This window comes from Giraffa tippelskirchi, chromosome 2 (genome assembly GCF_054371585.1).
Source record: "Giraffa tippelskirchi isolate mGirTip1 chromosome 2, T2T-mGirTip1v1.2.pri, whole genome shotgun sequence".
Classification (NCBI taxonomy): Eukaryota; Metazoa; Chordata; class Mammalia; order Artiodactyla; family Giraffidae; genus Giraffa; species Giraffa tippelskirchi.
Window position 1 is genome coordinate 66,770,876 of NC_137276.1, and position 121,896 is coordinate 66,892,771.

Consider the following 121,896-nt stretch of genomic DNA (forward strand, 5'->3'; position numbering starts at 1 on the left):
AAAAGAACTGGCTCGCCATTCAAGAGCGCACGAGGTCCCAGAGCTGGGGAGGGGGAATCTCTGGGGGAATAGCTTCTCTCCCAACGCGAACGGGGAGCCCTCCTTATCTTTCCCCACCCCACCTCCGCCATCCTCTCAGCTGGTGCAGCAGCCGTTGGGTGGGGAGCAGCGCGCAGAGCTGCACCAGCCTGCGGAAGCGCCCCAGCTCCCGGCAGATGAAATATGGGGCTGGTGAGCCCCTGGAGACCATATGCTTTCAATAAAAGAAGACAAATAGGACCGAGATAGGCCTTGCAGCCAACCTGTTATAAATGGGTGGCAATTGGGCCAATGTACACGGGGGAAGGCCCGGGGGGAGGCCTGCTCCGTGCCAAATCCATGTGTCAGCTTCTGGGACAGGTGCGCCCAGGGGCCAGGGGCCAGGTCTCCCCCCTCTGGGTTTATCACCGCAAAGGTAATATTGTGCTAACTATGAGTAAACAGTCATTGTGAAAACGAGGGAGAGTTTATCAGAGGCAAACTAGTTGGGGGGTGGCTTAACAATAAAGTTGCCAGCCTTGGGAGCAGGTGACGGCTGGCTGCGGGACTCCCGCAGTAGATGTTTTCCAAAGCACTCCACTTTACAATCTCTTGTAATTATTTATTAAACGAAATCTATTTATTATTATTTTAGCAAACACTGGAGACAGGTGGGGCTTTCTTTTCGTCGTCTCCTTTTGTTTGAAGGGCTGTTTGAAGTGGCCAGTCTCGGCCTGGGCAGCTCGCTCGCCAGATTTTTGTCTTCCCCTCTTTCAGCGTCGAGGCGAAGGCGAGAGAAAGAAGCCCCCTCCTCTGGCAAGTCATTAGCTATTCAGCCTCTTGTGGACCCCTTCCCTTCCTCTCGTTTCTCAAAGCGCCCCCAGGCACTGCTAAAATTCCCCTCGCCAACAGGAAGGCGGCAGGGCGGACCGCTGCCTTCCTTCTTTTCCATTCTGCCCGCGGTGTCCAGGCGTCAGGCTGTCGCCTCGTTCCTGGGCCGCCTCAGCCTGCAGGGGGGCCTAGGTCTCAGAGAGTCGAGGGGCGAGGGGTTCCCAAAGGTCTTAGAGGCGGTGGTCCGCCGGGGGCTTCAGGAACAAGCTCTGCTGCCGGCTGGAAGAGTCCTTTCACAAATAGCGCCAGCGCGCACTGAGTTGTCACAGCCTGCGCCTCCGCCGCCAAAAGGACAGGAATTAACTTTGGAGAGGGGCCTGTGCGTCCTCTTCCGCTGAAAAGGAGAACGTGGATCCTTGATCTCTAATCCCCCAGGACTCTTCGACCTCAGGCCCCGCCCTCTTGACCAGCAGAAGAGCTGCGGAGAGTTCTCCGCACGGAAATCGCTGACCTCGGCCGCTGCGCGCTGCTCCTCGCCCCGACTGTTTTGCGCAAAGCGAAAGTGGTGGCGGTCCGCAAGCCATGGAGAGCCCGGACCCGGAATGGTGCCGGGGAAGCTAGATAAGCATTCTCAGCGGGTGCCAGAATTCTCTCCCAGTCAAGAAAGTATCCAAATAACCCCCAAATCTTCCCTGGTGCGGAAAGCTTGCCCTGCGGTCCTCGTCACTACCCATGAGCTGCTTGAGGCAAGACTGAGCCAAGGTGAAACCTGCCTTGGATTATCATCTGAGAGCCACTGCGGGATGAGAGCCCTAGTTGTGGGCTACTTTCAGGCCTCCAGGAGCCCATGGGGGGAGGGTTCTGATCCCTTATGGCCAGGGCGCACTCCTCGGAGCCAGGCTGGGTCCCCTAGCCCCAGAGAAGCACACTTTGGGTTTCCTCTCTCAGTTCCTAATTTGCAGGATAGAAATCAAGCAAGGCAGGCATAGAGGGTGAGAAAGTAGAGAGATAGAACATGACTGGACACTGGCTCCCATTGGCACTGGGAGGTGGGGCCACTGTCCTTTATCTACTCTGATCATGTCATTCCTTCTATCTTCGATATTTTGGGATGTCTAGTTCTGCCTTGGAAAAATTTCTATTTTCCCCCCAATCAAAGAGAGGCAACAAAGAGGTGCAAGGGAAAATCTAGGATTAGGAGTCTTAGGACCTGCATTCTATGTATGTGATTCTGCTAGAACTTGCTGTGTGATCTTGAGTAAGTCACTTCCCCTTTCTGGACCTTGACTTTCCATCTGTAAAATGGGCTTCAGTTTCTTATAATTAGAAGACAAATTTGCAGCAAATTGTGACCCAAGGGAGGAGCAGCAGCAAAATGTGAAACTCAGGAGTCTCCACAGGGTCCTTTCGTTGGTCTGGAGCTGGCCCTGAGCTTCAGTTCCCAGGCAACAAGCAAAGGAGCCTCTGCCAACAGCCCACCAGCTGAAATCCTGAGCACAGCACCTTCATCTCCACACAGTCCTGGAGCTCCCCTCCCTGGCTCCCAAGCACATCCACCCTCTCTCTGCCTCAGAGGTAATTCTGCCCTCCAAGCAGAGTGGGTAAATGAGGAGAGGCTGGCTGTCACTAGGGTAGATATGCAGACTTACCTCATTCCCTCAGTTTCCCTGCAGGATCCGACCTCCTCTACCAGCTTCCAGAGGCTCAGCTCAGGGTATCTGGACCTGCTAGAAAGTAATGCCTTCTGGGCCTTGCAGAGACTGAATCCAGACACCAGTTTTCCCAGCTTCTTAGGAGCAGTGTGGAGCCCTGCTGGGGGAGGGGGGGCGGGGTGCAGGAATGGCACTGGATGGCTGAGGGCTCTGGGCCTGCAGTGGGCAGATCATTAAAGGTCAGAGAGAGGCTGGGTTAGCTTGAGGGTGTCCTCCTCCAGGCCACACTTACCCTGAAGCAGAAGACCACAGAGTGTCCCAGGCGGGGACAAAAGGGATGAGTAGGGAAAGGGGGGATGATGTGTTCAGGCTCCCTTTGGAAAGCTTTCCATATGGCACTAACCAGAGCCGTGAAGAGTCCCTGCCCTGTGTTCACTCCCTGACCTCTGCCAAGAGGACAGGACCAGGGAGTGCAGACAGCCCCCGCCCATCTGTGATTGGACAGGAGGACTAGGAGAGAAAGAGTTGATCAGCTTCTGCAAGCACCAGGACTCCGGGGGCATTTAAAAGACACAGGGGCTTGCTGTGAACTCCAGGCCATCTCCTGACCCATTCTCATCTGAGCTCTTCCTTCGCATGCCCCATCAGATCCCTAGAGTACTGTCTGAAATTGTTTGTGGTCGAATGCTTCCTGGAGGTACCACCATAGACATTCGCTGCCTCTGGGGCACGAAGATAATGTCTTAGATTTCCGAGTGGGTGAGGGGATGAGGGGAGAGGTTCTAAGCACCTACATCTAAGGAATGTGAGCAGTGTCATCTCAAAGCCTGGGGGGAGGGGTGGGGGGCTGCACTCAGCATCCCCAGAAAGTGAAGGTCTCTAAGTGGCAGGGAGGTATCCCCAGAAAGTGAAGGTCTCTAAGTGGCAGGGAGGTAGGCAGGATCTCTCTCTGTGGTCGCCCCTGCCCCTCCCAAAATGGAGTGTCAGTGAAACACCCCCTCTGAGTATTGCTAACCTGACCCAAAGTGCAGGAGAGGAGAATGGCACTAGGAATTAGTGGACACTTCTCTAAACTGATAGTATACCTGGCTCCTTGTCCTTGCAGAGTGATTTGGAGCAAGCTGCCTCCTTTCTGAACCTCAGTTTCCCCTTGTATAACTCACGGGACTAACCCACCCTATTGACTTCCCAAAGCCCCCTTCAGGATACCAAGAAAAGGTCTGGACAGATGCCAAGGAAAACCAGAATAGGAGCAAAGCGACTTGAGGCCGCCAGACGCGAGCTAGACAAGACCCTTCTCACTGGGCGAGGCTCTTTGAGGAACCGAGAGTTGCTGGGACAGAGCCCGCTGGGAGAGAGCAAACAGAGCGGCGTTCCCCTCCCCCGACCCTAGCCCTTTGTCCGGAATCCAGCTGTGACCCTTGAAGGGCGGAGCGGGCTCACGTGGCGCGGCCCCCTGGCCCGGACGCTGATTGGACGGCGGCGCGGGAAGCAGCGGGGCAGGCACGCTCCTGTCCCAGGGCGCAGCAGATAAAGCGTGCCCAGGGGCACACGACTTTCGGCTCAGAAAATCCGCAGGGTCTCGCAGCTGCGCCAAGAGAGAGCAAGAGAAGCCCTGGATCCCGCTTTACGCGTATCTTCTCTGGGGCCGGAGAACCTTTCGAGCGGCAGCGCCTGCTTCTCAGCTGCACTTGCAGACGGAAAAGCCAGCTCAGCTCACCGTTGCTCTCACTGCCCACCACTCTCTACACCTTTGTGTCCTACAACAAGGTAACACCTGGAGCCACAGAGCGATGGGAGGAGGGAAAAGCGGGCCCTCTGGCCCTGCAGGAGGTGGCTTTCTCTCACATTTTTTCCCACCTGGCCCCAGGATTGGGAACTTCGCCCAGGTGACCGACACACTCTTTACCCTTACCTCTTACCCCGCCGCAGGATGGCGCCTCATCCCTCGTGTGCGCCCCCTGTCCAAGCGACCCATGAGACGGAGCAGCGCTTCCCGGGAGCCTCGGACGACGAAGTGAACTGCGTCGCATCCACTCCACCCAGCCCCACTCGCGTGCTGGAGAACTGTCCCGAGAAGGAAGGGGGCGCCTGCCGAGGAGCCTCGAGGAAGCTCCGGGCGCGGCGCGGGGGGCGCAGTCGCCCCAAGAGTGAGTTGGCTCTAAGCAAGCAGCGACGCAGCCGGCGCAAGAAGGCCAATGACCGCGAGCGCAATCGGATGCATAACCTCAACTCTGCGCTGGACGCGCTGCGCGGCGTCTTGCCCACCTTTCCGGACGATGCGAAGCTCACCAAGATCGAGACTCTGCGCTTCGCCCACAATTATATCTGGGCGCTGACGCAGACGCTGCGCATAGCGGACCACAGTCTCTACGGGCTGGAGCCGCTGGCGCCGCCCTGCGAGGAGCTGGCCAGCCCAGACGGCGGTTCCCCGGGAGACTGGGGCTCCCTCTATTCCCCGGTCTCCCAGGCGGGAAGCCTAAGCCCCGCCGCCTCGCTGGAGGACCGACCTGGGCTGCAGGCGCCTGTTTCCCCGGGCTGCCTGCACCCTGGCGCTTTGGCCTTTTCAGACTTTCTGTGAAGGGGCCTGTCCGCCGCTGGGCAGTGGGTCCTGGGAGAAAGGGCGGGGACGGAGGCTGTAGGAGATGCGCAGCGGCGGCTCTCAAACCTACTTGCTCCTCCTGCCTCTGGCTCACTGATCCCTGAGGGCCCAGGCGCCCAAGAGTGGCAGGCCAGGTTCAATCCCTTGGTCTTCTGCGCTACACCCTTTGCCGCTGCCTGCACGAGTGGGCAAGGCATGCTCCGCGCATTTTAAGCCCTCTCCCCGTGGCCACCCCAAAATCTCGTGCAAAAAAGATGAGCGTGGTAGCACTACACAGCAGGAGACACCCACTGTCTCCCCCATCCTACCCTCACTGATGTCTATTTGCCTGTCTGTCTCTTAACCACTCTTCCCCCAATGCTACTTCATCCAATATTTGGTCTCTCAGGGCTCGCTCTTGTTGCCCAGGTTGTCTTCTTCAAAGATGCCTCTGACCTCCTCTAGTGCCTGTCAAGTCCCGGGGGTTTGGGCCTCTCTACTCTGCCTTAATCCATGAAGGCGATGCTCTGCCTTCTCCTTGTGCACTTTTCCGGAGCCATTGCCCTCTCAGGGGCAGGAGGCAAGGTGACCAACTGGGGGAGTGCCTCCACCACCACCCTGCAAACTGGAGCACCCTTGTCTTAAAAAAAAAATCAGCTTGTAAATGATGTAATGTCTCTTGAAATGAATTTTTGTCTGGTAAATTATATGGCCTCTCCCGTTTTATGTTTGTATTTATTGATGAGATTTCACAGTGGGAAAAGTCTTTATTTTGTACATAAGATTATTTAGGGACTGGTGGGTGAGATTTTGAGCCAATAAAAAACGATTCTCAAGAAGCCTTAGTAAGGTAACTTGATTGTGTGGAGGGGAGGGCCCAGCCACTGTGACGGGTTGGGGGAGGAGGCCCTGTCTAAGGAGAGGGAGGAGATACTTTCTGGGGGTCTCAGGCCTGACCTGAGAAACTATAGTGCTAGGCTGGAGGCCAGGCAGATTGCAAGTCAGCTATACACACTTGGAAAGGAAGAACTGGAAGGCTTAAAAATCATTGGCTCAGCCTCCTTGTTTTATTTATGGAGCAGCGACTTGTCTAATTCCAAAAAGTGGTTTAGGAGTAAGACAAGCCTCCAACTAGGGCTACTCACATGGTGCTGGCCCTTTCTGTTATGCCACTAGCTTGGATTTAGAGTAACTGTTTCATTTGGGGAAGGGAGGGAATAATAACCCTGCAGCAGGGTCAGAAACGCTGGTAGGCTGAGCATCTTCGGAATCGTCCCTGAGTGCTTAGAGACCAAGAACAATGTCAGAGCTCATTTTACATTTCTGGTGCTGGGGACAAGACCTTGTGACGTGTGATACCCAGTGGCACGGAGCAGAGAAGGTGGAGGGTCTGGCTATAGCTTCTGACACCTCCCAACACCCAGCAGCTTTGTTTGAACAAATTCTTATTCTTTCCAAGAAAGTATTCAAGGTTTCCAGCCACGTGTTCTCTATTACCTCCAAGGTAGAGTAGGGCTGACGCACAGTGACACTGAAAGTCCCCAAAGCACTGCTGGAGCAGCTCTATATTAGCTTCCAAGATGTCCCAGGATGTCCGGGAAGCAGGTTTGAGCTCAAGAGCCCACAGAGGGTAGGCATCCTACCCTATGAGTTGAACCGCAGAGGCCTCCTTGGATTGGCCCACGGTGCCCAGGGAAGAAGCAGGCCAACACCAATGGGGTGTACATGTCAGAGGCAGGGACTAGGAGTCATAGAATAGGTTGCTTTCCAGTGTTAGAGCACAAAGGTGGTGGCTTTGCAGGGGTTAATGTCTTTTGCATCTATCTCTTATGCACCGAGTCCCCCACCCAACACTTTAAATTGCACTTTTCCTCTCGCCTCTATTCCAAGGTCCCTAAAGATAGCTTGAAGGAGATATGTCTTAGTTATCAGGGGCTGGATTTGGGGGCGGGAAGGGGGACAATGCAAACAAATGAACAAAGGTATAGTTTCATTTCATGGCTTTAATCTGGGAGGAGAAGATTAATGGGTTATTGATGACTTCTGCAGCAGCCAATTTTCCACCTGCGGCACCACCCAGGGCAGGTGTCAGCAGCTCCAAGTTGCACAGACCAAGGCAGGGTCTGCCGCTTACAGGACACTGGGGGGTCGGGGGAGAGATGGGCAGACATAAAAATCAGGAAGGTCCATCTCTGTCCTCCTGGGACAATAGCAAGTACACAGACAAAATCACTCAAGGCTGAAAAAACATTGGTGCTGAGTGGAGGTAGGAGCCACAGGAAGGGCAGTGGGACTGTGCTCTGTGGCTGGATTGCCAGAGAAGACGGTATATTGGGCCAGGACTAAACATTTGGAGAGGAGGTCCTCAAGGAGGAAGATCCTTCTTCCTGTGAAAGGCTGTGGGGAGCAGTGTTCAAACAGGCAGGGGGTTCCTTTGGTGCGAACAACTTTCAGAAGCAGAAAATATTAACCCTGTATTCTGGGTGGAGGCACCCACTGCCCAGCCCCTCTCCTGCTTGTGAGGGTGCTCATTAAGAAGCTATTAGTCACTCACAATCTAGAATGGTGGGATGGGGAAGGGGATGGGAGGGAGATTCAGGAGGAAGGGAACATGGGTGTACCTATGGCTGATTCTTGTTGATGTCTGACAGAAAACCACAAATTCTGTAAAGAATTATCCTTCAATTAAATAAATTAAGTGGCAAATAAATAAATAAGAAGCTATTATTTACCCAATGCACATAGACTGGTCCTCCAACCTACAAATTTTTTAAAAAGTACTGTTTAACCAACTTGGATGCTGGATTGTCACCTTGGGTAGGGGCAGATTTGAACCCCCAGAGCTGTCAGCTGAACTCTCCAAGTCAGGAGGAAGTGGAGGAAGGTTTAGGGCTCCTTACCAAGGATGAGCTCCATCACAGTGAAAGAAATCATCTTGAGATGGGAAACCTCACCCTTTTTTTCAAAGATCCCCACATCAAGAAGGGTTTAGGAAACATTTCTGGGTGGCAAACACAAGCCCAGCATCATCACCACCACACCCTTACCCATCCACAGGTATTTTGCATTCACCAGCTTTTAAAACCAGTCAGGCTGCTCTGGATCTCAGCTAGAAGCCCCCTACCACTATGCCTCAGCTGCAGTGAGTGTGGAGCCTCCTGTGGTCTGAGGTCGTTTTCTGTGCCCCAGCTCCCTCAAACCCGGACAGGGTCCCAAGTGGGGTCAGGAAAGATGCTCTAGTTGAAAGAGTGTTCCCCACCCCCACCCCCCGCCGTTCTGCCTTTGTCTGAGCCCTGGCTTCCAGAAAAACAGCACATGAATCTTGCGGTCACCCCACCCTATCCCATCCCCACACACAAGCAGGTAGATTTATGGTGCCCTGCCTCCATCCCACCCCATCCCCAAGCTGGCTGTAGTTGGAGGACAAAGCTTCCCAGGGCCATTGGAATGCTAATGTCTGGGAGCCTGGCCGCTGGGCTGGCACAAAGGCAAGTGAGGCCAAGGGAGCACGCGACCCCACAGGCATACTCTGCTCCACCTCTCATCCACGGGCCACTCTGCCCAGCTGTGTGACCTTGAACGGGTCTCTGAGCCTCAGCTGATACACACGAGAAGCTGGAGAGAGTCTCTAATACCCTTTCACTCGGTTTCTGGGAACCTAAGAGAAGGCTGTGCTTGCGATAGATGGAGTTATAGGCCCCTGCAACCGAAAGCAGTGGGAAAGAGACGTTTGGTCCAGTGGAACAGTGAAGAAAGGGGGTCGGCTGAGAATGTACTGCAGAATAAACACTGACTATACTATAATTACATTTTACATATATGTAATTAGTATTCTCTGTTGTGTTTCTTTTCCCGCTCCTCCCCTTTTACATATCTGCGGCCAGCGCTCTAGAAGGGGCTAGGGCAGTGCGGGGACACTTGCTAACCTTGCCTGCTTGCCCCACCTTTAGAAGGCCAAGAGCACAGGTAGTAGTAGATTTGGGGGCTGGACACTCATCTCAGGGCTCCTCCTACAGTCGGTGAGGTGGGCAGGGCAGGATGGTGACACCCATGGAAATAGAAAGCCAAAGTCTTGGAAGTAGGTGACTTGCCCAAAGCCCTAAGTCACTGATGGAGTTACTGGAGCAAACCAAAAGCATGACCCTGGCTCTAGGCTAAGTTTAGAGCCGTCTCCTCTGTGCCAACACAACCTATAGTAGTTTGTGCTCTGGCTTGAGCTGGGTCCTCTGAGTCTTGTAAGATCAAGAGCTTCCCTTACGCTTTGACTACCCTCTGGAATGATAGTGAGATTCACAGGCTGCTGTGTACCCCTCTGTTTCTGGGATCCTAGGACCAACGTGGTCAGAGAGAGCATCTGCAAGGCTAACTTGGTCGGGCACTGAGGTCCTGGGGAAAAAAAAAAAAAAAGCGGCGTGCCCCTGGCCATGGTGCTGAAATGACTGCGTTGTTTCAGAGCGAGAGGCATTCCAAGGAACATGGCGTTCTTGATAAGGAAAACCACCTACCTACTGCTTCTGCTCATGTTTCCAGGCCCGAGTCCCTAGGGAATCCCTGTGGACATGTAGACCCAGAAACCTGTTGGCTTCCTTGATGTGGTGCGAAAAGTGTGGACTCTGTTGCTACTAACTCACTGTGTGACTCCAGAAAAGCACTTTTCTTAGCTAGTCCAAAACATTCTCCCTTATAAATGATGGAGTTAGAGTTGAATTGCCAGATGAGGAGATCTAAGAGCTCTGAAGTGAAACAACATTGGAAGTTTAGGATGCAGCAGCCCTAACTGGGAAAACTGGTTTGGAACTTTGCACTTAAATAGTTTTTGAAGACAATCTACGTTAAGCAATAGCAAAGAGCCATTGTTTGCCTTTGATTGAGGGGTAGAAAAGGGGCATTTTCCACACATATTCTTTTTTAACTTTGTACTTTCCTTATATAATAGCTTGTATTTTGGTTATTTTCTGGCCTGGATAATTTCAGAAAGAACAAATTAAATATTTAGGGTGGGTGAGTTTGGCATAAGATCTGAAGTTTTCAGCTATGAAAACAGGAAAATATATATGTATATATATAACATTTTAACTCGACTGTGGAAGATGGTTGCATGTTTCTAATTTGTATGTGTTTCTATCTTTGTGATAAGATGCTTTAATATATTTCTTAAATATATAAAAAAGGGGTCTCATTCTTTGGGTTAAAATGAAGTTTTAGTTATTCCAAGAACAAAGGCACAAGGAAGTCCTCCAAACACACACACTAATGGTAGAGTGGTTAGGAATAATTCAGATCACACAGACATTAGTTCAAAGCCCGGTATTGCCACTAACTGGTGGTTTTCAATTATACCCCTTTGCCTCCCTAAGGCCCATTGTCCTCACCTGCAGATTTGGGACAATAAATAGTAGCCATTTAATTGAGTTGATTAAATGTGCTTGCTTTTAGTGCACATTAAGCTGCCATGAATGGTTATTACAATAATAATAATTATTATTATTATAATCATCTTCATTTGTTTCAAATTCTTCTCATTCTCCCAGGGCTTTTTCAGGGGGTGGGGGGTGGGGGTAGGGAGGTTGCTTTTGTATCAATTTGAATTTCTTCTGCATTCCTGTGCAGTGCAAGTTAGCATAAAGGCCAAGGGCCACCCACCCCTTCCCTGTGACCCTCCCCAGATGTGATCTACCCTTCCTGTGCTTCATGATTATATATCCAGATGTTACTTGGGCACCCCAAATGAGACATGTCCAAAATAGAATTACTCTCCTGTAACTCCAAACTAATGTTGCCTCTTGTTCCTGATCTCACTAACTAGCATCATCCAGTCATACATACTCAAAATCTAGGGTTGGTTTTGGGCTTCCCTGGTGGCTCAGACAGTAAAGAATCCACTTGGAATGCAGGAGGCATGGGTTCGATCCCTGGGTTGGGAAGATCCCCTGGAGGGCATGGCAACCCACTCCAGTATTCTTCCCTGGAGAATCCTCATGGACACAGTATCCTGGTGGGCTGCAGTCCATGGGGTCACAAAGAGTTGGACATGACTGAGAGACTAAGCACAGGGTTGGTCTTGACCCTTCTCTCTTTCTACCCACAACCAATTAATCCTTAAATTAATTAATCCTTAAATCCTACTGACTTGTCCTTCCCACTATAACATTCCTTGATAGAGTTTAGAGTAAAGCCAGGGTGCTATGACAGACTCACTAATAATTCATTCTGAGGTGAGCATTCCATGTGGGTGGACAGCTCTGCTCTGTGACATCATTCAGGGACCTACATTCCTTCCATCTTCTTCCTCCCTCAGAAGCTTGCCATCCATGGTTGAGGCTCATTGCCATGGGTTTGAGCCAGTGGGAACAGGAAATAAGTCATGGGGGAACCTCACTCACAGTCTTAAAGGTTAGACTCAGAGGTATAATAGCATGTTTCACCTATGCTCACACTCCTCTAGGAATACATGATCATATTCCCTCATTTAACTGGACTAGGGGCTATGTGCCAGGAAGAAGTAAAGAAAGGGTGAGTGAGCAGCCTCCAGCAACAGTCTCCAGGACTGTTGTCAGGATTAAGTTGGATTATATATGCTATTATTTCTTTTTATCATTGTGAATCACTTATGTTTATGACTAGAGTCCTGCTGCAACAGCCTCTTTTTCACAATGCCTACTTTGCCTTGGCATTTACCCTCCAGGAATACTGACCTGCTTGAAGTCTTCCCCTCACACACAGTCAGAACCCCTCCGACCCTTTTTCCCCACAGTGCTCTGTCTGCCCAAACCTTCATTCCCCACTTCCCAAATTTCCAGTGTGGATATCACCTGTTTCCAGAATCTTTCTCTGAACTATTTCTCCCTCATTGCTCCTGCTCCCATAATATCCTGTGCATATGAATATCCTTGAACTTTCCTGGTAGCATTTGTAATTATCTGTTTGCTCTTTTGTGCCCTCCTGACAAAAGGAAGTATCCTTCATGTCTCCAATGAGTACTTAATCTAACCATATGCCATATGTTTTTAAAATGAATTATTGAGTCAGTAGGGCTTCCCTGCTGACTCAGACAGTAAAGAATCTGCCTGCAATGTAGGAGACCTGGGTTTGATCACTGGGTCGGGAAGAACCCTGGAGAAGGGAATGGCTACCAACTCCAGTATTTCTTTTTTCCTAAATTATATTTATTTATTGAAAATAAATTTATCAATTTATTGATTGATGATTGCTTTACAATATTTGTTTGATTTCTGCCATATATCAACAGGAATTAGCCATAGGTGTACATATGTCCTCTTCCTCTTGAACCTCTCTCCCATCTCCCACCCTTTCCCACCCCTCTAGGTTGTTAAAGAGCCCCAATTTGAGATCCCTGAGTCATACAGCAAATTTCCGTTGGCTATCTATCTTACATATGGTAGTGTATATACTTCCATGCAGGAGCCTGGTGGGCTACAATTCATGGGGTCAAAAAGAGTCAGACATGACTGAGCAGTGAATATTTTTGCTTTCACTTTCAATGAGTCAGTAAATTGACTGAATGAAAGATATTTCAATTATTTGTTTAGAAATTTCATTCCTTCCCCGACTGGCTGCTATATAAAGGTCATGAATATTTGTTGAATAAGTGAATGAATAAATTAATAAATTATACAGAGACCTGTTGCCTCTCCTCCCTCATACCCTCCTCAGCACCAAAATAACCTGTCTTTGGCTGCCTATGGGTTCATTTCAGAAGATGCCACATGTGATTTGGTGAGACTGGGTTATCACAAGAGAATCATTGTTTTGGAGATCACCAGCAAATATTCCGATAGTCAAGTGTGGGAGATCTCTCCTGAGATAGTCCATTAGATCATGGTCCTGACTTCTATCTCAATTCCAGCACTTCCTAATTCCATCAGTTGAGAAAGTTACTTAGCGTCTCCAAGCCTCCAGATATAAACATTTCTCTATGTATAAAAATGGAGAAAATCTCACCTACCTCACAAAGTTTTATGAGGATTCAGATGAGATGGCAGGTATGTCCATACACTTCATGAGCCTGCCTGCAATTTGAAGCAGACCTCATTATAATACCCACCTTATCTATAGCTTATTCCTAGAGAAGACTAAGAAGGCATGGACCAGGACTGACTTCCCCCCATTAATCAGAGAGAAGTTATATGACTTGCCCAAGCCCATAAGCATGTTAATTATGGAGACAAACTTATGCCCCTGCTATCCTAACATCATCACCGGCTATACTACCCCTTTGGACTAGTTATCTATTGCTGCATAACAAATTACCCCAAACTCTACTACTTAAAACAAGAAACATTTATTATGTGGGTCTTCTGTAGGTAAGGATTCCAGGTATACCTTAGACAGGTGACTCTGGCTCAAAGTGTCCCATGAAGCTGCAGTCAGGGTGTCAGCCAAGAATGTGGTCTTACCTGACGGCTTTGCTGGGGCCAGATCCACTTCCAAGCTCACTCATGTGACTGTTAGCAGGACTTAATTCCTTAAGAGCCATTGGACTGAGGGCCACAGTTCTTCAGTGACTTTGGACTAAAAGCCTTCCTCAGTTCCTTGCCATGAGGCCCTCTCCATAGGTCAGCTCACAACATGGAAACTGGCTTCCTTCAGTGCAAACAAACAAGAGATAAGGGGACACTCAAGACAGAAGGCATGGTCTTTTGTAAGCTAACCTTTTTGTAACCTAATTTTGTTCCTTAGAAGAAGATCTATGACAAACCTAGATGGCCTATTACAAAGCAGAGACATTACTTTGCTGACAAAGGTCTATATTGTCAAAGCTCTGTTTTTTCCAGTCATGTACCGATATGAGAGTTGGACCGTAAAGAATGTTGAGCACCTAAGAGCTGATGTTTTTGAACTGTGGTGCTGAAGAAGACTCTTGAGAGTCCCTTGGACAGCAAGAAAATCAAATCAGTCAATCCTAAAGGAAATCAATCATGAATATTCATTAGAAGGACTGATACTGAAACTGAAGCTCCAATACTTTGACCACCTGATGTGAAGAACTGACTCATTGGAAAAGACCCTGATGCTGGGAAAGATTGAAAGCAGGAGGAGAAGAGGGCAACAGAGGACAAGGTGGTTGGATGGCATCACCAACTCAACAGACATGAGTTTGAGCAAGCTCCAGGAGATGGTGAAGGACAGGGAAGCCTGGAGTGCTGCAGTTCATGGGGTCATAAAGAGACGGACATGACCACTGATTGAACAACAAAAACAACAGTCTCACAAGTGACATCTCATCACCTCTGCCACATTCTATTCACTAGAAATGACTAAATCCAGCCAACAGCTAAGGGGAGGGAACTGCACAAGGGCATGGATACCAGGAGGCAGGGATCACAGGGGTCCATATTAGGGGGTGCCCATCACAGAGGCAGTAGCAGAATCTTTGCTGCCTGCCCTCCACACCCCAGAGATAGGCAGACAGATGACAAGTGTGCATGCACACAGTCACATACATACACCTCCCTAGGACCAATAGATCAGAATTCAGAAGAAAGCCTAGGTGATTTAATCCGGGGGCTAAAGCAGATGCCTCCCTGTCCTCCAGTGCTGGGCCTGTTTCCAAGAAGGGCCGAGGAGGGGCACCACCAAGTGAGCACTGGAGCCACCACAGCTGATCTCTGACATCCATTTATGCTTTCACAGGCCTCCCCACCCCCACTCCCAGAGGCAGAGATTTAGGACGTCTGGAGCCTGGACACCGTACCCACTGAAGGAAAATTTACTGCCTCTAGAGAACCAGGGCCTGACTTGAGGTCTTGAATGCATCTTTTTCCCCTTTGCCTCTGCTTTATTAGGTTAATCATTGCTTGAATTGGTTGCCATGGTTTGGGCAAACCCATGGTGACTCTATAATGAAGCCTGAAAGACTTGGACCCCATTTATCATCCTCAGTGTTTGGGAGGCCCAGAGCCTCATTTGCTTCCCCCAGGGTCTGAGTACCACCCTCCTGCTTGGGGCCCCTATGCTCCTTTTGAACGAGGAATAAACAGGTGGCGACTTGGAAGAGAAGAGGAGACCCACACAGGTGGAGTGAACAGTGTACTGTCCATACCCCAACCATACACACACACACACACACACACGCACACGCACACACACATGCACACACACACATTTCATTTTCCACTCCAGGATTCCCAACACAGATCAAGCACAAAGGCAACTCTTCCATAATTTTTCTTTCTTGAAAGTGAGAAGCAAAGAATGATGTTCAGTTAGAAGGGGTCCATGGCTGTCCTTAAATAGGGGGGGTTGTGTCTCAGCAGATCCAGGTTCCACACTTCTTAATCCATGGGCATAAATTAAACATAATTGCAGTCCTGCAATGAGTTGGAAATAGATGGGACAAGGCCAGCGGGAAAACAGAGGCATACAGAGGTTTAGCAGCATGTTCAAGGTTATCCAGCGATGGTAAAGGCGAGGTAGAACCCAGAACCAGTAAAATGTATTATGAAGAAATTACAAATAGAAGTGTATAATGAATTCTCATGTATCCATCACCCAAATTCAACAGTGATTGACTCAAAGGCAGCTGTATTTCACTCACATAACTACTCACTTCACTCAGCACTACCTCTGTGGATTATTTTGAAGCAAACCTGACACATCATACAATTTCAACATAAATCCTTCCCCAGTGTTAGATTTTGTTCGTTTTCTGTTCAGTGTAAATGTAATAATAGAGTGTAGCAGCTGAGAGCTGCTCTGAAGACAGACCCTCTAGGTTCAAATCCCAGATCTGCTCTTTCCCAGCTGTGTGACCTTCAGCCAGTAACCTAATGTCTCTGAGCTTCAGTTTCCTCAACTATAAAAGGATGCAGTGACACTTCAGAGGGTAACTGGCAGGATTAAATGAAATTATACAAGTGCTTGGCATTTAGTCTGGCAGGAAGTCAGCTCTTGGCTTCCAACATCCAGTCTCTTGATGCTGTCTCCTGGCCTAGAGGCAAGAGGCTTGTCACTACCACTTTCTGCCTGGCACCAGACTCTGAGAACACAGACCTCAGCAGTGAGCTTGGCATCAGTGCTGACAGCCTCCAGTCTCTGCCACTCACAAACCTGTTCAGCTCTGCACCACACACCCCTGGGCCAGCAAGGCCCAGGCACCACCCCTCTTCTCTTCTTGTAGCTTTAGGCTTTCTGGCCTTTTGGCAGCTGGTCCCAATTATGAGCAGGTATCAACACACCTACCTTAACATTGCATGTATATGTGTGTGCATGCATGTGCCCATGCCTCTGTGTGTGTGTGCATGTGTGTCTGAGTGTGTGATGTCCCTATGTGTGAACCAGCATATTCTCATGCTTCTGTGCACTCAGCCTGTGAGTGAGACTCCACTAGGAGACTAAAACCTGCCCTCTTACATTTGTGGTTGATGGACAGAGACCAGATTAAAACTGGTCAAATAAAGGCATGAAGTCATGAGCATGGTACTGAGACCTCCTGAAGGCGGTAGGGAGAAACTAAGGTTGGCCAAACACATTAGATTGAGAACGGAAGAGAGAGGCAGGCGGGGGCTCCATGGAAGCTGGGGGAAGGGAAAGGGAGATAGCCTATCTAGTTTCACTGTATAGAGGAGGCCTGAGTTCTAATAATGGCCTTTCAGGTCAGGAATATCCCCTGGAGTAGGAAATGGCACTCCACTCCAGTATTCTTGGCTGGAAAATCCCATGGGCAAAGGAGCCTGATGGGCTACAGTCCATGGGGTTGTTGCAAAGAATTGGACACAACTGAGCACAATATAGTAAGTCCTGATAGCTGATCCAAGAAAGGTTATTTCAGGATATCAACCACTCCCCCAGCATCAAAGCTCCAAAGGGTTCTCTTGGGCTGAAAAGGCTCACTCAAATTTCCCCTTTCCTGAGTGAGTGAGTGAAAGTCACTCAGTCATGTTCGACTCTCTGCGACCCCATGGACTATACAGTCCATGGAATTCTCCAGGCCAGAATACTGGAGTGGGTAGCCTTTCCCTTCTCCAGGGGATCTTCCCAACTCAGGGATTAAACCCAGGTCTCCCACATTGCAGGCAGGAGACTTGCCCAGTCTCAGAACTGCAAGTCCTGTCCCCAGCAAACCCCAATGGTTGGTTCACCTTATAAGGAACCTGAAACCCGGTGTCCACTTAGCCCTCCCTCCCCCGCCTAGCTCCAGTGTGGTGTCACCCACCGAGAGCAGGGGGAGCCTGCCACTGAATTTCAGCTGCTCCACAAGAGAAACCCAAGAATACTGGAGTGGTTAGCCTAATCCCTTCTCCAGCGGATATTCCCAACCCAGGAATCGAACTGGGGTCTCCTGCATTGCAGGCAGATTCTTTACCAACTGAACTATCAGGGAAGCCCTATCCCCTTTTCTGGATAGCAACTCATTTTTATTGAGCGTTTACTATATCTAAGTACAGTTCTAATGCTTACTATTAATTATCTATGAGATAAGATTTATCATTTCATTTTACAAATAATGAACTTGAGGCTGAGAGCAATTAACATGTTACATGTTACCCAGTGAGAGGTGGAGATGGATTGAACCCAGGCTCTTTTGCCCTGGAGGCAGCAGTCCTAACCACTGCTACACTGCACCACTGCAATGCTCTGTTTTTCCTCTTTTTAAGTTTTGGTTTTGGACATTTTCAAATATGCACAAAATAGAACAGATTCCTGTGTCCTCATGCACTGTCACTCAGCTCCCACAGCCATCAAGTCACGATCAACTTTGCTTCATCTGTTCACCCTGTTCCCATCCACCCCAACCCTGCACACACACTTTTATTTTTATTTGAGTGAAATCTTTTAAAACACATCCCAGATATCTACCATCCCAGTTGTAAAGACTTCTGTGTCCATGTCAAATAATAGAACATTAAAAAAACACTAAGTCAGTTTTTATACTTAATAAAATTAACAATTCTGTGATATGATCTAATATGGCCTGGTGGCTCAGTGGTAAAGAATCCTCTTGCCAATGCAGGAGATGTGGGTTCAATCCCTGGGTCAGAAAGATCCCCTAGAGAAGGAAATTGCAATCTACTCTAGTATTCTTACCTGGGAAATCCCATGGACACAGGAGCCTGGCAGGCTACAGTCCATGGGATGTAAAGAGCTGGACACAACTTAGTGGCTAAACAACAACAACACGATCTAATATCCAGTCATATTCAAATGCTTCCAATGATCTTTCTAGACAAAGAAACTCCATCTTAGAATCTCCTCTCTCCCTGCTGAGCAGGTGAGCTGGTCAGTCAGCTGCAGGCCAGAACTAAGGCCAAGACCAAGACTGGGCCAGCCCAGACTCCACGCCTAAGTGGGACTGGCTTTGGACAAGACAGTTCCCTCCCTTCCCTACCAGTCTCACCCCAAAGTGTGGTGACCAGTCATGCTGGTTTGCCTAGGACTTTCCCAGTCTCAGAACTGCAAGTCCTGTCCCCAGCAAGCCCCAATGGTCGGTTCACCCTACAAGGAACCTGAAACCCCGTGTCCACCCAGTCCTCCCTCCCCTGCCTAGCTCCAGTGTGGTGTCACCCACAGAGAGCAGGGGGAGCCTGCCACTGAATTTCAAGAGCCCTTGAAATAACTAATTTCCCAAAACCTTTGAGGGGGCCCAGGCGTGCCTGGGTCCAGGAAGAAGAAGGCCCAAAGCCCCCAGCAGCCAGCAGAGAATCAGCATCTTTTCACACCCAGGGGGCCAAATTCAGCAGTCTCCTCCCTCTGTCTTTTTCCCCCTCTCCAGATCTAATGACAATCCAAAGAGTTCCTGATAGGGTTTTAAAAGATGCTCTTCATTCACCGTCCACCAAGCATGAAAATCTAGCTCGTTTGTCTCCATTCTTCACCCTAAAGGCCTGGCCGGCTTCAGGCCTGCAGCCTCAAACTTGTCACTCACTTTTCACTTTCTTTTGTTGGATTCGCCTTTATTTCATTCTTCTGTCTCCTCTGGGCACCCTCCTCACCCCCTCTTCACTTCATCCCTCTCCTTCCCCTCCGCCCTCCCCCAGCACTCCCCAGTTCCTCTGTCCACACACAAAAAGCAACAGATCAGTCCGGGAATTTCTTCACAGTCCCCATGTCCCCTGCCCCCACCCCAGCCTCTTCTCATTGCTTTTAAAGAGTGGGAGGAAAAAGTCAGCAGCAGCTAAAAAAGGACTCAGGTCCAGGAACAGAGCTGCCATTGCTCTGGCTGGAAATGGCCTCAGGGAGCCCTGAGTCGGTACTTTGGCTTCACAGCTGCGGAAACTGAAGCCCTGAAAGGGGAAGAGACTGGCCCAAGGTCACATGCAGAGTTAGTGGCAGATCAGGGTCCAGAGCTGAGTGTTCCAGCTTTGCAGCCTAGACTCGCCATGCAGAATTAAGGCTACCGCTCCACATCCAATGTACTGAGTTTACTTTTCTTTTATGACTCAACTTTCTGATGAGGAGAGGGCCATAGCTCAAAGGCAGGCTTTTCTTTTATGACTCAGCTTAGGCAGGCGCCATGTCCAGTACATCCCAGTGTCCCTTGGATGCTTAGCACACGGTAGGCATTCGGTGATGATGCTGTTAATGAAACTGATCTGAAGGAATGCAGGAGCCAGGCTGCTCCCTACTCTCTGGACCTCTTATCAGTCACCTCATGGGCTGCAGTTTTTTTGCCAGGCCCAGGAAGTTCCCTGGACCCAGGGTGTTTCCTGGACCCAGGGAGAGGGGAGAGTACATAAGAAGGGGTTATGTGTTTAGCAGTCAGGCCCCTTCCAGCCATTTTCCCTTCTAAGAACAATCAACACTGGGAGAAAGGAGAGGGATGTACCCGCCCTTTTCCAGGGGCAGGACAAATAGGTCAGAATCATCAGAGCCTCGGACAGGGAGGGAGGTAGAATGGGCATCGCACCAGGGCAACATGAAATAGGAGGGAGTAAAAGAGAAGGAGGAGGGGCAAGAGAAGCAGGTGGGTTGACAGGGGCTCTGGCTCCATCAGCCCTCAGTGTGTCGCGTGCGTGCCAGGCCCTGTGTGAGTTTTGGGAAAAGACAGCCACACGGGCCTCAGCGGGAGGACCTGGTCAGGTCACAGGCACACCCCCAGTGCAAGACTTCTCCTCTCTGACCTGGCCACACCTCTTCCTCAAGGTTCCACCCCTGTGAATGGCGCCACCACGAGCACCCACCTCCCACACTAGAAACCTGGATGCCCAGCCTCCCCCTGGCCCTGTGGATTCTGCCTCAGCAATGTCCATGAAGCCACCCTGGCTCTCCATCAGCTCTGGACGGCACTGCTGTGCAGCCACACAGAGGTCCCTGCCTGGAGCCCTCCTGTCCCCTCTCCCTCTGGTCCAGCCCACAGGCCACAGCCTCGTCTTCTCACTGTAGCTCCTGTCATTCTCCCTGCACAAGAGAGGCGAGCTGCCCATCTCTCTCCGCAGTGTCAACAGTGCAGCTTAGGAGTTGGGCTCCCTGGCTTGCATGGACCTGCCACCTACAGCGTGGTGACCATAGGCAATCTCTTTAAGCCTTGATGTCATTTGTGAAATAGGAATAATTGTAATTCTTCTCTCATAGGATCTACAGTAGAATACAGTATCCAACAAGTATACACTATCTACAATATAATGATATACAAAAGTAGGAGACTGTATGAGACCATCAGTGAAGGTTAGCTATGGTGACTGTCATGATTACTGTCCTTCAGTATTCTAAAATTTTTATCATGTTCATATATTACATCAATTATTTTAAAAATTGACCCATCCTTTCTTGCTGGCGAAATTATCAAATGCCTGAAAATGGTCAAACTTCTTGGCCTTGTTATTCCGTCTACAGAAATCATCAGAAACTGCATAAAAATCAACAAAGGTATTTATTTGTATCAACAAAGGTATTTATAATACCATCTTTTAGGATGGCAAAAAGTTAGATATAAATGTTCAACCATAGAGAACAAATTATATAATTATATATTAGACATTATATTTTAAATATTAGATTATTAGATATGTATCTAAAAATTGAATACAAAAGAAATGTTCAATCATAGAGGACAGATTAGATTATTGTATACTCTAATATATATAGGGCTTCACAGGTGGCACAGTAGAATCCACCTATCAATGCAGGAGATGTAGGAGATGTGGGTTTGATCCCTGGGTCAGGAATATCCCCTGGAGGAGAAAATGGCAACCCCCTCCAGTATTAACACCTGAAAAATCTCTTGGACAGAGGAGCCTGGCGGGCTACAGTCTATGGGGTCACAAGGAGTCAGATACCACTGAGCGACTGAGCATGCACATGTACACAATATATGTTGCTGCTGCTGCTGCTGCTAAGTCGCTTCAGTCGTGTCTGACTCTGTGCGACCCCATAGACGGCAGCCCACCAGGCTCTGCTGTCCCCGGGATTCTCCAGGCAAGAACACTGGAGTGGGTTGCCAGTTCCTTCTCCAATGCATGAAAGTGAAAAGTGAAAGTGAAGCCACTCAGTCGTGTCCGACTCTTAGCGACCCCATGGACTGTAGCCTACCAGGCTCCTCCATCCATGGGATTTTCCAGGCAAGAGTACTGGAGTGGGGTGCCATTGTCTTCTCCAACACAATATATGTTAGATTGTTATATATATTCAAAGGGGTAACTATACCCCATTGAAAATTATGTTGTAAAATAATGCTTCTTAAAAGGGGAAATATTCATAATATATTGCTAAGTGGGAAAAACTGGAGTTTAAGCAAGATGCCAGGCAAGGCAACTTGCAAATTACTCCACTATAAAATATCTAGAAACCTGTGGCCTGGGGAGTCAGTTATCCAAGCTGAGAAGGATTATATGCTAAAGAAGAATAAGTGGCATCCAAGTGAGGAGCCTTTCCTCTTGAGTGTGTGAGCTTTGAGTCCTGGACTTGGTGCCATCAGGATGATGCCGGAGGGGATGGGGAGCAGGGAGGCCTCATCCAGTGGGGTGGGGCAAAGACCCCATGGCACCAGCTGAGGGCTCTCAGAGATACAGGCTTTGAGATGAACACAAAATTGACACCGTGGTGAGATGGTCCAAGCCCCACTGGGGGAGGAGTCCCACGAGGCCACCTGGACGTGGTAGAGCTTTGAAGGAGGGAAGAACCTCAGGACAAAGAGGTGATGACAGACAGTGAAATGGGCATGGATGTGAGCCCAATCACCTGGTTCAAATACCAGCTCAGTCACTCTTAACAGCTGGTAGATGTCCTTCCATATATATATATATTACATGGGAAAAATGATATTCTACTTTTGTCATACTATGCTTACTTCACTTAATATAGTACAAATATCTTTTGATCTCAGTAAAATATAGATCTACCTTGTTATTTGAATTGTTACGTTAATTGCTTCCATTTTCTCATCTATGAAAAAGCTAGTATCTGACTTACTATGTTCTTGGGCTTAGAGGAGTTTTAAATGAGAAAACCTGTGGGACCGCAGATGTGCACTGGGGGAGGGGTCTGTGTGTGGGTCATGGCCATCTGCAGATTGGACTTCATTAGCCATCCTGTCTAGGGGTCGAAGCTCCAAGGAATAGCAGAGAAGGTAGGGCAATGGTGGCGGGACAGAGTGGCCTTCCTGAGCCCCAATCCATCAGCGCTGACAAACCTGGCCCCCTGTGACAGCTCCAGGCTCAGCTGCTGAGCAACGGCAGGTATGGAGCAGGAGCCCCTCCCTGGGCCCTTGGCACCCTCCTCTTAGGTCAACAGACAAAGTGGGCTCTGTCGGCCAGGTTGGGACAAGGAAGATTAATGGAGCAGGTGCAGGCTGGGGTGGGACAATCACCTGGCTACAGGGTGCCTCCTGGAGCCCGACCCAGGCCAAGAACCAAACCTGATGTCACTCAGCCTGGCTCAGACTTGATCAGAGGTGAGCTGGAGCCAGCTACACTGCCCCTGCTGCCTACCCTGTCCCCAATTCCAGCTGGCCTCACCTGGCCTTATTCAGTCTCTAATGGGAGAAGCCTGCAGAGGCTCCTGGAGCCCAACCTGTGACACTCAGCTTTAAAATAAATGTTTCCCCTGTTTCTTCAATCTCCCAAATAACTCAGTGAAGAAAAGTGTGGATTAGTAAAACATTATAAAACACCCATTAATCTCACCACCAAGAGATAACTCTGTTAACATTTGGTAGATATTATACCTGTCTTTATCCACACACAGACACTTCACACACACACACAGACACACACACATCCAGACACAGACACATAGACATATATACGTATATGAAGAGAGATCACTCTGTACTTCTTTTCTTATGATCTTCTTTTTACACTAAATACATCATTGGTTCAGTGGTAAAGAATCTGCATGCCTATGCAGGAGACAGAGGCAGGAGACTCAGGGTTGATCCCTGGGTTGGAAAGATTCCCTAGAGGAGGAAATGGCAACCCACTTCGGTATTCTTGCTGGGAAGTCCCATGGACAGAGAAGCCTGGTGGGCTACAGTCCGTTGGGAGTCACAAAGAGTTGGACATGACTTAGCAACTGATCTTGACCACATTATGAACATCTTTTGGTGTTAATGAAATATAGCTCTCAGTTCAATTCAGTTCAGTTCAGTCGCTCAGTTGTGTCCGACTCTTTGCAACCCCATGAACCGCAGCACGCCAGGCCTCCCTGTCAATTACCAACTCCCGGAGTCCACCCAAACTCATGTCCATTGAGTCAGTGATGCCATCCAGCCATCTCATCCTCTGTCGTCCCCTTCTCCTCCTGCCCCTAGTCCTTCCCAGCATTAGGGTCTTTTCCAATGAGTCAACTCTTTGCATAAGGTGGCCAAAGTATTGGAGTTTCAGCTTCAACATCAGTCCTTCCAATGAACACCCAGGACTGATCTCCTTTAGGATGGACTGGTTGGATCTCCTTGCAGTCCAAGGGACTCTCAAGAGTCTTCTCCAACACCACAGTTCAAAAACATCAATTCTTCGGGCTCAGATTTCTTCACCGTCCAAATCCATACATGACCACTGGAAAAACCATAGCCTTGACTAGATGGACTTTTGTTGGCAAAGTAATGTCTCTGCTTTTAAATATGCTATTTAGGTTGGTCATAACTTTCCTTCCACGGAGTAAGCGTCTTTTAATTTCATGGCTGCAATCACCATCAGCAGTGATTTTGGAGCCCAAAAAGTAAAGTCTGACACTGTTTCCACTGATTCCCCATCTATTTTCCATGAAGTGATGGGACCAGATGCCACAATCTTAGTTTTCTGAATGTTGAGCTTTAAGCCAACTTTTTCACTCTCCTCTCTCACTTTCATCAAGAAGCTCTTTAGTTCTTTTTCACTTTCTGCCATAAGGGTGGTGCCATCTGCATATCTGAGGTTATTGATATTTCTCCTGGCAATCTTGATTCCAGCTTGTGTTTCTTCCAGCTCAGCATTTCTCATGATGTACTCTGCATATAAGTTAAATAAGCAAGGTGACAACACACAGCCTTGACGTACTCCTTTTCCTATTTGGAACCAGTGTGTTGTTCCACGTCCAGTTCTAACTGTTGCTTCCTGACCTGCATACAGATTTCTCAAGAGACAGGTCAGATGGTCTGGTATTCCCACCTGTTTCAGAATTTTCCACAGTTTATTGTGATCCACACAGTCAAAGGCTTTGGCATAGTCAATAAAGCAGAAATAGATGTTTTTCTGGAACTCTCTTGCTTTTTCGATGATCCAGTGGCAGCCAAGAAGAGCTACCCTGCGCCCGAGGCCAGGGGCAGTGGCCGAAAGGAGCTACCCCACGTCCAAGGAGCAGCGGCTGCGCAGGCACAGGAGGGCCGAGAGGAGCTACTCCACATTCAAGATCAGGAGGGGCGGCCGTGAGGAGATACCCCTTGTCCAAGGTAAGGAGCAGCGGCTGCGCTTTGCTGGAGCAGCTGTGAAGAAATATCCCACGTCCAAGGTAAGAGAAACCCAAGTAAGATGGTAGGTGTTGCGAGAGGGCATCAGAGGGCAGACACACTGAAACTATAATCACAGAAAACTAGCCAATCTGATCACACGGACCACAGCCTTGTCTAACTCAATGAAACTAAGCCATGCTGTGTGGGGCCACCCAAGACGGAGGGGTCATGGTGGAGAGGTCTGACAGAATGTGGTCCACTGGAGAAGGGAATGGCAAACCACTTCAGTATTCTTGTCTTGAGAACCCCATGAACAGTATGAAAAGGCAAAAAGATAGGACACTGAAAGAGGAACTCCCCAGGTCGGTAGGTGCCCAATATGCTACTGGAGATCAGTGGAGAAATAACTCCAGAAAGAATGATGGGATGGAGCCAAAGCAAAACCAATACCCAGCTGTGGAGGTGACTGGTGATAGAACCAAAGTCCAATGCTTTAAAGAGCAATATTGCATAGGAACCTGGAATGTTAGGTCCATGAATCAAGGCAAATTGGAAGTGGTCAAACAGGAGATGACAAGAGTGAACGTCGACATTCTAGGAATCAGCAAACTAAGATGGACTGGAATGGGTGAATTTAACTCAGATGACAATTATATCTACTACTGCGGGCAGGAATCCCTTAGAAGAAATGGAGTAGCCATTATGGTCAACAAAAGAGTCCGAAATGCAGTACTTGGATGCAATCTCAAAAACAACAGAATGATCTCTGTTTGTTTCCAAGGCAAACCATTCAATATCACGATAATCCAAGTCTATGCCCCAACCAGTAATGCTGAAGAAGCTGAAGTTGAACGGTTCTATGAAGACCTACAAGACCTTTTAGAACTAACACCCAAAAAAGGTGTCCTTTTCATTATAGGGGACTGGAATGCAAAAGTAGGAAGTCAGGAAACACCTGGCGTAACAGGCAAATTTGGCCTTGGAGTACAGAATGAAGCAGGACAAAGGCTAATAGAGTTTTGCCAAGAGAATGCACTGGTCATAGCAAACACCCTCTTCCAACAACACAAGAGAAGACTCTACACATGGACATCACCAGATGGTCAACACCGAAATCAGATTGATTATATTCTTTGCAGCCAAAGATGGAGAAGCTCTACACAGTCAGCAAAAACAAGACCGGGAGCGGACTGTGGCTCAGATCATGAACTCCTTATTGCCAAATTCAGACTTAAATTGAAGAAAGTAGGGAAAACCACCAGACCATTCAGGTATGACCTAAATCAAATATAGCTCTATCTCATCATTTTGGGCTTTCCTGGTAGCTCAGCTGGTAAAGAATCTGCCTACATTGCAGGAGACTCTGGTTCAATTCCTGGGTCAGGAAGATCCCCTGGAGGAGGGATAGGCTACCCACTACAGTATTCGTGGGCTTCCTTGGTGGCTCAGGTGGTAAAGAATCTGCCTGCAATGCTGGAGACCTGGGTTCTATCCCTGGCTTGGGAAGATCCCCTGGAGGAGGGCATGGCAATCCACTTCAGTATTCTTCCCTGGAGAATTCCCATGGACAGAGGAGACTGGTGGGCTACAGTCTATGGGGTTGAAAAGAGTTGGACACAACTGAGTGACTAAGCTCAGCACACATCTCATCATTTTAATTGCTACATATAGTCCAAGTATTCAGGCATAGTATCATAATATGATTTTAAAGTGTTTTTTGATGTAAACCATTTTTAAAACCTTTAGTGAATTTGTTACAATATTTTTTCTGTTTTGTGTTTTTGGCCAAGAGGTATGTAGGCCTTGGCATGTAGGCATGTAAGCATCCCCAATCAGGGATCAAATATGCACCCCCTGCAGTAGAAGCTGAAGTCTTAACCACTGTACCACCAGGGAAGTCCCAAGCATAATAATATATTTAACCTCAACTCCCTTATTGGACATGTAAGTTCTGTGCAAATTTTGTCCTTTATAAATAACACTAAGATGAACATTTTTATACATTTATCTTTTCATTATTTCTTTAGGAAAATGTCCTAGAAGTAGAACTTATAGGTCAAAGCATGTGTATTTTTTAAGGCTTTTGATACTTACTGCTAAAGGGTTAGGCTTGTGTTTATTGGAGCCTATGGCCTGTCCATCCCACACTTGGGTGAGGGGGAGAGGTAGGATGGGGGTGCCCCATGGACAGAGGTTGGAAATAAGGCCAACCTAGCATGGACTCCACCCTCCAGGGGGTTGTCATCCAGGCTTCCACCCAGGAAAGAAGCTGTTGAGTAGGCAGATAAGGAGCTCCATGGGCTTTGGAGGTGAGCACTGGGAGCAGCATAGAAGTAAGAGTAGAGAGCAGAAAATCTTCAGGGGAGATGAAGTCAGAGAAGGTTTCTCAGAGGGGGTGACATTTCTGCCAGCCTTGAAAGGTGAGAAGGATGTGTTTGTTCAGCAGGAGTATTCACCAGGTAGGGGAAAGGGTTGGAGAAGTACACCACATTTTTAGGGGAGGTGAGAGATGGAGGCAGCCAGAGCCTGCCTGCAGCTGTAGCCACAATCCCCTACCATGTTATTTGAGTCTTTGGGAGGGCAGAGCCTTGCCCCATGGCCAGACCTGTTGTGACAGCCAAGCTCGCCTCCCACACTTAGCTTTGTCACCTTGAGCAACTCACTGAATTACTCTGCCTCTCAGTTTTCCCATTTGCAAATGGGGATGATAGTTATATCACTCTCACACAATAGCTGTGGGGACCGAGTGAGAGGCAGGGGGCTGGCCTTTGTAAGTTGTAGCTAGTCTAAGAGATTAATTTTTTAATTAAAAAAATTATTGGAGTATAGTTGATTTACAATGTTGTGTCAGTTTCTGCTGTACAGCAAAGTGAATCAGTGATACATAAACATATATGCACTCTTTTTGAGATTTTTTTTCCCCATACAGGTCACTACAGAGGATTGGGTAGAGTTCCTTGTGCTATACAGTAGGTGCCTATTATCTATTTTATACATAGTAGTGTGTATATGTTAAAGAGATTAATTTTTTAAATAGAGGTTGCTTTCTAGTTTTCTGTCCTAAAAGCTCTCATTTCTAGGCTATTCAGTCTGCCTATATAACACAGAGAGGGCCTCCCCCATGGCTCAGTGGTAAAGAATCTTCCTGTCATGCAGGAGCTGCAGGAGACACGGGTTCAATCCTTGGGTTGGGAAGATCCCCTGGAGAAGGGCATGGCAACCCATGCCAGTATTCTCGCCTGGAGAATCCCATGGACAGAGGAGCCTGGCAGGCAACAGTCCATAGGGTTGCAAAGAGTTGGACACAACTGAAGCAAGTTAGCATGCACACACACATATGACACAGAGACTCAACAGATTAACCGAGAACTCCCAGGAGCAGCTCCCTGAGGCTGAAAGCAGGGAAAGAAAATGGACAATTATTGAGAGTCTATTAAGTGCTGCTGCTACTGCACATCCACACTCCTATCATTTATTGTATCTATACAGAATCCTGAGATGTAGAGTCATTGAATATTATTTGTCCCAGGTGACAGGTGAAGAAACTGAGGCTCGGAGCATTCAGTAACTGACTTTGGTGGGCACAGGTGGTGGGCAGCCAGGATTCAACTCCAGGTCTGTCTGACCTTCCCAGAGCCCTTATTCCCTCCTGGGGCCAGGATGTCACCAGAGCTGAGATTACTTCTCAGCATCACTTATTAATAGGATAGGAGCCCTTTGGATTATAAGCAGGGTCTGCAGGACCAGGGAGTGTGGGGTCTGGGGCTGTGGAGGTAGAAGGCAGGGACTCCCATAGGCTCTCCACCCCTCCTAACACCACCACTAGTCTCCTCGGCATGGGGCAGCCAGCTGGTGACCCGACCTTGTGCCTCTGACAATGATTTAACCACACCGGTGGGGGGTTGGGAGAGATCTATAAAGCTGTCAATGGGGGAAGGGCTTTAACTCCAGCCTCTTGGCTCAGCCACTGGTTGGGGGTGGGAAGAAGAGGACCTAAGGAGAGACCAGGGACCTCTGATTGCACTTGTGTTTCCTGCATGGGTGTCCACTGTGGAACACCAGGACCCACAGAGCCCATGAAGTTCTGTGTCTTCCCCACTCTAAGCCCAGGTTCCAGGAGTGTAATGTCGGGCAGTTCTGAAATACTCAATCATCTCTTTTGTCCCATCTGGGCAGAGTCAAACTGGCCACAGAACATAGTAGAAATCACCCTGGTCTGGGAATCCAGAGACCAGGGTTCATATCACAGCTTCCCCACCATCTCTGCAGAGGCCCCAGGACAAGTGTTGCCAGGCCAGCAGGCTGCAACATGATGGAGATGGCCAAGTGGGGACTGCAACCTCCTGGAGAGGCCATATACCCCTAAAGCAGCCAACTGCCACTTAAGTCCAGCTTGTGATTGTCCTGCAACAACAAAGACTTTTTCAAAAAAAGCTCGAAGTTCAAACATTTTTGTGAAATCTTCCCAATGTCAGCAACTACCTAGGAAAAAAAGAATCAAATGAAAAGGAGAATGAGAAAAAAAGAATGGAACACAGAAAAAGTCTACATGTAGCCTAGGCTGGAGTTTGTCATCTAGACGCAGACACCATAAAGACCAGAGGAGCCACTATTAGACAATGTCTGCTCCATGCTCAGTCATGTCTAACTCTTTGTGGCCCCATGTGACCCACCAGGCTCCTCTGTCCATGGAATACACTGGCAAGAGTACTGGAGTGGGTTGCCATTTCCTCCTCCAGGGGATCTTCCTGACCCATGGATCAGACTCCTGTCTCCTATAGCTTCTGCATTGGCAGGCAGGTTCTTTACCACTGAGTCACTTGGGAAGCCCAGCTACTGTCCAGCATAACCCTTTTTGTTTCAGATGGGGAAACTCAGGACGATTGGGGAGAGAGGCATAACTTGGTTAAGGTCACACGGTGAGTTAGTGGCCCTGCTAGGCAAGGAATCTAGGTCTTCGGCTCCCAATCTGTGCCACTGTCATAACTGGCCTGGCTGGGAGGACCTGGGGAGGTGTTGGAGACTCTGAGCAGGAAGTGAGGGGAGGAAAACTGAGATGCTCCCTCCCTGTAGGCTCACTGAGGCCGCTTCAGTCCTCTCTGAGTCCAGGAGTCCAGCACCAGGGTGCTCCTCGTCATCTTTTCCACCGCTGCTCCCTCCCTGTTCCATGTCAACCACACAAGGCAGGTGGGGAACAGATGGGGCACCCTTGGTCTGTCAGGGAATTGACTGACAAACCACTATCTGTGGTGTATAGCAGAGGAGTATCTCAATAAATACTGATTTCTAAACCAATTAAGGGGCTTCCCTGGTGGTGGTAGTGGTAAAGAACCCACCTGGAATGCAGGGACTGCAGGAGACTCGGGTTTGATCCCTGGGTTGGGAAGATCCCCTGGAGGGGGGCATGGCAACCCACACCAGTATTCTTGCTGGGAGAATCCCATGGACAGAGGAGCCTGGGGTTAAGGTCCATAGGATCCCAAAGAGTTGGACATGACTGAAGCAACTTAGCACATACAAACCAATTAAGAAATTAGACCAAGCAAAACAGATAGAGACCAAATATCACATTTACTACACATGAAGCAAATCCTGAAGAACAAGGCTCATGGCTACAGGTAAGTGGGCATCCTTGTGGAAACCTAGAACTAGTCAGACTCACCGACAAAGTCACAGACAAGTGTGCACCATCACCAGCCTCCCCTACACACTAGGGCACAGCAGAAACATATGTTCCTGGCAGGTAGTTTGTACCCAGAGAAAAGGGCTGGGCCACACAAGTCTGACTCACAATCAGGTAACCCACTTGCTATTTCCTGGAGCAGAATGAGGGAAAGAGGGACTTCCCTGGTGATCCAGCAGTTAAAAGTCTATCTGCCAATGCAGGAGACATGGATTGGATCCCTGGTCAGGGAAGATTCCATGTGCCTTGGGGCAATTAAGCCCTTCTTGTCATTCTCCCAGTGTTTGCTCTGTGGTTTATTATCACACATCACAGTCTGCCATCAAATTATATTATACCATTTCACGTATAAGAACCTTATAACAATAACCCTATATGTGAGACAGAATAAGAGACACAGATGCATAGAACAGTCTTATGGACTCTGAGGGAGAAGGTGAGGGTGGGACGTTCTGAGAGAATAGCATTGAAACATGTATATTATCATATGTGAAACAGAACTCCATTCCATGTTCGATGCATGAGACAATGCTCAGGACTGGGGCAATGGGATGACCTAGAGGGATGGGATGGGGAGGGAGGTGGGAGGGGGGTCCAGGAAGGGGAACACATGTAAACCCATGGCTGATCCATGTCAATGTATGGCAAAAACTACTACAATATTGTAAAGTAATTAGCCCCCAACTAAAATAAAAAAAAAAAAAAAAAGAACCTTCTAGCAGTACACTCCATTCTGCCCTTCCATTCTTCATGCCATTTTCTACATATATTATGAACCTCCAAGTATTGCAGTTTTACTTTTACTTTATACAACTACCAAAGCTCACTTGCCTAGAGCCCATGCTCTGCAAAAAGAGAAGTCTATGCACTGCAGCCAGAGAGTAGCCCTCACTCACTGCAACTAGAAAAAGCCTGAGTAGCAATTAAGACCCAGAACTGTCAAAAATTAATTAATTCATTAAAAAAAAAAAGAATGAGGGAGAGAGAGAGAAGAGAGGGCAGCTGTATTATGCTGATGGGGCTCCCTACACACAGAAAGAAACATGAAGATTCCATTGTGTCTCTGTTTTGGGCTTAGTTCTATTCTTGTTATTCTCCCAGTGTTTGCTCTGTGGTTTATTATCACACATCACAGTCTGCCATCAAATTATATTATACCATTTCACGTATAAGAACCTTATAGCAGCACAGTCCATTCTGCCCTTCCATTCTTCATGCCATTTTCTACATATATTATGAACCTCCAAATATTGCAGTTTTACTTTATACAGTCAATTATCTTTTTTTACCAGTCAACTATCTTTTTAAAAAAATACTTTCTATTTACTCAAATGTTTATCATTCTTGCTCTCTTCATTCCAAGTTTCTACCTGGTATCATTTTCCTTCTCCTGAAGAATTTCCTATAACATTTCTTACATAGGTCTACTGGCAACAAATTCTATCACCTTTCATTTGTATGAAAAAAACAATCTTCATTTTGAAAGCTACTTTCCTTGGAAAGAGAATTCTAGATTAATAGGGGTATTTTTGTTGTTGTTCCTTTCAGCACTTCAAAGATGTTGTTGAATTCTCTTCTGATCTGCCTAGTTTCTAACGAGAAGTCTGTGTAGCTGTTATCTTTGTTCCTGGGTACACAATGTCTTTTTAAAGTTTCTCTGACTGCTTTCAAGATTTTGCCTTTATTGCTGGTTTCAGCGATTTGATTATAATGTTCCTTGGTGTTTATCCTGCTTGGGGTTCATTGAGCTTCTTTGCTCTGTGTATTTACAGTTTATCAAATTTGAAAAGATTTTGCCTGTTATTTCTTCAAATGTTTTTGCTGTTTCTACTTCTCTCCTTCTTGAACTACAATTTCACATGTGCCAGACTATGTGATATTGTCCCATAGGTCACTGAGACTCGATTTTTTTCTCAATGTTTTTTCTGTCTTTGCTTCATTTTGAACAGTTTCTTAGGCTATGTCTTCAAGTATATAAATCTTCTCTTCTGCAGTGTCTAAATAATTGTTCATTCTGTCCAATGAAATTTTCATTTCAGATATTTTTCATTTCTAGGAATTCATTTGTGGCTTTTACTATTTACTTCCTCATTGTGTTCATGTTTTCCTCTAAATCATTTAAACATAATAAGTACATTTGCAAGAACTATTTTAGTATCCTTAAATACTAACTCCATCATCTCTGTCATTTCTCAACACATTTCCATTGATTTATCTTTCTTCTAGTTATGGGTAAAATTTTTCTGCTTCTTTGCATTTCTATTCATTTTTTATTGAATGCTGCACAATGTAAGTTCGCTTTTGAGTACCGGATTTTGTTGTAATCCTTTAAATAGGATTGCACTCTGCTCTGGCATGCCATTAAAAGACCAGGATGAACTTTTAGAAGCTTGTTTTTAAGCTTTTTAAAGGTAGGACTAGAGTAGCTTTTCTTCTAGAGGTAGTTTAGTCCTACTATGAAATATGACCCTTCTGGCATCTGTCATCAAATATATAAGATGCCTCATATATTCAACAATACTGTGAATATTGTGCAGATTTTGGGGGCTTTCTTTACAAAGATTCCTCCTCTCCATTACTGCAGATGGTGACTGCAGCCATGAAATTAAAAGACGCTTACTCCTTGGAAGGAAAGTTATGACCAACCTAGACAGCATATTAAAAAGCAGAGACATTACTTTGCCAACAAAGGTCCATCTAGTCAAGGCTATGGTTTTTCCAGTGGTCATGTATGGATGTGAGAGTTGGACTATAAAGAAAGCTGAGCGCCGAAGAATTGATGCTTTTGAACTGTGGTGTTGGAGAAGACTCTTGAGAGTCCCTTGGACTGCAAGGAGAACCAATCAGTCCATCCTAAAGGAGATCAGTCCTGGGTGCTCATTGGAAGGACTGATGTTGAAGCTGAAACTCCAATACTTTGGCCACCTCATGCGAAGAGCTAACTCATTGGAAAAGACCCTGATGCTGGGGAAGATTGAGGGCAGGAGGAGAAGGGGATGACAGAGGATGAGATGGCTAGATCGCATCACTGACTCGATGGACATGGGTTTGGGTGGACTCAGGGAATTGGTAATGGACAGGGAGGCCTGGTGTGCTGCAGTTCATGGGGTCACAAAGAGTCGGACACGACTGATCAACTGAACTGAACTGAACTCCATTACTTTGCCCTGCAAATCCTAGCCACCTCAATTTCCTGAACGCTAGTCTCTGTCTCATCAATTCACAAGACCATCAGTCTCTGTTTAGTTTCCTAATCTGTACACCACAGATGAGAATCACCTCCTGGCATAAGCCAGGTGCTTATGGGACTCATCTCACTTGTTTCCCTTCTTTCAAGGATCATAATCCAGTGCTATCTGTTGTCTATTGTCTAAAAATTGTTGTATCATATGTTCTAGGCAAGTCTGTCTCTGTTACTCCCTCATGGCTGGAAGAAACCTAGAAAGAAATATTAGGAGTGAGGAAATGTTCTACCATTAACAGTTCCTGTATAAGAATGAGCAAGAATGAGGACCTGGACGATTTTAGGCTCATACCTGGGCTAAGGGGTGTTCTATTTGATTATCTAGCTACCAGGCTGTGTGGTACAATGGAGAGAATCATGGAGCAGTGATCTCATTTTGCCCCCTCGCTATCTGTAGCCGAATTTAAAATTTTTCTGTCCCACATCCTTTCCCTCCTTCTCCTGATCACAGTACCCACCTTCCTTTGGAGAATTCCATGTGGTTCTGCTTGGGCTGCCAATCATGCATGTTGCCCTGCTCTGCAGGAGACAGTGATGGGTATGTGATCCCTGATCAGCCAGTCAGACCTCTGTATCCCTCTACCTTGGTTACTTATTCAGAGATGAGGACCTGATCCAAGTTGGACCAATCACACCCATCTTTAAGATATTTACATGGATGCTAGGAGTAAAAAGCTTTTTTCTAGAGGCATCACTGTCTGAATAGTGGTAAGTCTTCAGTTTTCTGCAGCCACATCCCACTTCTCTCCCCATTCTTACAGTAAAGAAGATCAGGGAAGAAGGCCTGAGGAGAGGAGCAGAGGGAGTCCTTGAAACATGAGTGACGTCTCTGCAGTCCCAGAGGCTGGCTCCACCTCTGCACTTTCTGTTTATATGAACTAGTCAATTCCCTTTTTTACTGGTTTGAGTGGGTTTTCTGTCACTTTCAACAACAAAATCTGCCCATTTACATTCTATTTCTAGGTCTTGGTCCAGGTGTCTTCAAAGTGCACTGCATACACTCCAAGGGGGCATAGGATGATCCATCAGAGAGTGGGAAGGAAGTGTAAGATCTCCTAATTATGAGCAGGCATTTTCCAGTGCAAAGACCTATATCTGCATGGCAGAATAGCATGTGCAGTGGCATGAAGACTAGATTCCATATTCCATGAAGCCAGGACCAGGATCTGTTTCATCCTTATCTTCCCCCACCGTGAGCTCATGGTCTGACTCATAGCTGACATCAAATAAATGGTTGCTGGTCTTACTACACTAACTATACAGGAGTTCATACAGCATGGTTCTGGGTTCCCCACATAACTTAAAGAGCAACTTTCACAATGTCTGGAGCCCTAGGTGGCATGAACCTTGACTTCCAAATGAAACAGAATCTCTACAGAAGGAAGAGTGATGGCATGTACATCATAATCCTGGAAAGGACCTGCGAGAAGCTTCTGCTGGTGGCTCATGCCATTGTTGCCATGGAAAACTGATGGCTGACATCAGTGTCATACTCCCCAGGGATACTGGCCACTAGGCTGTACTGAAGTTTGCTGCTGCCACTGGGGCCACTCCTATTGCTGGCTGCTTCACTCCTGGAACCTTCACTATTCAGAACCAGGCAGCTTTCTGGGAGCTGTGACTTTCAGTGGTTATTTATCCCTAGGCTGACTGCCAGCCTCTCACAGAGGCATCTTATAGTTACCTGCCCACTGTTACCCCGTGTAATGAAGACACTCCCCTGTGCCGTGAGGACACTGCCATCACCTGCACCAGCAAGGGAGCTCCCCCAAAGGGTCTGATGCGGTGGATACATGCCCAGGAAGTTCTGCAGATGCCTGGCACCATCTTCATGCCCATGGGAGGCTGTGCACAATCTCTTACTTCCACAGAGGTCCTGAACAGATGGGAGAGGAAGAGCAGGCTGTGTGACAAGGAGGAATTTCAGGGTGAATGGACTGCTCCAGCTCCTGGACTTATTGCAGTGTGTGCTTAGTCACTCAGTCATGTCCAACTCTTTGTGACCCCATGGACTATAGCCTGCTGGGCTCCTCTGTCCATGGGGATTCTCCAGGCAAGAATACTAGAGTGGGTTGCCATGCCCTCCTCTAGAGGATCTTCCCAACCCAGGGATCGAACCCAGGTCTCCCGCATTGCAGGTGGATTCTTTACCATTTGAGCCACCAGGGTAGCCCATTCTGAAGTCGAAGGTGGGTCTGAAGGCACAGGGCCCTGCCATGCCTATTCAGTTCCCAGTGGAAGATAGAGCCCTCAGCCTGTAGCTCAAAATGGGTTTGCAGCTCCCACTGCTCAGGCCACTGAATGGGTAGGAACAACCACTGAGTGGTCTTAAGCTATACTTTCCCAGCCTCTTAAAGAGAAAATAAAACTAAGATTGATAAAAATAACGGTTTCTAAAATGAACAAATATTTGTTGGATAAACAAATGAATAGGGAAAAGACAGGAGTGCATAAATATGTGCTTATAGAAGGATTAGGATTCACAGGCAAGTGAATTCAGAAGAGTAATAATATGCATCTTGGTGAGAGAGGGGCCCAGGAATCCCTTACCTGGGATTTTTCTATGCTAAAGAAAAAGGAGATTTCTATGCTAAAGGATTCTCTTTGCCAGAGAAAGACTGAGCAGTGCCACTTGTTATGAGTCTTCTTCAGTAGTCAGTATGAGATGCTAGAGACTTAGGGAGTGAGGAAGGTGCTGGCACAAGAGGAATTTAAGAGGTGGAACTACATTGGTCACTGAGCAGGATGACAATGGGGTGTGGGAGAGGTTCTGGTCACAAAGGAGGGTGAGAGGTATCAAGAGAGAAGTGAATCAATGAGGACCCAGGAACTTCCACTTTGAGAGCCTGGGACAGAAGATTTCATGGTAAGAAGAAAGTCTGGAGGAAACACGAGTTCAGTTGAGGGTCTCTTGTGTTTTTGAGTTGAGATGTCCAGGTGGATGTATCTTACAGGTTGTGGGATTTATCAGTGATGGAAATAAATTTGGGAGTCCTCAGGAGAGAGATAAGATCAAAACAATAAGACTGGTTATAGATAAGAAGGTTAAGGAATGAACTCCAGGTACAGCCAGAGGAAAATTATAATACTACAGTCATCTAGAGAATATGTATTTTCTAAATATAAACACCCACACACCCATACACACACACACACACACACACACACACACAAAACCCTGGCAGCAGAGACTCAGGCTGGACTCATTGGAAGATGCACACAGAATGCTCAGAGAAGTAGGGAAAGATTAGGGAGAGAGTGGAGTCCTGAAAGCAAAGAAGTCTGAATATAAAAAGGAAGGGCTTTCAACACAGTCAAATGCCATAGGAGGTGAAAAATAGGGACTAGAAATGGGTATATGGCAAGGAAATACAGAGTGAACTCTTCTATTTTCTAAATGGTGTTCTTAAGTCAGCCACCAGCCTCAACGCCTCCCAGAGTATTGAAATGCCCGACACCAGGCAGAGTAACCGATTAGGAAGTGCTTTATCAGTTTTGATTACTCTTTTCCTTCTCTAAGCTTCTTTGACTGCTTCAGCCTGTGCAGATCACCCTCTTCTTGAACCTTCCACTCTGCCTCCCTCCCCAAGTATCTCATTGACTGGAGAATCCTTTGAAGACTTGACTCAGACTTGCATTCCCTTGCTAACCTCCTCTCCTGCAGCATCCTGAAAGCAGGGGTGGCCCAAGGAGCAGGAGGAAGCAGGAAGCCCCCAAAGCCCACAGTGCTCCCTGCCTGGTCAGTGGTGAGTGGTGGGGCTTAATCTGAGCCGGTCCCCTAGTGAGCAGTGCCAGTTTTTCAGTTTGCTATAATTTCCCCAAGGTTTGGGGTGGCTGTGAGAGTGAGGGGTAGGAGTTAGTGTTGTCCCACCCTTGGGACAAGGTTCCCCTGGGACCAAAGCTCCCCCTAAAAGCCTCCATTTGACAGAAGAAGCAGGTGATGTCCCCCGTTTGGAAAGGGAACTGGCAGACGGGTTTCTATAACCCCAAGTACCCCCCGCCACCCAGAGCTCCCAGGTCGCTGAGCCTCAAAAAGCTAATTTTCAGGCATCTGGGCCAGAGAGTTAAATTCCCTAGGGTAGGGAGAGTGGGGTCGGGAAGGAGCCACAAAGGGGAAAGCTGTGTGGTCTCAAGGCAGGCCAGCCTTTCAAGGCTGATTAGCTCTGGCTGGGCTGGAGGAGGCAAATGATAATTTCCTCCCAAAGAGGGTCTGCCCTCCTGCCAAGTCCAAAGAGGAAAGCAGGAGACTGGACTTTCTTGTTGCCTTGGGACCACCATCATCTTCCCCCTCCCTTAGGCCGCTCACACTTTCAGGGACCCCAGTGGCCACCCCACAGAAAGCAGGTCTGTCCAATAGTACAGTAGACCTCCTGCTGCTGCTGCTGCTAAGTCGCTTCAGTCGTGTCCGACTCTGTGTGACCCCATAGATGGCAGCCCACCAGGCTCCGCCGTCCCTGGGATTCTCCAGGCAAGAATACTGGAGTGGGTTGCCATTTCCCCCTCCAGTGCATGAAAGGGAAAAGTGAAAGTGAAGTCGCTCAGTCGTGTCCGACTCTTAGCAACCCCATGGACTGTAGCCTACCAGGCTCCTCCATCCATGGGATTTTCCAGGCAAGAGTACTGGAGTGGGGTGCCATTGCCTTCTTTGCCCCTAATCCCCACTAAGCAATTGGGCAACCAAGGTTAAGGGCAATCAGACTGATGTTGCCACGCCCGCTACTCCAGGGCCAGGGCTGGGAGGGCCTAGAGGAGAGGTGTTACATTTTCAGTTCCCTTAATCCTTCTGGGTTAGACCTAGGAGAAATCAGTGTTTGTTACAAACACTTGCTAACACCCCACCCCTTTCCACTCCCACCACACCCACTCCTCGATTATCTCAGCTTCCAACCCCAAAGCCCTCAGTCACCCCAATACCTAGTTGAGGTTTAAAACATTGGTTATTGAATCATATTTCATTTTAGAATTATCTTCTACTTTTCCTATTTGCATTTAGTATAGAAACTTTCTTTTTAAATCTAAACTTAAATAATACACTCTAAATAAATTTAAAGATAAAAGATTAATAGTTTAGCAGGATGTGGCAATGTGTACATGAATTCCTGATGGTTCAAGTCTGGGAAATCCCGGTCTGAGAGGGGTTCAGAGAGGCTAGGGCTTGCCTGGGGGGAGTTGCACCACCCCAGGTGCAGGAAAGAGGTCTGTCTGCCCACACACACACACACACACACACCCCTCTCCCTTCCCTTCCCCTCCCTTTCTCTCTAAGCTGTGAGGCCCCTTGGGAGCCCCTTTGTAAGGTAATTGGATTTCTCCCCTTGTTAGTTTGCAATGAAAATGTCATCTATTCTGGGCCACCGCCAGGGAGGGGCACGCTCCCATTCAGCGAGCTGGCCCAGAGCTGTGAAGCTATTCAGGCCTCCCAGCCTCCAGCCGGGCAGCTGCGGTTCGGACAATGCACTCCTTCGCCTCTGCCCCACCAGCGCGCCTAGCTCGGAAGTGGCCTTGACAGGGCCAGGGCTGGGGGGCTGGATTCTGAGGCTCCAAGATCACCACCACCCATCCCACAAGTAGGCACTGGCGGAATGTGATTTTAAGAGTACTCCCCATATTTTAAGGTGGCAGAGGGAAGTTCTAACAATACAAGTTCTAAGGCTTTAGGGTCCTTACAAAGCAGACCCTGGGTTGGGAAGACCCCCTGGAGGAGGAAATGGCAACCCACTCCAGTATTCTTGACTGGAGAATCACATGGACAGAGGACCCTGGTGGGCTATGGTCCACGGGGTCACAAAGAGTTGGACATGACTGAGAGCCTAAACAAGCAAGCAGGCAAAGCAGACTGAGAGAGACTGCAAAGGGCAGATGCTGACACAGAAGGATGGATACCTTGACCTTCCCTAGCAGATCACTGTAAGTGGTGGAGTCAATCAAAGCGGAAGCCATGGTGGAGACTTGGAGCTACCCAACCTCAGCTGGAACCACGGACAAGCACAAACTGCTTATCGTCAGAGTTCTCTAGTTAGAAAGATGAGATGATGAGATAGGGGGGAATGGATCACAATGTACTCAGACAGCCAGCTGAGTACTTCCAGCCGACTATGTGGGCAAAGTGAAAAAAATACTGGATGCTGATACTCACTCCCTTCACTGGGAATCTCTCCCTCTTCCTTGTTCTTCTGCTTCCTCAGGCTGGTTGGCCTCAAGCTTCTCACCGTGGCTCATTTCTCTTTCCCTCTCACTTGCACACTCCTCTTGGCGAGTTCATCTATTGCTGAGGCTGTAACTCTCAGGCTGACCATTCCCTCCAGAAGTGGAGCTCCTTTCCTGCCAGCTGCCCGTGGAGCCTCTCTAGTGGCATCATCTGCATCACCATAAAGCTGATGGTGATTGACATGACTAGGTGCTTCCCGTGGGCCCCGCTGTCCCAGCCCTCTGCGTGGGCACTTGACCTCCACGGAATCTCCCACTCCTGTGACTGAGGTACTGTCACTTCCCCCGGGGCAGAGATGAGTTACGGGACCTGGGATCATGGGAGCCGGGGTCATGGGAGTCATCCTCGCCCCCCCACCTCCTCCTTCCCCCCACATCCAGCCATCACCAACCCTGTCGAGCCGCTCGTCAGAATCTTTCCAGTAGATTCTTGTTGAATGTTCGTGAGATAGTGAAGGACGGGGAAGCCTGGTGTACTACAGCTTATGGCATCAAAAAGGGTGAGACACAACTTAGCGAGTGAACAACAGCAACAAGAAAGTCCAGTAATTTTCTTATAGTATGTTTTGGTATCTAGTTCATCCTGGGTTGATACCCTCAGAAATGTAGTGTGCTCTTTTCTTCACACATAGCTTCTAATCTTGATTTCAAGAAAGTTTTCTTAAGTAATAATTTTAAGTATTCTGTACTCTTAGTTTAGTTTTCTTCTTCAGGGATATGTTGGATCTTCTTTTTCCATTTTGATATCTGTCACTTTTGTTTCCCTTAACCCGTTGTTTATTGTGTTTATTCACTATGTTCCTTCTGTTTTAGTCAATTTATGAAGTGATGTTTTTCCTTTTATTTCTAATTCTTTCCTGGAGTTCTGCCATCACTTTTCAGATTTTTCTAATACTAATTTAAGTTAATCTTTTATGTTTTATATCAAAATTATTGCATTTTTTAACCACTTTGAGATAACAGGCTACAGTTGTATACTTTTTGGTGTAGGTTTGTCTTTCTGCATGCTTTTGTTGAGGTAGCAACAGTATTCTGACCCTTGTTCTCTTTTCTTTTTTCTTGTAATATATTCGAGCAAGATTTAACCTCAACATTTTTTATTGTTTATTTTATGTAAACTTAGTTTTCCTGAACCTTATGAAGAAGGCATGGTTCAGAATGGTTTTTATTACTACATAAATCTCTATTCTGTTGTTTTTATATAGTGTTAAAAATACAGTGTGTTGATTACTGAAATTTCCCAGTTCTGTCTCCCTTGCCCCATTTTTACTTGGATCAAGTCTTTACTTCATCTATATTGTTCCTGTCCTGAACAATTTTTATTCTACTCCAAGCCTTTAGTGATAGTCTTTGCATTCCTCTGTTAGAGTTGTTATTAGGGATCACTATTTATCAGTAGTATTTTTGGCAGTTATTGATCAAATTGTGTGATCCTTGTCTTTTAAATTATTCTTCACTTAATGTTGATAAATTTCTTAATTTAAAATTTTGTATACTCAGAATTCTTGCATCTATATTTTTAAGTGCAATTGGTCTCTAGTTATTTGGTTCATATTCATCAAATTTTGTTATTAAGATTATGCTTGCCTATAAAGTGGATTGGAGGAGTTTTCAATCTTTTAAAATAGCCTGGAATAATTTGAGTAACAACGGTTCAGTGTTTAAAAATTTACTTAGAACTCAACATTTCTATTGCGGCCCTCCAATGTAAGCTGGTGAGCCCCAAGGAAGGAGAATACCTGCCATCTACTAGCCATCATACTGCAGCCACTCCCTATGGTGAGCCCCAAGGAAATTCTGAGAATACAAGATTATAGGTCCCCAGATAGCTAATGTATATACCAAGAAAATAATTCTAATGAGCCCTGACTCTTGCATCTTCCCATACATAGAAAAGAACCAAATTCCTTAACTTGAAATGCTGCCTCCTGGGTTTGAAGTTCAGTATTTCTAAGTTTGCAGGTGTAAAGTAAACAGTTTCCAAAAGAGGAACAAAGACAAATCTCAACATTTGAAACATTGGCACTGATGGCAGACACTCCCAGAAAGATCTATGTGATGAAACAGAATGGTCATCACCCCCTTTCTCCCACAAGATTGTGGAATGGACTTCAACAGTGGGGAACTGTTGCAGAGAAAACCAATTCTGACTCCATGTTGGAACTCTTTATTTGACTTGCTTTAAATTGCTGTTGTTATTATAATCATACATAATGGCCTGCCTCAAAGGACCCTGCCCCTCTGCCTGACTATTAAACTAAAGTGTCTTTGTTCAGCTCATAGTGAGAAAAAAAAAAAAAGAACTCAACATTTCTTCCACCTGGGCCTACACTAGACCACATTTCTCAGACTCTCTTATTGTTAGGGCACCTTGTGACTAAATTCGTGCTAATGGAATGGGGCAAAAGCAGACTCCTTCCAGTTCTGGGGCAGAAAAATCTCCAGTTTTCCATCCTCCTTGCACTGTCTTCTTTTGTAAGATCCCAGTAACTATCCATTAAAGATGGTGGAGACACAGGATAGAAGAAACAGGGATTCCTGAATTACCATTGGGAAACAGCCAGACAACCAGGAACACCTGGTCTCTATGTGAGTAAAAGACAAACTTCTGTTGTGTTAAGCCTCTAAGATTAAAAGAGGGAAGTTAAACTAGTAATGCCTTATTAATACTAAAATCAACGTTAAATCATCTAGACCTGATGCACTTGTAAGTCATAGTTATTTTTTATCAGTTTTATTGAGATCTAATTCATTAGCATATGAGTCATCCATTTAAAGTACATGATTCAGTGGGTTTTAGTATATTTACAGACGTGCAACCATGATCACAGTCACTTTGGAACATTTTGACACCTCAGAAAGAAACCCTGTACCCTTCAGCTATCACTCCTAACTCAAGTACCACTACCGCTAATCCTTGGCAACCCCTTAACTACTTTCTGTCTCTGTAGATTTTCCTATTCTAGACATTCCATATTAATCAAACCACGTAATTGGATGATCTTCTGGGACTGGCTTCTTTCATCTAACATAATGTTTTAAAAGTTTATCCATGTTGTAGCATGTATCAGAATTTATTACTTTTTATGGATAAATAGCATTCTATTATATGGATATAATATGGGGTTTTTTTTTGTTTTTTTTTAAAATAAATTTATTTATTTTAGTTGGGTGCTAATTACTTTACAATATTGTAGTAGTTTTTGCCATACATTAAAATGAATCAGCCATGGGTTTACATGTGTTCCCCTTCCTGGACCCCCCTCCCACCTCCCTCCCCATCCCATCCCTTTTATCTATTCATCTATCAATGGACATTTGGGTTGCTTCTACCTGTTGGCTATTATGAACAATGCTGCCATAAAATTTCATATACAAGTTTTTGTGTTTCATTTCTTTTGGGTATATACCTAGGAGTAGAATTACTAGGTCATAGGGTAACTCTGAGTTTCCCAGGTGGTACTAGTCGTAAAGAATCCACCTGTCAATGCAGGAGATGTAAGAGACATGGGTTCAGTCCCTGGTTGGGAAGATCCCTGGAGAAGGAAATGGCAGTCCACTCCAGTATTCTTACCTGGGAAATCCCCTGGACAGAGGAGACTGGTGGGCTACAGTCCTTGGGGTCACAAAGAGTTGGATACAACTGAAGCGACTTAGCACACAAACACACAGCAGTGAATAAGGGTTCCAATTTCTCCATATCCTCACCAACACTTGTTTTTAATATTATCTGACTGTTTGATTCTAGCCATCCTAGCGGGTGTGAAGGTGGCCTCTCATTGCAGTTTGATTCGTATTTCCCTGATGACTAATGACATTGAGCATCTTTTCATATGCTTGCTGGCTATTTACATACCATCCTTGGAGAAATGTCTGTTCAGAATCTGCCATTTTTAAATTGTGTTATTTGTCTTTTATTACTGAGTTGTACTAAGTCATAGACTTTCTGTAGTTCTTGGTGTTTAGTTGCTAAGTCATGTCTGACTCTGTGACCCCATGGATTGTAGCGTGCCAGGCTCCCCATCCTTCACTATTTCCTGGAGTTTGTTCAGATCCAGGTCCATTGAGTCGGTGATGTTATCCAACCATCTCATCCTCTGCTGCCCCCTTCTCCTTTTGTCTTAAATCTCTTCCAGCATCCGAGTCTTTTCCAATGAGTCAGCTCTTTGCATCAGGTGGCCAAAGTATTGGAACTTCAGTTTCAGCATTAGTCCTTCCAATGAATAACCAGGACTGATTTCCTTTAGGAATGACTGGTTTGATAGTCCAAGGGACTCACAAGAGTCTTCTCCAGCACCACAATTTGAAAGCATCAATTCTTCGATGCTTAGCCTCCCTTATGGTCCAACTCTCACAACCATACATGAGTACTGCAAAAACAATAGTTTTTGCTATACAGGCCTCTGTCAGCAAAGTGATGTCTCTGCTTTTTAATATACTGTCTAGGTTTGTCATAGCTTTCCTTCCAAGGAGTGTCTTTTAATTTCACAGACTTTTAATACATAGACTTTTAATCACACTTTAATCTTGCATATTGTTATGGATCTAGCCAAGTTTTCTTTTGTTTTTGAATGAGTATTGGTAATTTATACTCTTCTGAAAATTCATTCATTTCTCTTGTTCTTTAAATGTATTACTATTCAATTCAGTTCAGTCACTCAGTCGTGTCTGACTCTTTGTGACACAGTGGAGTGCAGCATGCCAAGCTTCCCTGTCCATCACCAACTCCTGGAGCTTACTCAAACTCATGTCCATAGAGTTGATGATGCCATTCAACCATCTCATCCTCTGTCTTCCCCTTCTCCTCCTACCTTCAATCTTTCCCAGCATCAGGGGCTTTTCCAATGAGTCAGTTCTTCATATCAGGTGGTCAAAGTATTGGAGTTTCAGCTTCAGCATCAGTCCTTCCAATGAATATTCGGGACTGTTTTCCTTTAGGATGAACTGGTTGGATCTCCTTGCAATCTAAGGCACTCTCGAGAGTCTTCTCCAACAGTTCAAAAGCATCAATTCTTTAGTGCTCAACTTTCTTTATGGTCCAACTCTCACATTCATACATGACTACTGGAAAAACCATAGCTTTGACTAGACGGACCTCTGTTGGCAAAGTAATGTCTCTGCTTTTTAACATGCTATCTAGGTTGGTCACAACTTTTCTTCCAAGGAGCAAGCATCTTTTAATTTCATGGCTGCAGTCACCATTTGCAGTGATTTGGGAGCTCCCCAAAACAAAGTCTGTCACTGTTTCCATTGTTTCCCCATCTATTTGCCATGAAGCGATGGGACCAGATGCCATGATCTTAGTTTTCTGAATGTTGAGCTTTAAGCCAACCTTTTCACTCTCCTCTTTCACTTTCATCAGCAGGCTCTTTAGTTTTTTTTTTGCTTTCTGCCATGAGTGTGGTGTCATCTGCATATTTCAGATTATTGATATTTCTCCCGGCAATCTTGATTCCAGCTTGCACTTCATCCAGTCCAGCATTTCTCATGATGTACTCTGCATATAAGTTAAATAAGCAGGGTGGCAATATACAGCTTTGACATACTCCTTTCCCGATTTGGAACCAGTCTGTTGTTCCATGTCCAGTTCTAACTGTTGCTTCTTGACATGCATACAGATTTCTCAGGAGGCATGTCAGGTGGTCTGCTATTCCCATCTCTTTAAGAATTTTCCAGTTTGTTGTGATCCACACAGTCAAAGACTTTGGCAGAGTCAATAAAGCAGAAGTAGATGTTTTTCTGGAACTCTCTCACTACAGTTGCACATCATATTCATTTATAATTCTTTTCATCTCTTTTCATATTTGTGGTTGTATCATATCTCTTGTTCTTAATGTTGTACATTTCAACTTCTTCTCATCTAGTCTCCCAATCTTAATTAGGCTTGTCAGAGGTTAACTCTTTTATAAAAGTTAAAATTGATTTTTGTTCATATTTTTATAATTTTTTCTACATATTTATTTCAACTTTTTAAAAATTCCCTATGCTGTCCTTTCTATTTTATTTCCTTTATTGTTCTATATCTTAATTCAACAGTAAGTGAACCAAGAACTTCAAGATGTTCAAGCTGGATTTAGAAAAGACAGAGGAACTGGAGATCAAATTGTCAACAATATATGTTTTCTCTTGTGAAGAGTCTTAAATGTATCTGGTAAGTCTTTCATAATTTGTTCCCCTTGTATTAATAATTTTAAATTTCCAGTTTGATTTACCCTTTGAGGGGTTAGTTTTAAAGTATTTATTATTTTTTTTAATTAATTACACTCTTTTTAAAGTAATCTTTTCACCATTCAGCTATCATTCCAATGAATTAAGTGAATATAGCCTAAGAAACCTCTACTTTTTGAAACTTATTAAGGTTGTTTTTTGATAAAGTGAACAATAAACTTTTGTTAGTGTTTAATACAATTTTATATAAGACAAAATAATGTGAGATGCATATATATGTACATATAAGATGCATTTACATGTATAAGATACATCTATATATGATCTTATTATAATTATTCAAATCCTCCATTCCCTTGCCTTTTTTTGTTTACTGAACTGTCAGATTCTAAAAGCTTTCTGTTTAGATCACCCAAATGATTGTGAGGGTTTTTTTTTTAGTTCTTTATTTTTTAAGTTTTGTTTGTAATTTTAGAATTTTTTGCTGCTATGTAATTTGGCAAAAGTGTATGACTATTTTATGTTCTTCATAAGAAAGAAGTTTTTCTTCTAGAAATGGGTATTGGACTTGATCTATTGACACAATACAACTAAATCTCCTAGTACTAAACCATCAAGTAAAGTCACCCTGATTTTGTTAATTTGTGGATAACCTTTAATTTCTGCTTACTTTCGTAGAGATTTTTTTTTATGTCTTGTACTTAAAACATCCACCAGGCTGTGGATTTCCTTCTTAAATTTTTGCCTAGTACAGAGTAAATTTTAAGTTTACCCATCAGTCTTGTGCCTTTTCTTTTGAGAAGTTAAAAAGTACTGAAAAGTGACCCCACATAGCCTGTACAATCTTGAAAAAGAACAATGTTGAAGGACTCACACTTCCTAACTTCAAAGGTTACTACAAAGCTACCATAATCAAAACAGCATAGTACTAGCAGAAGGGCAGATGTACAAAACAAGCAAATAAAGTAGAGAACCTGGAAAAAACCCTGTCATATATGGTCAATAGATTTTCCATAAGGATGCAAGACTATTCAGTAAGGAAAGGACAATCTTTTCAACAGTGTACTTTGGGAAAACTGGATATCCACATGCAAAAGAATATCCTCCACACCAGACACAAAAATGAACACAAAATAGTTTAAACACCTAAATATAAAACATGACATCATAAAAGTCCTAGAAGAGAACACAGGCAAAACATTCTCAGATATAATTCTTAGCAATATTTTCTTAGATCAGTCTCCCAAGGCAAAAGATATAAAAGCAAAAATAAACAAATGGGACCTAATCAAACTTAAAAGCTTTTGCACAGCTTAGTAAGCCAGCAACAAAAAGAAAAGATAACCTACAGAATGGCAGAAAGTATTTGTAAACGATGCAACCAAGAAGGGGTTAATATCCAAAATATATGAACAACTCATAAAACTCAAGGTCAAAAAAACACAAACAATCCAATCAAAAATGGGCATAAGATATAAACAGACATTTCTTCAAAGATATACAGATAGCCAACAAGCACATGAAAAGATGCTCAACTTTGACATTGAAGAAAGTGTTAATTTCTCTGTCGTGTCCAACTCTTTGTGACCCCATGGACTGTAGCCCGCCAGGCTCTTCTGTCCATGGACTTCTCCAGGCAAGAATACTGGAGTGGGTTGCCATACCCTTCTCCAGGGCATCTTCTGGACCCAGGGATCGAACCCATTTCTCTTACACTGGCAGGTGGGTTCTTTATGCTCTGAGCCACCAGGGAAGTCCAAATCAAGTATACTTCAACTAAAAAAAAAAAAAAGACCAACCAGAAAAATACAGAGAGCTACTGAGAATAACATAAATTTTCATCTATGGATATCCCAAATGGACAAATACTCACATTTGAATATTTTTCTTTCCAACTTTAAAGAAAATAAATAAGCTGTACAGAAAAGGTTGAATTCTATTTGGTCCCCATCTCATTTCCTTTGCCCCTTACAGAGTCTCATGATTTTGACCTATCTTCATCCATTTCTCATTTTTATACTTCTACTTCTTATGTAAATATCCATAAGCAATCTATCATTTTTAAATTGATACAAAGACATCAATTCTATGTGTCATTATGCAGCTAACTTTTCCATTCAACACTGCATTCTTCAGCTCTAATGCATAGAGCTTTCGTTCCTTCATTTAACGTGCTGTAAAAGAGTCCACTGCAAGGACACACTATCTGCTAGGAATTCACTCCCTTTTGGTGAACGCTTGAGTGGTTACCCACTTTTTACTATTACAAATAGCACTTCATAGACATCCTTGTCACCATTCCTAGGGCACCTACATGAGTGTCTAGGGCTCACCCATATGCCATGGGTGGCCCACAGGCGGCTGATATTCTGGTCCCTGAAACCAGGGTCTGGGAGCCTTCTCTCTTTATGCAGACAACTCATAAATATTATCACATTATAAGCACTGGAGAAAGTCAAAAAAGTGCCAAAACTGCACATTTTTACCCTTATTGTGTCTTTTTCTTTTTTCAATCAAGAGTTTACTTCTTTTATAGATTTACTGCCTGTTCCCCATAGTGTGTGCATGCGTGTGTGGTGTGGGGAAGAGGGGGAGGCAAAGAACGCCTGTCCTTCGGTGAAGCTTCTGTGGTCCTCTTCCCTGTATGTTTTCATAATGCTCTGTCCTTACCCTTTTCCTTTGCATCCTGGGAATGCCTCTCCATATGACCCTTTCTACCTCTCATTTGATTTTTGCACTTTCAGGTCTACTATTTATTGTATCCAGTGCAAATTGTAACTCAGCTCCTGTATTTTTTGTTTACCAGGGTCTCTTCCTATGAATTGCCCTTATTTAATAGAAGCTGTATTCTTTTGTACCTTATATAGAGACTGAAGTCCATATATTCTAATTTTGCCAGTAAAATCCGTGGCTGAGGAAGTTTATACTCTTGAGTCACATATTCACTTAACATATTGTTGAGCAGAATCTGTGTGGGTCTTATGAGGTGCTAGAGCTACAGTTATTATAAGATGTAAGCCCTGCCTTCTCATCCTCCTTTCCTTTTGGCTGTATAGTTTTTCATAGGCCCATTTTTTTTCTCCTGGTAACTTCTCCTCTAATGAAGAGTTCTTTCTATGGGCCTATTGTTGGGTGCATGGATTGTCCCAGCTCCCACTTAGGACACCCAGACCCAGGCAGAATCTTCCTCACAGATCTAAGGTGAAAGATGTGGGGTTATGTGGTACCCAGCCAAGCTCTGGCCAATATTCTCCATGGGCTGTTTCCCCTTCTGGGTGTGAGACACAGTTCTAGTTCTCCAAGCAACATGGTACAGGAGCCTGTTGGTAGCTCTTCTTAATGGAGTTGGTTTCTGAGACCCACCTTGGCTGCCCGCAGGGTCCAAATGATTTTGAAGGAATCTCCACTGCTAAAGGCTCCCCAGCATTACCCATCAGCATCAGGACAGCTAAGGCCAAGTCATAAAAACCCTATCCAGGAGGCCAAACCCCATCCAGGAGGCCAAGCCCCACCAGCTTTTGGCTAATGATGTCTCAGTCTGGGTCCTTGCTAGAAGTTGCTACAAAATCTGCCTCAAGCCCAGGCTTATTTTCTTAAATTTATGCAGACATATTTCTATTTGCATGGGGGTTTTCACTGGATATTGGAAGAGGAAGCCATGGCATGTTCACTTTGATAGAGGAAAGGATACAGGAGCAGGAAGAGGGAGGAGGGGGCAAGCCATGACCAGTGACAGGTGGCATGAAAGGTCGTCCTTATGTCTGGCATAGCCACCATCCGAGCCATCACACCTGAAAACCTTTAGATGCTCCTCCAGAGAGGAGGAGAGAGAAGCCCTGAGAGGGACAAAAATGTGACCAGTCCGACAACCTGCACAACAGTGCAACACGCCGAGCCTGGGCCTCTGCGGTTCACGTGTGTGTGTGTGTGGGGGACATCCACTGAGTCCTAGGGGCCCTGCCCAGCACAGGTGCCCCATGCTCCAGGTCACTTACGATCCTTCGGCCAACACCTGCTGAGAAGCCACCACGCACCAGGCACCTTGATCTAAGCGCTGGGCAGAGAGCAGTGCACGATGCAGACAAAACCCTGCCTGTCAGTGGGAGAGACTGGTAACAGCAAAACAAATCAGGTTAAACAGACAAAACATGCGGTGGCCACAGTTAAGATTGCTGCTTGTCAGCGCGCCTGCTCAGGGCCAGGGGCAAGGGCTTGGGGCAGGGCTAGCTGTGGAGCTCTTGCAGAGCAGCAGCTTGGCATGTGAGGCCTCCCCTTTGCCCGACCAGGTGCAATTATCCTCCTAGCACAGACAGAAACTGCCCTCCAGAGTCCTGCTGCCTCACAGCCTCTCTCTGGCATATACGTGCCTGCCAGCTTCCCAGGGCCTCCCTCACCTGAGGCCCTTCTGCAGCCATCTAAAGGCCGAGGCCTCCCTCTGGTGGTCACACGATGCTGGGGGCCAAGGCTGTGCTGGTGGAGCAGGGTAGCGGGACTTCACCTGGGGTCCCGGTTGAGGTGGGCGGGGAGGCGGCACTGGACCAACAGGTGATCCTGAGAGGATGCGGGCAGAGCGCTTCAAATCCTGGTTCTTGCCACTAACTGACTCAGCCCCGGTTTCCTCACCTGCAAAACGGGAATAAAGAGCCTGCCTCCCTGCTGCAACGACTGAAGAGGATGAAGACTAGAGGGTGCTCAGCACAGTGTACACCCCGCCCATACGCACACACGCATAGTGACCAAAGGACCGTCAATAAGAGAAACCTCTTGTTAGTATCCAGCCTCCTTTTCTCAGTTAAGGATTATTTATTGAGAGTCCCTTGGACAGCAAGGAGGTCAAACCAGTCAATCGTAAAGCAAATCAATTCTGAGTATTCATTGGAAGACTGATGCTAATGCTGAAGCTGCAATACTTTGGCCACCTGATGCACAGAGCCAACTCATTGGAAAAGACCCTCCCTGATGGTGGGAAAGATGGAGGGCAGGAGGAGAAGGGGGCGACAGAGGATGATATGGTTGGATGGCACCACCGACTCAAGGGACGTGAGTTTGAGCAAACTCCAGGAGGTAGTGAAGGACTAGGAAGCCTGGAGTGATGCAGTCCATGGGGTCGCAAAGTCGGACACGACTGAGCGACTGAACAACAGCAACAACAACTATACGCAGATACCTATAGTATTTTAGACTCGCTCACCTTTCGGCCCGCTCCTTGAGGTAGGGACTGAAGGGCACACTCCAGCAACCGCCATAGCGCCGGCACGGCTGTCCGGGGTGTGGAGAGAGAGCAGTGGAGTTTGCCTGCTGGGCTCCAAGGGGCGGGCCTGCAGCGCCACTTAGTGGCAATATGCGGCCTGCCAGGAGACGTGCTTTCTGCCTTCCTGGGCTCTCAGGATTGCAAATCAGTCTCTCTCCAAGGGCTCAGACTGTGGGAAACCAGGACCTGGGCACCAGAGCCATCAACCCCATATTACTGCGCAGGTCCCAGACCCCAGGGGGGTGGTAGGCAGGGCAGGAGCATGGAAGGAGCCAGGTTCTGGGGTTGCTGGTGAAACCACTTGGTATACAGTTTACTAGCCTGGCCTCAGTTTTCTCCACCTGCAAAATAGGTAACCATAAAAATAAGTCTTTCCACACACATGGCATCCAGTCCCATCACTTCATGGCAAATAGATGGGGAAACAATGAAAACAGTGACAGACTTTATTTTCTTTGGCTCCAAAATCACTGCAGATAGTGACTGCTGCTGCTGCTAAGTCGCTTCAGTCGTGTCCGACTCTGCGTGACCCCATAGACGGCAGCCCAACAGGCTTCCTCGTCCCTGGGATTCTCCAGGCAAGAACACTGGAGTGGGTTGCCATTTCCTTCTCCAATGCTTGAAAGTGAAAAGTGAAAGTGAAGTCGCTCAGTCGTCTCCGACTCCTAGCGACCCCATGGACTGCAGCCTACCAGGCTCCTCCATCCCTGGGATTTTCCAGGCAAGAGTACCGGAGTGGGGTGCCATTGCCTTCTCCGATAGTGACTGTAGCCATGAAATTAAAAGATGCTTGCTCCTTAGAAGAAAAGCTATGACTAACCTAGACGGCATGTTAAGAAGCAGAGACACTAATTTGCCAACAAAGATCTATCTAGTGAAAGCTATGGTTTTTCCAGGAGTCATGTATGGATATGAGAGTTGGACTATAAAGAAAGCTGAGCGCCGAAGAACTGATGCTTTTGAACTGTGGTGTTGGAGAAGACTCTTAAGAGTCCCTTGGACTTCAAGGAGATCCGACCCGTCCACCCTAAAGGAAATCAGTCCCAAATATTCATTGGAAGGACTGATACTGAAGCTGAAACTTCAATACTTTGACCACCTGATGTGAAGAACTGACTCATTGGAAAAGCCCCTGATGCTGGGAAAGATTGAAGGCAGGAGGAGAAGGGGACGACAGAGGATGAGATGGTTGGATGGCGTCACCGACTCTATGGACATGAGTTTGAGTAAGCTTCGGGAGTTGGTGATGAATAGGGAAGCCTGGCGTGCTGCAGTCTTGAGGTCACAAAGAGTCAGACACGACTGAGTGACTGAACTAAACTGAACACACAGAATTGAAGTGAGACACTAAGAAAATGGGGAGAGAGAATATGGAAGAGTTGAGAGCTGGATCTTTCTGGTGAGATGATAGGTAGAACCATGTGAGTTAAGAATGAACTGGCTAAGTCCAGGGACCTGCTGATAGCAGCAAGGGTCAGGGATGAGGCCAGAATGGTAGGTAGGACTTCCAATGCCGGGCTCACACATGTTTTCACATCCTGGTAGTACCACTTACTAGATGGGGGACCCTAGACATGTTCCTCAACCCTTCTGATCCCAATCCCCCTTTCCATAGCTTGGTTATTATACACCATTATTACAGGTGAAGAGATGAGCACAGAGCTGGTGAATAACAAACATGAAAAAGAGGCAGTTGTTACTTAATTGACACTCTGCGTGGAGAGAAGTCACCCAAAGAAGGAGTCATCTTTTCAAAGATGGAGGGTAGGGGGAAGGAAGGATAAATTAGGAGGTTGGGATTAACATACACACACTACTATATATAAAACATCTAATCAACAAGGACTTATTGTATAGCATAGGAAACTCTACTCAATAATTTTTGTAATAAGCTGTAAGGGGAAAGGATCTGAAAAACAATATATTTATATTATACTATATTATCAGTTATATGTGTGTAACTGTGCTGTATACCTGAAATTAACACAATATTGTAAACCAACTATGCTTCAATTTATATATATATATGTTGACAAAAAAAGGAAATGCAAAATAAGACCACAATGATTTACCATCACACACCCATTAGAATGACCAAAATTTAAAAGACTGCCATACCAAATACTGGCAAGGAGGTAGAGGAACTGGGACTCTACACTGCGGTGGGGATATAAAATCAAGCAATCACTTTGGAAAATATTTTGACAGTTTCCTATAAACCTACACATACACTTAGCATATGATCTAGCTATTCCCCTCTGAGATATTTGCCCAAGGGAAATGAAAGTATATATGTATATGAATACAGGTACATGAATGAATACAGCTTTTATCTGTATTAACAATAACCAAAAACTGGAAACAATACCAATGTCCATCAATAGGTGAATGGATAAGCAATGGCATATCCACACAAAGGAATACTACTCAGCAATATAAAGGAATGGACTGCTGATTTATGCCATGAAATGGATAAAGCTCAAAATAATTATGCTGAGCAAAAATAAAAGCAGACAAAAAGAAGAGTCTATGCTGTATGAATCCATTATATAAAATTTTGGAAAATTTAAAATAGTGTATAAAGACAGAAAGTTGATTCAAGGTTGCCTGGAGATGGGACAGGGGGTGGTGAGGAGGGCCGTAAAGAAAGCATCACCAAGGGACAAGAGATTTTTCAGCATGATAGATTGTTCATTATCTTGATTGCAGTGATGGTTTCATTAGTGATATATTTGTCACTTCCCAATCTTCCTTAATGCATTTTATTGTTTTTTCTTATAAATAAATTACAACAAAAAAGTCCAAAATCAAAGCCTACAAATCTCCCCCAGCTTCATGGATATTGCAGGCTGCATTAAGATCATCATTTTGTCTGTGTGCCATGGTGAGGGAAAAGGACTCATTCTGAAGGTCATTCTTCCATCCTTGTGTGATGAGAGGTTAGGATGATATAACTGCTTTGGAAGCATGAAGGGTGCAAATCAGGGGCACCCCAACCACAGGACTGAAAAAGTCCTCTCTGTGGCTTCTGTTTGCTTTCTGGAGATGTGAGTGGCTGAGGTTTGGAAGAAAAAGAAGAGCTAAGTGTCCACAGCAGCTCAGCCACCTGTGGGCACCAATCTGTGATCCCTGATCCACAGAAGCAACAGTGGGACCTGGGGGTGTTGGTAAGCAGTGGTGAAAAGAGAGAGGACAAGGTAACCACAGACTTACAAGTACCAGGGTAAAGTGACTTTGGATAAGCAGACTCTGTGCTGTCCCAACCCCCTCAGTGCCTCTGCCATCCTGCTGTCCCCAAGGCAGCTGTCACCCCTACTGAGCACAAAGAGAATCCTCGGAGAACAGCCATGAGGCCACCAGCCGCAGAGTCTGACCTGGTCTTGTGTGCATTGGTCAAAATGGGGACCAGGCAGAGACTCCAGCAGCGGCTGCAATCACCACCCCCTGGAGACAGCTGTAGTAGCAACTATCACTGGTTTCTCATGCTTAGTACCATGTGTCCACACGAGGCAATGGAGGCAGTGGAACAGAGGGGCTGAGTGCAAGGGAGATTCCACCCAGGTTTACGTCATGGCTTTGACACTTACCAGCATGTGCCTTGGGCAAGTTACTTAACCACAACATGCCTCAGTTTCTCCATCAATAAAATGGAGATAGCAAGAATTACCATATATAGCTGTAAGGGCGAAAGGGGTTGATACCTGTGCTTAGACAAGTTTCTGAGACAGAGTGTGCTCACTGATGTGCTTGTTATTATTCTATCCTTTTAAAAAATAGCCCTCTTCTGCCCTTTCACACATGTCAGACAATGCAGGCTTGTACATATGGCCACTATGTAAATGCTGGGTGTGATGGGCAGTTCCCTTAACACTCTTAAACTGATTTCTTCAGGTTTGGGGCTCATGCTGTTTATTTCTATTGCTCTGGCTACTAAAAACTTCAGAGCAAATCTAGAACCCAGGTCTTGGGGCAGGAAGGCTTCGGCGGACTGATCCATGCAGGTCCTGCAGGCTCCAGCAGGGGGCGACAAGCACCCACCACCCTTTGCTAATGGTGAGCAATGTCCAGCCCCACCCCAGGCCCTGGGAACAATGGGCTGTTTACAGCAGGAGAATCATTTTAGTTCTATAGCCCAATGGCCACAGGCGGATTTGAGGGCACTGCTCCCTCCTGGACTCCTGACTTTCCTAGTTCCAATCTGTTCCACTTCCTGGAAGTGGAGACCAATGCCACGGTGGCCTGGCCTCAGTTTCCCAGCCTGTAAAACAGGTTGTCATCACTGCCTCTTTCCCTGAGGTCCCACAGTGAATTCTCAGCAGGAATGACAGGCAGGAGAGGCTCCATGCCCAGCCCACAAGCACAGCTGGGAAAAGCCATTTCCTGAAGCAGCAACACCAAAGGATGGGGGAGGTGTTTCCAAGCAGGGAGCAGGCGGCCTCAGTGATCCTCCCTCCTCCCAGCCTCAGTATCTCCTACTGTCCCAAATCTTGGCTCCAGATGGCTCCCCTTCAATCTTCACACCAATGAGGGACTTCCACACGCAACCTGAGGTTTTCTTCACCCACCCTTGACCCAAACAGCACAAATGAAAAACCAGAAAAAAAAAAATCACATTTTTATTGTCTGATTAATGAACTGGCTTGGAGAGGGAAGACTGTAATGGGGTAGGGAACATCCAGCTTTGATTAGTCGGAAAGTCCTGTTAACTGTGTACAAAATGAATGTTACAAAAATCATGTAAAAAACAGGTCAGCAAAGCAGCAGCCCTGGGGAGGGCTCAAGGCACCTGGGAGGCTGAGAAACAGGCCCACCCTGGCCTCAGGGGTGAGGACTGCACCCCTCCCCTCTTCACCACGGGGCACGTGTGTCTCCTCGCTCCCAGGTTACAAGTCAGTACAAAACTGCCTTCAAGGGCCCAAACCCCAAGGCCAAGGCACTACCAAAAATGAAGTGGGCCTGGAGCCCAGCGCTGAGCTCCCCCTTCCCCGCGGCCGGAGCCTGGACAAGGGGCGGCCGGTTCCCCACGCCCAGCAGGGTGGGCAGGCACAGAGTCCCGCAGCTGGGGAGGGGCTCCGCCTCCCGACACGCAGTGGTCTGGGAGCCCTGAGCAAACACAGCCGGGGCTTTGGTCAGTGCCGAGTATGGAGAGAGGGGCCACAGGCCTGTCCGGCCCCCCACCCGCCCCCTGACGTGGCCTCAGCAGAGCTGTCCTGTCACGGTCCTTCTGGAGCCGATGCCCAGGCCACGGCCCTAAATGGGGTAACACATGCAGCACCCCGTGCCTGCCGCCTCCGTGCCGGACTTGGGGCCAGGCCCCAGGAGCCCGTCGGTGACAGAGTGCTCCGTGATGATGTCCTCCACCCGGGTGATGTACAGGAATGTCAGCAGCACTCCCAGGAACTGAGGAGAAGGCGCAGGGTCGGGGAGGGCCTGCTGGGGATCTGGGTGGCCCTGCCTGGCAGTGCCCAGGCCCCACCACCCCAGTGGCCCCAGCGCGGGCCCTCCTCTGCCCCTCCCAGGAGATCCCAGAGACCCTCCAGGTGCCCCATCAGCAGAAGCCCCTCCAAGCTGGGGTTCCTCTCGCCACCCCAGCCATGTCACTCACTATCTGGGCCATTCGCCCTCTCTTTCCAGTCCCCCAGCCCTCACTGGCTGAGCCCAGCGTACCCGAGCCCTCTTCACCCTAGTTTTTGTCCCTCCTCTGCACTCTGTAATCACCAAGCCACACACCATCCCGGCCCACAGCCTCCCCACCCCACCCCCGCTCCCCTCCCTGGTGGAGGGGGGACCAGCCCACCTGGGGGAGCAGGATGCCCAGCAGGAGGCCCGCCATGATGGTGTAGTTGTCCATGAACCAGATGAGCACGGCGTTGGTGCAGCCCCGCACGTAGATGACGTTCTGCACGCTGAGGCGCTGCAGGGAGGAGCCTGGCTGAGCACCTGCCTGGCAGCCCCAGTCCCAACTCTGCCACTCACCCCAGGCCCCCGCGAATCCCTCAGCCTCTCTGGGCCTCAGTTTTCTCATACGCAACCTGAGAAGTTGACTCTAAACCACAGAGTCTCAACAGAAAGTGAAAGTCGCTCGGTCGTGTCTGACTCTTTGTGACCCCATGGACTACAGCCTGCCAGGCTCCTGTCCATGGGATTCTCCAGGCCAGAATACTGGAGTGGGTAGCCGTCCCCTTTTCCAAGGGATCTTCCCAACCCAGGGATCGAACCCAGGTCTCCCGCATTGCGGGCAAATTCTTTACTAGCTGAACTACCAGTGGAAGCCTTTCAACAGGCAATACTGTTCCCTAGAGAGCCTGCTGACATTGTGGTGGCACTTATGCTTGTCACAGAGATAAGGATGGGGGCTGAAGGACTACAGAGCTCAGGGCAATCCTTATTGAGGGACAGCCACCCAGACTACCTGCCTCTTAGATGTCCCCAGGGCATCTGGATGGGTGATAACCCATCCATAATTATCTGAGCCCAAAGCCTAACTCATAAAAACCGCAGTGTTTTCTTCTTGGCTTTACTATATATTGAATTCTACAGAAACAGAAATAGGTAAACTAAGGAATAATTAAATTCTATTTTGTTTGGAACTTTATCAAGAATGAGATGGCTGGATGGCATCACCGACTCGATGGACATGGGTTTGGGTAGACTCCGGGAGTTGGTGATGGACAGGGAGGCCTGGCGTGCTGTGATTCATGGGGTCGCAAAGAATCGGACACGACTGAGCAACTGAACTGAACTGAACTGAACTTATCAAGAATTGTTCACCATTTTAAAAACCATGTCCATGGCGAAAAATATGCCCATGCTATGCAAGTTGCCCACACAACACCCCTCCTAGGTAACAGAAGGCCCTGGCAGTGCAAACACATGATAACTTTGCTGTCTTATGCTGTTTCTATCTAGCACCTAAGCATTTACATGTTGAAATACAGTATATGGTTATAAATCATTTTATCTTATTTCTCCCTTTATCTCAAATCAGGGGCTTCCCTCATAGCTCAGTTGGTAAAGAATCCACCTGCAATGTAGGAGACCCCAGTTCCATTCCTGGGTCGGGAAGATCCACTGGAGAAGGGATAGGCTACCCACTTCAGTATTCTTGGGCTTCCCTTGTGGCTCAGCCAGTAAAGAATCTGCCCGCAATGCGGGAGACCTGGGTTTGATCCCTGGGTTGGGAAGATTCCCTGGAGAAGGGAAAGGCTACCCACTCTGGTATTCTGGCCTGGAGAATTTCATGGATCATATAATCCATGGGGTTGCAAAGAGTTGGACATGACTGAGTGACTTTCACTTTCACGCTTTCACTTATCTCAAATCATTATGCCACTTGTTTTGGAATTAGGTGTATAAGTAGGTAGCTTATATTATCTGTGAGTGTCATTTTGGAATAACAAATAACAATAGGGCATTGTGTATGCTAAGTCACTTCAGTGGTGCCTGACTCTTTGCAACCCCATGGACTGTAGCTCGCCAGGCTCCTCTGTCCATGGGATTCTCCAGGCAAGAATGGATTGCCATGCCCTTCTCCAGGGGACCTTCCCGACTCAGGGATCGAACTTGCATCTCTTACGTCTCCTGAATTGGCAGGCGAGTTATTTACCACTAGTGCCACCTGGGGAGCCCAAATAGGGCATTACCAAGTGTTTATTATAAAAACTAGCCATTGGGTCCCATGTCTGGAGAACCACTGCTGGTCTGTGGTTCAGCATCTTTAATGTTTGTCAGAGTCATCTGCTGGCCCCACCCCAAGAGTGCACGTTTCTGACAAGCTCCTTGGGGCTGCTGGTGCTGCTAGTCCGGGGACCTCACTTTGAGAACCACTGCTCAGAGGCCATCTCAAGTCATCATTATTTTTAGCTCCCTTCTCAGCACAACCCCATCTTCTCTCCAAGTCCAGGAGAAATGCCCAGGAAGCTGACCCAGGAGGTACCAGCCAAAGACTCTCTTCCCCCAGGGATTCCTGGGTCCCAGGCGAGGGAGCAAGTATGTATTTGCAAACTGGCAGCTCCAAGGGCAGAGGCGGGCTGGTGAACGCAGCTGGGCATGGGGACACACTGAGGGCACTGACAAGGGCACGGTGGCCTCACACATTGGTTGCTCAGTCAACTCTGGCAGCCAGCTTCTCCCAACCTGGTGGGGATTCTTTGCTCCCCAAGTCCTTTTGTGTCTAAATAGGGGCAAAAAACATAGGCAGTCCCTGGCTTTGAAGAGATTTCAAAGACATTACCTCCTTGTCGATAGTTTTGTAGCCACACATGGTGTTGACAACTTCCGTCTGAAATAGAAATGTGTATTAGCTAACACTTACATGGTGATTGCTGCAGAAGACACTTATCTACCGCTCCCCCATTTTTACAGATGAAAAAACTGAGGCGTAGAGAGTTGCACTATCCAGTACGAATGGAGCTGAGATTCCCATCCCAGCTGCCTGGTTCAAGTCTGTATCTTAATCTCCTGGATCCAAGAAATGCCCAGGGAGAAAAGGTGGGAAGACCAGTTCTATGGCTCTTGGGTGGGAGGCCCACCAGCGGCTGCTCCACCAGCGGCAGCCTAGGAGCCCAGAGGAAAGGGCACAGCCCCAGGCTCTTCCGTTGCAGCCGCCAGAACCTTGCTTTGCTGAGATGGTCATGTGCTGAGGTCAGGATTGGGCCGCTCCCAGTCTGTTGGCTCTTGTGAAAGAAAATCCCAGGCCACAGCTAGGCCCCTGGCCAGCTGGGGTTTACCTGAGGGCAAGGCCAGGCCTCTGACCACACTTCCTGGCCCCTGCAGACCACCACCCACCAGCAGGGCTGCTCAACCTCCTTCCCGGGAAGAGAGCTACCTTCAGGAGCTTCCAGCTGCTGACTAATCTGGGCATAGTGGAAGCTGTAGTCGGCCCTGGGATCATCAAATCTCTTCCCAGCCAACCTAGGTCACAGGGCTGGCAGGGGCACTTACCATCACAGCCTGAGCCCTTGTGGAGTCTCCTCTGCTTTCTAGAAGGTGAGAGAGACCTCGATGTCCTACCCGTCCACATCTAAGTGACAGCTACTGTGGGATCCGGGTGGCACAGGTGCCAGCAGTGATGTAGGAGGGCAGAGTGGCCAGTGTGGGCTCTGGCATCACATTGCCCAGTCCAGGCCCTGCTCTGCCACTTAGGAGCTCTGTGACCAACCTTAGGTGTGGCGCTGAGGGACAGGCACATGGAGGCACTCAATAAGGACTTGTTGAATGAATGAATGGATACGTTCCCCGGACTCTTCAATAAAGCAATCTTAATCTCTGAATGTACCCCATGGGGATGTTTTGAATATAAAGTAAGATATATACATAAAATGATTATCCAAGGGCAGGGCACGCTGGCTGGACTGACCTTAAACACAATCCCAGACCCTGGAAGGCCAGGAGGGCTGCTACTCTTTCTAAAAGCATGGGTTGAACCTCAGACGTCATCTAGATCAGTCTAAACGTCAAGGCTTGATGTGTGGGCAAAATAACCTCCTTCAGTCTAGACTGTCCCCCAGGAACCCTCAGACCCCAAAACACCCAGGATTCACCTCACGTCAGTCAGCATCAGTGGCCCCTCCAGGCCATGAACATGACCCCAGTGGAGGAGGTCCAGCCTGGGTAGTAGATGTGTGAGCGCATGATGGGAGCAGGTGCTTCCTGTCCTATTTGTTCACTCATTCAATCATTACTGAACAGACACTGAGCATCAATTATGTACCATTCTCTGTTCTAGGTGTTGAGAATACAGAAGAACAAAATAAGATCCTTGCCTTCATGGAACTTTTATTCTAGGAAGGGAGATAGGCAACGAACATAATAAATAAGTAAACTGTATGATACGTAAGAAGGTGACAAGAGTAACTTTACTATTCATTGTGCTGCTTCCAGATCTGAAGGCAGAACCACAGCTCATGCCCTTGGGGAACAGACATGCTATGGCAGAGGCCTCCCTTACACCTGGAGCCAAAAAACTCTTCTCTAGGCCCCAGAGGTGGAGGGGAACTGACCTAGATATCTAGGTAAACATTATTCTGGGCATTTTTTAATGAAAGCAACATTAAAATCAGTAGGCTGAGTAAAGCAGATTGCTCTCCCTAATGTGAGTGGGCCTCATCCAATCAGTCGAAGGCCTAAATAGAACAAAAAGGCTACCCTTCCCCTAAGTAAGGAAGAATTCTTCCTGTCTGATTTCAAACCTGAACTGAAATATCAGCTCTTCCTGGGCCTTGAGGCTGCCAGCCTCAAACAGGAACTACATCATCAGCTCTCCTGGTTATTAGGCCTGTGGACTCAGACTGGAAGTAAACTGTTGGCTCTCCTGGGGCTCTTGCTTGCCAACTCACTCTGTAGATCTTGGGACTTGCCTGTCTCCATAATTCTGTGAGTCAATTTCTTATAATAAATCTCTTTACACACACACACACACCCTATTGATTCTGTTTTTCTGCTAAACAAGCTAGCAAGTCCCTTCCTGAGTGAAACACTAAACTCATGTAATGCCTGCTGAATGTGGAGGTATGAAGACCTGCCCATCTCACCCCAATATGGGACAATTCTGCAGGATCATCCCAGGACATTCCTGTGGATTTGGCTGAGGCCCCCACTGAGACCGCATCATTGCTCAACCTCTCCCTCTGCCCAGCCCAGCTTCTATCCCCTCCGTTACAGGTGTCAAGCCTGAGCACACCTACTAAGCTTTCTGCTCACTAACCAGCATCTCAGAGCCCGCTTTCTAGACAGCCTTGGCTGAGACACTGGGATCACTGCACTAGCCCCTAACCGGACTGCCCATGTCACCTCTGCCACCACAGCAGACAGGGTGGTGCTGGTAAAGCCTAAGGAAGATCTGCTACTCGTCCACTAAAGCCCTGTCACTTGACTTCTTGTCGCTCAAGGGAACCAAAGTCCTGATCATGACCTTCAGGGTACCCATGACCTCTGACTTCATCTACAACTATCCTCTCCCAAGCTCACTCTGCTCCAGCCACACTGGAGCTGGTCTCTGGGCTGTTTCTCAAATTCACAAGGGCAAGTCCCACCTCGGGCCCTTTGCACTTGCTCTTCTCTGCCAGGAATTCCCATCCCCAGATAGCATGGCTTACTCCCTCACTTCTTTCAGGGTTTTATTGAGAACCAACCTTCTCAGTATCTAAAATGCAATCCTCCATGCCCCTGTTTTATTTTTCTCCTTAGAATTTATCATCTCTTAGAATATTATCTCTTTTACTTATTTATTTTGCTTATTAGCTTTCTCCACTAGAAAGAATGTCAGCTCCATGTGGGCAGAGAGTTCTCTGTGTGTTTCCTGTATCCTTAGAACATAGAACTGCATCTGGCTGGTCCTCAGTAAATACCTGTTGAATGAATGAATGAATGAACGAATGCAAGTTGGGCTTTCACATCTCAACTTGGACATTCAGGTGCCACTGCCTTGGATGATGAAATTCAGAGTCACCTCCCCCACCCCCCGACACACACACACACACAGGCCTCTCTGAAAACCCTGGGCTCCTCCTCAGCACTCCCCCTGTGCAAAGAGCTACCCTAAAATGGCAGCTCCAAATTCCAAACAAACCTTCCCTCCTGGCCAAGCCTTTTTGGGCTCATGCACTTGGCACTGGCTCCCTGAGTCATGGGTGAGGCCCCCACCCCCACCAGCAGCTGCTCAGTTTACAGAATCCAGCAGTGGGCACAGAATGGTGGAGATGTCAGAAGAGAAATTTTCCATGACTCTTCAAGGCATGAGTAATTGCAAAACTCCCTGCCTCATTCCAATCCAGAAACCAGGCGGCTTTTGGACACATTAGTCAAACATAGGATTGACCAAGCCTCTCATTTATTAGCAGTGATGGCACAGGGCAGCCTCCCAAGTGGCCAAGGAGGCAACAGAGCTGAGAGGATCCTACTGGGGAGAGGTGGAGACTGGCATTTACATCACCAGGCTGCTTCCAAGCACTTCATTGCTGATGATCACCAGGACGTCAAGCCCAAAGTCCACCAGCAAAGTGCAGGCCCTGCCCTGGCCCCCGGCTATGGCTGCCAAGCCAGCCACCCTGCTAAGCCCCCCGACCTGGACTCTCTCCCACTCTTCCCCTGGCACGCACAGTAGTCCAGGGCATGGCTCTGACAACAGCTGCCTGAATTTCATCCTAGCTCTAGCAACCTTGAGCCAAGAACCTCACGTTTTGGTGCCTCAGTTTTCTCATCTGTATAGTGGGTGAAATAACCATACCTACCTCACAGGGTTGTTGAAAGGACTTAATGACTTAAAACAACTATAGAACCTAGAACAGGCCACCACGTGGTAAGAGCTCAATAGATATCAACAAGTGTTACTAATAAGACAAGTTTTCCCCATCCTCTACCCCCAGATTCACCCCATTCAGTAGCCCTTGAGGCTCAGGAAGCCTCGGCAAGGACCACCACCTCCTGCCTACCCCTCCTATCCAGCCCCACCACCCCTGTCCTGAAAGGTGAGAGAAGCATTTGACCAGCCAGGAGGCTCCAGGAGCAGTGGATACCGTGTTTCTGAAGCAGCAGGTGTAGGGCACCCCACAGGCCAGGGGTCCAGGGGCGCTGCAGTCGTGGTACTGGTTTTTGCTCCAATCTCGGTAGTCTTCCCCGCCACAGCACTTAAACTGAGGGAGGAAGCAAGTGGGGAAGAGAGCTGCCGTCACCACCAAGGTCCCCGGGCAGACACGAGGGAGGGGCCCAGCCAGGGGATGATGTGATTTACGATGCAGGTCACCCAGGTAGGAGGCATTATGGGGAGCATGTGAGGCATTGTTACAGGTCAGGGCTCAACAAAAGCAGAACAGTGGCCCAGGAGGTAGTGAGCACCCCGTCACTTGGGAGGCATGCAAGCCAAGGCTGGGTAGCCTTTTGGTGGGATCGTGGGTGTGACTAAACACTGGAGGGAAAGCTCTTCCTTGCCAGCTGGACTCCATCTTCACATCCCCAGTACAGGTGCTCCACCCGGGGACCTGGCCTTTAAAGTCCCAGAGACTAGGATTCCAGGGGAGCCCCACAACCCAGGGGCCCCTGAACCACACTGACCTGCTCACCCACCCAGCTCTGCCTGTCCCACCCTTAGCAAAGGGGCATAAAGACACACCCTGGCCAGGGCTCAGGACTGAAGTGATGGCACAGCTGGCGTCATTTTCCCCTTGGCTGAGCTCTGCCCTGCATGTCCCCCTGTATAGATGCCAACGCCTGGGGGAAACAGTTACTCCACTGGGATGCGGCTGTGTGCTGGGCATTGCTCTGTGTGCCCAAAAACCAAGAGGAATCACCACGTGAAAAGGGTGTGAGGCAGTGCTGGGTACCAGGGATATGGCAAATGGGGGAAGGAGGCAGGAGGTCGGGAAAGGCCTGATGACATCTCATTTAATCAGAAATATGAACAACAGGAAAAAAACAGTCAAGACATGCCAAGACCCCACACGGAGATGAGTTAGTTGTATCGATATTTCAGCAGCAGGCATAACTGGAGCAGAGTGAGCAAGAGTAGAGGGGTTGAGGTCAGACCATGAAAGCTTTGTCAGCCAGAATAAGCAGGGAATGGGGATAGTATCCTTAGTGACAGGAAGTTATTGGAGGGTTTAACCAGGGGAGTGCTACAGTCAGAGGTTCTAGTAGAAACAAAGTAGATGCCCTTTCAGAGTCTCCATAGAGCCTTTCAGGCTATCAGTCTAGGGGACCAGGAAGTGCCTCTGTGGGGTACCATGCAAAGAGCATTTACTCTGCCATCTGACAGGCCAGCGTTCAAATCCTCATACCACCACTCCATGCTGTGTGACTCTGGGCAAGTCAATCAGCCTCTCTGGGCCTCAGAGGCTCAACTGTAATGCAGGAAGAGCAATGCCAGCTTTGCACAGTTGAGCTGAGAAGTACAAAGATAAGCCAAGCGTGAAGCACTCAGCACAGGACCTGGCCCCAAGCAGGTGCCCAGTGAGCATGAGTCATCCCGCCATTCCACCCTGGGAGAAATGAAATTCGCAAGCCAGCGGAAGGTTGGTTCCAATAAAAACATCTTGCCCCGCCCGATGGCCAGAGCTGGCAGGCGCATCCCTGGCAGAGAAGGGCCTCCCAGAGGCTGCACCTGTTATGACTACAGAGAAGGCCTGAGCCAAGGGAGTGGCCACTATGGATGGCCCCGGGTGCAGGGAGATGTTGGTCCCCCACTGAGGGCTAGCACGGGGATCAGGTCAGCTGACGCCCCCGAGCTCATGTCCCAAGAAGCGCTGCTAGGGCTGAGGAGGCCCTCAGCTCTCAAACTCCACTCATCCTCACCTAGGAGGACAGGCAGACAGTGATCACCCCAGCTGATGCTGACTTAGTCTCACCACATGCCTAGCCCTGCTCTAACCACCTCTGAAATAAATCAAGGCAAATCTCATAGCGACACTAAGTAGAAGGGACCATCAGCATCCCAATGGGGCAGATGTGGAGCCTGAGGCTCAGGACTAAGTGAGGTTGGTGTGGAGAAACCCCCGAGGGCAGCAGCAAGCACTGCTATTACCGTTACACCCACAGACTTGGGTGGACCATGGGAAGGAGGGATGACAATCATCACATTCAAAGAAGTGCCGTCGGAGAAAAGGAGAAGACGTGCTCGGTTCCCCAGTCAGGGGAAATGGAACCGGGGAAGAGCTCTGTCCCCATCAGGGCTGTCCTTGATTTGGCAAGGGAGTGAGCTCCCTGTTCCCGAAGTGTCTCGGCAGAGAAAACTTTGAATTGGGTGGCTTGAAGGTCACTCCCACCTCAAAGAAGGAGATTCTTTGCCCACTGGAGAGGGGCACCCTGAGACTCTGTCATGTGGTTTGTAGCTCCCTCTGACCTTGTTCTTTTTTTTTTCAGAAGGGGAGGGTTTGTGTAATCAGAAAGGAACAGGCAGGACAACTATATTCTGGGCCAGGCATGTCCTGGCATCCCCACCCTTGGCGGCTGTCCATGGCCCACCCTCAATTCCCAACTTGGCCAGCCACATGGGGATGGATAAGCCACCTGATCCCTCACCCCCACCCTCTTGAGCAGGGTCCCAAGTTGGGGGAGGGCGGGAGCAGAGCAAAGGATGTGGGAGGCAGATCTCTGACCCCAAGCACCTGACTCACCTCCTTTTGAACAAAATCCATGATGTTTTTGAAGTCCAGATCGTCATAGTAGTTCTCAATTCCTCTTCGAATATTGTCATTCAGAAAGTCGATGGTCTATGTAGACAGAGAAATTATAAAGGAGGAGGAGCACACAATCCCAGGGTCCAACCCAAGATTTCCCAGAAGTCAGGATTGAACCAGAGAGTCCACCTGCCCAGGTAGCCCCCCCCCCCCGACCTGCACAGGGCACCTCTGTTCACACCCACAACCTCCCTGCACAAGCACCCTCTCCATGTCCCCAGTGCCCATCAGAGGCAGAAATGGCGCACCCCATTCCTTTACAGATCAGACAACCCAGGCCCCAAGAAGGTGAGGCCCTGCCGGGGGGACACCATTCTAAAGGAGCCAGGCCAGGGCTGGGACTTGGCTGCCCAGGTGCTCCTTCTACTGTAACTAAAGACAGGCCTGCACTGGAACCTTCCCTTTGCCCTCTAGCCCCCCTCCACTCTTCTTTCCTATGTAAGCTCGTCTTTTACAGATGAAGAGGCCCAGAGAGGGAGATTGACTCTTCCCAGATCACTGAGCAGGTGTCGGCTCTGGTTAGGGGCCCAGACAGGACTGGAAACCAGGTGTCCTGACTTCCCTCCGGGCCTCTCTCTGTCGCTGCAGTGCTCTGGCCCAGATGACAGGGCCCACCTCCCTCTCGGACTGGGACAATCCCCACCGGGAAGGGTGCTGGCAGGCCACCCTCTCCCAGTCACGCTGGGCCTTTGGGATCAACAGCCCGGCTGTTGTGCTGAGATCCAGGAGCACAAAAGGCCCCACAGCGGGAAGGGACGGGGTGGGAGTGTGGGCAGCCCAGCTCCACACTCACAGTGACAATCGGGGCTTTCAGAGCAGGGAGGCCGGTGGATCATCAGAGATTGTGCTGGTACAAAGGGCACATTCTCAGCTCTGGAGCCAGACGATTCCCGGGGGAGGTGCCCTCAGGGTTCGTGGGGACAAGAGAGTCCTGAGTTCCAGGCCCCACTCTAGGACTGCAGGCCCCACCCTACTCCTCCACTGTCAGCTCCCCACTTGTGAATCAGTCATGCAGGCCTGTCTTTAAGACACCTTCCAGCTCTAAAGATCAAAGACTAAGCTGCAAGGGGCTGTCAAGCCTCATGGTCAAGAACAGTCTTTGCACCCACACTGGCCTCAGGAACATCATTTAACTTCTGGGCCTCCAATGGCTCAGACGGTAAAGGATATGCCTGCAATCCAGGAAACCTGGGTTTGAACCCTGGATCAGGAATATCCCCTGGAGAAGGGAATGGAAACTCACTCCAGTATTCTTGCCTGGAGAATTCCATGGACAGAGGAGCCTGGCAGGCTATAGTCCATAGGGTTCCAACTAGTTGGACCTGACTGAGTGACTGACACTTTTCCTCCCCTACAGGGTGGGAGTGGGGATCCTCTGCCTCAGAGGAATTTGCTGCTGCTGCTGCTAAGTCACTTCAGTCATGTCCGACTCTGTGCGACCCCATAGACAGCAGCCCACCAGGCTCCGCCGTCCTTGGGATTCTCCAGGCAAGAACACTGGAGTGGGTTGCCATTTCCTTCTCCAATGCGTGAAAGAGAAAAGTGAAAGTGAAGTCGCTCAGTCGTGTCTGACTCTTCGTGACCCCATGGACTGTAGCCTACCGGGCTCCTCTGTCCATGGGATTTTCCAGGCAAGAGTACTGGAGTGGGGTGCCATTGCCTTCTCTGCAGAGGAATCTGAGACTCAAACTAGAGCAACGAAAGTGCTTGGCATGATGCCAGGCACATAGCAGGTCCTGGTATTATTATGATAGATTTTTCTCTTGTTCCAGGAGGTAGTACCACTTCATACCCATCATGTCATCAGTGGAAAATAGCTAATCTCCCAAAAAATCAAGACCCTAAGTCTTGTCCAAGAGCCACTCCTGATCTGGGACCCCTCCGAAACTCCCTGCAGCCCAAAGAGGTAATGTGACTTGTCTAAGGTCACCTCAGTGATCACTGGCAGAGAGATGCTGGAATCAAGTGTCAAAATCACAGCCTGATATATTTTAAGAAGCCAAGAACCCAAGGTTGAGTTCAGGGCCATCTCCCCAAACTATCTCCAGTATCAGGAGGAGAGAAACTAGGATGTGATAGCCACCTCCTTCCTGACATTCACACACTGCTCAAAGCCAAGGTGACAAAGCAGACTGGCTCAAGGAAACCAGTCTCCGTGGTCAGAAGGAAAACCCTCTGTTGATGATAATCACCGCTCAGGAGCAGACCTGGGAGTTGAGGAGGATCACGCCAGCCTTGGGAGGCACCAGGCCAGCCCTCTCCCCCATAACAGGCTCTGCCATCACCAGCCATCCGCCCTGCCCAGGTCTGGCTCTCGACCCTGGGGCAGGGGCTCAGTGGAAGAGCTGTTTGCTGGCCACCCGACCTGGGCAGAGCAGGGACCCGCCTGTTCTCAGGTCCACTCTACCCAGAGGCCTCCAGGTCCTGCAGCCTTTCCAGTCTTGGGTGCCTTTTCCCTGGGGTGATGATGAAGGGAGAGGCCAGCCAGCTGGGGCATAGTTGGGGGTGTCTAAAAAACAGGACACCATGCTGGATCAGTCTGTCCCCCAGGGAATGAGCTCACAGGATTACATGGCATGCTGTAAGGGGCTCTTGGCAGGGGTGATGTCCAAGGTCAGGGATATATCAAGGGCCACACTCGTGGCGGGTGAGGTGGCTTCTCCCTTCAGTCTCAAGGCACTGCAGGCCGTCCTGGCCCTCCTATCCCAGCCCACTGGCCACCTCACAGTCCCTCTGCTGGATCACCCCTCAGCCCTCCCACGGGGTCACATGCGGTTAGGAGCCAGGGTGAGATGAGGGTAGGAGGCCCAGGGCAGGGAGGAAGACAAGCAGCAGAGCAGATACCCGGCAGCCCCACCGGGAAAAGCTCTCCCCCGCTCTTTGGTGAGCAGCCCTGACCTCTCTCCCCAAACCGTCTCAGTCTCTGGGTATTTTCCAAAGGCGCAGACTCCGAAAGAGGCCTTCTTTGTGCAAATCAGGCCTTCCATCTGGTTAGCTGAGCTAGACCCTGCGGGGGAGGGAGGCCCCACTGGAGGCCTCTCTGGACGGACAGGAAGAACAGATGGTCCCAGGCTCCACGGGCGGCAGCTGCCCCCGTTCCCACCAGGCAGCTCTCCGGCTTGTGCTGGCTCTTACACGTGTGTGCTGCCCTTGGCACCGTGTCTCTGTGTATGTATGTGTGTGTGTGTTTGTGTTTGTGTGTGCACGCGTCCACAACCAGGGAGATGTGTAGAATGTTTGGGTGGTTCCTGCAGAGGTGGAGGTTGTATGGTTCATTAATTAACTATAATCAACCATAAAGTGTGCTGCTATGTTCCACAATGTTCCGAGGGACTGGGGGAGCCACTCAGAGGTCATGTCCTGTTGGAGCTCGGTGGGGAAAAGCGAATTCTGGCTTCCTCTGCTGCCTCAGAGGCCAACGCACCCAGGGCCACCCCCACCCGGCTCTAAACCAGGTCACGCAGTGGGGCAGCTCCAATGAGAACCTGAAAACCACCTTTCATGAATGGCTGGCGTGGCCTCAGAGGCATGTGGCCCCGGGCTAAATAAAACAAAGAGTAAGCAATCATCAAAACCATGGGATTTTCACAGCACATTGTTCAAGCTACCAGACTCGAGCCACAGAGCACTGCCCTTTCTAGGTCTGTCTTTCAATCTAGTTTTAAAGATACCTGAAGCCTCTGCATCACTCCCCTCAGTGGAGGCACTTGGACAGTTTTTCGATGAACAAGGAGGATAGCTCGAGGATGGCGGATTTCTTCTCAAGGTCACGAAAATGTTCTAAAATCAACAGTGGTCATGGTTGTACTTGTATGAATGAACACTTCAAATGAGTGAACTGTATGGTGTGCGTGCTCAGTCGCTCAGTCGTGTCCGACTCTTGGCGACACCATGGACTGTAGCTCACCAGACTCCTCTGTCCATGGGATTCTCCAGGGAAGAATACTGGAGTGGATTGCCATTTCCTCCTCCAGGGGATCTTTCCAACCCAGGGATCGAACCCTCATCTCTTGCGTCTCCCGCATTGGCAGGTGCATTCTTTACCACTAGTGCCACCTGGGAAAACTGAATTGTACGGCATGTGAATTATGCATCAATAAAGCCTTTTATAAGCCTGAAAAACAAATAAATAAGGCATTGGAGGGGGTGGGGGGTATGGGTGGCAGCTCCCCAGGATGGGAGGCTGAGGAGCAGAAAAGGAGGAGTGGAAGAGTCAGCAGCTGGAGCCTCCCACCAGGCCTCTGGGGACGGAGCCGCCCTAGTTTCCTGCAGGCTGCCAGCCGGCCTCCATCGATTCATGTCAGCTTCTGGGGCCCACTCTAGGGAGGCCCAGTAGCCGGCAGCTCAGCCAGAACCATCACCAGCTCAGCTCTCACAGTGCAGAGGTGGGTGCTCAGACTCAGACTTCCTTCCTTCCTGAGCGCCTGGGCTGAGCCAGCATCTCTGGGGTCCCTTCAGTGTCCCCCAGAAGGTAAAGACTCATCCTCGTTGACTCCCCTGAAGCCTCTGCTCTGGCCCTGAGATGGGCCCCATCAGACAACCAAGAGTTGAGAGGAACCCAAAGAGTGAGAAAGAAAGAGGTGTGAACACTGCAAGGTTCTCAGGAATATCTCCCAGTCCCTTCCTCAGACCTGGCTGGACTGTGTGTTAGCCCCTCAGTTGTGTCCGACTCTTTGCAACCCCATGAACTCCTCTGTCCATGGGATTTTCCAGGCAAGAATACTGGAGTGGGTTGCCATTTCCTTTTCTAGGAGATCTTCCCGACTCAGGGATCAAACCCAGGTCTTCTGCATGGCAAGCAGATGCTTCACCATGAGACACTACGAGCAGATGAGCCACCAGGGAAGACTATCACACCTGGCTGGAAGTCGCAGGATTAATCCCCATGGTGGGGGAGGGTTATGCTTTGGTTTCCCAGGTGTTTGGAGGCCAGCTGTCACTTCCAAACGGCTGTCCACAGCGGGATGCACCAGCTGTGGGAGTCCGTCCACATCAGTGTAGAACTTTCTCTACCTGCTCCAGGTGGGAAGGATACATACGCTCAGGTTCTCAGACAAGCAGGCCATGCTGTCTCATTTCTCCCTGCCCAGACCTTACGGTCACGCCGAGAGCCAGCTGGTGACAGTGCCAAGATAAACAGGTTGGGTGCTGCCCATTGTTCCTTGGCTGATGTTGGGTGTGACCATGGCACCATCCAGTCAAGGCCAGGAAAGAAGTCACTCCCTCACCTGTCCAAGAGGTAGAGGGAAGGAGGACAGGGATGGGTACAGACATACCAGCCACAGCCCAGTGTCTTCTGGGTGTCCCTGCTCAGTTCTGCCTTGCTGGGAACACATGGGCAGGAGCTGCCCACCTCCAACACCCCCAATATTCCTTCAGGGAGGCTTAGAACAAGCTGGGGTGATGTCAGGTCAAGAACAGTGAGATCTGTGGACTTCCCTGGCTGTCCAGTGCTGAAGACTCCATGCTTCCCTGATGCGGGTTCGATCCCTAGTCAGGGAAGTAAGATCCAGGCAAGAATACTGGATTTCCTCCTCTAGGGGATCTTCCCAACCCAGGGATCAAACCCAGGTCTCCTGCACTGCAGGTAGATTCTTTACTGTCTGAGCCACAGAGAAGCCCAAAGTGAATGCGTTAGTCGCTCAGTTGTGTCCAACTCTTTGTGACCCCATGGACTATAGCCTGCCAGGCTCTGCCATCTATGGAATTATCCTGGAAAGAATACTAGAGTGGGTACTCATTCCTTTCTCCAGGGGATCTTCTCAACCCAGGGATCGAACCTGGGTCTCCTATATTGAAGGCAGATTCTTTACGAACTGAGCCACCAGGGAAGCCCATTACATGCCACAAGACATGGCCAAAACATAAATTAATTTAAAAAAATAAAGAGCAGTGAGACCCAGACACCTGTGGAAGCCATCCAGGTTCTCCACCCACTGCTGGGTTCAGGGTGCTGCATTTCTCCTGCTTTTAAGGCCCGGATCCTTGGGGCCACCAGCTCTGCACCAGGTTCCCTATCACACGGCCACTCCACCCTGCATAAGCAGAGAAGCTGCTTCGATCCAACTCCTGGGTCATGCCTAGCAGCAGAAACTGTGCCCAGGGTCAGCAACTGATAGAGCATTTCTGCCTCACACCCGGGAGTTGTTTATCTTTCGCTGCCTGGAGGTGACCGTGGTTGTACCTTCCTGAGAGCCCTGTGTGAAGTCATCAGCCTGATGATTTGTCCTCATCTGTTACCACAAGTGGATTCTTAGAGTTAAGAGGTAGCCTGCGGGGCTAGAGACTGAACTTGTTACACTGTGACTCAGAGAAATCTGTCTTCTCCTCTTGGGGAAGAAAAACTAGAATTGGGAACTCACCTGGAACCCGACCTTGACTGTACCTCACCTCTTTCCCCACCATCAATGGCCAGGCTCCTCTTTCCCTATCCTCGCCATTGGCCCATTTCTTGTTTTATGAAATCACATGGCATTACAGTTGGCAGGGACATTATTTTTCTTTATATGGTATTTTTCTCCTTGATTATAAAAAATGAAAAAGAAAATTTGGGAGCCAGGGAAAAAATATAAAGGAGGAAATAAAAATCACCCTAGTCCCATTCCTCAGGGAAAATATGAGTTAATATGTTAATATTTCCATTTCCTTCCAGATTTTTCAAGCCTATTTTTTTTTCATTGTGGTGATCTTACCGCACTTACAGGGCTTTTTCTTTCGCTCTTTGTCTTTTTTTTAGGCCACGCTGTGCAGTATGTGGGTTCTTAGTTCTCCAACCAGGGATTGAACCCATGTCCCCTGCATTGGGAGCACAGAGTCTTAACCATTGGACTGCCAGGCAAGTCCCTACACTTACAGTTTTGTATCTCATTTTTAAGTTTTTGAATTACACATCACTGTCATATGAGAGCACAGCCTATCATAAGCCTCCAAAGAGCTAAGAGCCCTGATGATGAGGGTCCTTCCTGGACTGACATGGTCCCATGAGGGGACACAGTACCCAAGGGGAAGGAACACACTTCACCCCCTGGTGCCCTCAGTGTTTGGGGATAATGTAAGCTCTCAGCCCTGACCTCAAGCCCATGGCATCCTCAGCTGTGAGGACTAAGGGTCCCTGGAGATTTCACCTTTACTTAGCTCCTCCCTGGAAAGGAGTGGTGTCACAGCCCCTGTTGAGCTACAGCCAATGGAAAATAAGTCATCAATCTTTGTGAAAGCACCCTGTAAACGAGAACTGCTATTCACTTAGGAGATTGTTTATCAAACCACTGATGCTGCTGACTGTGGCCTGGACTTGGGCTCTAGTTAGTAAAGCACTAACTCATAACTCTGGAAAGCTGTGGGCAGCCAGGAGCCCTGCTGGCTACACAGAAAGGCATCCCCATGGGCAAATGGAATAAACATCTCTCTCTCCTCAAGACTGTTGAAAAATGAACCAGTACCCTGGATCTGCCAGCCCAGAGCAGATGGTCTGAAAAGCAGAAAAGAGGAAAAGGGAGGAACAAGTAGCAAAACTGAATTGGGAAGGCAACCAATGCGTCAAAGCAATCTATAGATTCAGCGCAATCCCCCTGTCAAAATTCAGATGGCATCTTTCAGAGATATAGAAAAAAATGCTCAAATTCATATGGAATCACAACAAACCCCAATAGCCAAAGCAATCTTGAACAAGAAGAGCAAAGCTGAAGGTATCACACTTCATGATTTCAATATTTCAAAGTTATGGTTACCAAAACAGTATGGTTTTGACATAAAAATAGACACATAGATCAACGGAACAGAAAAGGGAGTCTGGAAATAAACCCAACATATATGGTCAACTAATTCCCAACAAAGACGCCAACTCTCTTTAATAAATAGTGTTGAGAAAACTGGACATCCACATGCTAAAGAATGAAATTGGATCCTTATCTTATACCATAGACAAAAATCAACTCAAAATGAGTTAAAGACTTAAATGTAAGACCTCAAGTAGTAGAACTAACTCCTAAAGGAAATATAGGAAAAAACTCCTTGACATTGGTCTTGGCAATGATTTCTTGGATCTGACATCAAATATACAGGCAATGTTGCCTATAGCAAAAAGAAAAAAAAATAAGTGGGACTATGTCAAACTAAAGCTTTTCTGCTAAAAAGTAAACTATGTTAAAAGTAAAAAGGTAAACTATGAAATGGGAGAAAATAATTGTAAATGATATATCTGATAAGGGGTTAATCCCCAAAATATATATGGAACCCCTACAGTTGCAAAAGAGCAAAAAAAATAGGGTTGACCTTTGAACAACGCAGGGATTAGGGGTGCCAACCCCCAATACAGTTGAGAATCTGCACACTGCTATTTCTGCCTCTAAACAAAGGAACTGATAAATAACTCACTGAAGGGCAGGAAGCTAAAACAGTTTAAATCAAAACAGGACTCAAACCCTAGTCCTTTTGATTCCACATATTGTGATCTCTAATTGAACATAAACTTTTCTCACACTTAGTTGACTTAAAGATCTGTAAAATGAAATACAGGTACTATATATTTATTGAAAAATATCTGTGTATAAGTGGATATACACTGTTCAAACCCATGTGGTTCAAGCATCAGCTCTAATCTGATTAAAAAATGGGCAGAGGACCTGAATAGATAGTTTTTCAAAGAAGACATACAAATGACCAACAGGTATATGAAAAAATGTTCAACATCTCTAAACATCAGGGAAAAGCAAACTAAAACCACAAGGAGATATAATCTCATTCCTGTTAGAATGTCTGTTATCAAAAAACAGGAGATAAACGTGGGTGAGACGAAAAGGGAACCTTTGTACACTGTTGCTGAGAGTGTAAAATTGGTACAATCACTATGGAAAACTGTATGGTGCTTTCTCAAAAAATTAAAAATAGAACTACCATATGTGGTACAATCCCACTCATAGGTATATAGCCAAAGGAAATGAAACTACTATCTCAAAGAGTATCTGCCATGAAAAGAACTCTCACGTTCATCACAACATTACTCACAATTGCCAAGACATGGAAACAACCTAAGTGTCTGTTGCCAGATGAATGGATCAAGATGTGAGATAGAGACAGATATTCCATTGTTTGTGTATATAGAATGTATATAAATAATGGAATATTATTCAGCCATAAAAAATAAGGAAAACCTGCCACTTAGAACAACATGGGTGAATCTTGAGGGTATTATGCTAAGAGAAATAGGTCAGAGAGAGAAAGACAAACACTTCCTATATGGGGCCACTTATATTTGAAATCTAAAAAAGAGTCAAACTCATAGAACCAGAGAGTAGAAAAGTGGTTGTTAGGGGACAGGAGGTAGGGGAAACAGGAAGATGTTGGTCAATGGTATAAATTTTCAGTTACAAGATGAATAAGTTCTGAGGATCTAATAAACAGTATGGTGACTATAGTTAATAATACAGTATTATATATTTGAAATTTGCCTAGAGAATAGATCTTAAATATTGAGATCCCAAAGTTAACTATTCAAGGTGATGGATGTATTATTAACTTAATTATGGTAATCCTTTCACAATGTATGCATACATCAAATCATCACATTTTAGAGTTTAAACATAATTTTATTTGTCAATTATTCCTCAGTGAAGTTGGGGCAGAAGAGGAAAAAAGAAATGAAAAGAAATTGGAAAGCATCCCTGAGCTGCCTCCCTCTTGCTATGTACTCTTAGGTGAGCTTCTTAACCTCTCTGTGCCTCAATGACTCCATCAATATGATGGGAATCTCCCCTCCCCTCTCCTGGTACTCATGAAACAGGAAGAAGACCCTTGGATTCCATGGGTAAGACATGCCTGTGGTTAAGGCTCACCCACAGCTAGTTTCCCTACTGTCCACTCTCCATTCAGCAGCAAGTAAAATGTGAATCAGATCACATCACTTCCCAGCATAAAACTCTCCACAGGCTCCCACTGCCTTTTAAAAAATTCCAAGGCCTTACGTGATCTGCCCTGGCCAGTCCTTCCAGCTTCACCTTCTACCCACTTCCCATCACTCACCTTCAGCCAAGCAGCCTCCACACTGTGCACAAACCCACCAAGCTCCCTTCTGCCTCAGTGGTTCCCTCTGCCTGGACCTCTGTTCCCCCTGAGCCTCAGCAGGTTGGCTCCTTTTCATCAGCGTCCTTCCCACCTCCACCCCAGGCACTCTGCCATCAGCCTGTTTTGTTCTCTTGTTTTCTGGTCTACCTGTTCAGTGCCTGTCTCCCCGGCCCAATAGACACATGAGGGATTATCCGCCCCACTCTCCGCTGCACTCCCAATTTGCAACCCAGGGCACACACACAGTGGGTACCCAGCATACACATGACTGATAAATGTGCCAGAGGCCCACCTGGTTCCGGAAGATCAAGGCCACCACACCACCAATGAGCTCAATTATGAGGCAAATCCCAAGGATGTACATGAACTGAAAAACAAAGTTCAGTGAGTCACCAAGAGTGGAAGGGGAAGTGCCATCTGCTCCAACGTCAAGCACAGTAAGAAAAATCATCTTTGTCAGAGCTATTAAGGGCTCATGGGCCTTTTGCCCCTTCCTCCTGTGAAGACACAGGATGTGGACAGACATTCCCGGGAAAGCCCGTCGTTGGAGTCTGTGATCAGGAAGAGTGACTCAGCTGTCCCAGCCAGACTGTTATCGAGGTTTGTCCCAGGACTCCTCAGTGGGGTCTGGGTGAAAAAACACAATCCCCTCCCCCAACCCCACACCTTGAGCAGCGCTGGTCCTCCTCTGGCTAACCCAGAGGGGACAGGCCTGTCTTGACAGGCAGGTTAGGGCAGCATTTTCAGCTCTGCCAGCAAAGCTCCTGCAAAGTGACTTCCCAGACCCCAAGGGCAGAAGAGGGGATGTCTCAGGCTGAGTGGATACACTGTCCTTTAGCACAAAAACAAGCATTGTCCAAACTAATGTCAACAACTTCCAGCTTCAGGGAGCATCACTGAGACCACATTCATAGGGGCTTTTAGGGGCTTCCCGGGTGAGGGGAACAATGAGGTCAAACACACATGTGGGTGCAGAGTAAATAGATCTTCTATCCAGCACCCTCTGTGTTGAGAAGCCATCCCTCACCCCACAGTAAGGGAAGCAGGGAGGCTGACCCTACCCCTGACCCCAGGCAGGCACTTGGCCAAGCAGTCCCATCAAAGTCCTAGGATCTTGGCCAGAGTTACCAGGAAAGACTCCCCAGGACCCTGAGCTATAAGGACTGTTGGCCTAAGGCTGCTAGTGACCATCGCAAAGACAGCCTAAGGACAGCACCTGGCAACCAGCTGGGAGGTGGCAAGAGAGAGAGCCCAAAGGAGTCAGCTAAACCACTAGACCTAGGGTGGGCTTGTTGGTTACATGAGCTAATGACTCATGTAAATTTTTGCCTCATTTTTCCTGATGGGGAGTTACAGTGGTCACCTTTCCACTGTTAGGAAAATTGATGAGGAGGAATTTGAATTAAAAATCTCTTCAAAATCCCTCCTGCTGCAACTTTCAGTCTTCCTGATGATCATTCTGAAGATAAATCCCACATGTATGGTGCTGAGTGCAATGACCGTCCCCCTGAGCAGGTCATGTAACTTTTCCTGGTTTTACTTGCTCTCATCTGAGCGTACCTTCTCTCACTTCCAGCGGACAGTCCAGACCAGCATGGGGTTTAAGAAGAACAGTCTTTGAATCAGCCTTTCTAAGCAGAAGTGGAGGAGGCTGAGCCCTCTTGGGCCAGTATGGACCGGCTGACCCACGAAACCCTCCAGTAGAGCTGGCTTGAGGCAAGGACTGATTAACTGGGCTGGCTGCCCGAGGGCCCAGGGGTGGTCTCCCAGCTCTCCCGGGGACTCGAAGGATAACACCTCGCCCCCATTCCCACCAGCTGATAGGTGCCTGGGGCTGACTCACCGCTTGGAGGAGACACAGGTTGTCGCGGAGGGAAGCCAGGACGCCAATGAAGGACACGATGAACATGATGACCCCCAGGAGGATGAGGATGATGGCCGGGGCCAGAAAGGCACTTTCCAGGGTTTTGTATTTCTGCCTCTCGACCTCTGCATAGATCCCCACAGACAGGACCAGGCCCCCGATCAGCTGCAACAAGAAAACAAGGAGTGAGAGAGAAGGACCGCCGTCGCTTGATTCTCCTACGAAAGATTCAAGGGAGGGTTCTGGTGCCTGCCATTGGAGGGGTTCCCCCCAGGTCACCGGATGTGAGGCAACCTGTTATGGGCTGAACTGTGTTCCCCCAATTCACAAGCTGAAGTCCTAACCTCCAGAACTGCAGAATGGGACTGTACTTGGAAACCGAGGCTTCAAAGAGGTAATGAAGTTAAAACGACGTCTTACAACTAGGGTTGAATCCACTATGAATGTTGTCCTTCTAAGAGGAGATTAGGATACGGACACACAGAGAGAAGACAGCCCCTGGCAAAGCCAAAGAGAGAGGCCTCAGAGAAAACCAACTCTGCCCACACCTTCACCTTGGACATCCAGCCTCCAGAACTGAGAGACAATAAATCTCTGTTGCTTAAGCCGCCCAGTCTATGGTACTCTGTTATGGCAGCCCTAGTAAATTAATACAGACCCTATTTGGAAATGCTGCTTTGGTGGGAAGTACTGGTGAGTCAGGAGAAATGCCACTGGCTAGAGGATCAGAGAACCTGGGCCGCAGTCCCAGCTCTGCTACTTGCTAACCCTGGGCTTTGGACAAGCATTGGACCACACGAGTCTGTGTTCTCATCTGAAAAATGGGTATGAAGACTCTCATTTCTGCCCTTTTCACCCAAGGGTTTTTGCAAGGCTTTAGTGAGATAAGGACAGTGGAAACACTCTGAACCTGAAAGCATGGGGCCCTGGGGTGTGTATTACACAGGCAGAACACCAAGCGAAATTTCAGACCTGCTCAGGGGGACGGGCAATGCACTCAGCACCATACACGCGGGATTTTTCTTCAGAATGATCATCAGGAAGACTGAAAGTTGGAGCAGGACAGATTTTGAAGAGATTTTAAAGTCAAATTCCTCCTCATCAATTTTCCTAACAGTGGAAAGGTGACCACTATAACTTCCCATCAGGAAAAATGAGGCAAAAAAGGTTCTTGGAGGACCCCTTCCTGCTCTCAGCCAGAAAAGTCTCATACTAAATCTTCAGGGAGCCCTATCGGTGGATGCCACCCTGAACCCTTAGACCTGTCTGGGGCTGCATTGCCCCACCACTCTAGGATTCACAACAGTGTTCTAACTGGCCCCCTTCAGCCCGTTCTTCCTACCAGATGACCAAGCAAAATCTAATCAGGACAAGCTGGTTCTCTGTGCCCTGAGGGTAAAAGCCACAACCCTAATCACAGTCCACACAGCCTGTCTGAGCTCACTTCTTACTCCCCCCATTTCCTCACTCTGCTTTAACTGCACTGGGCCCCTCACTGCCAGTCAAACACATGGAGTGTGCCATCACAGGGCCTTTGCACAGGCTGTTCCCACTGCCTGGAATGCTCTTCCTCCTGACCTCCAAATGGCACAATGGCTCCCTCCTTCACCTCTTCCTCATCTTTGCTCACTTCTCACCTGTTCAGTGAGGGCTTTGGGGTCATCTTGTTTAAACACAGAAAATTCTCTCCCTGAAACTCTCAATCCCATTTTCCTGATTTATTTTTCCTTTGCACTGACAAGTATTAAACGTACTACATTTTTTGTTTTCTTTTTTAACTGTTTGTCTTCCCCATAAGAACATAAGCTCCATGCTAGGAGGAATTTTTTGACTGTTTGGGGCATCCCTAGCACCAGAACAGCCCTGACATTTAGGAAGCATAACAGGCATTTCCAATCAATGTCTGTTGAACAGATGCAAGCCAGGCTTCCCAATAGAGCCCCGCTTGGGTTTGAGTCCAACGCTGTCTACCCAGCATTCTGCTTGTCCAATGATTCTGGCATTCCAGGCCACACATTCCTGAGAGCAGATACTCTGTGGACTTCTCCACAGAGTGGGAGGCAGTGTGGGAGAGGAGTCAAGCCATGGTGCTGTCAGTGAAGGTCTGAGTAAAGGAAATGAGGGATAATACAGACAAGATGTGGGCAAGATATGCTATGAGCACAGCTACCCTAGAGTCAACATCCTGAACACCTAGGAGGTGGTGGCTCCTCCAGTTACTCCTGGTCTACCTCCACCTTAAAATGGCTATTATACAATGTGCCTTCAAAGTAGATCTCCTCAACAGCCTTCTAAAGAGTGCTAAGACTGTTCTGGGTAAAGGGAAGTGCCTGCTTCTCCTAAGCTCTGCAAGTGGCAGGGATGCCAAAAGTCAAACAGGCCAAGCTTACTTGGAATCATCGGGTAACAGAGGGTTACTGGGAAGCCATCTCCTCTGGTCTAGGGCTCTGCTGTATGTCACTGTTAAGTGCCAGTCCTCTTAGTTTGAAAGGATAATCTGGGATTACTGATACCTACTCCCCAGGTCTAAAAGGAATGCCTTCCCAGCACACACAGGCCAAGAGGTGCTAAAGGCATTGACGAACTTGGCCGTGAACTGCTTATTAACAAGTTGGCCATGTCGGGAAAACCATGAGTGAAATGATGTCATCCAAATCACTCAGTTGGGTAAATTTTTAAATTTAAATTTAAAATTTAAAAATGTAAATTTAAAAATTTAGGACACACACACACAAAGCCCTCTATAGGAAAATGAGGACCACAAGAAATAAAATCTACTTTTGATAGAAAAAGATTAACCAAAGTTATTTGGTCAGTTCTTGCTCCAAAACCCAGGACATGGTGAAATCATTGTTCAAGGCCAGCCTAAACCCTGCAGGTCCTCTGAGAACAAAGGCAAGCAGTTTCAGAGAGCCAAGTCCTCCCCTTCCTTATTAGTGCACTTACAAGGAATTACTCAACTCTAACCCTGAACCAGACACAGAACCCAGAGATCCTTTGGCCCTAGAGCCAGGGTTGACGGAAGAACCCCACATCATCAGAGCCCAGGCAGGGCGTGCAATCAATATGCAAGGATGCAGTGTGCTTCGGGCAACAGAGGTGGCGTTTTACCCTCTATCTTGGTGAAAACTGTAATTTGCATGTTGTTACTGAACCAACAAGATAACACCTTAATATTTTCAGGATTGATTCCACATACTTTTGAGAGTTCTGTGTTTCAGTTTTTGTTTGTTTGTTTTTTGTTTTGTTTTTTTTAGATAAAAAAACTCTTCTTAGGCAGGATGGACACAGAACCTGACATCTAACCACCATCCTAGGCTGTCTCCCCCTCCCTCTTTCCCATCTGATGCTGTGCTTCTGGGTTAAGGTACCCTGCTTTGGAAACCATCCCCAAAACACCAAGCTGTCATAGGCCTGCATTCTGAGCAGAATTGACCCCAGCCTTCTTCGTAAAGGCAGTCAGTGGCTTCTTCTATTTTTATAAGCTCCCCAGAGCCCCGGGACCCACTCCAGAATGGCCTTCCTGGCAGGAAACAAAACTTTCTTTGGTCTGATCTCCCTCCTGTTACAAAAGATCACATTTTCCTTGCGAGTCAGCCTTGCAACATTTCCAGACCACTAAAGCCATAGAAAGCTACTGCAGCAAATGCAGACCCAAACCTCTGGACTCCTGCACCACTGTGTACTGAGCCATCGCAGGCTCATCTCTCCTGGTCCAGCCAGGGGTGCTGCCACCTCAGTCCTTCCAGAAGCCACCGGGTTGCCCCTGAGGTGGCGCCACACACAGCACAAGCAGATCTAGGCTCCTTATTCAAGGGTTCCAGGAGCAGCAGGCATGGGGAGAGGCTGACATACCCTTCCCAGGAACTTCATGATTTCCAAATGATATTTACATCTCCAAGAACATCAGTTTATGTTTCCCTGTGAGTATAAAATTAACTGTCAATGCTAGTGTGCAATCCCATCCCCTTTTCTTTGCTAATTATAGTCTCTCTTTGGGCAGCCAGCCACTCAGCTCCAGCACAGGAAGCAAATGGCCCATTTGTCAAGCAGGACAGCTTCAGCTAAACTTGGCTGGGGGTGAGGGGCACACGGCCATGCCCATTTTGGGCCAGAGAAGGAAAGAACATGCTGCTGGCAGCCCATGGGCCAGGCTCAGAGCCCCAGATTTTGCCACAAGCCACATGGCATCTTCAATAGGCTGCATGGGAGCCTGTTGCCCACTGTGAACCAGGCCTGAAGTCCCCTCTGAGCCCTGCAGCCTGGGAACCATCTTCCTCCTCTGCAAGCTGAGGCCCAGCTTCATGCTGCTGCTGGCAAGCATGTGAGGCATTCCAGCACCTGCACTGCCTCCTCCTTTAGGAAGCATCTGGTTCCGGCTGGCTCACCCCCAGCTGGGGCAGGTCTGCACTCAGAGGGGACCCACAAGGCCTATTTTTACCCCCAAAGGCACATGCCAGGCACCTATTGTGTCCCAGACCCTGAAGGTCACAAGGGGTCACAAGTCTATACATGGGCTAAGTCTGGGGGAAGACAGGTTGAGAGTCTTGAAATGATCTCTATGGCCTGATGGATGAGATTCAGGGATCTCTGAACTGGGGATGGAGAAAAAAGTCAACCTTTACTATCATTATCCTTCAAGTGAAATGTTCCTGGCACAAAAAAAGAGGAAGAACCTCAGGTCTAGGGGAAGCATGCTGAATCTCTCCCATAGGGAAGACTCTGGGAATTTGAACAAAACTAAGGGGGCGAAAAGAAATGTCAGAAAATCAGGATGGGCTTCCTGGAAGAGCCAGTGTTTTCTTGAAGTCTCCAATAACTGCTCCACATTGGAACCACCTAAGGGGTGCTCAAAGCCTGCAGGGCTCTATATGGCCCAAACAAAGCACTTTTCTGAGGTTTGAGCTTAAAAGGATAAACTCCAAGGCCTGAGGGAGATTTTAAATAAGGTGGGGCTAGCAGGGCCTCTGTATCCAGCCAGGAAGCCCTGGACCTCACACCCACCAGCCCTTTTGTCCCAGACTGATCCTGCCTGGCCCAGGGCCGAGCCCACCCTGCAGGAGTGTGCTCCTGCTCAGCACACTCTACCAGCTTCTATCCTGCACAGATTGGGGCTGGATGGAACAGCAGAGGTAAGATAAGAGATGAGGGTTGGCATTCTGGGCCTTCATTTATTAGTTCAGCACCTTTGGCCGTGTCACTTTGCCTCTCTGAGCCTCACTTTTCACTTGTAAAACAGTAATGCCCGCTGCCATGTACAGAGAGATTACGTGGCACCAACATCCTGAAAAGTGCCATACCAGCATCTCCCTGACTGTCACACACCCTGGCACGTCTAAGAAACAGCGAATTGCATTTAAAGACCAGACTCAGTGAGGTTAAGTGACACAGAGCTTATGAGAGGCAGAGTCAGGATGCACAGCCAAAACCTGTCTGCCTGCCTCTAAAGCTACCAGACGGGCCTTTCACTTTGATCTGGGAGAGAATGGGCCTGAAATGTCTCTGCAGAATACAAAGGTGCCAGTAGCAGAGCAGTGCTCCCAACAGAATCTTCTATGATGATGGTAACATCCAGTGTGGTTAGCCACTAGCCATATGGAACTAGCAAGCTCTTGAAATGTGGCTTGTGTGCCTGGAAAGCTGAATTTTTCATTTTGTTGTTATTGTTTAGTTGTTAAGTCATGTCCAACTCTTTTGTGGCCCCACGGACTGTAGCCTGCCAGGCTCCTCTGTCCATGAGATTTTTCAGGCAAGAATACTGGAGTGGGTTGCCATTTCCTTCTCCAGGAGATCTTCCCAACCCAGGGACTAAACCTGTGTCTCCTGCATTGACAGGCAGATTCTTTACCACTGAGTCACCAGGGAAGCCTGAATTTTTCATTTTACTTCATGTAAAATAGTTTAGATGTGACAGGGGTAGCCGGTGGTCACCGTACTGGACAGCATGGCTCCAGAGCAGCTCTCATTGGATGCTGTCCCTTACCATTGTCACCTTGCTCCTTTCTGATGGTAGAGACCATCTTTATCAAAGAGTCATGTGCCCTAATCATCCTACCACTAGCTAGAGGAAGTTTATATTCAATGACTTTATCCAAGAGAAAGCAATCTCTTCTCTCACTTTCCCCAAGAAAGCTGAGCTCCTGCCATCCCACTTCTTTTGCCATTAAGAAAAGCAGGACAGACCAGATCCAGAGCTCCCAACCCAAACTGATCTAGGGCTCATTCTGTCTCTCAAGAGGGTGCCAGAACCTCCACCTCCAGAACAACAGGGCAGTATTCTAAGCTCTGGGGCCCTGAACCTGGTGCCATTGACCTAGCCCCAGTGCTAAATTCAGGCAACCTGTGCTGATGGCATAGGGTTCCTCCCAAGCCCAAGGTAAAGCCATCCCTGGAGGAAGCAGGAGCAGACTGCATCTTACTGCCAGCAAAAGAGCCAGTCCCTGGTCTTTGTCACCAATAACTCTGCTGTCAACTCTGCCTTGACCCTGAACTTCTTCTTAAAAAAAAACAAAAAATGAAAAAAAACTTAACATCAATGCAGAGAACTTGGTTAACTGTAACCCTTGGTCCATGACATTCTCTGACAACCTGCTTTTGTTTAGAATGTAATAGGCACCACTTATTAACTAGTCCTCCTGTCCCCATTGATCTGCTACAACTCCGCTGTCATACACTGAGGTTCTACACATGTCTAGGTCTCTTTCTGGCTCCCAGTCTCCCCCATCAGTCAGTCTGTCTCTAAACAAACCTCCCTTCGGTAGTGACTACAGTTTTATAATACCATTGTGCCATCTGCAAGGGCACGCCCCTCCTTCCTGCCTTCTTTGGAAGTGTCCTGGATAGTCTTAGACCTTGACTCTTGTGTATGTATTTTAGAATCATCTTATCAAGTTCCTTGAAAAAATCTGCTGAGGTTTGACTGGAATCACATTGAATCTATAGATCCCTTGGGAGAAAATAGACACCTTTACTAGGTTTTCCTGCCCATAGGCATGGTTTATCGCTTTATTTACATCATCTTTATTATGACCTCTCTAATAACAGTGCTCTCCACCTCCCTCAAGCTTTCCTATGGCTGTCTAGACAGATTCGGGGAGAAACTTCTGGAAGTATTTCCTAGGCTTGGCCCTCCAGCTCAGCCCAGGGTGGGAAACATGGCCTTCTCTCTAATAAGCAAAGTGGACATAACACTCTGTTTTGCTACCCTCCTGTCATCAACAGTTACAAACACTTGACTTAAAAGATTCCTGCATGATAAATTAGGAGTCTGGGATTAACATAAACACATTTGTGCATGTGTGCGCGTGCTAAGTTACTTCAGTTCAGTTCAGTTCAGTCGCTCAGTCATGTCTAACTCTTTGCGACCCCATGAAATGCAGCACGCCAGGCTTCCCTGTCCATCATCAACTGCCAGAGTCTACCCAAACTCATATCCATTGAATCGGTGATGCCATCCAACCATCTCATCCTCGGTCGTCCCCTTCTCCTCCCGCCCTCAATCCTCCCCAGCATCAGGGTGTTTTCCAGTGAGTCAGCTCTTCACATGAGGTGGCCAAAGTATTGGAGTTTCAGCTTCAACATCAGTCATACCAATGAACACCCAGGACTGATCTCCTTTAGGATGGACTGGTTGGATCTCCTTGCAGTCCAAGGGACTCTCAAGAGTCTTCTCCAACACCACAGTTCAAAAGCATCAATTCTTCGGTGCTCAGCTTTCTTTATAGTCCAACTCTCATTTCCATACATGACTATTGGAAAAACCATAGCCTTGACTAGATGGACCTTTGTTGGCAAAGTAATGTCTCTGCTTTTTAATATGCTGTCTAGGTTGGTCATAACTTTCCTTCCAAGGAGTAAGCGTCTTTTAATTTCATGGCTGCAATCACCATCTGCAGTGATTTTGGAGCCCCAAAAAATAAAGTCAGCCACTGTTTTCACTGTTCCCCATCTATTTGCCATAAAGTGAAGGGACCAGATGCCATGATCTTAGTTTTCTGAATGCTGAGCTTTAAGCCAACTTTTTCACTCTCCTATTTCACTTTCATCAAGAGGCTCTTTAGTTCTTCTTCACTTTCTGTCATAAGGGTGGTGTAGTCGTGTCCAACTCTTTGCAACACTATGGATCGCAGCCCACCAGGCTCCTCTGTCCATGGGATTCTCCAGGTACTTGAAAATCTGGACACTGGAGTGGGATACCATGCCCTCCTCCAGCGGATCTTCCTGACCCAGGAATTGAACCTGTGTCTCTCACGTTTCCTGCGTTGGCAGGACGGTTCTTTACCAGGAGTGTCTGTGGGAAGCCTGCATATACACATTACTATATGTAAAATAGATAATCAACATGGACCCACTGTAGCACAGGGAACTCTACTCAATATTCTTAAATAACCTATAACGGAAAAGAATCTGAAAAAGAATGAATGTGTGTGTGTGTGTGTGTGTGTGTGTGTGTGTGTGTGTATCACTGAATCACTTTGCTGTACACCTGAAACTAACACAACATTGTAAATCAACTATACTCTGATATAAAATAAAAATCAAATTAAACACCCACACACATATCTGTTCTCTATATTGTGAAGTTTTTTGGAGGTCTGCCTTGTCACTTTCTCTCTCTAAATGACCTTCCACATTCCTATAATAATAATTTAAAAAAGACTCCCACAAGCATGCAGCACATTCCAGGCTGTGAAAGAGCTACCCTGGGAGGTTTACTCAACCCAGCGGGAGCAGAGTGGAATGTCCAATCACAAACAAATACAAACAAATGAAGCACTGGAGGTTAAGAGCTGATGGAGCCCGGACTCTCTCTGAGAAGCATTTCTCCAAAGAAGACATACAGATGGCTAACAAACACATGAAAAGATGCTCAACATCACTCATTATTAGAGAAATGCAAATCAAAACCACAATGAGGTATCATTTCACACCAGTCAGAATGGCTGCTATCCAAAAGTCTACAAGCAATAAATGCTGGAGAGGGTGTGGAGAAAAGGGAACCCTCTTACACTGTTGGTGGGAATGCAAACTAGTACAGCCACTATGGAGAACAGTGTGGAGATTCCTTAAAAAACTGGGAATAGAACTGCCATATGACCCAGCAATCCCACTGCTGGGCATATACACCGAGGAAACCAGAATTGAAAGAGACACGTGTACCCCAATGTTCATCGCAGCACTGTTTACAATAGCCAGGACATGGAAGCAACCTAGATGTCCATCAGCAGATGAATGGATAAGGAAGCTGTGGTACATATACACAATGGAATATTACTCAGCCGTTAAAAAAAATACATTTGAACCGGTTCTACTGAGATGGATGAAACTGGAGCCCATTATACAGAGTGAAGTAAGCCAGAAAGAAAAACAACAATACAGTATACTAATGCATATATATGGAATCTGAAAGATGGTAACGATAACCCTATATGCGGGACAGAATGAGAGACACAGATGCATGGAACAATTTTATGGACTCTGAGGGAGAAGGTGAGGGTGGGCCGTTCTGGGAGAATGGCATTGAGACATGTGTATTGTCATATGTGAAACAGAGCACCATTCCATGTTCGATGCATGTGACAAGGGCTCGGGGCCGGGGCAGTGGGATGATCCAGAGGGATGGGAGGGGGAGGGAGGTGGGTGGGGGGTTCGGGAAGGGGAACACATGTAAACCCATGGCTGATTCTTGTCAATGTATGGCAAAAACTATTACAATATTGTAAAGTAACTAGCCCCCAAGTAAAATAAATAAATTTATAAAAAAAAAAAAAAAAAAAAAGAAGCATTCGGGGGGCAGGCAGATGGGGAGTGGTATAACAAACAGCTGGGGAAAATATTCTGAGACAAGAGGCCTGGTGGTCTCTTCCTCCTGGGAAATCAGAGCAGGTCCATTGGAGCTGAGCCTGCACAGGAGTTTGCCTTCACACTACTGGACGCTCTACCAACACAGGGACCAGCCGACAGACCTGGTCTGTCATTCATATGGGAGGAATGAATCTGAGAAACGCTATTGCTTTAGATGCCTGTAAACCCAAAGAAGAAACTAATGATCCCACTCCAGAGTACTCTGAGGCTTCAGGATAAAATGACTTACAGTCCTGAAAACTCACATTAAAAATAGAATAGAGGTGCTCAGAAAGATAGGTGTCTTTTGTTATCAAGACCTGAGGCAGGTAAACCTAATTCATTATGGTGAATAAGAGGAGATTTCCCAGAAGAGCCTCCGTTTAAAAATAATACTAACAAGATGACTTACCTGGTTAATCTGAAAACAGAAACAGCCAAGGGGCAAAGGAGAGCCAAGAATACATCACCTCTACCCAACATACACTTCTCCCTGGTTTTTCTTTTCCCTTCTCTCTCTGGATCCCCCTCCTCTCCACTGTCCATGGGTCTGCACGAGGAAAGTCAGACCCCACCTCCTGGCGGCGCTGTATTACCATGGCACCTGGGTGATTATCTTCCCAAGTCTCACCCCAGGTGCAGTGCCTCCTGCTGGGGTACACTCAGGAGTACACTCTGTGCCAAACCACTGCTGGTCCCCATTCCTTTGTCCTCTGTCCCAGATGGCACAGGCTCCTCACTCATAGCTGCAGGCTGCTGGCAGGAGTGAGTAAGATGACCCAAGTCTCCCCTTCACTCAGACATTTTAAAAGCAGCCACAGGCTCACAGAGGTTACAAGTGGACTTTGTCCTCAACAATGGCCTCCAGTTCAGGTCCCAGAATCCACACCTGCCCACCAGCAACTGGGCCAGCCATCCCCCATTCTTCCCTGAGACAGCACAGGATTTACCCCTGGGGACCCAAAGGTCCCCTACTCCAAAGGCTTATGACTCCAAAGAGGTCAGAGGGCAAAAGGGAAAAAGAGGCAGCATCATACATTACAAGGAGCGCCGAGGGTGGGGATGAGAGGGGAGCCCTGAACTTTAATCCCAATTCTGTCACTAATTCCCATGTGACCTTGGGCAAGTCCCTTCCCCTCTCTGGGCCTTAAGTTCCCTGCTCATAAAGGGAAATGTTTGGCCACAAGCCCTAGGATCCCTTCATTGCTCTGGGAGCCCATGGAAACCCACGCCCAGACAGCCCTCGCAAGAACCCCAGCCATCGGCAGACCATGGTGGTCCAAAGTCTTTTCGACTACTGAGTCCTTCTCCATGGGTCCACCCTTGCTTTCCCACCTGGCCAGGAGATGCCACACTTCTGCATGAGTAGGTCCTACAGGGAACAGAGATGTTCTTCCCACTCCAGCCTGATCAAGGCATACACCTCCGGTACTGCCTCCCACAGTAGCCATGGAAAGGAGACCAATTGTTTTTGGAAATACAAAAACGAAAGGGGCTAACACCCATCCTCCAAAGTTCAGCTCAAAGACTCCTCCCCTGGGAAGACTTCCTGGATCGCTCCAGCTAGAGATCTCTCTCCACTTATGATCACCTATGAAACCCACAATGGGAAGCCCTCATTGTACTGATATTTTCAGTACTAACTATGCCCATTGAACAGATTATTCCAACTATTTACTACCTACTGCATACAGGGCATGGTAGCAGGACCCAGCAACACACCTACCACACCATCTTTGACTTCAGCAACTTCACAGTCTGCATATATAATACAAATGCATTAGTCCCAGAAGTCCACAGGAAGTTTAGCTTAGCTCCCAGACCATGTTATCCTCACAGAAGCCATATGAAAAGTGATTAGAGCCCAAGCCAGTTCACAGTGGCCTAATGAACCACTGCTGCTGCTGCTGCTGCTGCTAAGTCGCTTCAGTCGTGTCCGACTCTGTGTGACCCCATAGACAGCAGCCCACCAGGCTCTGCCATCCCTGGGATTCTCCAGGCAAGAATACTGGAGTGGGTTGCCATTTCCTTCTTCAGTGCATGAAAGGGAAAAGTTAAAGTGAAGTCGCTCAGTCGGACAGTGCCCCTGAAACAAGATACCATGCAAAAGTTCCCAGCACCCAGTAGGTGCTCAGTAAATGTTACTTCTGAGTAAAGATGAAGTACTGTTGTCACCCTGACATTTCAAGACTCAAATCAGATGCCAGAGACCATGCTCCCCTTTAGAGGCACTTTGGTCCAAGGATAAATCAGAAGAAAGGGAGTCCCTATTCTGAATTCCAAGGCACCACTCACTGATTCAACACATATTTTACAAAGTGCCTAGTATGTACCAGGTACTGGACATAAAAAGGTAACATCTAGTTTCTACTCTCAAGAAGCTCAGTCTGGTAAGACATATCTGTACACCAACAAATGCAACAGAAATGGGGAACACTGAGGTAGAGGTAACTGAGTGTGCAGAAGAGCTAGAAAGGAGGAGACACTAAATCATGGGCAATACCAGTGAGATCAAGGAAGGTGTCCTGGGAGAGGTGAGTTTGAACTGAGTTCCATTTGATGCATGTAATGGACAAGCAAGAACTTCCGAAATGGACAAGGAATTTTAGACACCCATGAAGGTGCCACGAGGAAAGCAGCTCAGCATAGCTAGAACCGAGAACAGGCAGACAGGAGATGGGAGGAGGCCTGGGAAGAGCTCAGAAGTCAGACCACCATGGCCAAGTCTCTCAGCCTAAACCAAAAAGTTCATTCATTTCTTTGATCTCTCTTTACTGAGAGGTTGTGTAAGCCAGTGGTTCCATAAGTTTTTGGTCTCAGGATTCATTTTCAATCTTAAAAACTTCTGAGAACCCTAGGGTTTTTGTTTTGGGGGATTATATCTACCGATTATTTACTATATAAGAAATTAAAAGACATATTTTAAATATTTATTAACTAATTTAGAAATAACAAAAACAGATTTACATGTTAACATAAATAGCATATTCTTTGTTAAAAATTTTCCCAAAAAATTATGAGAGGAAGGGTGGCATGGGCTTTACATTTTTGCAAATGTAAATATCTGGCTGATGAGAAGAGCTGGTAGATTGTTGAAGCTGCTCCTCACTCAATTTGCTGCCACATCACCATCATATGTCCTTGAAATTCCCCTGGGCAATCCTAGAGGATGACAGCAGGAAAGCAAATAGCATCCTAGTATTGCCAAGAAAAAGATTTTGATTTCACAGATCCCCTCAAAAGGCTCCACCCACCAAGGATTCCTGGAGCACACTTTGGGAGCAGCTGTTAAGAACAGGGTACAGGGGGTTTCCCTGGTGGTCCAGTGGTTAAGACTTCACCTTCCAATGCAGGGAGTGTGGGGGTGTGGGCTCGAGCCCTGGTTGAGGAGCTAAGATCCCATATGCCTCTTGGCCAAAAACCCCAAAACATAAGACAGAAGCAATACTGTAACAAATTCAATAAAGACTTTAAAAATGCTCCACATCAGAAAAAGGAATGGGGTGCGGGATGGGCAGTTGGGGCCAGTTAGCAGTTAACCAACCAAACACAAAAGTCTCAGCTATGGAAGAGCTCACATTCCAGTTGAGGAGAAACAAATAAATTAAAAAAGTATATGATATGTCTTGGTTATGAGGGCTATGAAGACAGAAACAGGAAAGGAGGCCAGGAAGGCTGATGGAGGGGGATGGCATTTTCAATAGCACAGCCAGGGAGAGTGATATTGGAGCGAAGACTTGAAGGAGTAGGGGGCTCTCTACCAACCACACGGATACACAAGTGAACATCCAAGCAGCTACCAAAACCTTGGAATGTGCCCATGTGTTCAGAGAATAACTGCTACAGCCCGTTGGTGGGGAGAGCGGAGGGGAGGAGGTGAGAGGGCAGGGCAGTGGGCTGCAGAGCAGGCGGAACCTTTGAAGCTATTGAGAGGACTCTGACTTCTGCTCTGAGTGGGTGAAAGGCACTCCAAGTTTGCAGAGGAGTGATTTGATCTGACTTCGATTTTTAAATGAGTTACTCTGAAACTGCTGTGCTGAGAACTGGGAGAAGGAGATATGGAATCGGAATGGTCAGGAATCTACTGCAGCAACCTAGATGCTAGGTGATGGTGGCCTGGACCAGGACGGGCATGTGCAGGTAGCAAGAAGCAGGCAGACTGGATATATTCTAAAGTTGAAATTAGGAAAATCATTGACATAATTTAAGCAGGGAGTCCCATGCTCAGATTTGCTTTCAAAAGTTATTTGGTAGACAGAATATTCACACAGCCTCAGGTGTCACCCACAGCTTAGGCATTCGTTATCACGGGGAAATGCATGCTTGCAATAGAGAGGGCTGGGGGTCAAGCCTAGCATGGAGAGCAGCCGAGTGGCCAAGCATCACACCTCCTATACCTCCCACATACCCTGTGCAGCACTCATAAGGGAAATTTATGTTGTTGTTTTGGTCACTAAGTCATGTTCAACTCTTTGTGACCCCAGGGATTGCAGCACACCAGGCTTCCCTGTCTTTCACTATCTCCCGAAGTTTGCTCAAACTCATGTCCAATGAGTCAGTGGACTCATGGACTCAAACCATCTCATCTTCTGTTGCTCCTTTCCCCTTCTGCCCTCAATCTTTCCCAGCATCAGGGTCTTTTCCGTTGAGTCAGCTCTTAATATCAGGTGGCCAAAGTATTGGAGCTTCAGCTTCAGCATCAGTCCTTCCAAAGAATATTCAGGGTTGATTTCCTTTAGGATTGACTGGTTTGATCTCCTTGCTACCCAGGGGACTCTCAAGAGTCTTCTCCAGCACCACAGTTCGAAATGTATTGCCTGAACCTAATTACCAGGAAATCATAAAGTAAATCCAGAATGCTGATGTTCTGCAGATCAAGGGCCTGGAGGCTTCAAAGGAATCAAAAGCAGTGAAGAGAGTCTAGGTTAGGGGAGATGAAAGAGACACATCACAGCCGAAACATGTGGACCTAGATTGGGTAAAATAGTCACTACAAAAGACATTTGGAGAACAAGGGGGGAAATCTGGATATGGACGGCATAGATGTTCTATCTAATGGTAATTTGTTTTCAGATGGACAATGGCAGCATATGGAAAAATGCCCCTTTTGGAAAGCTGCTTGCTGGGGTGTGGTCACAAAAGCTGCAGTCAAAAAAAAAAAAGTATTGAGAGAGAAGGGTTTGCGGGAAGAAAGATACAGAGAGAGATATTAAAACAAGATGCTAATAATAACATACAGGTATTCTTTGAATTCCTCTTTCAAATTTTCTGTGGGTTTAAAATTTTGTTGTCAAAGTTCATTTCCCTGTCACAGCTAATTAGGCACTATTGATTTAGTGCTTTCCATCTGACACAAGGGGCTTCTCCCACTCCACCCCAACCAGACCCCAAGCTGCCAAGCCAAGAAACAAAGAGGCTCCACCCCACACATCCATACTCACTGGTTATCTGCAAACAGCATCTATGGGGTGTCCCTGTAGACTGTGGGCAGCCGGACCCAGGTCTCATAGCTCTTCAGAACGTCGCCCCACAGCACCTGGCACAGGGCCCAGCACGTGCCACTGGTGACTGGGGCGGGGATGAGGGGGTGGGACTCGGGGAGTCCGGGGTCTAGGCTCCAGCCACTGAACAGTTCTCCTTCCAACAGGAAGAGGCGGGGAGAGGGCTCGTGCAGGCAGGGCCGGCAGATCCACATGGATATCCAGGCCCAGCAAGCCTCTCCCTCTCCACTTTCTTTCTTTTTTAAAAAATATTTATTTTATTTGGCTGCACCGGGTCTTAGTTGCAGCACTCAGGATCGTCGATCTTCATTGCATCGAGCAGGATCTTTAGCTGTGGCATTCAAACTCTTAGTTGCAGCATGTGAGATCGAGTTTCCTGACCAGGGATTGAACCCAGGCTCCCTGTTTTGGGAACTCAGAGTCTTAGCCACCAGATCACCAGGGAGGCCCCTCCTTCTCCACTTTCTGAATTTCCCTAAGCAAGGCCCTAGTAGTTCTTGGTGGATTAGGTAAATGTGGGCAAGTAACACATGGTTATCTTCCCTGGGACTCCAGAATCTGTATCATTCGGGGCCTCAGAGGTCATCCCTCGTGTTTCAGATGCACCGGGACCTTTTTTGTCAAAATGAGATCCAATGTAATGCTGGATCCTGATTATTTTTTCTAATGCACTGTGAGAAACATCTTAAGAACAACTGGCAAAGTTTTCACATGGACTTGTTTTTTTATTAGGCATGATGATGTTGTGGCTATATCCAAGGACACTTTTTTTTAAAGGAGATGCATCCTGGATATCTGGGGTGAACTGTCTGCAACTTATTCTGACATGGCCACATGTTAAAATGATTGATTCTGGCTAGTGGGCATATATGGCGTCATTGTCTTCCCTGGCGGCTCAGAGGTTAAAACGTCTGCCTGCAATGCAGGAGACCTGGGTTCGATCCCTGGGTTCGATCCCTGGGTTGGGAAGATCCCCTGGAGAAGGAAATGGCAGCCCACTGCAGTATTCTTGCCTGGAAAATCCCATGGACAGAGGAGCCTGGTGGGCTACAGTCCACGGGGTCGCAAAGAGTTGGACACGACTGAGCGACTTCACTTTGTACCTCAGCAGGTAAAGAATATTCCTGCAAGGCAGAAGACCTGGGTTCAATCCCTGGGTCAGGAAGATCCCCTGGAGAAGGAAATGGCAACCCACTCCAGTATTCTTGCCTGGAGAATCCCATGGACAGAGGAACCTGGTGGGCTGGTCCACGGGGCCCCAAAGAGTAGGACACGACTAAGTAACTAAGCACAGCACGGCAAAGTGGGCATATGGGTATTCACTACCATTCTTTCACCTTTTTTATACTTAAAATTTTTTTTTTTACAATAAAAATATTGAAGTGGCAAGCAAGGTCCAAGTTCCATTTCTTCTAAGAGGAGATCTGTTCACAGTCTGAGTCTCCCTTTGGCCTGGGAGATCTCAGCGGCCACAGTCAGGGGCCGGCTCAATGAGGGCTCAGGGCCGGCAGCCTCTTCTGGCCTGGAATTAAGGCCCTCACCAGATGTTCCACTAACTGCCAACCAGGACTAAATACTGGCTGTGGTGGGAACCTGCCTAATACCCATCCAGCAAGAACACAGGAAAACAGCACCCGGGGCTGTGGGACAGGCTCCTCCCTATGCTTGAGGGGAAAGCCTGGAGGAAGGGACAAAGAGGGTCCCTAGTCACCTTCAATTGCATCCTTCTCTGCTTTAGGGAAATTAGGAGCAAAGAAGATGCACATGGGAAACCAACAATATGAGGTCAGCCACTGCCAGCCATGGAGGTGGTAAAGGCCATGTGAACTGCGCTCCCTGAGGCTGGGCTGGTGGGAGTGGCAAAGAACATGTGCCAGCTGAGCCCACTTAGGAGCTGGGTGACCTTGGATAGACCACTTTCCTCTTGGAGAGCTGGCTGACTCTGCTGCTAAATAGGAATGATGTGTGTGTGTGCACACGCGGTCTTGTCCGACTCTTTGTGACCCCATGGACTGTAGCCCCCAGGCTCCTCTGTCCATGGGGATTCTTCAGGTAAGAATACTGGAGTGCATTGCCATGCCCTCCTCCAGGAAATCTTCCCAACCCAGGGATCTAACCCAGGTCTCCCACATTACAGGTGGATTCTTTACCATCTGAGCCACCAGGGAAGCCCAGGAATACTGGAATGGGTAGCTTATCCCTTCTCCAGGAGATCTTCCCCACACAGGAATTGAATCAGGGTCTCCAGCATTGCAGGCAGATTCTTTACCAGCTGAGCTACCAGAGAAGCTGTCTTTACCACTAGTGCCATCCAAAAAGGAATGATAATACCTGCTGAATGGTCACTCAAAGGACCCAGTGAGATGGGGAAGTTCCTTTGTAAAGTGCTGTAACACATAATGAGAATCACCATTCTTTCTTTAAGGCTCAGCAGATACAAAGACTAGTAAGTGCCTACACCTGACCAGGAAATGCCACAATTTTTATTTAAATTAGCTGACTTTTCTTATTAAAATAAATACGGTCCTGACCTAACCTAACCAGTTCAGTTCAGTCACTCAGTCGTGTCCAACTCTTTGCAACCCTATGAATCACAGCACACCAAGGCCTCCCTGTCCGTTACCAACTTCCGGAGTTTACCCAAACTCATGTCCATCGAGACAGTGATGCCGTCCAGCCATCTCATCCTCTGTCGTCCCCTTCTCTTCCCGCTCCCAAACCTTCCCAGCATCAGGGGCTTTTCCAATGAGTCAACTCTTCTCATGAGGTGGCCAAAGTATTGGAGTTTCAGATTCAACATCAGTCCTTCCAATGTGTTCATTGGACTGTCCAGGACTGATCTCCTTTAGGGTGGACTGGTTGGATCTCCTTGCAGTCCAAGGGACTCTCAAGAGTCTTCTCCAACACCACGGTTCAAAAGCATCAATTCTTCGGTGCTCAGCTTTCTTCACAGTCCAACTCTCATATCCATACATGACTACTGGAAAAACCATAGCCTGGACTAGACAGACCTCTGTTGGCAAAGTAATGTCTCTGCTTTTTAATATGCTATCTAGGTTGGTCATAACTTTCCTTCCAAGGAGTTAGCGTCTTTTAATTTCATGGCTGCAATCACCATCTGCAGTGATTTTGGAGCCCAAAAAAATAAAGTCAGCCACTGTTTCCACTGTTTCCCCATCTATTTGCCATGAAGTGATGGGACCAGATGCCATGATCTTAGTTTTCTGAATGTTGAGCTTTAAGCCAACTTTTTCAGTATCCTCTTTCACTTTCATCAAGAGGCTTTTTAGTTCGTCTTCACTTTCTGCCATAAGGGTGGTGTCATCTGCATATCTGAGGTTATTGATATTTCTCCCAGCAATCTTGATTCCAGCTTGTGCTTCTTCCACCCAGCGTTTCTCATGATGTACTCTGCATATAAGTTAAATAAGCAGGGTGACAACATACAGCTTTGATGTACTCCTTTTCATATTTGGAACCAGTCTGTTGTTGCATGTCCAGTTCTAACTGTTGCTACCTGACTTGCATACAGGTTTCTCAAGAGACAGATCAGGTGGTCTGGTATTCCCATCTCTTTCAGAATTTTCCATAGTTTATTGTGATCCACACAGTCAAAGGCTTTGGCATAGTCAATAAAGCAGAAATAGATGTTTTTCTGGAACTCTATTGCTTTTTAGATGATCTAGCAGATGTTGGCAATTTGATCCCTGGTTCCTCTGCCTTTTCTAAAACCAGCTTGAACATCTGGAAGTTCACGGCTCACGTACTGCTGAAGCCTGGCTTGGAGAATTTTGAGCATTACTTTACTAGCATGTGAGATGAGTGCAATTGTGCAGTAGTTTGAGCATTCTTTGGCATTGCCTTTCTTTGGGATTAGAATGAAAACTGACCTTTTCCAGTCCTGTGGCCACTGCTGAGTTTTCCAGATTTCCTGGCATATTGAGTGCAGCACTTCCACAGCATCATCAGAAGTGCAGTGGCTGTGATGGACAGCGCAGAAGCGCAGCTGAGAGGAGCTACCCCATGTCCGAGGTCAGGGGCAGTGGCGGAGAGAAGCAATCCCACATTCGAGGAGCTGGGGCTGCACGGGCACAGGAGGGCGGAGAGGAAACTACTCCATGTTAAAGGTCAGGAGGAGCGTTGAGGAGGTACCCCTCATCCAAGTAAGGAGCAGCAGCTGTGCTTTGCTGGAGCAGCCGTGAAGAGATACCCCACGTCCAAGGTAAGAGAAACCCAAGTAAGATGGCAGGTGTTATGAGAGGGCATCAGAGGGCAGACACACTGAAACCATAATCACAGAAAACTAGCCAATCTGATCGCATAGACCACAGCCTTGTGTAACTCAATGAAACCCACCCAAGACAGGCGGGTCATGGTGGAGAGGTCTGACAGAATGTGGTCCACTGGAGAAGGGAATGGCAAACCACTTCAGTATTCTTGCCTTAAGAACCTAATCAACATTTATGAAATCATAAATCTGAGGTATGAATTATTTTCTTTAATACACATTACACCTAATACACACATATTAAATTTTAAAATGTCCCCCCCAGAAGCACCTAAAATTACTGTGGACCATCAGCACTAAGGAGATGGTGCTGTTCTGGTCCCCTTCTCTTATTTGGCAGATGGACATCTGAGGCCCAGAGAGAACCAGTCACTCCCACAAGGTCACACAGCACATTAGCCTTCGATCAGCAGCTGTGACCCAGGCCTGCAGACCCCCAAGGCCAGTGCTCTCTCCAAGGCAAGCTGCCTTCTCTCATCGGGAACAAAGAGTTCTCACGCCCTGGCACATCCTCTCCTGAAAGAAAAAAAAAACCTGTTTCTGAAGGACAGAGATGTAGGCTCTGTTTCTCCCTTCCTGTAGCTTGAGAGAGCCTACAGCCTCAAGGGGACTGGCCCAGGTGCCCTGGGCCACTTCAGGGCTGCCCCCGCCCTTTCCGCAGAGTGGGGCAGTCATCCCATCTCCCTGAGGAGCCCAGGGTCCCTGCCCTAGAAAGTTGGTCCCCACTCCAGTGCCCTTGCTCCTCCAGCAGCACCTTAGGGAGAATCTGACAGCCCCTGTATGCCTGCATGCACGTGTGCATGCTAAGTTGTTTCAGTCATGTCTGACTCTTTGCGACCCCATGGACTGTAGCTCACCAGGCTCCTCTGTCCATGGGATTCTGCAGGCAAGAATACTGGAATGGATTGCCATGCCTCCTCCAGGGGATTGTCCCGACCCAGGGATCGAACCCACGTCTCTTATCCTGGCAGGCAGGTTCTTTACTACTAGTGCCACTTGGGAAGCCCCCAGGTATTTCCTGTGTGCCTAGGAAATGTTAAATGAGTGACTAAAGGATAGAACCAAAGAACAAACAGCTCATCCCCAAACAGCCCACCTCCCTTAAACGTGTTCTTCTCCCAAGGACAAATACCTGGGACAAGAAGGCATCGAGAAGTTTGCCAGAAGAGAGAGAGTAAGGCTTTGCATTTATTTGCAAGTTCCCTAACCACTCTGAGCCTCTCTTTACCTCAGTGTAGAATGGGGCAATAACCCTAAAACTGCTCTAAGGGTTGCTGGAGGATTAAAGGAGAGAATGTCTAGGAAACAACACAGTCTAGCACATAGGAAGGGCTCATTCACTGTTAGCTTTAAAAAGACAAGAGTCTCTCACTTCCACTGTAGGGGGCACGGGTTCAATCCCTGGTCAGGGAACTTAAGATCCCACATGTCCAGTTAAAAGGTAAATTAATACTAGAAATGTAACTTACTATATGATAAATATAATTAAGACTACTGTATGTAATACATGAAACTTTTTAAAGAGTAAATCCTAAGCATTCTCATCACAAGGAAAAATTTTTCTTTTCTATTTCTTTAATTTTCTATCTATATATAAGATGATGGAGGTTCACTAAAGTTACTGTGATAATCATTTCATGATTTAATTAAAATCATTATCAAATCATTATGTACACCTTAAACTTATACAGTCCTGTATGTCAATCATATCTCAATAAAGCTGTAAGAAAAATTAAAAAGACAAAAGAGGAGGAAGCACAAGGCACAACCAGATTAGACAGAGGGCAGACAAGGGGGGTTTTCTAACTGCAAAGGGAAAGCTTAATTCTAAGCAAGGTGAGCACCAAAGGAGACTGCAATGGAAAAGGAAGACAAAAACAGGGCCACTCCTGTCTCAGGACTGTGGGCCCCTGAACAACTCCTGTCCCCGTCTTCTTTCTGCTCTGATGCTAAGCCCACCTCCTCTCCAGGATGGAAAGAGTCAAGTGGCTGCTTCTGCCCAGAACCCAAGTCTCCACTGCTGACTAAGCCTCCCCAGAAGCCTCCCCATCAGCCGGAGCCTCCTGGGAGCTGCTGGCCGGCTCCACCCCAATCACAGAACATCTGCCGCTGTCCTGAGCACACTGCTAGGATGCAGTGAGTGCCAGCCTCTCAAGGGACAGGGACACAACTGGATCATCGGTGCCCCGACCCAGCATAGGGTCAGGCAAATAGAGCTCCCTCATCAAAGGCTGAAGAGAACCAAGTCAGAGGCATGTACCATAGTTCCCGCTGCCTGAGTTCTTTCTGGCTCTGCACACATCAGGCCTCTGCAGCAGGTGCAGCAGCAGGCCTGTTTACAGGGGAGGACACCAATAATACCAGCGAGAGAGGATGCCACTGGGGTGAAATCACTGAGCAGTTCCCATTGTCCTCTCTGAGTGGAGGTATTAGAACCAGAGGCACTTTCTGTGTGGTCTGGTCTCAGTTCCCTCTGCTCCGGAAGGAAGGTGTTGCTACACCAGATGCCCTCCATGGCCCTTCGAAGTTCGCCCAAATGGAACTCCACCACATCCTAAATGCCCCAAGGAATGGGTGACACTCCTGTTCTGAGAGATTGTAGGGGAACAGCAGATGTTTCACAGCCCCGCTTGGCAAGCAGCTTAGATTTAACTATTTTCAGAATCAGGAAGCCCTTCCTGAGAGCTAACTTGTACTCCCTTCCCATGCTTTAACCTCTTTCTATCAGGCTTTCCTCGTAGAGGAAAAACCCTTAAGAAATCAGTTGTAGAGCACAGCCTTTGACCTGCGTGGGCAGAGGCTGGAGAGGGGCGGGGCCTGCGTGGAGCCGTGTCACTTGAGGGGCGGGGCTTCGTGAGGGGCGTGCCCCAGTGGGGTGGGACTATGAACCTTCCACCTGGCCAGTCAGGCTCCTCCCCCCGCCCCACCCCTTCTCCTCCACATTCAGCACCTGCTGAAGGGAAACAGGGAGAAGGCAATGGCACCCCACTCCAGTCCTCTTGCCTGGAAAATCCCATGGATGGAGGAGCCTGGTAGGCTACAGTCCATGGGGTCGCTAGGAGTCGGACACGACTGAGCGACTTCACTTTCACTTTTCATTTTCATGCCTTGGAGAAGGAAATGGCAACCCACTCCAGTGTTCTTGCCTGGAGAATCCCGGGGACGGGGGAGCCTGGTGGGCTGCCGTTTATGGGGTCGCACAGAGTCGGACACGACTGAAGCTACTTAGCAGCAGCAGCAGCAGAAGCCTGAAACAAAGGTGTGGCAGGGCTATGCCTCCTTCAGAGGCTCCTCCCTCACCTCTTCCAGCTTCTATGGGTGACTCCAGGCATTCCTTGGCCTCTGCATTCACACGGCTTTCCCCTTGGTGTGTCTGTCTTCTCTTCTGCCTCAAAGCTCCCTCTGCCTTTCTCTTACAAGGATGCTTGTCATTTCAGTTTAAGCCATGTTCAGTCAATCCAGGGTGACTTCATCACAAGATTCTGAACCCAACTATACCTGCAAAGACCCTTTTTCCAAATAAGGCCACATTCACAAGTTCTGCGACATGAACATATCTTTTATGTTGTTGTTGGGAGTGGAGGGGGGAACCATTCAACCCACTACAGAACTCATGGTCAGAGTCAGAAGTCAAGTCCTCATCCTTCCACTAACTGGGCCATTACAGTGACCCTGAGCAGGTTCATCACAGCCATCTGAAACTCTGCCTCCCCTCCTTGCCACACCTCCCCTGTAGGGTCATTACTGCCGGTCACTGGTAGATCGCAGTCAGCCTTCCAACACAATGCTGACAGATGAGCTGTTCTCAAACTGGAGACATAATTGAAGGGGAGAAATGATCACAGCTCACCCTCTAAGTGCATGAATCCCTGACTCAAGAAACTTCAAGTCTGGTTCTATAGAAACTTCTTCAAGTTACAAAGTTAACTACAGAGAAGTGTTGCCTTTAAAGCAGATAAAGGGATGTTGTAAAGATAACAAAAGGAAAATAGAATTCTAGAACTATGGATACCCATCCACAACCAGATAGATCTAGGTCCCCAGAGAAGCCCAGCCTCCACACAGTCACCCACATGCCAAGGCTGGTGGTCTCTACACACCTCCACCAGCCCTGACTGGGTGCTGCCAACACCCCCCACACCCCCCACTCGTCCACGACAGGACAGCTCCCTCCCAGCGAGCTTCTCCCAAAACAGGCACACCGATTTCCCCAGCCCACAAACACTGTCCAGATGGTCAGCGAGGTTGGGAAAACGTTAGCAAGTCAATCAGGATTCAGCTAGTGAGAAAGTTGGCTTGGAAACCAGGCCACTCCATCAGAATTCCCTTACAAACACTACCATGAGCTGCAGTTTCTACTCCAGCAGCTCCTTAGAATCACCTGGGGAAGTTTAAAAATTATAGGTGCTTGGGCCCCAACCCAGACCCATGGAATCAGCTATGAAGATGGGGCTTAGACACATATACTTGTGAAATCCACGAGACGGGAGCCCTCACAGATCCAACGGCCTAGAAGGTCCTGTCTTTTGACCTCAGGAAGTGACCCAGTCTCTAAATTTGTGCTGGCCTCAGAAGCCAGCACCCCACTCCACTCCAGCCGGGTACTTGACCCCAGTCTGTGACAGGGCAGGCTGGAGGCTGCCCTCCGCCCACCACCAAGCACAATGTGCCCTTCTCTGGGCCCAGTGCCCAGCTCTCAGTGGGTGCACAGGAACTGACCGAAGCCCCTGCACTGCACCCAATACAGCCCATCTTCTGGTAGGGATGGCAAACGGCAGAGGGAGCCCTGTGGCTTGTCTAAGGCCACCCGCCACATCTGGGAGGGGCTCTCCTGCAGGAAGGGGAGGGCTCTGAGAACGACCAGGCCAAGGCTGTTCTCCTTCTACCCTCTGGGCAAATATTTACTTCCCCACAGACTAAGGTGCAAATTATCTCCATTAGTGAGAAAGCCTCCTTTGGAAAGAATTAAACAAAACACAACAGGTACAATTTCCACAGTGAAACAGCTCTGGTCTCAGGGATGGAGGCAAACAGTGGGTTGTGTCAGTCATGTCTACCTCTCGAGGCCTCAGTCCTCTCAGCTGTAAAAGCGGACGAGTGTCCAGCTTACAGGGTTGTTCTCAGAACCCAGAGAAGTGAAGTGCAAGTTCAGTGATGTAAGTGCAAAGTGGAGGCTCCTCCCACCCTCCAGCCTCTCTGCCAACACCCAGCGAGCTGCCACCTGGCTCCCACCCAGTGATGCCACTTCTCCCGGCATTGACGCTGATGCTTATTACACAAGACACCCTGCTAAGAGCTCTGGAGGCATTGCCCCACCCAAGCCTGGCTCTGTTCAAGGTACAAGGGTTACCACATTTCCACAGACAAGAAACTGAGGCACAGAGTTGCTCGTGACTTGTCCACGGTCACTCAGTCAATCAGACCTGCTACCCATCCACCAAACAAGAAGCGCTCATTCTCCTAACTAGCTGCCCAGTAGAGCTGGGCCTCCAGGCCTCGTTCCCCCAGTGGGTGTTTCTGACCTCAGCAACCAGGCCCAAGAAACATCCCATTCTGCAGTGACCCACCCTCCCCTCCCGAAACTCATCTCCACTCCTTTCAGCCTGGCCTCTGTGCCCCTCCAGCCCAGCTCCCACCTCCTGGAAGTCTCCCCAGGGCTCCTCTGCAGTCACAGACAGACAGACAGGCAGAAAACCACACACCATCTCCAGCTGGCCACTGCTGCCTGATTTCAGTTTCCATCTCCCTCGTGGGCTGACCTCTTCATCTTCTCTTCTCCTGATCTGCTCCTTGGTCTCTCCTCCTCTTGGCCTACGCAAGAAGGCCCAGCCTGGAGATGAACAGTGCCCCTGTTGACATCATCTGTCTGACATTTTATGGCAAGGGCAGACCCTGCTCCTGGGCTCCTGGAAGTGCTTCTCCCATCCCCCCTTCTCCCATCTGGGTGTTCTCAGAGCCTTCTAGTTAGGCTAGACTCGCATGCCCAGCATGTGGCACAGAGCCTCTAAGGGTGTACCATTAAAGCCAGGAACTAAAGTGTGGGAAGGACCCAGCTCCCAGAAGAAGCCACATGTTCTCCCAAGGGGTCAGACTTTTCCACCCAAGGGCAAAGCCACAGCCATCTGCTCTAAGCAGGCAGAGCATCCCCAGCAGAAAGTAACCTCCTCTGATGAGACAAGTTCCAGAAGTTATCACATCTAATGTCCCAGTTCCCTTGAGATCTGTAAGGCTACCCAGGTAAGTCTCCATCCCTCCGTGGACCAGGCCTACAGTGAGCTGGGAGCTTCCGCATCTCTCATCTTGCAGGATCCTCCCCACAGTATCCGCTGATGAGTCATCTAGCAGGCTCAGGGAGTCTGCTCTTTACCCAGAGTCACAGCAAAACCAGCACTTGATCCATGTCTCCAGATGGCACTGCCATCAAATCCTGACAATGAAACCTCCCCGCTAGGTCACTCAGACCCCAGACTCCTCACATGACCAGACTCCCACCAGACTCTCCTCCCATAATTTGGTCCTCTTAGGCTTCCTCATGTGCTGCAACCATACTTGCCTACCTCAGGACCTGTGCACTTACTGTTCCCTCCATCTGAGATGTTCTCTACAGGCCTTTTGTGTGGCTGGCTCTTTCTCAGTCATTGCATACGTGCTCAGTTGCTCAGTCATGTCCGATTCTTTGTGACCCTATGGACTGTAGCCCGCCAGGCTCCTCTGTTCATGGGATTTTCCAGGCAAGAATACTGGAGTGGGTTGCCATTTCTCCTGCAGGGGATCTTCCCAACTCATGGATCAAACTCACGCCTCCTGCATCTCCTGCATTGGCAGGCTGATTCTTCACCACTGAACCACCTGGGAAGCCTCTCAGTCTTTGAGCTCCTCATAGTCTTTCCTTGACCACCCCATTTAAAGTAGAAACTTCCACCTTTCCCCACTTCCTCCCTAATTTGCTCCTTAACACCTATCACTGCTGCTGCTGCTGCTGCTGCTGCTAAGTCGCTTCAGTCGTGTCTGACTCTGTGTGACCCCATAGATGGTAGCCCACCAGGCTCCCCCGTCCCCAGGATTCTCCAGGCAAGAACACTGGAGTGGGTTGCCATTTCCGTCTCCAATGCATGAAAGTGAAAAGTGAAAGTAAAGTCGCTCAGTCATGTCCGACCCTTAGTGACCCCGTGGACTGCAGCCTACCAGGCTCCTCCATCCGTGGGAGTTTCCAGGCAAGAGTACTGGAGTGGGGTGCCATTGCCTTCTCCGAACACCTATCACAACTATGTGTATTTAGTGGTTTGTCTGTCTTCCAGACAAGTCTGTCTTGTTCACAGTTGTTTCCTGGTTAACTATCACTGTGCCTGGTATACACAGAAGGCATTAAATAACTATTTTCTTGACTGAATAAGCAAACAAATGGTCCCCACCTTGGAGGGAATGGCGTGTCAAGACTGGACTCTCCTGCCTTCCATGAAGATGTCGATTCCAACCTACTCACATCCAGAGGTGCTCTCTGGGAAAGGTCTGTCTTTTCAACCCCCCATGCTCAGGCTTACCCAGAAGACATCTTTCCCCTGTATTTGGAGCCAGCTGGTCCATAAATTTCATTATCAATCCCTAGTCTGGTTGACTCTGAGTCCTACCCCAGGTCAGCATGATGAGCCACCCAGAGAGAAGAGGCACTGGCAGGGGGAAGGAGAAGGGCAGGATATTACTCCTGCTTCTCAAGAACAACCAACCAAAGGTAGCGGTGAGGTCCCAGCACAGTCCTACAGCATAAAACAACCTTTCTCTTACAGGAGAAGGCAATGGCCACCCACTCCAGTACTCTTGCCTGGAAAATCCCATGGACAGAGGAGCCTGGTAGGCTGTAGTCCATGGGGTTGAGAAGAGTCGGACACAACTGAGCGACTTCACTTTCACTTTTCACTTCTATGCATTGGAGAAGGAAATGGCAACCCACTCCAGTGTTCTTGCCTGGAGAATCCCAGGGATAGAGGAGCCTGGTAGGTTGCCGTCTATGGGGTTGCGCAGAGTCGGACACGACTGAAGCGACTTAGCAGCAGCAACCCACAAAAGCCTCAACTAAGCACAAAGAAACTTTCTGGGAGCCTTACTTGTTCATCTGGAAAATGAGGGCATTAGAAAATTCTCCAAACCCCTTCAGGGGCTGCCTTCTGGATTCTCTGGATTGTAAAGGTCTTGTGGCCCAACTGGGGGAGTGGAGGGACCTCCCTGGGCCTGAGGCCTGAGCCCAGCCCCTGGCCATCTCTGGGCCCATGAGGCACGGTGACCACCTCCACTATGAAGGCTTCCTCACTTTCTGCCTGAGTTTCACTATTTTCTCTTTGAAATGCTTGCCTAGAACAAGAAGGAAATCAATCAAACACAGTAAAAAAAAAAAAAATTAATTATGTACCTATATGTATAAGGAAGGCACTTCCCAAGTGGTGCTAGTGGTAAAGAACCTGACTGCCAATGCAGGAGACGTAAGAGACGAGGGTTCGATCCCTGAGTTGGGAAGATCCCCTGGAGGAAGGCATGGCAACCCACTCCAGTATTCTTGCCTGGAGAATCCCACGGATGGAGGAGTCTGGCAGGCTACAGTCCATGGGGTTGCAAAGAGTCAGACACAACTGAAGTCACTTAGCATGCACGCACAAATGTGTAAGGAGATGTCCAAATGAGTCTTTATCCCAATGATGGTTCTTTTGGTGATAGAATCAAAAGTGACTTTTATTTTCATCTCTGTACTTACCTGAATTGCTTGGAATTCTTTTTCAATTATGTGCCACATATTATTTTCATGCAAACAAAGCTCTTTTCAAAACTTAAAAATTCCTGCTGTGCTCAAGAGGGAGGCCAGGTACCTAGCTCCTTCCAGAAATGCTGTTGTCCACTTATACCTGGAGCCCTAACAAGTGGAGGGACCAACGGGGGATGGGGGAGGGGGATACCATTGCTGGTAAAGCTCGCAGTGACCCTATGAAGAAACCGAATTCAGGCAGCTAAGTCCTGCTCTGGGTCTGTCACTAACTTGCTGTGGGGTCTCCGATCTTTGCTTCTCCTCTGCAGGCCTGTTTCCTTCTCAGTAAAATGAAAAGTTCACACTAGAGGTGCCTTCAAGGGCCCTTCTAATTCTCAGTCTATGGCTCTTGAGCATCAAGAAGAATAGAAAGGAAGGCAGGGAAAGAATGGCTAACTCTTAAGTAGCTGGTGTAGTGTTTATCAGGCAGCAAGCATTGCTCTAAGCCCTTCTGATAATTAATCCATTTAAGGGTCTCAGCGACTCTCAGGTAGGTTCTATTCTGTTTTTCAGATCAGACAACTGAGGCAGATGGAAGTTAATGCCTATGTCACTCAACCTGTAAGTGTCAGAGTCCGGATTTGAACCTAGATAGCTTGGTACAGAGTCCACACTCTCAACCATTAAACTTTGGGAAACTATAAAGCATCACAGGTCAAACTTTGGCAATGAGGCCCATCCTTGAAGAGACAAGAAAATCTTAATATTGCCTCGGGCATTTATAACCTCCACCAACTAACCACACCCACTTCCTTCCCGATAATCAACACCACTCAGCCCTGACACCCTTATCCAACTGAAAACCCTACCTCATTGTAAGGGGATGGGCTTGGTGCTATCTAGACAGCCAGTGTGTCCATGATCAGTCCAGCCCACTTTGCAAATTCAAAGCGTCAGCAAACTTGACCACTGCTGGGTACACACCCAGTTTGGCCTCTGATCTGGGCGCCCATATCTCCAATCCCTGCTTCCGAGGTACAGGTCGGGACTCAGCCACCCCAATGCAACAAGCCTTTCATGAGCACCTACTGTGTGCCCGACCCTGAGACCAATATCTGGAAGAGGATATGAAAGAGCTACTCCCTTGACCTCCAGGAGCCCACAGTCCAGAGAGGAAAAAGTCATGTAAACAGATCTCTAGGATACCCTGTGGTCGGTGCTATAATTAGAGGTGTGTCCCCAGGGGGCTGAGGGCACATGTGTCAGAATGATTCACCCGTGCAGTGGTAAGAGGAGGCTCCAAGAGCCTGTGGATGAGCTCATTTCTCACTGAACTGGAAATGAGAACACCTGAAGGCTAGTTCCAGCTGTGCTGAGTGACCTTGAGACATGCCCTGTCTGTACCCCAGGGTCACCCTCTAAAAAAAATGAGAGGGCCCCCAAGAGTGGCACAAGAGATCTCGTAAGTGGTTCAAGGTCATCTTCATATTGACTCACAGACTAAGAGAAGTTTTAGTTGCTCATTTCCCTTCTGATCCTTCCAGTCTCATCAAGGAGCAAATCTCGGCTTTGGTGTCAGTTTGTCTTTACACCTCTCAAAACATCTGCCAACCTGCCTTTGGGACAACCCAGCCAAGCCTCAGGTTCGCAGCCTATAGCATCCACAGTATCTAGCTAGGATTTAATAATGTTATTTTGTTTTCCCTGCACTGTATTTACTGTCACTGTGACCAGCTATTTTTGATGAGCAATTTTGGTTCCCTGTTGTGTGTATGTGTGTGTGCTCAGTCATATCTGACTCTCGTGACCCCATGGATTGTAGCCCATCAGGTCCCTCTGTCCACTGAATTTCCCAGGCAAGAATACTGGAGTGGGTTGCCATGTAGTCCTCCAAGGGATATTCCTGATTCTGGGCTCAAACCTGTGTCTCTTGTTTCTCCTGCATCAGCAGGCAGATATTTTTTTTACCACTGCACCATTTAGGAAGACTTCCCCATTGGAAGTAGCCTCCTTTTAAAAATAAATTTAAGTTTAGGGAATTCCCTGGCAGTCCAGTGGTTAGAACTCCATGCTTTCACTGCCAAGGGCACAAGTTCACTCTGTGGTTGGGGTACTAAGATCCTGCAAGTCACACGGGAAATAAATAAATTTAAGTTTAAAAAGTGAATCAGTTTAAAGTAATATAATATTACACATAAATAATTTTTAATACTTATAGCTTCTAGTATGGCTATTTTAACAACATTAATCAAAATTTTTAATGCACGTACAAAAACAGGCAACGCTGTTCTGTGCTATTAGACATCCCAATAGTGATTACTACCGGTGAGGAGTGGTAGCAACTGGCAGTGGACACAAGGTGGGTTTCTGGTTCTGCTGACAGTTCTGTTGGTTGACCTGGGAGCTGATTATACAGTGATGTTCACTTTGTAAAAATTCATTAAATTGTATACACTTAAAATGAGTGCATTCCCATGTGTATATTATGTATTCATATAGCCTTTAACCCAGCAATTCCACTTCTAGAAATCACCCTGCAGACATACACACACATGTGCAAAATGACACATTCAAAGATGCATTATTTGCAGTAACTAAAGATTGGAAACAACCTGAGTCCCCCAGCTAGAGACTGATGAAACATATTTTGGCATAGCCTGCAGTGAATTCTGGGCTTCCCAGACAGTGGTAAAGAACCTATCTGCCAATGCAGGAGACAAAAGAGATGCGGGTTCAATCCCTGGGTTAGGAAGATCCCCTGGAGAAGGGTATGGCAACCCGCTCCAGTATTCATGCCTGAAGAATCCCATGGACAGAGGAGCCTGGCGGTCTACAGTCCATGGGGTCACAAAGAGTCGCACACAAACTGAAGTGACTTAGCACTCACTCACAGTGAATTCTACATAGCCATCAAATAGAATGAGGCAGCCCCTATCAGAGCTCCAAAATTTACATGGATTTAAATTTAAGTGAAAAGGTAAGGGCAGAGCTGTGTATAGGATGCTACTTTGTGTGTGTGTGTTCAGTCGTGTCTGACTCTTTGCAACCCCATGGACTGTAGCCCGCCAAGCTCCTCTGTCCACGGAATTTCCCAGGCAAGAATACTGAAGTGGGTTGCCATTTCCTTCTCGAGATCTTCCTGACCCAGGTATCGAACCCATGTCTATCAAGTCTCCTGCATTGGCAGTCAGGTTCTTTACCACTAGTGCCACGTGGGAAGCCCAGAATGCTATTTTATGCAAGGGGAAAAAAAGAGTATATAACACATGCACATGTTTGTGCCTAGGATAGTATCTCAGAAAAGAATCACAAGAAACTCCTAACAGAGACTTCCCTGGCAGTCCAGTGGTTAAGATTCCATGCTTCCAATACAGGGGGCATGGTTTGATCTCTGGTTGGGGAACTAAGATCCCATATGCCACAGGGCAACGCCAAAAAAAAAAAAAGGAAGAATAAAGAAACTCACAAAAGTTATGGACAGGGCATACCAGGAGAGAGGGATTGGAGGAAGGCTTATAACTGATGATTACTCTTTCATACATTTAAATTTTGTACAATGTTCTTGCATTTCCTATTTGATGATAAGTTTTAAAGCATAAATTCCTACAGAAGGTGCATACCTATGGTAAAACTTTTAGCTCCTTAGATACTGAGATGAAAATGTTAGCTCCTTGGGCTTACAAAGCGAGTAACCCTTGGCCCCACTCCTCCTCCCAAGGGATGGCACTGAGCTAATAAGCTTTCCTGTAATGGTTTCCAAATAACAACAAACCCAGTCTAGGACAAATTACTTAAACTGGGCCTCCACCCTGAAGTCAAATTCTGGCACCTGAAGTTGCCCCGGCAGGTGGCTGGGTTCTTGGCATGCGTAAGGAGATTATTAAGCACTAATACCTCCAGGGATGGGAAGTTAAAGATTTTTAAAGTCAGTCTCAGGTGGCTGAAAAGGGAGGATTCTGAGTTCTGAGTCCCACGCTGCTCCAGGAGAGACAGAGCAAGGGCCACAGAGTGGTCTTTTCTTAAGGCTGCAGGGACAGTGGCAGGCAGGGCCTTTAAATTCGAGTTTTGTTTTAACTGTGTGACTTTCTTTTTTATAGCACTTGGTTTATCCACATGTCACTGTCTCCCCACATAGCTAACCCTAAAAACAATCTAGTGAGGTGTGGGGCAGGATATCAGTTATCCATTTTGTAGATGGAAAAATGGAGATGCGAAGAAATTAGGAGACAAAGCTATGGTCTTTTCAGTAGTCACATATGGATGTGAGAGTTGGACCATAAAGAAGGCTGAGTGCCAAAGAACTGATGCTTTCAAATTGTGGTGTTGGAAAAGACTCTTCAGAGTCTCTTGGACATCAAGGAGATCAAATCAGTCAATCTTAAGGGAAATCAACCTTGAATATTCTTTGGAAGGACTGATGCTGAAGCTGAAGCTCCAATACTTTGGTCACCTGATGCAAACAGCCAACTCATTGGAGGACGCTGATGCTGGGAAAGATTGAAGGCAAAAGGAGAAGAGGGCGACAGAGGATGAGACAGTTGGATGGCATCACTGATTCAATGGACATGAACTTGAGTGAACTCCAGGAAATGGTGAGGGGCAGGGAGGCCTGGTGTGCTGCAGTCCATGGGGTCAAAAAGAGTCGGACACAACTTAGCGACTGAATAATGACAACATTGAGAGAAGCAGTGAAGCCAAAAAAGTAACCCCCACTTTCTGACTCCTGGCCTTCTCCTATTTTCCCATCTCCCCACCCATCAACTTTAGCCTTCTCCCTGCCAGCTCTGAACTACAGGGAATGAGCTTCTGAGGCCAGACAAACAAGGAGCAGGCAAAAAAATTCCAGAATCAGAATCAAGGTGCCCATGAGACCATCTAGCCCAGCAGTTTTTAACACTTATCGTACAACTTACCTGGGGAGGTTAAATAAGTTTAGATAAATATGTATGCCAGGGCCCAGGCATCTAGAGTGTTTTTAAAATTCTGAGTTGATTCTGGTGTAACTTTGAGAGAGAACTGCTGAGTGACAGCTCAGATCATCCCCATCCCAGTTTCACATAAAACCTTCTGCCCCTGGGACTTCCCTGGTGGTCTAGTGGCTTAGACTCCACATTCCCAATGCAGGGGGCTCAGGTTTGATCCCAGGTGCTGCAACTAAGAGTTTGCATGCTGCAACTAAAGTTCCCGCATGCCACAACTAAGACCCAGCACAGACAAAATAAAAAATAATACATATTAAAAAACAAAACACTTCTGCCTCCCTGGAGTATCCATCAGTGAATCTGTGCTACATCCTCCAGCCCCCATACATACTGCTCATCACTCTTGCTCATTACATAGAGTCAGAGAACTGAACTGGGAGCTGGGTGAGTCAATTCACAGCTCTGAGATCCCAAACAGGGAAGTGACTTGCCTAAGATCTCCCACTGAGTCAGTAACAGAACAAAACGAGAATCTGGATCTGTACACCAGGTAAGGTCACATCCACAGAGGGGTCACAAGGAAAGCCTCATGGCAGATCTAGCGGTTCCCGCCAGAAGAAAAGACTCAGTGAAGGTTGAGAAAGAGACCAGAGTGTGCATGTTTGCAGGGGATGGGTGTCAGGTACCTGGGCAAGTCTGCCCTGTGGCATATTAGGGGCAGGGGAACTATTCTAGAGTGGCAGGGCTGGCACTGGCCTGTAGAAAGATGTCCTCATTTCTAGGAAGGGGCCCAGCCCAGTCTGAAATCTTCATAGAGAAACTCAGTCTATTGGGTCAGCATACCAGGAGGGCCAGCTCCCCTGTCCATAATAATAACAATGGCTGAGACTTCTTGAGCTCTTTGCTGGTCCCTCTTCTAAGCAATGGACTTGACCTGTTTCAGTTAATCCCCACAACCATTCTGAAAGTTGAGTATCATCACTGTTTCTATTGGCAGATGAGGAAACCATGGCCTCAGGAGATGAAGTAACTTCCCCACGATCACTCAGCTGGAAAGTGGTAGTGGCAGGATTCGAAGCTGGTTCGTGTCCAACCACAACCATCCTGTCCCCCAACAGGAGAGAAGAGAAGGTAAAGTGCAGGGGCTTTTTTAAGTTCTGAGCACCTAAAAGCAGCTGGAGACCTCCCCAGGCACTTCTGGTGGAATCCATCTGACCACACCTCCCGCAAGGCAAGAGGAAACCGCGGCACTTCTTCCACCCAAGAGGAAACGGCGGCACAGTGGGGAGGCATCCTCGGGGGCATCGGCAGGTATGTAGTGGGACAGGATAAGGAGTCCAGGTTTCCCGACTCCAGACGCCAAAGCGTGACCACTGTTCCACAGACTGATGTGGAGGTGAACTCAGTAACACCCGGCAGGCGGGCGGGAGCGGCCAAACGTGGCAATCACAGCCTACCGCACCAGCGCAGGCTGGTGGACTCTAGAACCAAACTGCTGGTCAGGTGCACACAGGTGACCACGCGGAGCTCCTTCGTCGTAGCCCTTGCCAACGAGCTCTAAGGCTCCCCACCCGGCGGCTGAAATTCAGGCTGAGCTCGAGCAGCCAGAATTTCCTGGTTCCCAAGGAAAGTGGGACGAGAATCCAGCTGTGCGCTTCTGCCCGCTCCCTGGAGCAGGCAAGTCTGCACCCAACCCAACCCCCATCCCCCCACCCCCGGCTCATCGTGTGGGTGAACAAGGGAGTGCGTTCTCCCCCTCCCATCCCGGGGCCCGACTGGGGTCACTCACCCAGAACACTGTGGAGTAGATGACGAGCGAGAACTTGAGCCAGAGGTAGGAGAAGCGCGCGCAGTAGCGCACCTGCTCCGAGTCCCCGCGGGGCATCCTGGGGGGCTCCCGGGCTGGGTCCCTCGCTGCCAGCAGCCCCACCTGCGGCTGCCGGACCGGCTCCGGGCCCCGCCACCCGCGCTCGCTCGGGGACTGACACCGGCGAGCCGCAATCACAGCTCCGGCCCGGGACCAGCCAGCCCCAGCGGCCAATGGGCGCTCGGGGAGGGGGCGGGCCTGGGGCGGGGCGGAGGCCCTCGTCCCAGAGGAGGCCAAGGCAGGGGCGGGGACGAGGGTTGTGCGAACCAGGTCGCGGGCAAATCTGGAAGCGTCCGTGCTAAGGCGCGTTGTGGGGCGTGGGAGAGTGTGTGCAGAGGGTCGCTACGGAGAGAGCTAGTGTGCTTCATTCGGGGCACACAGAATGCCCGCTTTCTACTGCGGTCAAGAGGGAAGACTATAGGGAAAGAGCAGGAATTTATGGCTAAGGCGTTAAAAAGTGTGCAATTAAGTGTGCAAGGCGTGAATGGAATAAGGAAATGGAGTTGTTCAGTCTAAGCGGGGCGGGAGGGTAGCATCTGGGAAGGCGCCACAGACCAGGGTGGGGCGGAGGGCCCTCATGGAACTAAGGAACTAAGTTCCTTTTGTAACAGTGGGCTTTCCCCCAAGTCTCCGATCCTCTCCTTTACTGGGTGAGATATCAACCCTGCTCCCATGGCCTCCTCCTCCGAGAAGCCCTCACCCACTAGCCCCAACTCAGGGGCCTCAGCCCTTGCACACAGCCCAGGTCTGACCCAGCCTCTTTCCGCCCAGCGTTTCCTCTGTCTGGGGTCAAGTCTGTCTTCCTGGCTGTGAGTCTGTCTCCCACCGCCCTTGCTTGACTCACTGCTGTTTTCCTTTCCCCCACAGGCCTAGCTGAGCTTGGGACTTGGGAACCGGGCAATCCATGTTTGTGGCATTCAGGAATTAAATGTGTTGAGTTCAAGGCAGGGCTGGCTGGGGTCCCTGGTGGCGACTTCGGGAATGGCACTCTTGTCCCATTCCCCGGATCTGAATTCCCAAGCCTGCCAGAGACAGATAGAGACTGGTGGCCCAGCCCCCAGGGTTCTGCCGGTTTTACTGTAGAAGGAAGCAAGTAAGGTCTGGGTGGAAGGGAAGCAATGCCCTGCACAGGGGTTGAAAGGAAGCCAGTTTCCTGGTACAAGGGAGCAAACCCTGCAAGGTTGGGTAGAGATGTGGAACCAGGGACTGCTGAGGGTCACCTTCAAATGAATAACCTGGGGCTCCAAAGGCATCCTACCTCAAGGTTAGAAGTTGTTATTTCTGTCCTCTGAATGGTTTCACTCAATCGTGTCCGACTCTTTGCAACCCCATGGACTATACAGTCCATGAAATTCTCTAGGCCAGAATACTGGAGGGGGTAGCCTTTCCCTTCTCCAGGGGATCTTCCCAACCCAGGGATCGAACCCAGGTCTGCCACATTGCAGGTGGATTCTTTACCAGCTGAGCTACAAGGGAAGCCCAAGGACACTGGAGTGGGTAGCGTATCCCTTCTCCAGCAGATCTTCCCGACCCAGGAATGAAACCGCGGTCTCCTGCATTGCAGGCAGATTCTTTATCAACTGAGCTATCAGATAAGCCCGTATTCTGTCGTTTAAGGAGGAAGAAACTAACTCTTTACCCCTCTTGTGGGACTAACTTCCCTCACCAGTCCTCACCTTACACCCACTCTTTGAGGTGCTCCATCCCCAGGAGGGCTGACTCAGCACCAGGCCCTCAGAGGCGTTGTTTGTCTCCTTCTCCCTGGGGTTAGCCTCTTAGCCTCCTTCCCTACTGGGATTTTCTTTCAGTTGTCCCCGTCTTAGTCCTGGCCTTCTCGCTAGCTGCACTCGCTCCTCTACAGATCTTCCCTAATGACAGGCACACATCTGAGTGGTTCCTCCCAGCTCTCCCTGAGCCCCTGTACAATGACACCTGGAGTGATGAGGCTGAGACACGCCTGCAGAGGAAGCCTGGAGCTCTTTGGGGCTAGCACAGCCTTTCTCCAGTTCCTGAGCAAGTTTGTTGTCCCTTCCTATCCCCGACCTGATCACAAGTGCTATGGGCTGCTCCTCAGTCACACTGGCAAACACTGAAATCTCAGAAGAGGTGACAACGTATTTTCAGTGTCTCCTTTTAAAACAAAAAAATATATTTTTATTTATTTGGCTGCACTGGGTCTTAGTTGCAGCACGTGGGATCTTTAATCTTCATTGTGGCACGCAGGATGTTTAGTTGTGGCACGTGAACTCTTGGTTGCAGCATATGGGATCTAGTTCCCGACCAGGGATTGAACCTGGGCCCTGTGCATTGAGAGCTTGAAGTCTTAGCCACTGGACCACCAGGGAAGTGCCAGTTTTTCTCTCCTTTTGCTAAAAACTCTTGGCTGCGAGTCAGCAGGTTTGATGCCAAGCCGGGTTAGTCATGAACTTTGTTAGAATATGTGGCATAAAGCATATTCCCTAACATCTTACAGAAAAAAAAAGCTGAATGAAATTTTTGGCCAACCCAATATGACATACAAGTGTGACTGTGACCCTGGCTGCAGTTTAGAACCACATGGTGAGCTTTCAATGTTTCCTGATTTCCAAGCCCCACCCCAGTCCAGTCAAGTCAGAGTCTCCACCAACAGGGACCTGCGTATCAGGTATCAGTATTGTTGTAAAGGTCCCAGGTAATTTCTAAAGAGCAGGCATGATTGAGCATTGCTGGTCTAGAGGTAGTCATGAGGGTGAGGTGGTCAGTCAGAATTTTATCAGAAAGGTCACATTCCTGAGGACACTCAGCTATCGAGTGGTATGCAGGTCAATGTTAAATAACTAGCTCTCTGGTAGGGGGTGAGGAGGGGGACTCTGTTGCCACTTTCCATAGTGTGAATACTCCCACCATGTCTGAGATGTGCACAGTCACACCCAATCAGCTCAACACAGCCCCACAGCTTTCCTTATCTCAATACTGCTTAGCATAGACAGCGCCATTCATGGCTTATTAATTAGCACAAGTATTAGAAATGAGCTATCCTTTGATGAAGTTACTGCCAGCTTACCTCAGAGAGATTTTAGGTTGGGGTTCCAATATTGCAATAAAGTGAGTGACATGAATTTCTGTTTCTTCAGTTCAGTTCAGTCACTCAGTCGTGTCCGACTCTTTGCGACCCCATGAATTGCAGCACGCCAGGACTCTCTGTCCATCACCAACTCCCGGAGTCTACCCAAACCCATGTTCATCGAGTCGGTGATGCCATCCAACCATCTCATCCTCTGTCGTCCCCTTCTCCTCCCGCCCCCAATCCTACCCAGCATTAGGGTCTTTTCCAATGAGTCAACACTTCGCATGAGGTGGCCAAAGTATTGGAGTTTCAGCTTCAACATCAGATCTTCCAATGAACACCCAGGATTGATCTCTTTTAGGATGGATTGATTGGATCTCCTTGAAGTCCAAGGGACTCTCAAGAGTCTTCTCCAACACCACAGCTCAAAAGCATCAATTCTGGGGCGCTCAGCTTTCTTCACCGTCCAACTCTCACATCCATATGTGACCACTGGAAAAACCATAGCCTTGACTAGACGGACTTTTGTTGGCAAAGTAATGTCTCTGCTTTTAAATATGCTATCTAGGTTGGCCATAACCTTCCTTCCAAGGAGTAAGCGTCTTTTAGTTTCATGGCTGCAGTCACCATCAACAGTGATTCTGGAGCCCAAAAAAATAAAGTCTGACACTGTTTCCACTGTTTCCCCATCTATTTCCCATGGAGTGATGGGACCAGATGCCATGATCTTAGTTTTCTGAACGTTGAGCTTTAAGCCAACTTTTTCACTCTCCTCCTTCACCTTCATCAAGAGGCTCTTTAGTTCTTCTTCACTCTCTGCCATAAGGGTGGTGTCATTCACATATCTGAGGTTATTGATATTTCTCCCGGCAATCTTGATTCCAGCTTGTGTTTCTTCCAGCCCAGCGTTTCTCATGATGTACTCTGCATAGAAGTTAAATAAGCAGGGTGACAATATACAGCCTTGACGTACTCCTTTTCCTATTTGGAACTAGTCTGTTGTTCCATGTCCGGTTCTAACTGTTGCTTCCTGACCTGCATACAGGTTTCTCAAGAGACAGGTCAGATGGTCTGGTATTCCCATCTCTTTCAGAATTTTCCACAGTTTATTGTGATCCACACAGTCAAAGGCTTTGGCATAGTTAATAAAGCAGAAATAGATGTTTTTCTGGAACTCTCTTGCTTTTTCGATGATCCAGCAGATATTGGCAATTTGATCTCTGGTTCCTCTGCCTTTTCTAAAACCAGCTTGAACATCTGGAAGTTCACGGTTCACGTATTGCTGAAGCCTGGCTTGGAGAATTTTGAGCATTACTTTGCTAGCATGTGAGATGAGTGCAATTGTGCGGTAGTTTGAGCATTCTTTGGCATTGCCTTTCTTTGGGATTGGAACGAAAACTGACATTTTCCAGTCCTGTGGCCACTGCTGAGTTTTCCAAATTTGCTGGCATATCGAGTGCAGCACTTTCACAGCATCACCTTTGAGGATTTGAAATAGCTCAACTGGAATTCCATCACCTCCACTAGCTTTGTTCGTAGTGATGCTTTCCAAGGCCCACTTGACTTCACATTCCAGGATGTCTGGCTCTAGGTGAGTGATCACGCCATCGTGATTATCTGAGTCGTGAAGATCTTTTTTGTACAGTTCTTCTGTGTATTCTTGCCATCTCTTCTTAATATCTTCTGCTTCTGTTAGGTCCATACCATTTCTGTCCTTTATCAAGCCTATCTTTGCATGAAATGTTCCTTTGGTATCTCTAATTTTCTTGAAGAGATCTCTAGTCTTTCCCAATCTGCTGTTTTCCTCTATTTCTTTGCACTGATCGCTGAGGAAGGCTTTCTTATCTCTCCTTGCTATTCTTTGGAACTCTTCATTGAGATGGGAATATCTTTCCTTTTCTCCTTTGCTTTTTGCTTCTCTTCTCTTCCCAGCTATCTGTAAGGCCTCCTCAGACAGCCATTTTGCTTTTTTGCATTTCTTTTCCATGGGGATTTTCTTGATCCCTGTCTCCTGTACAATGTCACGAACCTCTGTCCATAGCTCGTCAGGCACTCTGTCTATCAGGTCTAGTCCCTTAAATCTATTTCTCACTTCCACTGTATACTCATAAGGGATTTGATCTAGGTCATACCTGAATGGTCTAGTGGTTTTCCCTACTTTCTTCAATTTAAGTCTGAATTTGGCAATAAGCAGTTCATGATCTGAGCCACAGTCTGCTCCTGGTCTTGTTTTTGCTGACTGTATAGAGCTTCTCCATCTTTGGCTGCAAAGAATATAATCAATCTGATTTCACTGGAGAAGGGCATGGCAAACCACTTCAGTATTCTTGCCTTGAGAACCCCATGAACAGTACGAAAAGGCAAAAGGATAGGACACTGAAAGATGAACTCCCCAGGTCAGTAGGTGCCCAATATACTAATGGAGATCAGTGGAGAAATAACTTCAGAAAGAATGATGGGATGGAGCCAAAGCAAAAACGATACCCAACAGTGGATGTGACTGGTGATAGACGCAGAGTCCGATGCTGTAAAGAGCAATATTGCATAGGAACCTGGAATGTTAGGTCCATGAATCAAGGCAAACTGGAAGTGGTCAAACAGGAGATGACAAGAGTGAACGTCGACATTCTAGGAATCAGCGAACTAAGATGGACTGGAATGGGTGAATTTAACTCAGATGACCATTATATCTACTACTGTGGGCAAGAATCCCTTAGAAGAAATGGAGTAGCCATCATGGTCAACAAAAGAGTCCAAAATGCAGTACTTGGATGCAATCTCAAAAACGACAGAATGATCTGTTTGTTTCCAAGGCAAACCATTCAATATCACGGTAATCCAAGTCTATGCCCCGACCAGTAACGCTGAAGAAGCTGAAGTTGAACGGTTCTATGAAGACCTACAAGACCTCCTAGAACTAACACCCAAAAATGATGTCCTTTTCATTATAGGGGACTGGAATGCAAAAGTAGGAAGTCAAGAAACACCTGGCGTAACAGGCAAGTTTGGCCTTGGAGTACAGAATGAAGCAGGGCAAAGGCTAATAGAGTTTTGCCACGAGAACGCACTGGTAACAGCAAACACCCTATTCCAACAACACAAGAGAAGACTCTACACGTGGACATCACCAGATGGTCAACACCGAAATGAGATTGATTATATTCTTCTGTTTCTTAGTGCATATAAAAGATAGGTTTATACTATATCATTGTCTATTAAGTGTGCAGTAGCTTAATTATGTCTAAAAATGTAATGTCTATGCCTAAGTTAAAAATGCTTTATTGCTAAAGAATGCTAATCATCACCTGAGCCTTCATCAAGTTGTAATCTTTTTGCAATAGTAACATCAAAGATCACTGATCACCATAACAAATAATGAAAAAATTTGAACTACTGTGACAATTACCACAATGTGACACAGAGACATGTAGTGAGCAAATGCTGTTGGACTTGACACAGGGCTCCCACCAACCAATTTGTAAAAAATGCAGTATCTTCCAAGTGCAATAAAGTAAAGTGCAACAAAACAAGGTGTGCCTGTAGCATCTTACTTAAGGGTGATGCAGTGGGCTAAATCCTTGAGGCATCCCAAATCCTGAGGGATTCTGGTTGCCTGATGTGACCATCTATCTAACTGAATCCTGCGTCTAGAATATTGTATTTTTTTTTTTTAAGAGATTGAATTTTTTTTTAAATTTTTAATTTTATTTATTTAGGCTGTACTGGGTCTTCATTGTGGCATGCTGGCAGTTTGTTGCAGTACTCAGGCTTCTCTTACTTGTGGTACGAGTGCCTAGTTGCAGCATGTGGGATCTAGTTCCCTGACCAGGGATCGAACCCAGGCTCCCTGCATTGCGAGCATGGAGTCTTAGCCACTGGACCACCAGAGAAGTCCCTGTTGTATCTGTCTTGAGTGGACCCTTCATGCAAGGTGACAGAACACCTAAAAGTACAGGAAGCTGGGACTTCACTGACTTCACATAACAGATTGTATGAACTGGTTTTGTGATTCCTTGCTAGTAAGTGCTTGCTGTATAGATGCTTACATGGGTAGCAGAATTTGTTCTGATATCTAATCCATGATAACCTGGCAGGGAAATTGTAGGGGGAAATAACTAACCTCACCTCTAGTGGCTACTACTGCTGATGAAAAAGAAACCTACGGATTATGCACAACCAACCCGGCTTGCATAAGTTGGCATCCATTCCTCTGTTTCCCCCTCTGTGAAACTATCAGTTTGGGCTGTTTCTCTTCTAGTTCTAACAATCTTAGCTATAGTCCTCACAGACAAATCAGTCAACAAATATACACTGAGCTTCTCCTGTGACTCAGGCCCTGCCCAGGGCTCTGGGGATACAGCTGTTTAAACAAGATAGACAAGACCGTCTATTCTCTTCTATTGAGGCATTGGAGGGGTGGGTGAGGGGGTGGGAATATGCAACATGTATGACCACTAATACAAGACAAAGATAATTTCAGGTAATGACAAGTGCTGAAGATGCAGGAGAAGAGCTTCTGAGTGGAAGAAGCAACAGGTACAAAGGCCATGAGAGAAGCCGCAGCTTTGAGAGAGTCCATGTGACTTGTGCAAAGACCTCAGGAGAATATAATAGAATGGGGAGAGATCAGAGGCATGGGAAGAAGACTCACAACTTTTGCAAACAGTTTAGATTTATTTCCAGGTTTAGTGAGGGCCACGGGTACTGTGTTAAGCAGGGACATGATACTGAATCTGATTTAAGCTTTAGAAGGTTGCAGCTGGGTCTTTCCTGGCAGTCCAGTGGTTAAAACTCCGAGTTTCCATTGCAGGGGGCACAGGTTTGATCCTTGGTCAGGGAACTAAGATCTCACATGCCACGCAACCGAAAAAAAAAAAAGAAGATGGTATGGTTTCAGCATGGAGGACAGACAGGAGGGGGCCAGGGCTGGGGGTGAGGAAGGCTGGTTAGGAAGCCTTTGCTCAGGATCAGTGTGAAAGGCTGTGGACTAGCGGTACACACTGGGAATGGTGACAGGTAGCAGCGCTGGGGATGTATCTTGGAGACAGAGCCACCAGGGTTTACTGACAGATTGGGTGTGGAATGTGAGGAAGAGAGAAATCAAGATACTCCCAAGTGTTTTTACTTTGAGCAACCAGGTAAAGTTTG

General features: G+C 47.7%; 2 protein-coding genes, 1 long non-coding RNA gene and 1 pseudogene across 5 annotated transcripts; 2 read left to right on the top strand and 2 right to left on the bottom strand.

Annotated features, from left to right (window-relative positions):
- The first annotated feature begins 4,014 nt into the window (after window positions 1–4,014).
- On the top strand, window positions 4,015–5,786 carry NEUROG3 (neurogenin 3). The gene is made up of 2 exons (XM_081547373.1): window positions 4,015–4,271; window positions 4,434–5,786. The coding sequence occupies exon 2, from the start codon at window positions 4,435–4,437 to the stop codon at window positions 5,080–5,082; it is 648 nt and encodes a 215-aa protein (XP_081403499.1). The 5' UTR covers window positions 4,015–4,271; window position 4,434; the 3' UTR covers window positions 5,083–5,786.
- Window positions 5,787–7,067: 1,281 nt separating this feature from the next.
- On the bottom strand, window positions 7,068–14,878 carry LOC145537633 (uncharacterized). Its single transcript, XR_014076405.1, has 4 exons — window positions 14,798–14,878; window positions 13,500–13,686; window positions 13,049–13,112; window positions 7,068–7,222 (listed from the first exon to the last, which is right to left on the bottom strand). It is a non-coding gene; the product is annotated as an uncharacterized LOC145537633 (long non-coding RNA).
- A 20,272-nt stretch (window positions 14,879–35,150) lies between these two features.
- On the top strand, window positions 35,151–36,163 carry LOC145539543 (small ribosomal subunit protein uS2 pseudogene; annotated as a pseudogene).
- Window positions 36,164–56,054: 19,891 nt separating this feature from the next.
- Window positions 56,055–113,821, bottom strand: TSPAN15 (tetraspanin 15). 3 transcript variants are annotated; one of them, XM_081568360.1, is made up of 8 exons: window positions 113,625–113,821; window positions 78,530–78,715; window positions 76,979–77,053; window positions 66,565–66,660; window positions 63,973–64,089; window positions 59,691–59,738; window positions 57,255–57,371; window positions 56,055–56,857 (listed from the first exon to the last, which is right to left on the bottom strand). In XM_081568360.1, exons 1-8 carry the CDS (start codon window positions 113,718–113,720, stop codon window positions 56,708–56,710), a joined length of 885 nt encoding a protein of 294 aa, XP_081424486.1. In that variant the 5' UTR covers window positions 113,721–113,821; the 3' UTR covers window positions 56,055–56,707. The 3 variants fall into 3 exon arrangements, with proteins under 3 accessions (XP_081424486.1, XP_081424494.1, XP_081424505.1); XM_081568368.1 differs by lacking the exon at window positions 76,979–77,053; XM_081568379.1 differs by lacking the exons at window positions 76,979–77,053; window positions 78,530–78,715.
- Between the last annotated feature and the right edge of the window lie 8,075 nt (window positions 113,822–121,896).

Excerpts from the sequence above, each read along its gene's own strand:
- NEUROG3 (XM_081547373.1), top strand. The coding sequence starts at position 4,435 with ATGGCGCCTCATCCCTCGTGTGCGCCCCCTGTCCAAGCGACCCATGAG.
- TSPAN15 (XM_081568360.1), bottom strand. The coding sequence starts at position 113,720 with ATGCCCCGCGGGGACTCGGAGCAGGTGCGCTACTGCGCGCGCTTCTCC. Across the intron at positions 78,716-113,624 it reads TCTACTCCACAGTGTTCTGG|CTGATCGGGGGCCTGGTCCT; the intron begins GTGAGTGACCCC and ends TTCTTGTTGCAG. Across the intron at positions 57,372-59,690 it reads ACAAAACTATCGACAAGGAG|CGCCTCAGCGTGCAGAACGT; the intron begins GTAATGTCTTTG and ends TCCTCCCTGCAG.